The 144,179-nt window shown below is 42.9% G+C and overlaps 1 protein-coding gene and 1 pseudogene across 2 annotated transcripts; one reads left to right on the forward strand and one right to left on the reverse strand.

Annotated features, from left to right (window-relative positions):
- Positions 1-16,738: 16,738 nt before the first annotated feature.
- LOC147902732 (uncharacterized) lies at positions 16,739-94,898 on the reverse strand. Its single transcript, XM_087373750.1, has 3 exons — positions 92,661-94,898; positions 44,415-44,528; positions 16,739-19,918 (listed from the first exon to the last, which is right to left on the reverse strand). The coding sequence occupies exons 1-3, from the start codon at positions 94,476-94,478 to the stop codon at positions 17,606-17,608; spliced, it is 4,245 nt and encodes a 1,414-aa protein (XP_087229876.1). The 5' UTR covers positions 94,479-94,898; the 3' UTR covers positions 16,739-17,605.
- Positions 94,899-135,481: 40,583 nt separating this feature from the next.
- LOC147902733 (uncharacterized) lies at positions 135,482-137,764 on the forward strand (annotated as a pseudogene). The gene is made up of 2 exons (XR_015540908.1): positions 135,482-137,278; positions 137,613-137,764. The product of XR_015540908.1 is annotated as an uncharacterized LOC147902733 (transcript).
- The last annotated feature ends 6,415 nt before the right edge of the window (positions 137,765-144,179 follow it).

Consider the following 144,179-nt stretch of genomic DNA (forward strand, 5'->3'; position numbering starts at 1 on the left):
GATTAGGATCCTTTACACATGCATATTGGACTAAAAAATTAGCTCTTACCTCTTGGGATTTAAGATCCCAATTTTGCATTTGCAACACGGGTGAAAGCATGCTATGGTTTCTAAAAAAGTACTCTTTTTGGCAAAGGTTCTAGCATAGATATAGCACTAAATTGTGTACTAAAAGGTGCTGACAGTTGGATTAGATTTCCACATATTGAGGAGTCCATGATCTACAATCTGCAATCCACTCTCAATCAAGGATGATTTCCTCGCACATCGAGGAATCCACGATCTGCAATCTACTCTCAATTGACTCTCTTCTCTCTCGTGGAATCACTCGCACATGTTTGAAACCATTGACAGTTGACTCTCTTCTCTCTCGTGGAGTCCTGACTCTGTCCCTGCAATTATCTCCGCTCATCTTCACTAGAGGTCCATTGCTCTCTCTCTCTCCTAGTGGTCCATTGCTCTCTCTCTCCTTGGCTCTCTCCATTCTCTGTGCAAACTAGCTCTCCCCTTCTCTCTCATTGAAGCCCTTGCACTTTGGACTGTATGTTCTCTCTGGTGCAAAAACCAGTTATGTTTGATTGATTCTATAGCTCTCTCTCTCTCTCTCTCTCTCTTTCTCTCTCTCTCTCTCTCAAGATGATTTTCTCGTATAGTAAGATTGAGCATGCATGTTTTGATGTATTGTCTTCTTGTGTCGTTCATTAATTTATGATTTACCATTGAAATATGGTTGTGTGTAGGATGGAGAACTCCACACTAGAAGTGCCACACCATGAAGGGAACTCGCTCAATGCACTGCCATAGCATTGCTCCGAAAGGAACATGAGACACTTGACATTAATAGTTGTGCGACATTTCAAGCGTACCACAAAGAACTTGGACTTGAGAACGAAGGCTGACATTTTGTCTAAGGTTATAAAACATCTAGATATGCAAGAGGTTGTCAATGAGACAAATTTTCAAAGCCAGTCCATATCAATGGCAATAGTGGATAATCTAAAGACATCACTGAGTCTTGTGAAAAGAGTAGAAAGTGCTGATAAGTTAGCTCTGACGAGAGCAGCTCTCCACATGATTGCTAACACTTCAGCATTTAGAATTACCCCATAATAGTTTTTCCATGGCCATTTTTGCCTCATTGGATAGGAACGAGGCCAATCCAACAATGTCAGTGGGCCTAGTGACCAAGTTGACCGATGACTAGTTCTAAGCCGACTAACTTTGGCTCTTCAAATTGATAGAAGGACATCTTATCATCCCCCTTTAGTTGTTCCAAAATGAGTTTCTCTTCAAACATTTGTTGCATTAATGTGTACCCCTCTACTAAAGAGTATGAGGTGATTTCCTCTTCTTTCGGGCACTAGCAAGGATTTAGAGGCTCAATTAAGCACCCAGTGCTTCAAATAGATCATATCATGTCCCTTGTTTGCCTTAATCCTTTTCTCAAACTTATGTTGGCACTCGTGGAGCAAGTTTTGTGCCTTTATAAGGTATTTTTTCTCTACAAAGGTGTTTGGGGATTTGTCCTAACCCTTGTAGCTTGGATAGGGTTCTTAGCAATTCCTTGACTTCTTTAAGAGGAGGATTGATCAAGCCTTGCTTTGTGGAAGTACCACTAGAAGAACATGATGTGGCTAAGGTGCATGTGTCTTCGTCTGGCCCATCTTGGTTGATTACTTGATCATGGCTCTTTCCAATCTTAGTGGTGCCTTTAGTATTTTTGTGCATAAATCAATTTGCCCCTCTAGGCTTTGATGTACTAGCCTTCTCTCTTTTAGCCTATTTACGTAGCTCTTTAATGAAGCCTTGGCTCGAGCCCCTATAATTATATTCAAGGATACCAAAGATACGTGACCTCTCTCAATACTTAGTAAATTAATGCTAGCCTTAGGATCAGTGGGGCAATTCTAGTTGGACTTTGCATCATCAATCCTTGTAGAGGTGATCAACTCCACACCCTGCATGTAATGGTGATGGTGTGTTTGAAGGGGATGTGACTGGTGTGGGTGGGGTATTCTTGGAGGGGAAATCCTTTAAGGAATAAGATCCTTGACATTTAAAACATGAAACTAGCGGATTAGCCACTCCTTTTTATGGACACTCATTAGCTGTGTGAGAACCTTGACACATATTGCATTGAGACACTAGTGTGCTTGTTAAGGTGTTTATATCTCTCACCTTTTGAGAGATAGGGACCATCTAGTGAGTCGCTATGTATTGGTCATCTTGCATAATGTGTCTTACCACATTGCTAGGTAGTTCTTCCACCAACACTTGATTCATAGTAGTGATTCGTGGTAGTGGTGGTTGAGGTCTCAATACTGGTGGGAGTAACAAAACATTTTATGTTCTAAATTTCCCTCGATTAGGAGGCATTGTACTTTGAAAGGCCAATTGTGTCAAATTAGGCAATGTAGGTAGGATGAGCTATGGCCTTGGTTGATTCAAGGGTTGAGGAATTACTTAAGATAATGACATTATAACATATCGCAATTTTCCCAATGCACATAGTGGGCATAGTAGAGTGTAGACCTTGCCCTAAAAGCAAGGGACCTCATTGGTGCAATGGTATCCTATACATAGCCCACAACACATTATCATGCCTCAAAAATAAATAAGGGTGACTTCCTTCATTGTTCCCCCTTTCAATTATTGGCTCAACTAATTTAACAGGTTAGTAGGCAACTCCTTCATGTTCTAGCCTTTAGTGGCCATGGCTACCTCTTTCGCTTCACTTGTACTTGTGGTTGGCCTTTAGGGTCTATGATACTGAAGGTTTCTCCTCTCAATCTAAATGCATTGCCATCTTGTTGCATACCTCAAATGACGTGGTATTCATCGAATAGATGATTGTGATGCTTAGAATCCCATAAACCTATGACGAGGTGTGGTAAGAGGTTTGTATCACTCATTCCTCGTGAGATTCACATCTCAAATTCAAATGTTAAATCCTAGTGATTTATCTCTAAGAGACTCTATTTCCTTTTGCTTGAGCTCATATAGCTAGTTGATCAAGCTCCACTTGGGTGCAAATCCAACTACAAACGATCTACGCAATGCATCCCAATTGATCTTCTCTTTTGGTTTTAAAGTCCTACACCATTGTCTAGCCTTGCCATCAAGACTCAAGCCAAAATCATTGACCTTGTCTAAATCACCGATGTCACTAAATGTCTGAAGATTTGTTTAAAATGCTCTACATGGAGATTGGGTCTGCTGCTCATAAGAACTTGGTGATTAACTTGGAGATTGTGATTGTTTTACATCTAGAAGGTTTTTCATCTATTCTCATAAATGTTGGAGGTGTAGCTTTCCTTCCTAATCCTTGCACTAGGGGATAAGAGAACATCATTGGGTATGGCATACCTCCCATGTTCTATGTCCAAGTAGGGAACAACTGAACTTCGGATGTGGGAGGTCTTATTTGTGGACCTTCTCCTTCATTCACTTTGGTCTGACATTTGAAAATCTTGGGCGATTCTAGGTCCAAATTAACCCCTATATGACTGAATTTCATCAAACAATGTATATGGTGGATTTTTAACCCAATGTTGACTTTTGCTAATTCATCGCACTAAATTAACTAATTCAACGTGGCATTGAATTAGAGTTAACATTGTGTGGTCCAGTTTGCACAGTTTGTCGCCTAATTATTTATGATTTTCTCAATTTTAATGATTTATTTGTAGAGTTTTCTAGGCCATGGATGCTACACTATCTATTCTATTCAAGAAAGCAAAGAGGCAACAAAAAAGAAAAACATATTTACAAGCACATTGGGAGGTTTTTTTTAAATATGCCTTGTCACTTCAAACCACTTCAAAATTCATGTACAACACCATATTTTAGTGCTTTTGATTGCATTTGATAGCAACAATTCCTTGGCAATCACCTAAACTACCTTTTCCTATGATTTGACAACTAAATACACTCAAAATCACTTCAAATCACTCAAAAACACGTCACAACTTCTCTTTTCATTCACGCCTTTCATATGCTTCAAAGCCAATACCTTTTCATTACTCTACTTAGCATTGGAAAATGGGAAGATAACTAGAGAGACAATGCAAGGAAAAGCATATCTAGTACCCTTTTGGGCAATGGCGCTAAAAATGTGTGGTCTCCGAAGTGGTGACTCACATGTCATGGGGATCAAGCCGATATGCTAATGAGGTACTCCCTACAAAGAACTATAGGTGCAAATGTGATCTGCTTGCATCACTATAGTGATTCTTAGCTTATTTTCATCATGAATTCATAAGAGAAGAATGGGGAAGGAAGGGGGATGGAGAACGGAGAGGGATTATGCAAGGAGAAGGGGAAGGGGAAAATAACATGGCATTCACAAAAGGCATGAAGAGGAAAAAAGACCAAACTTCAAAAGAAGAAAGAAATCTTGTATTCCAATGCAAGCACACAAGTGAAGACCAAAGTCAACTAATTCGCCTTTTATACATCTCAGCTTTGGAACAAAGGTCCACCCCTATTCTCTCTCTATCACTCTTTTTTTTCATTTTTGCAATCCCATCTAGCTCCAAGGCACAATCACTAGCTCTATGGACTTGCCAGCATCCATCAAATGACATTGTCAACCAATGTGGCTAGCAATTATACTCAATTTTAATTCACTATATTCTTCTGTATCACCAACCCTTAAAATGCCTCTTTTTTATTTCAATGTCACAGATGAGGTAGCATAAATATATCCATATGGTCATCCCAAAATTTTGCTGAGTCAATGGCAAAAATACCATTTGAATCTTTTCTCATGGCTGCTTGAGCCCCTCTAGACATAGCCTTGAACCATTTTACATCCAATATAAACAAGTCAAATTTTCAAAAGCTCACTTTCATGGTAGCTTGCCATTGTTTTTGTATCCCATGCACTGGCTAAACTCTCTTCGGAGAAGTTTGTCACTCATGACTCCATGATCAAATGTGTTACACTTCACATCAATATTCTCTACGCAAAAGTGATGCCCATATGACCACTTCGCATTGAAAATTTTATGATAAGCATAAAATGAAAAAAACATTATTAGTTCAAAGAAATCAACACTACTTCCAACTTCTCATCATGAGAAACATAAATTGATGAGGTCACTACTTACATGAAGATCATAGTCCTTGTTGGCAATTTCTCATTCCCTACTAATCATAATCTCTCCCCTCTAATAGGCCTCTCTAATTGCATCTTGGATCCATTCAATCTTGCATTCTCTTGGAAATGGACATAAAACATCTAGATATCTAGCCCCTTTATTTCTTCATCTAAAAGGTCTTATACCTTCCACTTATTTTCTTTTTTCATCTTTTGTCTTTCAATCCATCTCCATTCCCTCACAACTATAAAGAAAAAATTTGATCACCTATAACTCCAATGAAACACTCTTTCTTCAACTACCTTTCCCTTGTTCCATGTCTCCTTCAAGTCATGGATCATCCCTTTCATAGGCGTTGAGGGATTCCATTGCACAACACACTCGATGAAATAAAACATTTATTCTTGTACCAAGAAACCTTTTCCATGCTACCTCCTTGCTATGACTTTTCCCTCACAATACCTTTCAATACTTTCATGAAAATTGATCCATTAGATGGACAACTAGATGTAGTTGAATATCTAGAATACATGTTGGAAATGCCTTCTAAATTAAACATATGGCTTTGATGGCTTAAATTTTCATCATCTTGATTGATGACTTTGGAATATCCTCTGAAAATATCCACCTAAATTATCCTCAATATTTTTAGAAATGTAATTATTTATATTTGCAAAAATGTGGATCATGATTTTGAGATCCACACCTCATAAAAGAGCATAGCAAGTGGATGGCACTCTTGACTTCCTCCATTAAGCAATCCCAAAGTGATATTGGAATATCATACTATTGCAAAGAAAAATAATAATTATATGTGCAATGCATCTCATTTAAGCATGGTTATGGCATGAAAATATGAAATACACCAAATAGAGGTAAAGACCTAGTGGATGACATAGAGGACATAGAAAATGATGATGACCAAAAATTTGACCATGAATTCTTGATTTCTTGTAATAAATAGATTATTTTATTATTTCTATTCAAATAGTATGTATTTATTCATCTAAAATCAAGAAGATAACTAGTGATTCTTAAGCTTCTTATTCAAAGCACAAGACAAAAGTATGACTATGAGTTGTGGTCTTTTAACTTTAAATATTAGGCACTACTATTGATGTAGCTATTATGTTATATATTCAAAAGTGCTACATGTTCAATATATGTTTGTTTTAAATTACACTATTAGGTTAATATTCTTATGGATACTTGATAGTAGGTTGTTTTCAACAACAAGTACTATTAGGAGATATATTCATGAACATGTACATGTAGATGTAGATATACAAGATCTGCATACAATTGTATCTATACATGAGTACGTAGATGGAGAAGATCCCCATATAAACTTGTGTGGAATATTGCACATTAGGTGAATCAATAAATATTCTAGAAAATGAAAGGAAGTGTAGCAGATACTTGTTGCTCACATCAGTCACATTAAACTATGATGGCTAATGTAAATACTTTGGTATAAGAGGACCTTGAGATATATGTGCCCACAAAAGATTCAAGCGAAACTATACAAGAGGGTTCATCAAAAGAAATTCTTCAATATTTGAATAAGGGTAACCTTTTTAAAATTCAAAATTTAAATTTTTAGGCCTTCCCTCCTCCTTCTTCATGGCTACATGTTGCTCCTCCTCCAGTACTCCTCCAATGCCTATTGTCCTCCTCCTCCATGGCTATTGGTTCCGCATGTACACACAAAACAATTCATTTCATTGCCTTATCATCCACCATTTTAACTCTCATCTACTAAGCCACATTTGCATATGCTATGCAGCCAAATACTTTAAGGTAATCCACCTAGGGTTTCCTTAAATCCTAAAATGGTGTGATGATTTTCAAGGGTTTGGTCGGGAGCCTATCGAAAATCTATCCATCACACACATAATGGATTCCATCCAAAATTTATGAGGTGCCACCCTTCTACACTTGATCATACACCTAGTCAAATATCTATTTTTCCTCTTAGTGAGTCGATTTTATTGAGGTGTGTATGGGATTGTACAATAATGTTTAATGTTTTTTTCTTGCAAATATTCTATAAAATCATTTGACATGTATTTCCCCCTTCTATTTTGTTCTCAAAGTTTATACCTTGTATCTCATATAGTTTTCAAGCATGTCCTGCCATGGTTGAAAACATATAAATATTTTAGATGTCTCCTTTGAAGGATAGACTCATGCAGACATGAAAAAGTCATAAAGGCTACAAAGTATAGATTTTATCCTAAGGATGGTATCTACATGGGACCACACACAACTACTATCTTTATAAGGCCAACACCTCGCTATGTATAAGTTGCATATCACTATGTATAAGCTATGATTTTGTGATAGCCCAAATTGATCCATCCTTGGAAAGGCGTTCCTAATTGCTAGCACAATGTACATTTTTCAACACAAGGAGGCTACAAATTAACAATTGAATGTTTCTTGGAAGTAAGGTGCCTGGACGTGACACTCTCAAAATACCTAACTGCATCTGCTAGTATCACTCACATTGAGTGATACTAAATGTTCCTAGATGTGCCATTATCAAAATACCAAAGTAGAATCTTCCAGTATCACTCGCATTGAGTGACCTAATCTTAAAATTGGGATCATAGCTGCATATAAGAAAAGACCATACTTTAGCCACATAGTTTGTTAAAGCATAATCCTTGTTTAGCATTTGAAGCATTTGAAATTAAGATAGACATTCCAACTTCCTTCTCTATTTTTTTTCTTGTATTCATTGATATAATGACCTAGATTTTTAAAACAATGCCATCTTCCTTTCTTTTTTATTTTGCATGCATCATCCTTTTCCTTTTGTTAGATCTTTGTTGTAAAGCAGCCTTAACTATGAACCACCTTCACGGATACCTTTACTCCCACCTTCAAGCATACCTTTACTCCTATCGTAGATAGAAAGTTCTTGACCACTGCTATGAGAGGAGGAAGGATTATTCTTCCTTGTATGCTCCTACAACAACACATGCACAAGATCCTCAAACTGAAGAGGTTGAGCATTTGTCCCTCAAAGATAAAGTAAAGTAAGACTCTTGCAATGATTGTAATGTTGTAGAAATGAAATATTTTCTATAAAAAAAAGCTAATCAATATTCAAGATTTGCACTCTAAGTTCTTGGAATATGAGCTAGATGCTTTAACATACTTTCACATCTTCCATATTTAGATTCTCATGCTCCTTCTTGAGAAATGAAACCCTTGCTTCATTCTTAGGCCAATCCATTGTTTGCAAGAGATCCCATGCATGCAAAGAGGTCTTGTAAGACCTAATATAAGAAATCATATGACTTTTTATTGACAAAGAGATCAAGTCAAGAGCTTGGGCAATATGGGCATTCAATATTCTTTGTTCAATTGTAGTAGTATCTGGATACACTATAGGTGTTGACTCAACCATTCCAAGCATACCATCTTCATGCATATTTAGATTCTAAATCTCCTTCTTAAGAAATGAAACCCTTGCTTCATACTTAATCCAATGCATTGTTTTCAAGAGATGCCATGCATTCAAAGAGATCCTACAAGACCTAATGTGAGGAATAATACATCTTTTTATTGACAAGTAGATTAAGTGAAGAGCTTGGCCACTATGGGAATTTCATATTCTTTGTTTAGCTGTAGTAGTTACAATTAGATTCAACCATTATGGGCATCCCATGTCCTTTGTTTAGTTCTAGTAGTCACAATTGCTACTAGTGTTGATACAATCACTACAATAGCCTATGCTCTACTAGGTGTGGATGGTGCCTTTGGTGTAACATTTTTGGCATAGGGTTCATTTCCATTCACTAATCCCAGCAAATTCTTAACCAAAACTCCATAAGAAGCAATTAATTGCATCAAGTTTTTCCTCTTGGAACAAATCTCTACAAAATTTGTTATTCTAAGCCATTGTCATGTAAAAATGCACAAACTACCCACAAATTTTACTTGTTGTTGTGAATGGTTTTTAAACTACCTAAGTGTTCTAACACTCAATGTAAATGCCCTCGTGAAACAAAAGATCTTTGCCTGGTACTAACTCAAAAATGCAACTCTTCTCGATTCCTTGTACTTGCAAAGTGCTCAGCAAAACCCAAAAGAGAAATTCAAGACTCCAAGAATTCAAAAAACCAAGAATCTAAGCAACAAAAACAAATCTATGAAATCTAGATCTAGGATAGAAACTAAGCAAATAAAGTTTCGAGATAGTCTGAGTCAAAATCTAGATTCTAGGAAATCTGAGGAGGAAGGATCAGATACTAGGAGCTAGATACTATAAGAGGGAGATGGATAGGATCTATGAGTAGAACAAGAATCCAAGGAGAAATATGAGATCCAAGGATAGGTCAAATTTTGTACAAAACCAAGACAAGTTGGGAGGCAAAGTCTAATCAAATATAAATGTAGAATCTAAGAAAATCCAAAGGCTAAATTTGGAAAAATTTAGTGCAAGCTAGGTATAAGGGGCAAAACCCAGTTGACAATATGCCCAAGATCTTATGCAAAGTCTAGGATAGACTCTGGTATACAATAGGCCTAGGTCACAATCCTCCAAGGTCTTTGCTTGGACTATACGACAAAGTTCCTAAACAACCAACTTGAATGTCTTCTTGGAAAGGATGCGGACTCATAAAAAACTCCCAAAGATAAACCAAGTAGGTCGTTTTGATCTATATGATCTAGAAGAAGGTGTTCTACAACAAAGACTAGCTAGGCAGCCAAATTAGGGTTTTGTCTACTTTAAAAATGTCAAGAAAGAGGAGGAGAATTAAGGTGACCTATTATACAAGATCCTTTGACAACAAATGAAGCCTCAAAATAATCATGAGGTCAAAGCGAGAATAGAGACATTAGGTAGAAAATAGGTCGTAAAGAGTCCAAATTAGGTTTGACTCACATAAACAGTGGTCAAACCGAAGCTAATTATAAAATTATCCAAATAGAACCACATTTGTAATAAAATACCAATACCTTTTGAAACCTAAAGACTCTCCACTACTCAAAGCAAAGTTGACAAGTTGCTAGAACTAGTTTTTTATATCAAAGATTGGATGTCTCCCATTGTCATTTGCCCAAAAAGAGTGGAGAATCAAAGGTCTACATGGACTATCCACATTGACTTCTGCCACCACAAAGGAAGGCCACTTTTAATTGTCATTTATGGATACCCTATTAGATAATATGGAAAGAAAGGAGCTACACTCCTTTGCAGATGGGTTCAATAGGTATAACCAAGTGAGTATGCACCCAAATGACTTGACCAAGAGTACATTTGCTATTGAGTGGGGCATGTAATCATGAAAAGTTATGCCTTTTGGGATGCGCAATGTTGGACCACCTCCATCTCAACTAGTTACTGTAGCTTTTCGAGACTATATGAGAGACTTCGTGGACATGTCCTTGGATGACTTTTGTGTACATTCTATTGAGAACTACCATCTAGAGTATCTCCAAAAGTATTTAGATCGATTCTGCAAATTTTTACATTGCTTAAACCCCCAAAAATGTATACTTGAGCCCTGTGGTATCCAAGGATGGATTGACCATGGATGTGAGATAGCTTACAGGTATAACAATTTTCAATCTTGAGGATCATGAGATCGCTTAGTCCTTCCTCGAGCATGTACAAATATATAGGAGATTCATGCATTACTATGCAGATGTAGCATCACCTCTACCCAAGTTGCTAAACTAGGGTGTGAACTTTACATGGGACTCATAACTATGAGTAATTTTTCTACCAGTCCAAGTAGGCATTTGCAACAACACTTTCGTTTTGTTAATCAGATTGTTGTCCATACCATTACCAAAGCCATTATAATGCACGATATCATCTGTTCTTCTGTTCTTCAAACATATCCCTAGTTCCTCCCAATTGGGAGAAGGAGTTCCACATCCACGTGGATGCATCAAACTATGGCTTGAGTAGTATGCTATGCCAAGATAGCTTAAATTTGCTAGATCATCCTATCTGTTATGTGTTTAGGAAATTATTCATAGCTAAGAAAAATTATTCTACTATTGTTTTCAATGCAGAAATACAATTCTTGTTTATTAGCAAACCCATTCATGTTTTGTGTTGACCATAAGGCCTTGAAATCTTTATGAGCAAACCCATTTATCTTTTATGTTGACCAACTAGCCTTAAAATATTTGATTCTAAATCTAGGATTTCCTAGTTTCTTCTTGATCCTTCATGTGCTCTTGGAGCTGGGAAGAGCTCATATAGAAGCTGACTAGATTGAGATGATGATGATGAGAAGGGTATCTCTAATATACATGTATGTGCATGCGTGCGCACATACATGCGTGCATGCATGTGTGTTTGTGTGTGTGTCTATGTGTCGGCATGCCTGTGTGTGCATCTCTGTGCATGCGTGCATTTAGAATTCATTATCCCATTAATAATTGAACCATACAATGGATTCAGTCATAGATTGACCTTAAACTAAACAATTAAAATTTAAAAATAATTCAAATATGGAGATTTAAACATTTAAAAGAAATGAGATATAATTTTATTTTGAAGGTATTATAGCCAAACAAGGTAGGTTTACAAAAGTGTAGAATCCATCCGGTAGTCCAGGCTCCCACGTCAGGGTTTACTTAGCTGCCACCATCCAAACCAACCAATTATTAGAACAATGAAGTTGAATTCGGGTAGACAAGTAATGCCTGTATCCCCTGGCTTGTTATCGCTTTACCAAAGATTTAAAATTTTTAAATTTTAATGGAACTTAAGTATCATAACTCACAATATCTAGAGGGAATACCACTAATGATAGCTCAAACCAAGAAAAATGTGGCATAATAACCAGTTTTGCATGTGTGCATGTGTATGTGCCAATTGACCTGATATGGGGGGTAGTCCACACCTAGTTGTGGCATAAGTTTAAAAATTCCCATGGGGGGTAATCCACAACCATCAGAGATAAAAATTAAATAAATAATCATGGGGGGTTACTCCACACCCAGGATTAAGGAAACTTTAAAAAGTTTAGAAAATATTCGATGGCTTGAAGCGTGTATTTGCATTACTATTCCAAGCCTAGAAACTCTCAAAAGCATAAAAGAAGCCAAAAATAATTAATCCTACACAAGTGAGCTTTTTGTTACTAATAAACACACACTATTGAGATAATTGGTAAATTGTTTAAGCAAATTGTAATCATGAATATCGCCATTGAAGTAATAGCCATTAAATGTTACAATTAGGAATAATAATATTATTGGAATGAAAGCAAATATAAGTAACTAATTACACGAACAAATTCTAACAAATAAATGAGTTGATAGAATTGAAGAGGAATAAATGAATAAACTCCAAAGAGAGCAAAAATGAAGACCAATTAATGAAAAAAGGAGTACACAAATGAAATCAAACTTTTTTAAGGATTGAAAAAAAGGGGGCCAAAAATAAATTGTAGTAAAATAGTGAAAATAATTAATTTAAAATTTTAAGACATTAAAGGTAACTACGAAGGAAAAATGAAACTTACAAAGGTAAACAATAAGGGAGAGAAAAGATAGAAAAGTTGAGAAAATTAAGAAGGGAATAGAAACAAGAATTAAAAAGGGGGTTATAAACAAGTGACGGGCAAAATAAGAGGGGACATTTTTTTATAAAAAAATACACTTGGGGGTTACTTAACTCAAGCTATATATATATATATATAAGGTTACTTAAATAGAAGAGTATATATATATATATATTAAAGCAAAAAAGGAGAGCTCCAAGCAAACAATCAACCAATAAAAGAAAATGTGTTAAGGTTAAAGAACCATGCAATAAAGGATTAAAAAATAATTAAAGAAAAAAAGGGGTTGCTACTGACACTTTTATACATAACAAAGGAATTAGGAACTTGTAGCTCAAATGTGGGACCCGCGAAGTCCTTTTAAATAAAGTGAGTCAAAGGACGAGTCTTCCACGTAGCCCGTATGGCCAAGTAGGCATGGGACTTATAAGCACAATCAAAGAAGAGCGAGTTTTGCCTGCAACTTTAAAGTGGAGTCAAGTCGAGGCGAGTCATGCAACGTGAAACTTAAGCGATCAGAACAACAAGAGAGTGTGAAGCCGTCAGTGATCAAAGAGTGGAGGGTGGCCAAGAAGTTTGGGATAAGGAAGCGCGAAAAGTAGAAAAGACAGGCAACGAGCTTGAGACAAACACTCAGGCCAAGAGAGTTAAGAAGGTCGAGTAAGGGGACCTACGCGGAGGATGAAGGAGAGGAAACGGTAATTGGCAACGAAGGGAGGACCGGTGCGGCACTATAGAGTGGCCATGAAGCAAGCAACAAAGGAAGCGGAGAGACTAAGAAGGAGGTCAAAAGGCCAAGAAGGGAAAAAGTTACGTTAAAGCGATGGAAGAAGTAAAGACGAAGGTAGGCGGAAGGAGCTAGAACAAGCCAAGGCAAGACAAGCACCTGAGAAGAGGGAGGCAGCCCACATCGCACAATGATCCTCGCCAGATGCTACTAGCTTGTGTCAACTAATGAAGGGAGAGGGCACGGAGCGTGGACTCTAGGAGTACGGGTGGGAGACGGATGATACGGGTAGCAGGAGATTAGAGACCTGAGAGTCTTCTAAGAGAAGAGATGCAGACGATATGACCAGAGAAGCAGCCAAGTCGTAGTGGTCGCCAATAGAGATGGGAACGTATGCCAGGCATACCTGAATACAAAGCAAAGAAGCAATCCATAACAAAGGAGGTCTGTCGTGCAAGGTGATATCACTAGCCAACAAATGAATGCAACGTGAACAAGTATCTCCAAAAAGTCCCGTGAACAACACTGTGTAACTTCCCCAGTGGCCTTCGCAATAAATGACATACGTAAACACCCGCTAAGTGGCTATACTATCGTGATCTTCAATTCTCTAGAGAGCACGGTTGAAGCAACGAAAATGGGCAAAGCCAAGAGCTTCTCAAGACGAGCTTGGGGAATCACGTAAGGGAGAAATCTGAATCACGTAAGCTTGGCAACGAAGTGCGATCTAGAGCAACTGCAACACAGTTAAGTCGAAGATGAAGAGGGAAAAACCGGAGTTGAGAAGGCCAAAAAAGCATGTGAGTTGTGAAGTCGAAAAAATCCGTGTCTATAAGGACTTCTTCGAAACAAGGCGAAGCCAAAGTTAGGAACCGCCACACGGTACTAGATAGATAGAAGCTTAGGTGGCTAATTAATGGATAGAAGTAGGGTAGATGGATAGAGGGGGGGGGCAAGGGAAGGTTAAGTAGATGGTTAGGTAAGGTAGGAAATAGTTACGTAAGGGAGCGTTAATTAAAACAATCAAGTGCATAGCACTTGCCCATTATCTTCTTATCCACAATTTAGGTTCTTAAAGTTTATCCCTTAGGAAATCCATGCATGCGTGCACCTTGAGAAAATAAATTTACTTAGGGGTTTTATAATAAAAATTAAATTTTCTTGCAAAAAGTCATAAAAGGCAAATAAATAAATCAGAGGGTTAACAAAGTAAATAATAATAGTTTATATAATAATACAAATAATATAAATAATACATTCAAGTAAATTATTATTAAATGTGTGTGTGTGTGTGTGTGTGTGTGTGTGTGTGTGTGACCATGTGCACCGTCCACTAGTTCATTGTGGGGGGTAGATGGATAGAGGGGGCTGGGACTAGGGGGATGATAAGCCATGTTTTATGGTTAGGTACGGTGGAGTTTAGGCTAGAGGATGGTTAGGTCAGGGTGGTGGCAGAGGGTTTAGTTAGAGTAGGGGGTTGGGTTTAGTTACAAAGGAGGTTAGATTGAGAAAGAGTAATGTAGGGGGTTGGGTTTAGTCAAGAATTAACTATCATTAGTATATAATAAGATAAACTCATTTTCAAAGTATCTAACCCACAAATTGAGCATACAAAGACTGGAACTCACATAGAGATGATGATAGATATTTGTTAATCAATTCTACACACACATGCATCATCCACACACTTTGATGATTGGCCACTACATAGATATGCTGCCCCAAATCCGGGCACTTCTCAAACACTAACAATGGTTCTTCACAACTTGATGCAAGGTCCACTCATGAATTATACTATACTTGTCCATCGTAGTTGGATGGTATGGTGTGGACTTCCAGTGCTTAATGCAATATGTCGTAATAAAAATATGAATCCTCTCGTTTAGGAAATGAGTACCATGGTTTGATGTTGAATTGGCAATATGAATCAAAATTATCTCATTTATGAAATGAGTACCATGGTTTGATGCTAGTTTGAGAGGGCATCCAAAACTCCCAATAAATTCGTATATAAAAGGTAGGTACATTCTTGGCATTATCCTCTCAAAATGACAGGGTCTCTGCTCACTTGGTGACATAGTCCACAACCACTAAGATGTATTGACTATGGGCCCCTTTGGTGGAGGATTGATTAGGCCCATTAATGGCTCATTTCTCAAAGGTTGAGTTTGAATAATGGGGATCAAGGCCATGCTGTCTTGGGGCATGGGATTATGCATATGTTGATAGACATCACACCTCAATAATCTGTAAACATGTGAGACGACCAAAAACTACTAGTGCATACATAGTGTAACCCCCGCTTTTTTGTACAAATTCATCTTATTCCATGCACATTAGCACTCGAAATCCCAACCTTTTTTCCCTTAGTCACTTGCCCCGAGTCACAAACCTTAACTTTGGTCTACTTGCACATGTCTACAACTAAGAAATCTATCAAGCGTTCTAATGTTCATAACTTGTAATAGGTATGTCGGATTGCGATGATGCAAAAAGGTAACATACTCTCTCCACCTATGCACTTAGCTTTAGCTCCAGGAAAGACCATGGGGGTCATTTATTAAGAACTTTGTTAGAAACATGGTGTCAAGGAGAGAGAGAGAGAGAGAGGCTAGGGAATGCAGAAGTGATACTCAAATGAAGACATATGAGGAAGGGTTAATGGAGGGATTGAACCAAAGGGCCCAAATATCACTCTGATGCAAATGGCAATTATGAATATTAAGAAGGGACGTTTGGTTTTTGTTCCTAAATCATTTGATGACTCGATAAGGTACCAGAAGAGAGTTATTACAAAATCGATATTCCAAACTTTTGAGTCTTAAATGTCTATCAATTTTGTGGGCAAAAGAATGTCAAATAAGTAATTGAAGTTTATGGCGTTAGGACTATACTACAACACTTGTACATATGTTGCACATAGTGAATATATTTTCCTTTCATTGAAGAAAGTGGCTTTTATGTAGTTTAAAGTTTAACTTTTGCATCTACAATGTCAATTTTGAAATTTTCAAATTTGATTGAAAAGTCTTAATAGCCGATTTACTTTGAGCTATTGAAATATGAGAATGTTGATTAATGCTCTCAAGAATTGTAACCATTTGTGTCAACACGAGATACTTTGGTTGCTAGACCAATGTTTAGGTGGTTATTATAGTGCATTTCTAAATCTATGGTGGTGCCTTGGTGAAGGTATTCGTTGAATTATCTAAAGCAATATACTTATTTCGAATAGTACTTAATGTCAATGTATCCAATAACTTTGATCCTGTGAATTCCAACCAACCAAACATACCCAAAAAAAGGTTTCTGAAGTCTGCAATGAAAATCATACTCATTTCATAGCGAGTATCACAAAGCAAGATCATAAGACAGTTTACATGGATTTGCCCCTTTGTAACACAAATAAAAAGCTGTCCCTCAGAAACAGAAGGGAGAAGAGAAAAGTGGAAAGGGGGGGGGGCCCAATTATAACAAGACCCAGAAGCAAGAGTCTGGACATCCCAACTTTATAGAGTTTAATATGTACATAGCAAAATGCTGCTCAAAACTCCATATGCTAAAAGATTCCTGGCTCTCCTTGTACAAAAGTGGAGCTATTTCCTGTGTGTGAACATGTTGGAAACCGTTGCTCGACGATCACATTTCAAAGACATACTGCACCAACTCTGAAAGGTCCAGTGACATCTCCCATGTGCAGACTTTGTCATATTTACAATCAGCAAATGTTCCTCTTGTGTAAGAGGTACCATGATCCAGCATGTCAGGAAACGTTTCCAGGCATAGACAGGAGAATTCAATGCAAGTCACTGGTTGCATCATACTCAAGAGAAACTGTTCATCATCAAGCTTTGCCAATACATAATTGACCTGAATTGAGACGACAAGATGGGATAGCTTTGTTTTTCTAAGTAAGCTCAGCACTCTAGGATCGTTTCCAACTTTATGACCTCTCCTTTCAGTCACAAGCTCGAGCAGAACCAGATGCTTTCATCACATCTGCAGGAAGGCCAGCTCCAAAAGCCTCTTTGAAGATAACTGCTAGACTGATCCTATCATTCAATAATACTGGACCAATCCAGGAATATAAATAGAAACAGGAGGACTTTGTTGTGATATAACTTGCTTGTCTCAGCAAGTACTTTGTTGAGATCCATATTCCTACTTTAGATCAGCTGACTACAAAGTATTGTTTAACTCTCTCCATGAAGACATTAAATAATCTGAACGAAATCCTAAGAACCCCGGCGAGGCACATATAATTCACGCTTGCTCCGCTTTTGCTTCATATCTCTGTAAGCATGAAGCACAACCTCTGTACATTCATCATTCCTGTTACTACCCAATTCTTTGCTATCATCCAGCACACTTGACAGAGGTGCTTGATGTGAAGCCTGCACAGAGTCATTGGCACCAAATTCAAAACTTCTAATTGTGCCAATATTAAATGTTTTACTTGGAATAATATCAGGAAAAGCTCTGAGCACACCCCTGCCATCGAAAGCTTTAGGAGGAGGTCCCAATATGGACGCTCCAGAGATGTTCTGAGGACCTAACCTTTCCCACACACTTCTTCGTGCAGGGGTTCCATTAGAAGAGTGTCCAAGCGAGTTTTGCACTACCTCAGCAGTTGCCTTATGATTCTGCTTTCCATCAAGATCACTAAAGCCATGTTTTTGTAATCCCCCACCTTTAATTGATTCTTTCAATGCCAGCTTTTCTGCACTAAGGAAATCAGAACTGCCGGCACTACTGTATTTGTAACTGTGAGCCCTCAACTGTGGGCCTTCCAAACCTCCATCGCTTCCCACTTCCATTTTCATCTGCAAATAATCATAAGCATCAGGTGAGTCATCGACGATATCACCCCACTTTCCTAACAGGCGAGTGGTTCGGAGCACACTTCCCTCAACAGACAATGGACTTAATTGAGGCTGTACATTCTGTGTAGAGCCCTTCCTTGTATTCTCAGATCTGGATGCTTTGTCAGACTCTATGTTCTCCTGAAAATTCACCTCATTCTTTTCACACCCCTGAATCTTCCTCACAGCTTTTGCTTCAAGCTCTGCTTTTGAAGTACCTGAGGCGAGTTGCGCATGAAAACTGAGCTTGGAATTTGACGGGTTACTGAAAGGTGACTTCAAGTCTTTGACTCGATTCTTAGTTTTTGATTCCCTCTTGTCTCTGAAACTATCGGGAGGAGCAGTAGCCACTTTTCCCTTCCCATTCATGTTATTCTGAATCTTCTCTGCAGACAAAGCATTGCTGTGATAAATTTGAGTCGTCATATGCTGGTTTATAAATTGATGATCTCCAACATCAATAGACCTCTCTTTCCTGTCAGAATTTCTCCAAGGGCGTTCAGGAGTGGTAGCTTTTGGACCACTAGCAGTTTTAGAAGTTTGTAAAGAAGAGAACTGTATGGGATGTTCCTTAGCATGCCTTGACTTAGCACTGCGGGTGCTATTGATACTCCCATCAGTAGTACTCCTAAAATGGACAGGTGAAAATGACGCCTCCTGTAACGATGAATGAGATTTTTTCATCACAAGTGGAATACTGGCCTGTTCAGAAAAGCCGTGCTTCCCTTCATAGCGGCTCCGAGGCACCTTATCAAATGTCACCTGAAAATGAACAGGAGGTGATACAGCATCACTTTTCATAGTAGATTGTGAAAGTAGACCTCTTTCTGTTTGTTGAGAAAACTTCCCTTTTTCACTGGAATTCATTGCAGCAGATGTGACCTTCCCTTTGCCGTCGGGTAGCAATGTCCCAAGTAAGGAGGCAGGAGCCTCAGAATTCTGGTTTGTCACATGAATGTCCAGAGATTTCTCTAATCCTCTATCGAAAGAAGTCAAAATCTTCAGCTCACGCTGCTTTCGTTGTCTGACTGGGTCTGTCACCTTTGAAAACGCAATGTATCTCTGCTGCTTCTCAGTGTCAAAAGTGACCTTAATGCCCATATTGGCTGTGGGTTGATCAACTTGCGACTCTACATAATGTACATAATGCTCGCCAGAGGTGTTCTTAACAACTGTCAGTTTAGCTTTATCTTTTGCTACATTAGATGAACCCAAAGAAGACACTGCCATAGAAGAACCGGGAGACCCTGAAACTGAACCCATGGAGCTATCAGGTGATTGTCTGACAACAAAGCTGGGACATTCATTATAGGAGCTATTAGACTCTCCAATGTTTTGCTCATCCAAGCCAGCAGCGAAAGAGTCCCGTGCACTAGGCGGTCTGTAAATGGGCATGAATCTATGATGTTTGCTTCGACCAAATTTTCCTTCCTGTCCTACTGATGAGTTCTCTGCTTCCGAAAAAAATGGTTGACCCTGCCCTTTCCCATCATGGATATGCTCTCTGACCTGTGTTGAGCCATCCTTAGCTTGAGCAGGTGGAACTTTCCTGGTTTCTGTGTCATGTTTCTGATGTAAATCCTTCACGTATTCATCAGACCCACGGTTACTCAATCTTCTATGTAAAAGATGCTTTCCCAGATTTGTCCTGAGATGCTTTCTCCTAACAGGGCTGTTTTTCTTTTCCTGACATCAATAGCACCACCACGACATCATCTCAACATCATATATTTCATTAACTAAGGGGAGAGTCCTTCATCACCAATATACTCTGTACATATGCATATACTAAATCCACACATTTGAAATACACGGGCAAAGTTTGACAACAAAAGAGTAGTCCTGAAATTACTTGGCAGATGAATGTGGAATGGACAGTGTGGAGTATTACAACTGAATGGACAGTAAAGGCGAGACAGAAAAGAAGGAAAAAGAAGAGGGGGGAGAAGAAGAGCGCGAAAGGGATTAAGAACACCAATGTACTCTTACATACTCATGCATAAGAATACACGAGGTGGTTGTTTGTGGAAAGCTACCAAAGTAAAAGGTAGAATAGTCAGTAAAACTTACATAACTTCTACCTTTTTTAATTGCCATCTTTTCTTTAGTAAGTATTGCATTTACGCAGGAGATCACTTGATCTTGCAGAACCAGATAGCAGATTATGCTTGAACACATGTGACCCTTGCTTCGTCTACAAAGATTTGAGAACATAACCTAGAGGTACAGTGCTATTATCTATCATCCAGCTACCTGACAGGAACACACTTGGTGTAAGGCTAACATGTCACCACCCAACCATAGATCCACCCCCACGCTACAGATCAAGCAAAAGCCCAGACCAGTGAACTCCCAGGTAAGACTACACATCCCATACCATGTAATATGAAGGACTGGGTGTACCCTTGATAGACTGACCTGTTCGCATCACTCAAGAACCATTGTAGATATTCAAGTAAACTATGGCCCTAAAAGGAGTTCGAGGTGGCCGCTTCTGACTGCAACATATTGCTCTCCCATATCCTATCTATGCCCTCCCATGCAAACTGCAACATATCTTATTATGCTCTCCCATGCAAACTGCAACATATTCTATTGCTGTGGCAACCAATCAGTAGCAGTGCCAACCTTGACATCCTGCAAGCCAACTTCCCATAGGGCTGTGGGCTAGAATCCATACATCAGCATGAATGGAGTGATTCGGGTGGCTGAATGCTTAGCACTATCGTAAGAAAACTCCAATTGGCAGACACAGCACCACACTGAAAGGCTATGTAGGAGATCACCAGTGCAGCCAGAATCCTTGACTTGGAAACGGAACTCTATAACCTGAGGATGGATGAGGGGATTAACTGTCAAAAGACGGATTCAGCGTGGATTGCTAGGCTTTTGCTTGGGATGCTCCCCAAGAGCTATAAAGGATTTGTAATCACCATGGTTCCATAACAATGGTCGGCACTGGTTTCTTTCGAGGACCTAGTGTCTCTGCTTCTACAAGAAGAAGAAGAAGAAGAATATATTATCGTCCTCTGAAGACCAAAACCGGCCTATGGGACCTGGGCAATACAATATCACAAGTACATGAAAGCTCCTCCCGAAGATGGGAGGGTGGAAAGAGAAACCACCTTCTAGGATTCAGGTGGATTCCTATGCTTGAAGAGCTTATACACAAATGTTCCTAAAGCTGAAGGTGACCCTTTATGCAGCAAATCAGCCAGTTTGTTATGTCCCTCAAGGAGGTGATTGAACTCTTCCCTAATGTGTGCATAGTGAGGGCATATCATTACCATGTGTTCTTCTGTTTCAACCATACCTTGATCACATAGTTGGCATATTCTACTCTCCCTTGGCATCTTTTTCCATCCCCCTGTTTCTATTTGCAGCTGGTGTGATCGGGTGCAAAGTGAGGCTAAAGCCCTCCATTTATGCACTATATAGGTGTACATATGTACTTCTGCGTTGTTGTCTCCCTTCCTGTATAAATTGACCAATATTCGGGGTTGATATATGTGCGATAGTACTCAAATTTATCTTTGTTTTCTGCTGTTTGCCATTTCCTGTGTAGTGCATTCAGCAGGTCTTAATGAAAAGCCTCTTCATCAATCTCCTCTCAAGAGTAGTTTAAATACTCTTCTACTTCCCACTTCTTGAACCATTTTTTTAGGTCCTGTGCCCATCCGGATGTCAAAATCTTGCCCTTGTTTGTCTTTTGAAGCTTCTGACTTTCATTCCATGCTCTCTTTGGTAGCCTTTCATTATCCATGCACTTGACCTTTGTGATGTATCTGAGTACTCTCTTCAGAGCATGTAGCTCTATGGGTATACATCCTGTCTCTACAAGAAAAAGCTCGGGAGAGAAAGTACAACAAATCCAACGACAAGGCCTTTGTTGCGCAAGGGCACAGGCAAGGGCAAGCCCGACAACTAAAAGAGGAATAACAAACCTGATGATGAGGACTCTTCAACTAAAAGAGGAATAATAACCTGATGATGAGGACTATTCATAGACTTAGACTTAGACTTAGACTTAGACTTAGTCTATTGTAGACTAGGAAATAGTACACTTATCTCCAACACCCTCCTTAAGTGGACACTAGGAGTAAGACAGAAAGACAAGACTAGAAGACAGACATAAAGACTCATAGACTGAGAGACAAGATAGAAGACATGACAGACAAAAGATCCTGAGACACCCCTCCTCAAGTGATATCCTCGTATGGGTCCACAAGGGTAGGGACAAGATGGATCTAAAACACAGTCAGATTGATAGACAAATAGACAAACAGACAAGACTAGATAGACAGAAGACTGATTGTAGACAAATAGAAAGACCAAGACACTAGAACCCCTTGACCTACATCATTGGTGGTCAAGGTGGTAGACAAGACATAGAAATAATCAGAAAGCCCACTTCTCATCATGTGAGGAAGGAACAGCAGGATCAGCTGATACAGATGTTGCAGCAACATGGGCTGAGGTAGATGCAGGAGCTGATGTAGAGGTTTTGGAGTAGCAGTCCCTCTCCCGGTGATTATCACGGCCACAAATGGTGCATGGATGAGCCTTGAAACAGTCCTTCTCCACATGATTAGTTTTGCCACAATGGGTGCAACGCTTTCTTACCTTAGAACTTCCTTTCTTTGCTAAAAATGCACTGTCAGTTACCTTTCGTTGTTGAGTTCTTTCTTCCTCTTCGAGAGCATTGATGATACCCTCAAGAGAAGGATTATTATGATACTTGAAGGTAGTGACAAGAGTAGCATAGGAGTCAGGTAAGCTTTTGAGAAGCATAGCAATAGCAATATCTTCGGAGATGGGAGACTTGACTGACGCAAGCTGAACCATAAGACCGCGAAGATAATTGACATGAGAGGCTATAGTAGCTCCTTCTTGCATATGTAGATCAAAGAATGAGATCATAAGTGCAATCTTAGAGTTTTTAGATCGGGCTCCAAAAAGAGTATCCAAAGTGATCCATGCTTGAGGAGCAGACTGTATGTCGGAGATGTGATGAATGTAATCATCTCCAAGGCCGAGCAATATGATAGCATAGGCTTTGTCGTTCTTGGCAGCGACAACTTGCTCAGATGGACCTTCGGGAGCATCACGGTGAACAATGTCCCAAAGGCCTTCTTTCATAAGATGGCACTTGATTTTGATCTGCCAAGTATGAAAGTTGGACCCATTGAATTTGTCGATAGATATGAGAGAATGAGAGGAAGATGCCATGTGGGAAGGTCTTACCTCTTGCTAGGATGCAAGGGTAGTGTCTATTCCCTTACAATATTGCAGAAATAAATGAGAGGAAGAAATCCCAGAAGCCGGTTCTCTCACCACTTTGTTAGGGCCATAGCATATGACAGCCCATCGAAGCAGGAGGAACCAGCAAAAAAGGAGAGACTGTTCAGCAAACTGAAAGAGGCAAAGCTTAGTACCTTAATCCCGGGCAGAGGTAGAAGTGCAAAAGAATGCAGATCTCCGTGAAGATGGAGCTGGAGAAGTCGGAGAAGTCGGCCTGTGCAGGTACAGATTCCGTACGGGCGAGCAGAGTACGGGCGTCGTACGGACGGCGGAGTACGGACGACGTACGGCGGCGTACGGACAGAAGAGTACGGATGATGTACGAAATTCGGGCGACGCTGTACGGATAGCATGGGTGGGTGCTAGACTGCGCAGATCTGTCGGTGACAGCAGGTTGCGCAGATCTGGCGTGACAGCAGATCTGGCGCTCAGATCTGTGGCTGAGCTGCGCAGATCTGGCGCAGAGATTTGGAGCAGGAATACATGCAGCAGAGTCGCACAGATCTGGAGCACAATGGCGGGGCAGAAAGAGGGGCAGATCTGCAGCAGGGGAGAGAAGAGGCAGATCTGAGCGGGGGGGCAGATCTGTATCTGAGGACAGACTTGAGAAGAGAGAAGAGGGAGAAGAGGGATCAACCTAGCTCTGATACCATGTTGGAATATGGAAGTAAGAACTAGAACTAGAAACTGGAAATGAAATAACAAGACTGAAAGACTAGAAATACCTTGAGAAGAGTGTAGACAAGACACAAGCTAGACTGATAGTTTACAATGATGTGACCCATTGAATATATGGGCCAAAGTATAAGACATAAAGCAAGAGTGCTTATGGGATAACTGTAGAAGTGCCACATGGCACATACTCAAGACATAAAGACGAGACTTAGACTTAGACTATTGTAGAATAGGAAATAGTACACTTAGTGTGCACTTATCTCCAACGAAATCTTTGGGTATTGCGTGTGTCGGAACTCTACCTTGGAGTTTCATCTGTGCGATAATCATTTTATGCAGAGAATTATCTGTGTAGTTATCTCGACTTGTGTGGTTGATCATATCAACTCTGTGTGATTTGCTCTTTATCGTTTGGTGTGGTGTAAGCCTTCATGGCTGTGAGAATAGGTATATTTGATTGTAAACCTCCACAACAAGCCCGGTAGGGATGCGTGGAGGTACCTAGGTCTTTCTAAGTCGTCGTTATAATCAATTTTATTAAGCTTGAAATCCGTCTCTGATCTTTGGTCGTGGGCTTCCTCCTATGATTACAATTTGCTTTTAAATAGCAACATCCCTATCCACATGGCATCTCTAAAACCCTGCCGGTACACCTTTACGATGTCGTCCTCATTTGGGGGCTCATAGGTTGGAAGGTGACATTGATAACCCCAACAGCCCCTCTCACCAACCCACAGTGGGCCATATTGCCACAACAGCCAATCACCACCTTCGTTGCCACCACCAATCTCCAATCATGTGATGACTAGTGACTGCCTCTCGAGCTCTAGCTTGCCTCCATGCTAAGGCTAGGAGTCACAACAGCCGACTCTCATGGGAGAGCTCTAGAACCGACGGGAATACCAAAGGCCAGAAAGCATAGGCACACAAATATGCATGAGCCACGTCCTCATTTGCATGCTCTAATGCCACATGTTGCATGCCATCACCTACAAGGTTTACACAAACTACTCTAACAATCCCCCTCGTAAACCAAGTAGGGGATAACACTGCAAGCAAAAAGTTGTAAACTACTATCAAGCCAAAACTGTAAGCCAAAATCGAATTATAATGTTGCGAGCTAGAAGGCATAATCACCATCGGGATAATCGTCTTCTTCCAAATTGATCACAGGGATACTCTCTTCACGTACCAAACCTGCTACTTCATCTACACCGTTGTCTTCAAGTAGACAAACCTTCGAACTACTGCCATGCTTATCATCATAGGCCTTCTTGTAGCAATGCTTCTCCTCGTGTCCTTTCCCACAATATTTGCAAGTAATCATTGGCCTCTTACCATTGCTCTTTTTGTCTTTAGCTGCAAAAGCTTGCTCACTATTTCCAATTGTATATATTTCTGCTCGTCTTTCTTCACTCAATAGAATTGAAAATCACCTCTTGAAAGGTTAATGCATTCGAATTTAGATGAAGTATTGTAAATAATTAAGCATACCTGGGAGGGAGACTGGTAAGTAGTATTGCTTTTGCATCATCATCATCGATTTGAACTGAAAGATCCTATAACTGCTTCATGATAGATTACATTTTATTGAGGTGAGCTGCTAGTAAATCCCCATCTCCCATCTGCAAGCCAAATAATTCTTGTTTCAGCATGATCTTCAATTCTTCACTTTGAACCCAAAAAGTGTTTCTAACAAGGTCCAGTTCTCATGTGCAGTTTTTGCAACGTGAACATGATGGAAGTATTCTAGTCCAAGAGCTCTCCCATCAGTCCAAGAGCCTTTTCATATTTGGCATCCCATGCCTGCATCTTTTCGAGACCTTGGTTATTAGCTGGCTTCTTTTCGTAGCCAGACCATAGGCCCTTCTCCATGAACAGTAGTCGTACAAACAATTGCCAGGATGGAAAACTCTGACTGTTGAACCTCACGACTGATGTGTCAAGGAGCCCTCTAGTTGCCTTTGTTGATGAGTCCATCATTTACCTAAGTAACAACTGCCCACACAAACTAGCAAGGATGTCTAGAGCAAAAGTTTTCCTCCTACGTACACTCCTAGGTCTCCTGAGAGCACTAGGAACCTTGAAAATATCAAATCGTGGTGACCTCCTTCGTGTTCTTCTCTGTATATTGACTTCTTGAGCTCTCAAATGCATGAGCTTTCACCTTCTTGGCTAGACGACTTCTCTCTCGACCAAGATCTCACAGGCTCTCAGAAAGGTTGCTATGATACCAATTGTTGGTATTTAAAAGAAAATTGTAATCATAGGAGGAAATTCATAACCAAAGATCAAGAGATGGATTTCAAACTCCACAAAATATTGATTAAGACGACGACTCAAAAAGACCTAGGTACCTCCACGCATCCCTACCGTGCTTGTTGTGGAGGTTTACAATTAAATATACCTATCCTCACAACCACGAAGGCTTACACCACACCAAACGATAAAGAGCGGCTCACACAGTGTCGATATGATCGACCACACAAGACGAGATTACCACACAAATAATTCTCTGACAAACCGCAAATGCTGGATAGAAGGACAATGACTCTTACTGCAAGGCTACTAAGGACTAAATGCCAATGTAGAGGCTATAGCAAATGCTGATGTAGATGTTGTAACCTATGCTGGGGTAGATCCAAACTATGGAAGGCCTTCTGTAGCTGAATTGGCGCCTTCCAAGAACTGCTCTGAACTGAGGCCAGACTACAACTGTATGCTGAACTGATGCTGGCTTTGGTATGCTGGACTGTTGTGTAGTGCTGAGGCTAAATGCTGGGACTTGCTGCTGAAGCTGAGGGCCTGATGGTCTGGAATGGATCCTAGAATGCATGCCCCACAATGGAGGGCTAAGGCCCTTAAATAGGCTCTAAAGGAAGACTCAACACAGACAATCGACCCTAGGCGGCTGGTTGACCAGGTCAAAAGTCAACGTGTTGACCTTGTTTTACTGAAAAGCCAAAGCTGTGTTTTGTAGGCCATCTTCTGATGGTTCTAGTGATGCCCTATAGGCCATGGTATGTGCCTTGTAGGCATAAGTGTAGGCACTTATGGTGTAAGTGCCTTTTAGGCCACATAGGACACTTAGTCCTATGTGACACCTAGGACACTTAGTCCTAGGTCTAGGTACAAGTACTTTGTATTTGTGTGTTTTTTATCGATCTAAGACTTCAACGTGACGGCTGTTCTACTTCGACTTCTTCGTACCTGCACTCTCTCTTCTCACATACCTTCAGTGGTATCAGAGCCCAGCTTTGCTTCCTGTGCCCCTTGTCCGTACTGCCCCGTACAAAAGTACGGACGTCCGTACAACCACGTACAGATATCATACCGTACCTGCGCGTTGCCGTACTGCATCGCGCGTCGCCGTACATCTGCATCGTCGTACTGCATCGCGCATCGCCGTACATCTGCATCGTCGTACTACATCGACGTACCTGTGCGTCGTCGTACATCTGCATCGCCGTACATCTGCGTCGTCATACCTGCACGTGGGAGTCTCCGTACAACTTCAGCACTACAGATTCTCGTACAACGTACGGCCGTACAACCGTACACCGTACAGCCGTACATTCGTACTTGAGCTCATCGTACATCTGTACTTGAGCTGACCGTACAGCCGTACACTGTACTTGAGCTGTCCGTACAGCTGGTACTTCTCTCGAGACTGCCGCACAGGTGTTGCACGTGTGAAGTCTCTTGCAGGACTTTGGCAAAATTTGGGGCTTTCAATACCTTCAGGAGAGATTCGGGATTTGGTCTGCAATTTCTTTTTTATTGCAGTACATTGAGTCACATTTGTAGGATATTGAGTCATTTTACAGAACAATGAGTCACTTTTACAGGACATTGAGTCAGATTGCAATAAATTGGGTCACATTTGCAAAATCTCAGCAAAATTTGGGGCTTTTCTACATTTGCCCTCTTTTTGGCCTATTTGCCCTCAATAAATTTGGGGCTTTTGCCAGATTTGCTATCTTTGCAGTGAACATTGCCTGCCACAGTCACATTTCGGCCAGATCTGCATTTGCCCTTTAATTTGGGTTAGAAATTTACAGATATTTGCTGTCATTTTTTAGACAGCCAACTTTTTGCAGTGATAGCCTTGAGGCTTTTGGGTTGTCAAGTCTTTTTCAGTGTATCACATTTGCTATGGCTGGGAACAATCAAGATTTATTTGGAGTTCTTCGTGAAGATGATAAGTTGGATGGCACCAACTATCCGATGTGGTCTTATCTCATGAAACATATTCTTGTTGCAAAGCATTTGTGGAATATTGTTTCTGGGGCTGATCAGAGGCCAACCAATGCTACAGTGGTTGCCTCTACTGCTGGTCCTTCTGCAGGAGGTACTCCTCCTGATGCCTCTTCCTCTAGCACTCCTGCTGCTGCTCTTCCAACTCAAGAACAGTCAAGATGGGATGCAAGAGATGCAAATGCACATTCATGCATTGCTTTATCATGCAAGAGAACCATTATTCCACACATCCGGTCTTGCACGACAGCAAAGGATGCTTGGGATAAATTGGCTTCTCTCTATCAGATTCGCAATGAAGCTCGTGTTGCATATTTGAGAAGGCAATTACAGGAAGTCAATATCAATGAAGGTGAGTCAATGGATGCATACTTGACAAAGGTCAAGGACCTCATGGAACAGCTTGCCAACATTGATGAGGTGGTGCCAAATTCACAGCTTGTCAGTACCACATTGAATGGAGTGCTAGATACATATCAAGGGTAATCCAGACCACTATTCCTTTGATCAGCTAGTTACTTTGCTTTTGCAGGAAGAGCAAAGTAGAGCTAACAGACAAGTCATTATTCCTGATCATGCATTTGCTTCACAGCAGACAGGAAGAGGCAAGGCTTCCAAGCCTATGGGCAAGCCAAAATCTGCGCATAGCAGCTGCAATTCCTCTGCGCATAGCAGCTGCAATTCCTCCCATGCATCTAAAAATACAGCAGATAAGGCAAAGAAGAGAAGATGCAACTATTGTCGTAACCCTGGACATGACATTTTAGAATGCAGGAAGCGCATTGCTTCAGAGAAAAAGAAAGCAGGATTGACAGTTAATGCCTCATATGCTATTGAATCCCATGAGCCAGCAGATGCTTCACATGCACATGCTCTTCAGCATGATTAGGCATGGGCTGTCCATTGCTCATTTGATCCCTCCAAAGCTGATGCACTCTTTACTGCTAATGATGCTCGGTCCTGGTACTTTGATAGTGGTGCTTTCAAGCATGTCACATCTTGTAGACAGTTGTTTCATTCTCTAGCTGATGCACCTCGAGGGGGGACTGTTACATGTGCTAATAATGCTTCATATGCTGTAAAAGGAGTTGGAGATGTGCAGCTCACATCCATTTCCAGCCATCCTGTCACTCTGACAAATGTTCTTTTTGTGCCTGGCATTGAAGTCAACTTGATTTCCATTTCAACAATTGCTACTTCAAGTTTCAGAGTAATTTTTGATGGCTACAAATGCCTAGTATATGATCTTCATGATGACAATGCCATAGTTTTCACTGGCACTTTGCAAGAAGGGCTTTATCACCTTGATAATCATCCAGCTGCACTTTCGATTGAAGCATTGGCTATTTCAGATTCACAACTTGCTGAAACTCATCTTTGGCATGAAAGAATGGGCCATCTCAATTATAGAGCTCTTGCAAAGCTAAATACACAGCAGATGGCAAATGATGTACCTCAGACTCACAGTTTCAAAACATGTGTGTGAGGGTTGTCTTTTGGGTAAAATGCATCGATTTCCTTTTCAAAAGAATTGTCCAAAACTCTCACAAAGGAAATTGCAGCTAGTACACAGTGTGTACAAGTATTTCATGACTCTCATTGATGATTTCACAAGGTATTGCTCGGTATATCCTTTAAAGGCCAAATCTGAAGTTTTCTTATGCTTTCAAAGATGGCTGAATATGGTTGAGAATGAATCACGAAACAAGCTTGTCACCCTCAACACAAATAGGGGGGGTGAGTATATGTCTAAGGAGTTTGATGCATTTTTGTCCTCACGGGGCATTATTCACTCATGCACTACTCCTTACACTCCTCAGCAGAATCCTGTTTCTGAAAGGAAAAACAGGTCCACAATGGAGATGGCCAGATGCATGCTTAAGGCCAAGTCTTTGCCCAATAAATTTTGGCTTGATGCAATAATGTGTGCCAACTATGTGCTGAATAGATCACCTACACGGGCATTGAAGACTATTACACCTTATGAAGCATGGAAAGGCAAGAAGCCTTCACTTTCACATATGAGAGTTTTTGGGTCTCTTGCATATGTTCATGTACCATCTCAGCTGAGACATAAGCTCGATGACAAGGCAATCAAAAGCATATTCATTGGTTACAGCCAGGAGAGCAGAGGGTATAGGTTATATCAACCAAATACTGGGAAGATTATTGTCAGTAGAGATGTGATCTTTGCTGAACATTCAGCTTCTCCTCTTGTGGACTGCAAAGCAAAGCCAGATGTTGACATGTTTGATGCCTTTGAATCTTGGTTACCTTTGCCATCATCAGAAGAGGATTTTGAGCAGCAACATGAGCCTCCTACAGGCCCTCCACTAAGCAATAATCAGCCTCAACCTCATGATGATTTGCAGGTTTCTCTTCCGGCACAAAATGATCCCACTACTCATGATGCAGTCATTGAAGAAAGAGCTGTCAATAGACAGCAAAGACAAGTTCCCAGATGGCTTCTTGATACATTGAGGGACAGCAAACAAGATCAGCCTTTTGCTGCCCGGACAAGATCAGGGACTAGACAGCATGGTCACTTTCTTAAGTTTGCCCTCCTTGCTACAGCTTGCAATGAAGAGCCTTTGTGTCATAAAGATGCTTTTGTCAGCAAAGAGTGGATGGATGCAATGAAAGCTGAGTTACAATCTATTGCCAAAAATGACACTTGGGAATTAGTAGATCTCCCACCTGGCAAGCATGCCATTGGAACACGGTGGGTCTACAAATTAAAAAGGAAATCTGATGGCAGCATAGATCGATACAAAGCCCGTCTTGTTGCAAAAGGGTATGCCCAAATACAAGGCATTGCCTTTGAGGAGACATTTGCTCCCACATCCAGGATTACTACCATTCGATGTGTCATTGCCATTGCAGCCCATTATCATTGGCAAGTGCACCAACTTGACATCAAAACCGCTTTTCTTCATGGGGATCTGCAGGAAGAAGTCTATGTCACACAACCTCTTGGCTTTGAGGCTGTTAATTCTGAAAATAAGGTATGCCGGCTTACAAAAGCCCTTTATGGTTTGAAGCAGGCACCCAGAGCATGGTATGCCAAAATTCATGCACACTTACTATCCCTTGGTTTTCAGAATAGTCCCACAGAACCCACTCTTTATGTCCATGGGAGTGGATCTGATTTTTTAGTGCTGATTTTATATGTGGATGATATGCTCATCACGTGTAAACTACTCGGTGCTTTCTATCAATTCAAACAACGGATTTTGCAGAGGCATTTGAATGAGATGATTGCGAGTTGCCAAACACATATACTTGAACTTAAGAGTTTGCAATTAAGCTGGAATTAAGACTTATACAGCTTAAACACAAAGTGACATCATTGGAGAATGCAATATGATTGAGGGGCCAAGACGGGGCCCCCCCCTTATCCAGGCTCACTTTATTCTTGAAAATGGAGATACAAGACCAAGGTGCAATGCACCTTCCAAACTGATGAACTCAGTGAAAACCTAGGACCTAGATACAAGACTCAAGAGCATATGTACAAGGTAGACAACAAAAAGGAGGACTCCAAGCTCAGGTTTCAGCTCTTGGCTTGCCCAATCCACAAGGAAGAAGCCTGCAACAATCACCACTTACATCCAACATTAGAGACAAACACTAGTTTCTAGAAAGATAGTAGAAACAACATGAAATAGTGCTGTAAATGAGATAAACTTGACAGTACAGGCTCCCTTCGTGACTTGGCCCTTTTGTAGATGAAGTCCTTGATGCCTCTGAAGCTACCTTGGGTGAGGAGAGTGTGGAAATGGGGCTGGAATGAGAACAGCTTAGAAAAACAGCCTGTAGGCTAGAGAGAGAAAGCTTTTATGGAGTGATAGCTGTAGAGAGAGAGTGCCTATGCTGATCCCAAGGGAGGAGATGTAAGAGAGGAGCTGCTGCTGTTCCAGAGGTGCACAGAAAGGCAGATTTCTGCAAGGGAAATGGGCTGGAACAGTAGAGAGAGAAATTCTGCAGTAGAGAGAGAAAGACTGCAGCAGGAGAGAGAAAGGGGCTGTGGCTGCTCCAGGCTAGGTGAAGGAGGGAGGATGCTGCTGCTGTTCCAGAAGAGCTGAGAGGGGGCAGATTTCTGGAGAGGAGGGGCTGGAACTGTAGAGAGAGAATGTGCTGTTGTAGAGAGAGAAAGTGCTGCTGAGGTGAGAGAATGGCCTGTGGAGAAGCTGGCTGCACCCAAGGAGCTGGAGAGGTTTTGCTGCATCATCTAAAAGGAGGGAGAAGAAAAGTGACGAAATTTTCATGTGTGGAATGAAGGGGAGAGGCCTTCTTTTATAGGCTCAGCCCCCCTCCTAGGCCTAGAGTGGAAGGTGGACACTTGTCCCAGATTTTTGGTGGGCTGCAGTCCCAAAGAGGACAGCCCACCACTTGCCCTAAATCTACCAGATTTGGGGCCAAACACTTGGCCTGCATGCCCTGCCACTTGCCATGCATGCTGCCACATGTGTGGGACAGGTGGACTGACCTGCCAGCTCAGATTCCATGTGGCAGTCTGCCACGTGTCAGCTGCCACGTCACTCCCAAAAACCCTAAAATTTCAAAGTTGTCAGAATTTAATTCTGATCGCACACACGGGTTCCTAACAGCTTAGACTATCTATTGACGTACTCTAAGGTCATAATTGAGCCATACTGAGCTCATTTGTTTGTCGTCTTATCTTGTATCTCCATTACTCTTGGCATGCTGCCAGGCCCACACCCAAAGCTCAGGGAACATTCTCTTGAATGGTTCCTAGGTCGGTATGCAATCTGTGCATTTGATTGGTCCCATGTTTGGGTACTCAGGTGGGGTGTGGTTTCTAGATGTCCCTCTCAAAGAGAGGCCATCACTCTTGTGGGTCACTAATGCCCATAACCCCAAGCAAGGGGGTCCACCCTCAAATGCTAGACCTAGTCCCCATTGTCCGTCACTGAACAGAAGGAAAACATTTCATTTCTTAATAAGCATACTATTGAAAAACAAAAAGAAATAGTACCAAGCAAGTGGATACATGTTGAAGCAGGATGACATTCCCTCCGTCTTTCATTCGGTTGTCCGCAACTGAAATGCTTCCTCATAAGCATCCAGGATTTCAGGACACTCCTGAAATGTAGCTCTGTCCACCCATTGGGCATCGGTGGATGGGAGCCCTCTGAACTTCAAAAGATACATTTTGCGAGTCGTGCCTCGACGTCCCGTAGTGAAGTTATGCAAAATAATTTGCTCTGGGATCAACAAGATCTCAGTGTCCTCTACTTCAGGTGCATCGTCCAGTGTAGGCTCTTGAGGTGGTTCCCCAATGAAGGGTTTCACCAAGCTTACGTGGAAGACATTGTGGATCTTCCAATGCTCTGGAAGTCTCAATCGGACCGAGACATCATTTATTACCTGCAACACCTGAAAAGGACCATAATATCGAAAGGATAGCTTGAAGTAGATGCGCTTTTTGCCCACTTTGGTTTTTAACCGGGCTTTCTCAAATTTCAATAAGACCCATTGGCCTTCTTTCACTGCAAACGCCCTCCGTCTTTTATTTGCAGCTGCTCTTTGTTTCTCCTGTGCCTTTTGAATGGCTGCTCGAACCGTGGCATAAGCTGAGTCATAATCCTCCACGAATTGATCAGCGGCAAAGATTTTCTCTTTTGTTTGCATGAGTGGAGTTGGTAAAGATCTACCATATACAATTTCGAAAGGAGCTTTTCCAGTGGAGGAATGAATTGTGTTGTTATAAGCAAACTCCACAAGAGGAAGGAATTTCTCCCAAAAGGTTTGCTGGTCATGCACATAAAATTTCAGCAAATCCAAGAGTGTACTATTCGTAACTTCAGTTTGGCCATCCGTTTGAGGATGAAAAGCTGAGGAGAAACTTAGAAGAGTTCCAAGGTTCTCAAACAAAGCCTGCCAGAAGTTACTAGTGAACTTTGAGTCTCTATCTGATACTATAGACTTGGGCATGCCGTGGTGTCTAAAGATGTGTCTAATAAATAAATGGGCAGCTTCAGGTGCCTTGAGATTCTTTCTGCAAGGAATGAAGTTGGCTTGCTTGCTGAATCGATCTACTATCACCCAAATCATGTCATGATTTTGATTGGTCCTAGGAATTCCTGTAATGAAGTCCATGGTGATGTGTTCCCATGGTCTCTCAGGAATGGGTAGGGGCTGAAGTAAACCCTTGGGTTTTCCTCTCTCATACTTAGCTTTTTGACATGCGAGACAAGCTAAAATGTAGGCAGCAGTGTCCTTTTTCATGTTAGGCCAGTAGAAAAATTTATCCATGGCTGAAAAGGTGGCCACAATACCCCTATGACCAGCATAGGGTGGGTTATGGCTTTCCTCCATCACTTTAGATCTAAGCTGCTTTGTGATACATAGTTTGTTCTCCATGAATAAATAGCCATCCCTGATGTGGTAGGCATGATGGGTGCCTCCATCTTTCAAATGTGCCCATGGCTGAGCAAAATCAGCATCTCCCTCATAGAATTCTTTGAGGGCTGTTAGCTCATCATGATAGGGAACTGAAATATGGTGAAGCCGTGGTCTACGAGAAAGGGCATCAGCCACTACATTCTCTTTTCCAGGAGTATATTGTATCTGAAAATGAAATGATTGCAGAAAGGTAGACCATTTCATATGTCTCTCTCTGATCAGAGGTTGAGTTAGAAAATATTTAAGACTTTCATAATCAGTTTTTACAAGAAAATCTATCCCTAAAAGACAATGTTTCCAAAGTTTGAGAGCATGAATTACAGCTAAGAGTTCTTTTTCATAGATATCATAATGAAGTTCAGCATCTCTTAGTCGTCGGCTTTCAAAGGCCACAGCATGACCATCCTGGGTAAGAGAAGCCCCAAGGCAATCGCCACTGGCATCAGCTGCGACTAGGAATGGTTTCCTTAAGTCAGGAATGATAAGTACAGGAGCTGTAGTCAGGGCATGCTTTAGAGCATTAAAAGAGTCCTTTTCTTTTTGGGTCCATCTGAACTTCAGATTTTTCTTAGTGAGATCATGTAGAGGGGCTGCAAGTTCAGCAAAATGCCAAATAAACCTTCGGTAATATGAGCATAGGCCTAGAAAAGATCTTACCTCATGGGCATTCTTCAAGTCAGGCCACTCTACAATTGTCTGTATCTTGGCTGGGTCCATACGGACACCTTCTCGTGAGATAATGTGACCAAGATAGTGAATCTCAGGAAGAAAGAACTCACTTTTCTTCTCATTGATGTAAAGAGCATTTTCAGCTAAGATTTGAAATACAATCTTTAGATGTTCCTTATGCTCTTCCTCATTCTTGCTGAAAATGAGGATGTCATCAAAGAAGACGGCAGTGAACTGTCTATAGTTCCTGAACAACCGTTCCATCAGTCGATTGAACGTGGCTGGGGCATTAGTAAGGCCAAATGGCATTACCATATATTCATACAGCCCAAATGTGGTTCGGAAGGCTGTTTTATGAATGTCCTCAGGTACAACTCGTACCTGATGGTAGCCACTCTTAAGATCTATGCGGCTGAAAATTTCAAATCCTCCTAAACGATCAAAGATATCGTCTATACGAGGAATTGGAAAACGATTCTTAACCGTCTGTTTGTTTAAGGCTCTATAGTCTATGCACATCCTGAAGGTTTTATCCTTCTTTTGGACTAGTAAGACAGGAGAGCAAAAAGAAGAACTACTAGGTTGGATCAATCCCTTGTCCAAGAGTTCTTGGACTTGCTTGAAGATTTCATCTTGTTGAGATTGACTAACTCTATATGGGGGTCTATTTGGAGGTGAAGACCCTGGAACTATGTCAATTTTGTGATCCTTTGGTCTCTCAGGAGAGAGGTGACTAGGAAGTTCCTGAGAGAAGCAACTAGAGAATTCCTGAAGGAAATCTAATCTTTCTTTTGTGAGAGGATCTGACTTTTCTTCACTTGGTTGCTTATCGCGTACAAACACTAGAAAAGAACATACTCCTTTCTTAAGCAAATTGGGAGATCGTGCATGACTTACCATAGGAATGGTGTTTCCTGAAACTCCCGCTGTAATGCTCACATCTCTACCCTTATGTTGGAGGGTTAGAATATTCTTCACATAATCGATTCGGGGGTTGACTTGCTTATGCCAGGGCATGCCGAGAATTACATCTGATCCTTGAAGTGGTGCCACCATGAAGGGTAGATAATCCAAGTACCCCTGGATGTGTACCCGAAGCTTGCCGATGATGGGGTACACCTTCTCTTCTTGGTTCTTGAAGGCTGCAGTTGCCTCCAAGGCTTCTCCTTTATCCTCTGGGGCTATCCCCAAGTTCTGTGCCATCTCATGAGAAATAAAGTTGTGAGTAGCTCCACTATCGAACAAAAACAAAGCGGATTGATCCTTTACCTGACCCCATGTTTTCAACAAACTATGGGTGTCGTTTACAGCTCCCTTTTCTGGAGGTGCTTCCACCTTGTTGACTACCAAAACTGGCTTTTTGAGGGCTGCTTCTTTGTTGCTGTTGTTTTTGGCAGCTTGAGGGCATTCGTAGAAGTTGTGGCCTCGATCGCCACACTTGAAACACCGCCCTTCGGAGTAATACTTTTGCTTCTGTTGTGGAGACAATGAGCTGAAAGTGCGGGCTGCTTTCTTCGAAGGAGGCTGGCTGGCTGACTTTTGCTCTTTTGGTGCGTCCTTTGCTGTCTCCTTACCCTTTTGTTCCTTGGAAGAGGTTCCCTGGGACTTCCGCTTGTTGTTGCTGCCATTCCGCTTGTTGGAGAAAGATTGTTTCTTCTCCACCTTCAAGGCGATGTTGATGGTGTCTTCGAGAGAAGTAGGAGTGGCAATGTCCACCTCATGCTGAACGATATACCGTAGGCCAGCAAAGAACTTCCTTTGCTGCTCTTTTTTATCCTTCCTACTGAATGCTTGAACTTTTAACAAAGTATCCCAAAAACGATCAACATACTCACTGACTTTCTCTTCTTGGCGTTGGCGGAGGATGTCCCACTGCACCATTGTATCTCTCTTAAACTCCTTAGGCAGGAAGTGCCTCATCAAGTTCTTCTTGAAGTGCTTCCAGGTGTGGGCTTGCTGTCCAGTGTTGACCATAGCTGCCCACCAGAGTGAAGCACGGTCTTGCATGTGCAGGACGGCAAACCGGATCTTTGCCTTGTCTTCGTACTCGTCCCCCTCAAAGAAATACTCGAGGTCTCGGATCCAGGCCAGCAAGACCTCGGGCTTGTCCTCTCTCTTGTACTTGGTAAACTTGAAGAGCTTATCTCCAAGAGGTACCTTATGCTTTGCATACCTTCGTCTCCGTGGACGTCTCGAAGGAGATGGACTCCGATGACGCCGTCTACCTCGAGGAGGGGAAGAAGAAGATGATCTTCCCTCCTTGTTGGAGTTGGTGTTGTCCGCACGGCCTCTTCCTTGGGATTGGGGCCCTATGTCATGAGTTCCTGCTTGGCTGCTTTCCAGCACTTGAACCTGTTGAGCAATGTTTGCCAAGAGAGCACTCAACTCATGCAGGTTAGGAGGAGGGTCAGGTCCATTGGCTGCCATGATGACAAGATAACTCAATGAAGGAGAGACTCAACAAGAGAAAGCACAGAGTACAGGACCACTGCCTAAGCTCTGATACCAATGTAAACTACTCGGTGCTTTCTATCAATTCAAACAACGGATTTTGCAGAGGCATTTGAATGAGATGATTGCGAGTTGCCAAACACATATACTTGAACTTAAGAGTTTGCAATTAAGCTGGAATTAAGACTTATACAGCTTAAACACAAAGTGACATCATTGGAGAATGCAATATGATTGAGGGGCCAAGACGGGCCCCCCCCCTTATCCAGGCTCACTTTATTCTTGAAAATGGAGATACAAGACCAAGGTGCAATGCACCTTCCAAACTGATGAACTCAGTGAAAACCTAGGACCTAGATACAAGACTCAAGAGCATATGTACAAGGTAGACAACAAAAAGGAGGACTCCAAGCTCAGGTTTCAGCTCTTGGCTTGCCCAATCCACAAGGAAGAAGCCTGCAACAATCACCACTTACATCCAACATTAGAGACAAACACTAGTTTCTAGAAAGATAGTAGAAACAACATGAAATAGTGCTGTAAATGAGATAAACTTGACAGTACAGGCTCCCTTCGTGACTTGGCCCTTTTGTAGATGAAGTCCTTGATGCCTCTGAAGCTACCTTGGGTGAGGAGAGTGTGGAAATGGGGCTGGAATGAGAACAGCTTAGAAAAACAGCCTGTAGGCTAGAGAGAGAAAGCTTTTATGGAGTGATAGCTGTAGAGAGAGAGTGCCTATGCTGATCCCAAGGGAGGAGATGTAAGAGAGGAGCTGCTGCTGTTCCAGAGGTGCACAGAAAGGCAGATTTCTGCAAGGGAAATGGGCTGGAACAGTAGAGAGAGAAATTCTGCAGTAGAGAGAGAAAGACTGCAGCAGGAGAGAGAAAGGGGCTGTGGCTGCTCCAGGCTAGGTGAAGGAGGGAGGATGCTGCTGCTGTTCCAGAAGAGCTGAGAGGGGGCAGATTTCTGGAGAGGAGGGGCTGGAACTGTAGAGAGAGAATGTGCTGTTGTAGAGAGAGAAAGTGCTGCTGAGGTGAGAGAATGGCCTGTGGAGACACCCAAGGAGCTGGAGAGGTTTTGCTGCATCATCTAAAAGGAGGGAGAAGAAAAGTGACGAAATTTTCATGTGTGGAATGAAGGGGAGAGGCCTTCTTTTATAGGCTCAGCCCCCCTCCTAGGCCTAGAGTGGAAGGTGGACACTTGTCCCAGATTTTTGGTGGGCTGCAGTCCCAAAGAGGACAGCCCACCACTTGCCCTAAATCTACCAGATTTGGGGCCAAACACTTGGCCTGCATGCCCTGCCACTTGCCATGCATGCTGCCACATGTGTGGGACAGGTGGACTGACCTGCCAGCTCAGATTCCATGTGGCAGTCTGCCACGTGTCAGCTGCCACGTCACTCCCAAAAACCCTAAAATTTCAAAGTTGTCAGAATTTAATTCTGATCGCACACACGGGTTCCTAACAGCTTAGACTATCTATTGACGTACTCTAAGGTCATAATTGAGCCATACTGAGCTCATTTGTTTGTCGTCTTATCTTGTATCTCCATTACTCTTGGCATGCTGCCAGGCCCACACCCAAAGCTCAGGGAACATTCTCTTGAATGGTTCCTAGGTCGGTATGCAATCTGTGCATTTGATTGGTCCCATGTTTGGGTACTCAGGTGGGGTGTGGTTTCTAGATGTCCCTCTCAAAGAGAGGCCATCACTCTTGTGGGTCACTAATGCCCATAACCCCAAGCAAGGGGGTCCACCCTCAAATGCTAGACCTAGTCCCCATTGTCCGTAACTGAACAGAAGGAAAACATTTCATTTCTTAATAAGCATACTATTGAAAAACAAAAAGAAATAGTACCAAGCAAGTGGATACATGTTGAAGCAGGATGACATCACGGGCCTACATACTCAGCAAATTGCAGCCTTCAAGGCTGATTTGCAGCAGATTTTTGACATCTCAGACATGGGACGGCTCCATTATTATTTGGGCATTCAGTTTGCTCATGTTGAGGGGGGTATCATGATGTCTCAGTCCAAGTATATTGGACAGCTCCTTGATCGTTTTCAGTTTGAGGATTGCAAGCCAATCTCTACTCCAGTGAACCCTGGCTTCAAATTCTCAGCTCATGATGGGAGCCCACCATGTGATATCACTCTTTATCAGCAGGCTGTTGGATGCCTTATTTATTTATGTCACACCAGACCTGACTTGCAGTATGCAGTATCTCAGCTCAGCAGATTCATGCACATGCCCAATTCACAGCATTGGCAGGCAGTGAAGAGTCTTCAGATATCTCAGAGGCACTCAGGATTTAGCCCTCTTCTATGGTGATCAGGGTTCACTTACCATGCATGCTTACACGGATAGTGACTGGGCAGGATGTTCCGACACCAGAGTGTCACATACTAGCAATTGTTTTTTGCTTGGCAATTCATGTATTTCTTGGCTCAGCAAGAAGCAACCGACTGTTGCCACGTCTAGCTGTGAGGCTAAGTACAGGGCAGCTTTCACCGCTACAGTAGAGTGTGTTTAGCTTCGACAGTTACTTACAAATCTTGGTATTTGCCAAACATCCTCCACTATTGTCTACACTGACAACCAGAGTGCTTTGGCCATTGCGCGTAACCCAGTGTTTCATGCGCGTACCAAGCATATTGAAGTTCAGTATCATTATGTTCGGCAGCGGTTGTCAGCAGGAAACATAGAGTTGTCCTATCTTTCCACAGAGGACAACATCGCAGATATGTTTACAAAGGCACTTCCTCGTCCCAAGTTCGAAGTCTTCCGACAGGCTTTACACTTGGTTCCCTTTGTTACATGATCTGACATTCCTTGTACATTCATAGGTGGCTATATCCTTTTGGATGAACATGTGCCACCATGACCAGAAACTACCAGGTATTTTGAGACGTTTCCAAAGTACTTCAGCCCATCCCATGGAGGGGGGTTTGTAGGCCATCTTCTGATGGTTCTAGTGATGCCCTATAGGCCATGGTATGTGCCTTGTAGGCATAAGTGTAGGCACTTATAGTGTTAGTGCCTTTTAGGCCACATAGGACACTTAGTCCTATGTGACACCTAAGACACTTGGTCCTAGGTCTAGGTACAAGTACTTTGTATTTGTGTGTTTTTTATCGATCTAAGACTTCAACATGACGGCTGTTCTACTTAGACTTCTTTGTACCTGCACTCTCTCTTCTCACGTACCTTCATGTTTGTCTTCTGCTTTCCAAAACCATGCAAATCTGCTGCTAATTGATGATGGGAAAGGACGATTGTGCAGCCAGGTGTCACAACCACTTGGCCTTGACCCTAGTGCATGTGACATTGTGAATTACCATGACTAAGAGCACCTCCTAGAAGTATGTGTCCCTACAGTCAGAGAAGGACATTATTAGTGATGCTCTCACAAATTGTTGCAGAGTTTGGGACAGTTTTGACACAGCATGACATTTAGTTGGAGATTTATGTCTCATTGTATGCTGCAAAGAACACGATTGAATAAAATTCTGGTGGTGTGAATCGATGGAGTCTCAATTTGTGAAGCCTCTGTTTAAGCCATTAGTCTCGGTACATTGCAGAAAAATAGATTGGCTACTTTGAAGAGAGTGACAAATTTCTCTATTTGGCATGATGGTTGGGCGTTAGTGTCATTCATTCCCTCTGTAAATCAAAGAAGATTAAAAGGGTCATGACTCTTTACAGTGGTGGTTCTCCATGAATTTGAAATCCCTTGAATTTCAAGCATCCAAGGCTGTTGCAAACAGCTGTCCAGGGCTTGTTAGTACAAATGCACAAGATGGCCCCTTCATCTCAAGAGTCCTTTGGATGGACCCAAAGGGGTTTTTAACAAATCATTTGATGAAAGGATAGAGGAAGAGGGAGAGAGAAGTAAACAAATTGGTGTAGAGTCTTCACAGAACTGGGAGTTAGGAAGGATAAGGATGGGGGGTTTTGTTTTTAATTTGGAGGGACCATTGTCGCATCTTCTTATGTGGCCATGGTAACAGTATCCCTTTAGTAAGGCATTATGTCTAATTTTATGGAGTTCTAATTTAATAGGTAGGGATTATCTTGATAATCAGAATATTAGGTTCTAATTTAATAGGCATTATCTTGATGGTCAGAATATCGAAAAAGTCAATCTAAACTTTGTAGTTTTTGTATCTAGCAGATCAAAAGCTTTCCAACTTTGGCTGCTTTTTAAGTTCTATTTAATCGCATGTGTCTTTTGATAGTACTCCATGTTTTTCAAAAACACCTCAATTAGTAGATTACACAAAAATTTCTTTTTATTTTGGGGGTGACCCTTGCTCGTTTGTGAGGAGGAATGCCTGTTGACAAATTATTTGTTGACCGACAGTCTTGTTTAGTGAGTTAATTCTTGTCAGCTTGGCCACAGGCTTGTAGCTCTTTTCCATTGTCCTCCATGGAATAATTTTTTGTTGAGTTATACCCAAATTTGTTACCTTGACGCTGCATCCAAAGCCACAGAACAGCCTCCTATTCTCTTTCGGACAGAGGAGACACGATGGACTTCTTGAGAGACTTGATCGTTTCTACGTTGGGGATCGGGCACTGCACAAAGCCGGCTCTACCGGGATTTTGGCAAGTACCACGATGTCAGACCACTCTCCCGTAGTACTTCACTTAGATCAGCCCCGCCAAGGTCTCCCCCAGAAGGGGATCCGCATTCCAAAGGACCTCCTGCAGGACAAGGAGATCCAGCAGGTCATGGCAAGGATTTGGGAGCAGTCAGAGATGACACCGGGCGAGGGCTGGGCTTCGTGGGTGACCGATGCGATCCAGAGGAGCAATGAGGAGTTACAGGCTCACGCCCTTAGGCGGAGGAGGATGCTTCAAGAGCGTGAGCGGGCTTTGAGGAGGAACCTCACCTGCACAGAGCGGCTCAGGGAGCAGGACCCAGGTTCTCAGTGGCTTAACGAAACAGTTCTTCCTGACCACTGGGCCCCGATCGGTAGGCACACAGTTGCAGCGTCTCCGAGATCCACAGAACACCATGCACACTAACTAAATATTTAGAAAAGCCTACAGTCAATGATAGGTACTACACGCAGCTCATTGGATCTCTTATATATCTGACTATCACACAGCCAAATATTTGTTATGCAGTAAGTTCACTTGCACAGCTTATGGCAAATCCAAAACAGTCTCACTGGAATGCAGCCAAAAGAGTCTTGAGATACATTAGAGGTACAAGACAGTTTGAGGAAGTCATCCATGGTTGCATGGATACTGTAACAATGACTATGTCGGAGATCATGAGACCAGGAGATCCACACAGGGATATGCATTTTTCCTTGGTCAAGGTGCTATATCATGGTTGTCAAACAAACAGCCAACTGTTTCTTTGTCTTCGGCTGAAGCAGAATATAGGACACTCACTATAGGTGCATATGAGGCTATATGGCTCAGAAGACTATTGTCAGAAACATATTACTTTGATGAGTCAAAGCTAACAATAATATACTGTGATAATCAATCGGCTCAAGCATTGGCCAAGAATCCAGTATATCACTCCAGGACAAAGCACATTGATGTCAGAGAGCACTTCATCAGAGAAAGAGTGTTACTTGCATTTTATGAATGCAAACACTAATGAAACACAAAATTACAAACCTATTGGAACAAATCCCGTGGAAATATGATGCTTGAATGCGGAGATCAAGAATTTTTTAGATCAGGTGACCCATTTAGGTGATTAGTCCGAACTCCTAGCATGATCCTTACAAGGAAAGAAAATTGAAGCAAGCAATTAACTTGTCTAATCTGCTTTTCCTCAAACTGTGCTTCCAACAGGAGAGAGATACTATTACAGCAAAAGCTGCTCATTGAGCCTCCTCAAGAATAGGAAATGATAGCATGTACGAGCATGTCATTGGCAAAGCCTTTCATATTTTCCTATTTCCATCAATGCTAGGCAAAAAGGCTTATTTTTGCCTCAATCATCGAGCAGCAGTACTACGATGGCAAGAAAGCTCCTTTTACACAGAATCGAATGTGAACTAGCAGTCGAGAGTGGCAACAGTATTTGGCGACTTTATGGTAACTTTAAGAGAGAATCTTTGCCTATGACTAGCTGTAGGAGTAACAATAGAAATTCTTATGACAAGGCTGGTGAGTTGTCCGTCTACTTTCTTAAAAATAAGCAGATAGCATTCAACTAGGCTCTGAATGAGTATAAACTACCACTTCAGGCACCAAATTGTTAAAAAAGAAGCATGTTAGAGACCATCAATCCCCGAGCCCTTTTCTGAAGCATGGAATTTTTTGCTTCGATGACAAGACTAATAGTCAGAACTGAAAAGAGGATAGAAAACATGTCCGCTTATCTGCCAGGAAGATACCTATACCCAAGGAAGCGGAATCCAAAACTTGCCTGTGTCTCCATTGCTTTTGCCTCTGGATGAATTGAACTTGCAGCCTGTTGAACTTGCATCAGCCTTTCAAATTGCCCTCTGTCATACTGTTCTCTATCATGCTGAATCTTTACCTACAACCATGAGACAAAGATAGATAAAAAGACTAAAGATGCTGCATAAAGTATTTTCCTGAGATAACAGTTTCAAATCATAACATCACATTTCAGTTGAACGATTAAATGAATGAACATCTTAGCACTAAATCTCACACTGATATCAATCAAGAAGCATTCATTTGCACAATGAGTCCCAGGCAACCAAGAATCATAAAAGAAAACAACAAAGAAGAGTCCAACCTTCAGTGGGGATTGGCCTACAATGACTCACAATCGACTAAAGATGGCAAGTTTCAAAGCATTATAAGGAGTTTTGATATGTGAAAAGTTTGCTACAGACCTAAGCATTGTGACATCTATTAGGCCATGGGCAGAATGAAAAGCCCACCATTTGTCTTTTTTACACTCCAGAGATCCATCGTAAAAGCAAAGATCAGCAAAAAGGAACCTCCACACAGGCGCAACAGCAGGGGGTTCCTTCAGACCATCATTAACAATCCCAGGTTTAGAAATCATTACCTAGAAGCAGCTATTACAATGACCAACAAAGACCCAGACAAAGCTATGCCTAGCAGAAATTGGATGTCCCACGTCGCCTCTGTCGGAAAGCAATGCTCCACATCATGTCCATAGGTCGTAGCCCTAGTCCACTTGTAATGCCTTGGAAATGGAGCATCAGCACTACCTGCTTGAGTCTGTTGAGGCTTTGAGATTATTTCGAGATTATTAGCTTAGATTAGCACTCAGCAAGGGCCTTAGCAAGCCCTTTGCTTCAGCCCACAGCGGCTTGTACAAGCTATTCTGTTGATTGTACTTTTATCTCATAGGCTTGCGAGGCCTCTTGAAGACGTTAATCCAACTTTCTTTCTTTCTCTAACTGTCAGTGTCATGACCATTCCATTGAAGCTCGGTGGCAGCTTGTTGACCATCGTCGCCAACTGAATGTGTGGAAGCATTGGGTCTGCAATCATTCCTATGATCATCAAGAGTCCCTTAGTGTCTCTAAGCACCCACTCTTTGACCTTTTTTCGATATGTAGTTTTCACAACTTTGCTTATCACATCGAACAGCAAAACACTCAATGTTGAGTGCACTATACATAGATCAAAAACTTACTGGGTGTTTAAGAGCCCGAACCAGGTCACATCACTGCTGACCTTGGTGGAGTTAACAACTCCAAGCCAAAGTCCTCGATACCACAAGACAATCTCGTATAAATATCCATAAGGGTTCGAGCTAGGAGCTCTCCTCCTATCTATAGGCTCAATACATTGAGCCAACCCCAAGCCAAAGGTGTAGACCACCACAAGATCCAGCCAGCCTCGAGGTCAAAACAAGCATCCCATACCACATGTGTCACCAAGTTGTAAATACTCAAAAGTCAAAGTTTCAATTGACCATTTATTTGATCATGTCTCTCGTTTATTTAATTATTTTCAAAAAGTTATCTTTTATTGGTCACAATATTGACTTCGGTCAAAGATACCTAAGTCTGGTTAAGTATACTTGACCATGGTTACGAAGATTTGGCGTAAGCCAAGAGGGTTAACTGCGGGTAACCGAAGAACCTCTGACTCCGGTCAGAAAGAGTTGACTTCAGTCAACAAGACTTGGCTTCGGCCAAAGCAGGCTTCCGATCAACCTAGATCATTACTAACTAAGAGTTTTAGCATTAGTGGAAAGACAGGAGTTCTCAAAGCCTCGATGTCAGATCTAGATCAGAATGGCGATCCCAGCTCGATTTAGTTGATGATTGTAGGTACCAAGAGGGATTGAAGGCCTAAGCGATATGGAGCCTAGCTGAGCACTTGTCTTCCTTTTTGCGTTTTGCAATATTCTAATAGAGTACTAAAGACAATTTTGCAATCTGCCATTTGAGGGCAAGTATTCTCTTTTTGTGCTACCTAGGAGCTGGAAGCTTGGGGGTACATGGCCTTACAAATATCCTTTCTGTTTGAATGTACTATTGTGTTTGTTAAGGCAAGGCAATATGCTGTTTGCATTATCAAGTTGGCATATAGATCTCCAACAACTATTGGATTATGCCCAAAATTCTCGTATCAAGATTGGAAGTGAATCACCTTTGATTTAATCGATCAAATCAAGATTGGAAGTGAATCACCTTTGACTTAATCGATCAAATCATGATTGCTTCTTGTCAAATGAGATTATCTACGTACGTGAGTGTCAATACACGTTCCTTCCCTGAAGCCTCTCAGTGCTCTCTTAAAAGGGGAGGGGAGATATTTGATTTGCTCAACAATTGCAGAAATATTGCTTTATTTCAGAGATTCATTGGAGCAGAAAATGAAATGTACAATTCACTCAAGAAAGATAAACAAGGGATCAAGAGGCCAAGACCCCCCCCACCCCCCGGGCGCTCTTTTTACAAAGGAGATACAAGGCCAAGGTATTGAAGTAAATCTTATCGATACCTTCCAAACAATAACCCAAACAGAGGACTCAGACTGTAATCATGAGACTATATACAAGGCATGAAATGAAGCCATGGAAGAGTGAGTAGTCTATGTTCATAAACAGTATCTCAGAGATATCCCAGCTTTAAGGTACTCACAACTCCAAGGGAACTCCAATCCTAGGGAAGATGCCTGCACATTCATCACTGTTTTCAAACATTAGCAACGCTCGCTCAGCTGTTGCTTCAAACAACAGGAATTCTTATTCAGCAAAACTGCAGTAAATCTTCCCTTCATGGAGAAGGATGACTGTCTCAAAAAGTGTGAGAAGAAAATCTATTCGGAACTGTACTGCACATGACAGGCTGCCTCAGAAACATGATGAACTGTTGGAGGAATGATTGAGGAAAACTGTTGCTGTGGGAGCTGCCACAGGGAGCTGCACCATGGAGGAAGAGCTGCTATTGGGAGCTGCATAGGGCGGAGCAGGACTGCATGGAGGAGGAGCTGCACCAAGGAGGGGAAGAGCTGCACCAGTACTACTGTGTGGGGAAGGAGCTGCATGAAGGAGGAAGCAGGAGGCTGCATCAGGAAGAGCTGCACCAGCAGGACTGCATGGGAAAGGAGCTGCACCAAGGCGGGAGATGCACAGGTGAACTGGTGCCCCTTCTTTTTATAGGTTCTGCAGTAAGTCGTGTGGGGGTAAGTGCTCCCTGAAAACAGGAAGGTCCTTGGATAGGATGTGATGGTGGCTTCCATTGGATGTTGGTGGGCGACAAGGTCCATGGGGTGACACGTGGTGCCAACAGTCATGGGTGGCCTTGCCACGTGTCCTAAGCTACCTCACAGGCTGACACATCATCATACCACGTGTAGTGGCTGCCACATCAGCTTGCCAAACGTCATATGGTCATTGTCATATGCTTTTATTATGGACTATGGTGGTTTTCACACACTCTATTTGCTTGACCATCAAAGTCAGTTTGGGTGGTCGATGCTAGTCTGCTTTTATTTCTGATTTCATCCTTAGGTTTCTGGCAATTAGCTCTATTCAAAGGGGCTAATCTAGGATTAATGTCTGTTGGTTGGCCTTGTCACATATCCTATTAGGCCTGTTTAGTTTGCCGTCTTGTCTTGTATCCCTTTGACTCTTTCATGTTCATAGGCCCACACCCAAGGCAACTGCAACTATTAAAGAGAATTTGCTGGGTTGGTTTACATTCTATGCATTTGATTGGTCCATCTGGTTAGCCACTCGAGTGGGGTGTTGTCTTTACATTTCTCTTATAGAGATACACCTCAAGTTTGTGGGACACTAATGCCCATAACCCCTTCACCCCCAAATCTAGACCTATAGCCAGTGGTATCTAGCTCTACAGTAGAAAAACGTATGCGTCTTTTGGCAAACATCCTAGTTTTAAAAACTTGAAATTACTCAACGTGCATGTTGAGCATCTCTGCATTGTGTTAGGGACACTAAGGCATCCTTGGAAGTAAATGGGAGAGTATTTCCAAGGATTTTTTTTTCATGAAAGAGACTTCTATTAAGTATGAAAAAAACGTGCAAGAGCACTTAAGCTCAGAGCAGAAATACATCATGCATGGCATGAAACAAAAAACACCCAGAGTGGGTCAACAGAAACCTCAGTACAATTTGGAAAGAAACCTAGGAAGAGGCTGAAAATGCCACCTTCTGCTATAGACTCTCAGAAGAAGAGAGATCCCCTCCATTCCCTAGGAAAAAATCCCTCCTGAGAAGGGTTGCCTAGGAGGAGCCCTGCAAGGTCGCCCAATTGGCCATCAAAGTATGTATGGTATAGTAGCCATAGTGTGAGAGGGATGGACCTAAGATCCATGCAAGAACTCTGTGCATCTAGCTCTCAAGATATGCCATGCTGCAATACTTGCCAGCAACTCCCAAGAGGTATCTGCAGAAGCATGTACAGGTTTGAAGGGAACATCGTCAAGAGAGCAGTACTCAACTAAGTGTCGTTGAACCGAGATAGCCCAAGAAGAGTCCTGCCTCTCAAAGAAGATTTGAGGCCCTGAAAGAGAAAGCGAAGCCATTGAACCCCATGACATATAGAAACGCGAAGGAGCAAAAGTACTAAAAATCCTAGTTTCTGCTTGAAACAAATGCTGAGCTCTTGGATCCCTTCTGAGATTTTCCATCTCCTGCATACGAATGTGTACCATCTGCTCAAATTCTTGCTGATTTTGCTGCACACTTCTCTGTCTTGGATGTGCATCCCTATCTTGTGAATCCCACTGGATAGGTGATTGGGCCATTCTCCTACAACTTGTCTGAGATCTGCAAGTTTCTCACATACACTGTGTATGCAACTGATGCACGCAGCCATTGCTTTTCAAAGAGAAAATTACCTCAACAAGAGGTGTCTTGCATTCACAACTTATGCCAATTGCCGGGCTGTCAACTCAAGGCATAAACTCAAAGCTGTGCGCCCCTTTTCTGGCTGCTGCAAATGACTTCAAAAAGCAAGATGTTTTTCCCTCTTTTCACTGCTCAAAGGCATGCATATTCTTTTTCGGCAAATCTCTGATTTTCTCTGATTTCTGCCTTTTCTGACAGTAAATACTCTCTCAGGTGGGTGAAAACTGCTAGCAGAAACAGTCTTTGCAACTGTCTCTTTTTTTTTTTTTTTTGGAACAGTAACTGGATGGGTAACTGCTGGTTACACTAACCAGACTGACTGGTTCTGGTTCTGGTTCTGGTTCTGGTTTAATTAGTCTGCAACTAGACTAACTGGACTGGTCACAGTCTGGTTACAGTGACCAGACTAGTCTGGTTGGGTCAAGTTAACTAGACCTCTAACCAGTCCACTAACCAAGGTTAGGTTAGATGAACCCATAGTCTGCCACATCAGCCACCTGTCTGCCAAGTGTCAGTGCCACGTCAGCATCGGATCTGGCTGCCACATGTACTGCCACGTCAGCTCGCACGTGTCAGTGCCATGTCAGCTTGGCTGCCTTGCCTGCAGATCTGCCACATCATCAAAAGCCTTAGGTTCCAAACCTTGGCTGGCTGGTCAGTGTCGCGGGTCGCGCCGGCGCCCTGTTCCCTTCAGCAACGCCTAGTGCCCACGCAAAGAATCGACGACGGAGTTGAGGAGCGGAAGGCTTGCCAGCCATCAAGCTTGATTGCAACCCAGAGACAAACGGCAGAAGGCATTGGACAAACTCTCTGTCCTGTTCTTTACATTACCTTCCCGCCTCAAAGAGCTTTCCACTTCACTTTCATAAGGACACCTTTGACGAATTTCTTATCGCTAGAACTCGAAGAACTGAACGAAGGCAGCACTCAGTTAATCCGACCGGCTGTTCCTGTGTACATTACACCTAAGCCCCCGATTTCGTTCGTCGGTTATCCACCATGACGTTAAGGAACCGCTTCACCGGACTTTGTTCTCCCTGCTAGCTTCAAAACCCTACTAGCCTCTACCACTGCATAAGCTTAATGGAAGTCCCATCGCTTGCATAGCTCTTCGTCAATTTCCTCTTCCAAGAAACTAACGGCAATAGGACTAATACATACGTATTAAGCAGGGAAATATCCACTCGCATCCCGTCCAAGCAGTCAATGCCTTCCTCTCTGTGAACCCAGCCATTTCTTGATCGTCACGATTTAGAAAAACCATGAAACAAGGTCTGATACCAATGCAACCTCGATGGCAAAACACCCTGCTCTTTGCAACCACAAACACTCTCTCTTGCTCTGCTTCACTCCCTCTCACTACAAGCACACTAGGGCCCAGGACAATCATCGGGCTGGACCTCCCCGAAGGTTTTTATTCATAAGGAGAAAACTGAGTACAAGACTTCAGCGTGAAGCTGCTCAGGCAAAATTCCAAAACGTGAATGAAATTACATGAGCTCTTAGGCTCTCTTTCTTGGCAACAAGGCACTTGTCAAATTCTACATTACTTTCCTAATTACATGCCACTTAAGGGCAACTCTGGAGTCTTCGAAGCACTTGGTCACGCGAACAACCTCCTAGATGCTTGTTAGGCTCCATAGCGCTTGGGAAAAATAACCCTTCCTAGTACCTACAACAATTCATTAAAGCGCACCACCATGGCACCCATTAATTGTTAGCGCTTTGCATGCAAATAATACACTGTGGACTAATTCTAGTCACGATCGGCGTCCCCACTGAACACATGTGCACACATAACAAATATATAAATATATTTATTCTTTGGTTGACCGGAGTCAACGCTCTTGATCATAATTAAGGGGCTTTGACCAAGGATCGACGCGCCTTAATTATAGTCAAGTCTCTACAACCGAAGTTGGCACATCTTGGTTAGCCGCAGTTAACCTTCTTGGTATAAACCAAGTCTTCCTGACCGAAATCATACTTACTTGACGAAGTCAAGTATCTTTGACTGTTGTCAATTCTTTGACCAATAGAAGAACTCTTTTGATCATAATTAACCTAGATGGAAAATTCTTTAATTATGATCAAACAAATGGTCAACTGTACTTTGACTTAGGATATTTACATTGTGGTGACATCTAATGACCCATGAATATGCAATGGGGGCTTAAGAGAAAAGTTACGTCCAAAGGACATGGCCCCCTTGATTGTTAGAGGCATAAAGGTTGAGACAGCCAACCTTACATCCCCCAATCAAGAGAACTGAGCTCTGGAGGGAATAATGATACCATGTCTAATACCATGTCTAACCACCAAGGGAAGAATAGAGTTTGAAACTGTAATACACTTTCCTCCCCTAGTGCCTAAAACAGGTGACCAAAGAAAGTAATTTACCTGACTTTGCACAATCTCTAGCATCCAGCTTGTGTTCCTGAATAAAAAGAATATCGATGGAATCCCTAATAACACCTGGATGGAGTTCTATACAAATAAGTTAGGGCCATTGAAACCAATTGTAAGCTCGGATTGAATGAACCCTACAAGCTTGTGGAGGTTTGTGATAATGGTACATTACACCTAGAGGATTAACGAAGACACATGTTCTTGAGTTGTTTAATAGAAATCGAGAGAAGTTAGACTGAGCATCGACTTGTCTAGTCACAAAGTGTATAGTCCATGAATAGATGAGAAACTACCACGTGGTGATAGGGCCTTTAATATCAACATAACTAGGATTGATCATGGAGTGGACACAAAGAATCCTGTAGCTGAGGCATCACATGCATTGGTATTCACTGTGTTTTCCATCCGTCCAACCCTTATCCTCATCCACAGCCTACAGCGGCAATGTGCCACACCACCTAGGCTCTGTATGTTCCAACTAACAAACCTCATCGAAAGCCGCTGCCCTTGGCTGTCCCGCAGCCCCGCCATCTCCTCCGTTCTGCAGCCTACTCCGCCTCCCCCCCGCCCCTCGCCCTCCAAACCCCCGGCAAAATCACATAAGGCAATCTTTTTGGAACAGGCACCCACTCATAGGAGACCCTTTTTTTCTACATCCCCGTCCTCATGAGCTGGACCTTAGTGAGTTGGAACGTGCACAGGCTCCATGACCGTGCTCGTAGTCAACCGCAGTACATGATCCTTCGGTAGGAGCTGCAAAGGGCAATGGTAGGGCGGGCAATGGACATTCTTTTGATTCAGGAGCATTTGTTCTCAGCATCAGACAGTAGGCGGCGACACCCTCTCCTCTCAAGGAGACGCTCGAAGGTGTGGTACCCCGCAAGAGGACTGAGCGGAGGAGTCTGCATCTCAATCTCACAGACAGTGGCTCCAAAGGTTTATGATCAAGGCGAGCTTATCCCAGGATGGGCAGTTTGGATGGGAGTTAGGATGGGAGACTCCCGGATTGGGATCTTGAACGTGTATGCCCCAACATGCAGACAGCACCATCCGGCCTTTTGGAGGACGCTGACAGAGTGTCTTCCGGATGTAGATTCCTAGATTGTTGGAGGGGACTTCAACAACCTGGAGTTTGGGGAGGACAAGCAGGGCAATGCCTCCTTCTCTAAGATGCCAGCAGCAGAGCAAAGCACCCGGGAGCGGTTCATTTTCATGATCAATGGCAGAGACCCGTGGCGAGAGCCAGAGTTCAGCAGGATACCTAGCAGCCTCCTCTTCTCTTTTGGACAGAGGAGACATGATGGATTACTTGAGAGGCTAGACTGCTCTACGTTGGGGATTGGGCACTGCAAAGAGGCAGCTCTACTGAGATTTTGGCAGGCACCACGATGTCAGACCACTCTCTAGCAGTATTCCACTTAGAGCAGCCCTGCCGAGGTCTTCCCCAAAAGGGGGTCTGCATCAAAAAGGACCTCCTGCAGGATGAGGAAAGTCAGCAATTCATGGTAGAGATTTGGCAGCAGTCAAAGACGGCACCTTGCGAGGGCTGGGCTTCGTGGGTGGCCGATGCGATCCAAAGGAGCAGAGAGCAGTGAGGAGTTTCAGGCTCATGCCCTTAGGCAGAGCAGGGCTCTTCAGGAGCACGAGCGGGCACTACAGAGAGACCTCGCCTCCATAGAGAGGCTCAAGGAGCAGGACCCACGATTCCAGTAGCTTAGTGTCAGGTTTGAGAGCGCGCGCCTTGAGCTCCAGGACACAGAGCTGAGTTCTCCTGTCACTCCTCCCGGGCCCCCGGTGGGTACAACAGGGGGACAAGATGACTATGCAATTCTTTCATACCACTGGTGGGCCCCAATCGGCAGGCACGCAGTTACAGCGCCTTCGTGATCCTAAAGGCATCATGCACACTAATCCCTTGGACAACATCTTCGCGTTCTAGGAGGCAGTGGATTTGGTCCAGGGAGGACTCATGCCATTGGCCGTCCTCTTGGATTTTGAGAAGGCTTACAACAGAGTGAAGTGGTCTTTCTTGAAGGGTATTATGCGGAGAATGGGTTTCTCAGACAGCTGATCAAAGGAGTTTCAGCGCTTTATGCAGGGAGCTCAAGTCAAATGCTTATCAGAGGACACACGGGCGAGGCCTTTCCTCTCTCTTGCTCGGTCCGCCAGGGCTGCCCCCTCGCTCACTTTCTCTTCTTATTTGTGGCGGAGGCTTTGGGCTACTACTTGAGATCACAGGGTTGAGGCTCCCAATCAGACAGGAGGAGCTGCTGGACTCTGAGTTTGCCGATGACACGGCCTTGTATAGGGCACACAGGGAGTTTGGAGAGAGTCAAGGCAGCCCTGGCTATCTACTGTGAGGCCTCAGGTGCACGGATCAACTGGAAAAAATCCATAGGTTTCTTAACATGCTCTGAGGAGACACGCGAGATTCGAGAGTGGAGGAGCGGCTTTGACTTCCAATGGATACCGCACAGTAGAGCAACAGATCACCCCGGTCCTCGAGAGTGTTTAGCGCAAGCTTCTCTACTGGAGCTCGACCAAACTCTCCCTAGCGGGCCGTGCCTTAGTGGCAAACCAGGTCCTTCTTGCCACGGCCTGGTATATTGCCTCCTACTGGTGTTTTCTCACAGAGGGTGCATTGGGCAGCTCCGACGATTGGTTTGAAACTTCCTTTGGTCAGGATCGGACAGCACAAGGAAGCAGACGGTGAGCGGCTTTGACTTCCAATGCATACCGGCACAGTAGAGCAACAGATCACCCCGGTCCTCGAGAGTGTTTAGCGCAAGCTTCTCTACTGGAGCTCAGCAAAACTCTCCCTAGCGGGCCGTGCCTTAGTGGCAAACCAGGTCCTTCTTGCCACGGCCTGGTATATCGCCTCCTACTGGTGTTTTCTCACAGAGGGTGCATTGGGCAGCTCCGACGGTTGGTTCAAAACTTCCTTTGGGCAAGATCGGACAGCACAAGGAAGCAGACGGTGATCATGCCGCAAGCACTGGGAGGCTTGGGTATCATTGATCCAGAGATGCAGAGCAGAGCCCTTTTAGGCAAGTTGGTTGTTCGCGGCCTCGCCCCAGGTGCAGAGCCTTGGAAGCCCCTCTTACAGCGATGGCTTCTTAGGAACACCCCACGCACTAGGGGGGCAGTGGCACCATTCACACAGATGGATCTTCTCAGAGGCCCCCCTTACGCGGAAGGGTCCCCCTTGATGAGGAGCCTCCATAGGGTCTCGCAGAGATTAGCAGGGGGCCTCATTCGTGCTCAGCCCAAATGCACAGGGGAGTTCGAGCATCAACCCCTTGTTTGGCACCCAAAGATCACATATCAGAACGGGCGTATTCTTGGGCAGCGGATTCACATCGGTTGGGCACAGTGGGATAGTGGACCGACCGGCTCCTTTGGCAGATGGAGCAGATTACCCATGGAGGCAGAGGCAAGGCTTGGCGCTCTAGCGCATTTGCGAGGGGCAGGGCAGCAGATGAGAGAGATTGACCTAGCCATCCCTGAGTCCTCGTGGGAGGGACTTCACGTGTGGATGGACAGCAAATGGTTGGGCTAGCTTTCTCGGACTGGTGTCCTCTTGAGGATGATGATGCGGCGAGGCAGCATGCCACCCTATTTTTTCTGTGTAGGACATGGAGGCCTACTCCAGGCACTCACTGAGAGAGACCCAGAGATGGATGGGAGTCTGGATGGGATTCATAGGCAAATGATCAGAGTAGTGGGACGTTTGGGGAAGGAGTGGCACATTGATCCTCCCAGCATCTCAAAGCAGGATGCCCCCAGATGGCACCTCTAGCTTTGGGAGGGTAGGCCCTTGAGGGAGGTCCAATGGGATCCGAGAGAGTGGTTCTGACCCTCCAAGGGCAGCCTTGCTGAGCAAGTGGACGAGGTGCCCTTCTTTTCCTACACCACACGGATTGGCAGGAGGCTTCATATGGACTGCTCGATGTGGATCCCTTCGAGGGAGAGGCATTGGGTGACCCAGGCAGTGCCTCGGGAGGTCCATTCCAAGTTTTGGACGCGGTTATGGTCCAGTTTGCAGCCGAGGAAAATCTCCTACTTCTTCTGGCTGGCCGCCCACGGAGGCTTGCCCATCGACTTGTGGTTACAGCAGATGCGGGTGGAGGGGCAATGTCATTGCTGCTCTGCTGGTTTTCTAGAGACGATCCCTCACTGCCTCTGGAGCTGTCGTAGCGCAGCGAGGATTTGGATGGGAGCCCTCAGGATTATGACTCGTATGCAGAGCCTTCAGAGGGATTACACATGGGGGATGGTGGTCTCGTTGACTAAGGCAGGACACGCGTTCCAAATTGATGAGATCTCCCCAGCTTACCGAATACAGAGTCAGAGCATTCAGAGGATAGAGCTCCATGAGGCGGTCCCTCCTAATAGCCTCGTTCCTCCTCCAGAGGATAGCGTATGGGAGGTAGTAGCCAGTATTACTGCGTGGAACATTTGGATTGCTCGCTGCAGTCTAGTGATGGGTCAGCATCCGGTTCCACCCTCGGCTACCTTGGTCACCATCTAGCAAGATATCATCTATACATCCTACGCTCCACCTAGGAGCATGGGACCCCAAGCTCTAGGGCGACTATCGCGAGGCGCGCTCGATTCTGCAAGGCTTGGCCTGCAGGAGTTTTTTACACTTTCACTCCGCGAGGGATTCGTTGGTTGTATAATCCCCCCACTTGGCTGTTAGCCCCAGTACCAGAGATCCCCTAGGCAGTAAGCTAGGTTTCTCTAGAACAGACCGGTTTTTTCTTTCAGCCTTTTCCTGTTTTTTTCATACTCGGCACCTTCCGGGCTGCTGCTTTGTATGAAGTCTTTCAAGCTTTAATAGAAGGTTCTGTTCTTTGCAAAAAAAACAAAAAACAAAACAAACAAACCTCATCGACAGAAGGAAGTAGCATGGAACACCTTACCCGACCTAGTGGCGGAAACAAACCCTTCCACGGGGAAAGACCTCCTGTTCAAAGAGTGAGGGAGGAAAATCAATGGGGGAAAGAACACGTCCACCTGAGGAGGAAGCTACCCTGGGGTCAAAAGGAATACCAATCGTTGTCTCACCAAAGTGGAGGCACAAAATCCTCCTCAAGAAAGTCCACAAGTTCTACAAGGGGCAAAGAGTTTTTGAAAATCAGGCCTGGCATCGGCGTACGTAGAATCCCTTCACTGGAAAATGTGGAGTCTGTATGCACAACATCATTCCCTCGGTCCATGAGGAGGGACGCAATTGGGTCAAGGTGAGGAGCTGCAATTCGGAGCAGCAATCAGGGCTACATCTATAGCAGTAACGTCTTGAGCTGAGCAAAGGGTAGCCTCGGGTATAACATTGGGCATAGCCTAAGGAGGTTCATGAGAATCACTAGCCGCAACCAGAACAGGAATGTCCGAAGGCTTGATCGGGGTTGGGGTCCAGGATGAGTGAGGGCCCCTCTTGGTCTGCGGGTGGTGAAGAAGCTAGTGCTCGCAACTCTAGGAGTGTCAAAAGCCACCTAAAAGTATCCTCATCTGTCACATGCACCCCTGCACTTGGGTGCAAGGTGACACACTGGCTACATCGACAAGTGCATTATAGTTCCCAAATAGGAGATTTTGTCATATGCTGTGACCCCTTTGTGAGCGCTTGTCCAGGGAAAATCAGGCACTATAGGTACGAAACGAAGAGAGAGAGAGAGTGCAGGTACAGGACGAAGTCGATGTAGAAGTCTCGTCAAAATATTTAGATAAGGTTCCTAAACACAAGTACAAAGTACTTGTATCTAGGCCTAGGACTAAGTGTCCTAGGTGTCACATAAGACTAAGTGTCCTATGTGGCATAGAAGTCCCTAACACTATAAGTGCCTACGCTTATGCCTACAAGACACATACCATGGCCTATAGGGCATCACTAGAACCACCAAAAGATGGCCTACAAACCCCCCTCCATGGGATGGGCTGAAGTACTCTGGAAACGTCTCAGAATACCTGGTAGTTTCTGGTCATGGTGGCACATGTTCATCCAAAAGGATATAGCCACCTATGAATGTACAAGGAATGTCAGATCATGTAACAAAGGGAACCAAATGTAAAGCCAGTCGGAAGACTTCGAACTTCGGACGAGGAAGTGCCTTTGTAAACATATCTGCGATGTTGTCCTCTGTGGGAAGATAGGACAACTCTATGTCTCCTACTGACAACCGCTCCCGAACATAATGACAGTGAACCTCAATATGCTTCGTACGCGCATGAAACACTGGGTTACGCGCAATGGCCAAAGCACTCTGGCTGTCAATGTAGACAATAGTGGAGGATGTCTGGCAAATACCAAGATTTGTAAGTAACTGTCGAAGCCAAACACACTCTACTGTAGCAGTGAACGCTGCCCTGTACTCAGCCTCACAACTAGACATGGCAACTGTCGATTGCTTCTTGCTGAGCCAAGAAATACATGAATTGCCAAGCAAAAAACAATTGCCAGTATGTGACACTCTGGTGTCGGAACATCCTGCCCAGTCACTATCCGTGTAAGCATGCATGGTAAGTGAATTCTGATCACCATAGAAGAGGGCTAAATCCTGAGTGCCTCTGAGATATCTGAAGACTCTCTTCACTGCCTGCCAATGCTGTGAACTGGGCATGTGCATGAATCTGCTGAGCTGAGATACTGCATACTGCAAGTCAGGTCTGGTGTGACATAAATAAATAAGGCATCCAACAGCCTGCTAATAAAGAGTGATATCACATGGTGCGCTCTTGTCACCACAATGTAAATATCCTAAGTCAAAGTACAGTTGACCATTTATTTGATCTTAATTAAAGAATGTTATATGTGTTAATTACGGTCAAAGAGTCATTTTAATGGTCAAAGGATTGACTACGGTCAAAGATACTTGACTCCAGTCAAGTAAACCTGACTACGGTCAGAGAATGTTGACTTTGGTCAACAAGACTTGGCATGCGCCAAGAGGGTTAACCCCGGTTAACCAAGATGTGCCAACTCCGGTTGGAGAGACTTGGCTATAATTAAAGCGCCTTGACCTTTGGTCGAAGCTCTTTAATTATAATCAAGAGTGTTGACCTCGGTCAACCAGAGAAAATATATATATATATTTATTTATATATATATTTGTTTAGATGTGCACATGTGTTCAGTGGGGACGCCCACCGTGACTAGGATTAGTCCACAGTGTGTTATTTGCATGCAAAGCGCTAACAATTAATGGGTACCATGGTGGTGCGCTTTAATTAATTGTTGCAGGTACTAGGAAGGATTATTTTCCTAAGCGAGATGGGAGCCTGACAAGTACCTAGGAAGCGGTTCGTGTGACCGAGAGCCTGGAAGACTCCAGAATGGCCCTAAGTGGCTTGTAATAAGAGTTAGTCTAGATTGTAGACAAGTGGCATGTTGCCAATTTGAATGGGGTTTGAAGCCCTTGTAAAGAAGGATTTCTTTTCACGTATGAGAGAGAGACTTACGAGACAGCGTCCTGCTGAACTTTTGTAACAGTTTTTCTAAAAGTAATAAAGACCTTCGGGGGGGTCCAGCCCGACAATTTGTCCTGGGCCCTAGTGTTTGTCCAGAGAGAGAGGGAGAGCTTTGGAGAAGGGAGAGCTGTGGACAGTTTTTAAATTCAGTTTCGGTTGTATTGGTATCAGAGCAATTAGGATCTCCCTACCTTCCATGGTGGGAGCGATCAAGAGAAAAGAACCGCAGGCCATCGTATGCGCAGCGAAGCTATTGTGAGCAGGAGCAAAGGGGTGTCGGAAGTGCATAAATTTGTCTCTGTGCATAATTGGACCGAGATGAACAAGGGAGTGCTCTACTGAGGGCGATGCCACAGAGGAGAAAAAGAGGCTAATAGATGTGACGTGACCACGGAAGCCGTATCGTGCTGCGTTGACGACTTTGCGTGTTATTGAAGATGGTCAAAGAACTGGTGTTCTGTCATCTGTTGGCTTAATTGATGGAACCTCAATGCAAAGGCTGACTGGGCTGGTGACGCCGTCACGTTGGCACACAAGGCGCAGTGCGTGTGCTCGACGCTAGCGCTCATAGGCTAAGCAACTGCTAAATTGCAAATAGCAATGAAAGAGGTTCCGTGGCCGCCCGAATGGTGAAATCCCTCCAGCAATGACGATCCGTGCATCCGCGACGCGCGATGATTCCTGCATAGCCAAGGTTTGAAACCTTTGGCTGTGCTGACGTGGCCAGGGTGCCACCTAGGCAGACACGTGGCATACACAGAGCTGACGTGGCAGACACGCGAGGGTGCTGACGTGGCAGCATATGCAAGGTGATGACGTGGCAGTACACGTGGCCTCCAGCTCAGAGCTGACGTGGCGCTGACGTGGCGCAGGACATGTGGTGCAGGACACGTGGCAGAGGTCTTGCAAGATGCTGACGTGGCAGCCAGCCTGGCAGACCCGTGGTTAAGTTAACCCGGGTACAGTTAAACGCTGGTTAAGTTAATCGCAGTCAGTTAACTCTGGTTAGCTGAACCAGTATCTAGCTAGTTCAACTCTGGTCCAGTTAATCTGGCCTAACCAGATCAGTTTGGTTGGTGTAACCAGAACCAGTTAGTCTGGTTAGACTAACTAGCAGTCACCCCATCTGGTTACTGTTTTCACAAAAAAAAAAAAAAAAAAGAGACAGTTGCAGAGACAGTTTTGGCTATCAAGTTTCTCTTGCCTGTCAGACTTTTACTGTCAGAAAAGTAGCAGAAAACCAGAGAAAAGCAGAGAAAACAGAGATTTGCAGAAAAAGGAGAATGCATGCCTTTGAGCAGTAAAAAGAGGGAAAAACAGATGCCTTTTGAAGCCATCTGCAGCGGCCAGAACAGGGCAACATAGTTGATGATGCTTTGGCAACTGTGTGGGTACATGCCTTGAACTGACAGCCAGTACTGGCATAGATTGTGAATGCAAAACACCTCTTGTTGAGGTACTTTTTCTGTTGGAAAAGCAAAGGTAGTGTGCATCAGTTACTTGCACTGTGTGAGAAAATCTGCAGATCTCAGAATATGGATCAATCACCTATCCAGTGGGATTCTCAAGATAGGGATGTGCATCCAAGACAGAGGAATGTGCTGCAAACTCAACAAGAATTTGAACAAATGGTACGCACTCGTATACAAGAGCTGGAAAATCTTAAAAGGGATCCCAGGGCTCAGCATTTGTTTCCAGCAGAGGCTATGCCTGATCCAGTATATGACGTGCCAATGCCAGAGGCACACTCCCGTGTACAGTCTGAGAGAGAGAGATCTCGTAGATCTCATAGGAGACGGTCCCATAGTAAAAAGAGATCGAGGCATCGTCACCGATCTCCTAGTCCATCACCGTCTACCTCGAGTTCGACTTCTGTGTCTTCTTCTTCCTTATCAGATAAACCATCCAGGAAAAGAAGGAAACACGAGAAGTCTGGGAAGAGAAAGTCTTCCAAAGCGACCAGGGAATTTAAAGAGGGAGGAAAATCTGTCAAGTTTATGACCTACAATGGACAGTATGGTCATACAGACAAAGCATTGCAGTTTATCAGACAGTTTGATGCTGCATTTGGTACAGAGAAATTTTCAGAATCCTCCAAATTAAGAATGGTCAGCTTACACTTAACAGCAACGGCTAGTGCATGGTGGAGTGCACTGACTACAGATGGGTCAGCCCCAAGAAAGTGGAAGGGCTTCAAGAAAGCCTTCTACCAGCAGTTCATGCCTAAACAGTTCAGAGACCATGTTCTTCAAGACTGGGACAGCTTGCACATGGATGCAGGAGATACAGTGGATGGGTACAACCAAAAGTTCTGGGATGCTTATTTGCAGGTTGCACCGTTCAAAAAGATCTCCAAAGGTACCCAGATGAGGAAGTACAGAGCAGGTCTCACTCCAAGAATTCAGGCAGTAGTGAATGCTTTGGGGGCAAAGAATATTCAAGATCTTATGCATTCAGCCTCAGTAGCGAGTCTTGTACCGCTACAAGATCCATCTACAGTGCCATCCTTGCATGCAGGACGTGCTGATAAAAAGAAATCTGATTTTCAAAAATCAGAAAAGAAAGAGTCCCCTAAGGCTGAAAAGAAAGGGTTTCAGTCTCAGAAGCCGAGGGGTACTCAGTTTTCAAAGACCTATAAAGGCAAATCTAATTTTACCCCTGAACAGATAGCGGAATTCCGTAGAGATGGGAAATGCTTCAGGTGCGGTAAAGAGGGGCATGTGGCTGCCCAGTGCCCAGAAAAGCCTTCATCATCGAAGGGAAAAGAGGCAGAGAAGCCACGAGGACCGCAAAAGCCAATGGCGGGGGGTATTCCTGATATACTGGGTCATGCTTTGAACCCAGAAGAACGAGAATTGCTGCTATCATGGGGCAAAGTTAGAGACCAGCAAGCGCTAATTTTATTTGATCCAGGGGCTACTGATAATTTCATATCAGAGGATCTAGCCCTGAGGCTGGGAATAAAGACGGAAGAGTTAGGCAGGGCTTTGGATGCCGATCAAATGTTTTGTGGGAATCCTGTGCCAGTTACTCCCTTGATAGGGAAGCTCCGTCTTCATATTCAGAGTTATGTGGATCAGGAAGACTTCTTCATTTCTCCACTGAAACATTATGATGTAGTTTTGGGGATGCCTTGGTTTCACCGCAAGGCAGTGAAGTTGACTCTTCCTGAAAGAGTGCTGGAATTTGTACATAGGGGGAAAAATCAGCGTGTAATTGCCAGGAATAAAGGGGACACTATCCCCATTGTATCTGATGTTTCATGCAGTAAAGCAATAAAGTCTGCAATTTCTGCGTACATGGTTTTTGTAAAAGAAAAAGAGACTGATATGCATGCTGAAATGAATGATGCAGACAAAGATAAGTTTCAGTTTTTGGTAAACTTTAAAGATTGCTTTTCTGATGTTTTGCCAGGGGAGTTACCCCCAGAGAGACCAGAAGATCATCAGATAGAGTTAATGCCTGGTAGTGAACCACCAAACAGACCCCCTTACAGAGTCAGTGCGACTCAGAGAGAGGAGATTATGGCTCAAGTACAGGACTTGCTGTCCAAAGGCTTGATTCAGCCCAGCTCGTCTCCTTTTTGTTCCCCTGTACTGTTAGTACAGAAGAAAGATGGTTCATTCCGTATGTGTGTTGATTATCGCGCACTGAACAAAATGACCATCAAGAATAGATTCCCTATTCCGCGTATTGATGATGTCTTGGATCAGTTAAATGGAGCTTCAGTTTTCAGCAGGATAGACTTAAAGAGTGGCTACCACCAAGTGAGGATACAGCCTCAGGATGTGCATAAGACAGCATTCCGCACAACATTCGGGTTGTATGAATACTTAGTGATGCCTTTTGGATTGACAAATGCTCCAGCCACATTTAACAGAATGATGGATCGCATCTTCCGGAAGTACAGGCATTTTACCGGTACCTTCTTTGATGATATCTTAGTTTTTTCTAAGACAGATGAAGACCACAGAGAACATCTTGCTATAGTGTTTCAAGAGCTGAGAAATCATCAGCTCTATGCAAACAGCAAGAAAAGTGAGTTCTTCTTGGAAGAAATCCATTATCTGGGGCATATAATATCCAAGAATGGGATACAAATGGATCCAGCGAAGATCCGTGCCATTCAAGAATGGCCAGAGCTGAAAACTGTGCATGAAGTTCGAAGCTTCTTAGGCTTGTGTTCTTACTACAGAAGATTTATCAGACATTTTGCTGATATCGCAGCTCCATTACATGACCTCACTAAGAAAAATGCAGCTTTCACATGGGGATTATCACAGAAGAAAGCATTCAATACACTCAAGGAAAAGTTGACTACAGAGCCTATTCTGGTAGTTCCGGATCTGTATCAGTCTTTTGATGTGGATTGTGATGCTTGTGGAGAATGTGTTGGGGCTGCATTGCATCAGAATGGTCATGTAGTAGCCTATGAAAGCAGACGACTTCGGGATGCGGAAAGATATTTAGGAATCTATGAGAAAGAGTTATTGGCTGTAATTCATGCCATCCATACATGGAAACACTATCTTTTGGGTGCAGATTTTACTGTCAAAACAGATCACCAAAGTCTGAAATACTTTTTGACTCAGACCAAGCTTTCAGAGAAGCATATGAAATGGGCAAACATGCTGTCAATGTATCATTTTCAGATTGTCCATACTCCAGGAATTCGGAACAGAGTGGCAGATGCCTTGTCCCGAAGACCCCAGGTCAATAATGTAACTATTGCTTACCATCAGGACCTGGAAGGCATGAGAGAACAATATGCTCATGATTCTGATTTTGGTGAAATTTTACAGCAGATGCAAGAAGGGCAATCCACCAGTCACTATTCCCTGAAAGATGGGTATTTAATGAAAGATGATTGCCTATGCATCACCCAGGAGATGAGGAAAAAGATTTTGGGGGAATGCCATGCACCTCCCTATGCTGGACATAGAGGAATTACAGCAACAACTCTAGCTCTAGAGAGGTATTTCTTTTGGCCAGGAATGCGGAAAGATATACATCAGTTTGTTACTGAATGCCTTACGTGTCAGAAAATGAAGTATGATAGACAGAAGGCACCTGGCCTACTTATGCCTCTTCCCGTGCCTCAGGCACCATGGGAAAATATTACAATGGACTTTATTTTTGATTTGCCGAGATCAAAGTCAGGGAATGATGGGATTTGGACTATCATTGATAGATTCAGCAAGCAAGCTCATTTCATTCCGGTTCGCAAAACCATAAAGGCAGATCATATGGCTAAGCTGTTCATGGCACAGATCTTTAAACATCATGGTATGCCTAAGTCCATTGTTAGTGATTGAGATCCCAGAATGACCAGTCTATTCTGGAGAGCTTTATTTGATAACATGGGGACAAATCTGAATTTTTCTTCTTCTTTCCATCCCCAGACAGATGGTCAAAGTGAAGTAGCAAATTCTACCATTTTGGATATGCTGAAATGCTACGTGGGTGACCAAAGTTCAGACTGGGAAAAGTACCTACCGTTAGTAGAGTTTGCTTACAATAATACTGTACATAGCTCTACAGGGAAAGCCCCTTTTGAAGTCATATATGGGAAGGTGATTTTGCCACCTATATTGAGGACTAAAGATGAAATATTTGCAGCTGATCAGTTTGTGAGAGACCTCCAGACAGCTTACAGCCAAGTCCGGACAGCAATTGAAAGGTCTCAAGAGAAACATAAAAGGGCTGCAGATAAACATAGGAGACAGTTGGATCTCAAGGAAGGGGACTGGGTACTTTTAAAGTTTGAAAAAGCTAGGCTCCGCAAGTTTAAAGGCAAACAGAAAGTGTATGCAAAGTTATCTCCCAGATACTATGGCCCTTTTAGGGTTACAGAAAGAATAAATGAGGTTGCATACAGATTAACATTGCCCGAGCATTGGAGGATTCACAATGCATTTCATGTGAGTCTTCTCAAGAAATTTCAAGGACCAGAGCCTACAGAACCAGTATCAGAAGATCCACCAGAAGTGGATGAGCTGGAGGAAGTCCTTCAGCCAGAGCAAATTGTGTACCATACTGTACGTAAAGGCCCTCAGGGTAAGGAATTTTACAGGTATCTTGTAAAATTCAAGAATTATACGGCATTAGATGCCAAGTGGATGGACGAAGACATGTTATCCGATCATCCACAGCTTTTGGATGTTTACAAGGAAGCTTTTCAGTTGAGGTCAACTGAATAGAAGCCGAGGGGATGTCACCACAATGTAAATATCCTAAGTCAAAGTACAGTTGACCATTTATTTGATCTTAATTAAAGAATGTTATATGTGTTAATTACGGTCAAAGAGTCATTTTAATGGTCAAAGGATTGACTACGGTCAAAGATACTTGACTCCAGTCAAGTAAACCTGACTACGGTCAGAGAATGTTGACTTTGGTCAACAAGACTTGGCATGCGCCAAGAGGGTTAACCCCGGTTAACCAAGATGTGCCAACTCCGGTTGGAGAGACTTGGCTATAATTAAAGCGCCTTGACCTTTGGTCGAAGCTCTTTAATTATAATCAAGAGTGTTGACCTCGGTCAACCAGAGAAAATATATATATTTATTTATTTATATATATATTTGTTTAGATGTGCACATGTGTTCAGTGGGGACGCCCACCGTGACTAGGATTAGTCCACAGTGTGTTATTTGCATGCAAAGCGCTAACAATTAATGGGTACCATGGTGGTGCGCTTTAATTAATTGTTGCAGGTACTAGGAAGGATTATTTTCCTAAGCGAGATGGGAGCCTGACAAGTACCTAGGAAGCGGTTCGTGTGACCGAGAGCCTGGAAGACTCCAGAATGGCCCTAAGTGGCTTGTAATAAGAGTTAGTCTAGATTGTAGACAAGTGGCATGTTGCCAATTTGAATGGGGTTTGAAGCCCTTGTAAAGAAGGATTTCTTTTCACGTATGAGAGAGAGACTTACGAGACAGCGTCCTGCTGAACTTTTGTAACAGTTTTTCTAAAAGTAATAAAGACCTTCGGGGGGGTCCAGCCCGACAATTTGTCCTGGGCCCTAGTGTTTGTCCAGAGAGAGAGGGAGAGCTTTGGAGAAGGGAGAGCTGTGGACAGTTTTTAAATTCAGTTTCGGTTGTAGCTCCCATCATGAGCTGAGAATTTGAAGCCAGGGTCCACTGCAGTAGAGATTGGCTTGCAATCCTCAAACTGAAAACGATCAAGGAGCTGTCCAATATACTTGGACTGAGACATCATGATACCCCCCTCAACATGAGCAAACTGAATGCCCAAATAATAATGGAGCTGTCCCATGTCTGACATATCAAAAATCTGCTGCAAATCAGCCTTGAAAGCTGCAATTTGCTGAGTATCTGGGCCCGTGATGAGCATATCATCCACATATAAAATCAGCACTAAAAAATCAGATCCACTCCCACGGAAATAAAGAGTGGGTTCTGTGGGACTAGTATGAAAACCAAGGGATAGTAAGTGTGCATGAATTTTGGCATACCATGCTCTGAGTGCCTGCTTCAAACCATAAAGCGCTTTTCTAAGCCGGCATACCTTATTTTTAGAATTAACAACCTCAAAGCCAGGAGGTTGTGTAACATAGACTTCTTCCTGCAGATCCCCATGAAGAAAAGCAGTCTTGATGTCAAGTTGGTGCACTTGCCAATGATGATGGGCTGCAATGGCAATGACACATCGAATGGTAGTAATCCTAGATGTGGGAGCAAATGTCTCCTCAAAGTCAATGCCTTGTTGTTGGGCATACCCTTTTGCAACAAGACGGGCTTTGTATCGATCTATGCTGCCATCAGATTTCCTTTTTAATTTGTAGACCCACCGCGTTCCAATGGCATGCTTGCCAAGTGGGAGATCTACTAATTCCCAAGTGTCATTTTTGGCAATAGATTGTAACTCAGCTTTCATTGTATCCATCCACTCTTTGCTGTCAAAAGCATCTTTATGGCACAAAGGCTCTTCATTGCAAGCTGTAGCAAGGAGTGCAAACTCAAGAAAGTGACCATGCTGTCTATTCCCTGATCTTGTCCGGGCAGCAAAAGGCTGATCTTGTTTGCTGTCCCTCAATGTATCCAGAAGCCATCTGGGAACTTGCCTTTGCTGTCTATTAACAGCTCTTTCTTCAATGACTGCATCATGAGTAATGGGATCATTTTGTGCCGGAAGAGAGACCTGCAAAATCAGCACGAGGTTGAGGCTGATTATTGCTTTGTGGAGGGCCTGCAGGAGGCGCATGTTGCTGCTCAAAATCCTCTTCTGATGATGGTAGAGGTAACCAAGATTCAAAGGCATCAAACATGTCAATATCTGGCTTTGCTTTGCAGTCCCACAAGAGGAGAAGCTGAATGTTCAGCAAAGATCACATCTCTACAGACAATAATCTTCCCAGTATTTGGTTGATATAACCGATACCCTCCGTTCTCCTGGCTGTAACCAATGAATATGCATTTGATTGCCTTGTCATCAAGCTTATGTCTCAGCTGAGATGGTACATGAACATATGCAAGAGACCCAAAAACTTTCATGTGTGAAAGTGAAGGCTTCCTGCCTTTCCATGCTTCATAAGGTGTAATAGTCTTTAATGCCCGTGTAGGTGATCTATTCAGCACATAGTTGGCACACATTACTGTATCAAGCCAAAATTTATTGGGCAAAGACTTGGCCTTAAGCATGCATCTGACCATCTCCATTGTGGACCTGTTTTTCCTTTCAAAAACAGGATTCTGCTGAGGAGTGTAAGGAGTAGTGCATGAGTGAATAATGCCCCGTGAGGATAGAAATGCATCAAACTCCTTTGACATATACTCACCCCCCCTATCTGTGTTGAGGGTGACAAGCTTGCATCCTGATTCATTCTCAACCATATTCAGCCATCTCTGAAAGCATAAGAAAACTTCAGATTTGGCCTTTAAAGGATATACCCAGCAATACCTTGTGAAATCATCAATGAGAGTTATGAAATACTTGTATCCTCCAATGGCATTTGTCCTCATTGGGCCACAGACATCACTGTGTACTAGCTGCAATTTCCTTTGTGAGAGTTTTAGACAATTCTTTTGAAAAGGAAATCGATGCATCTTACCCAAAGGACAACCTTCACACACATGTTTAGTAACTGTGTGAGTCCGAGGTACATCATTTGCCATCTGCTGTGAATGTAGCTTTGCAAGAGCTCTATAATTGAGATGGCCCATTCTCTCATGCCAAAGATGAGTTTCAGCAAGCTGTGAATCTGAAATGGCCAATGCTTCAATAGAAAGTGCAGCTGAATGATGATCAAGGTGATAAAGCCCTTTTTGCAAAGTGCCAGTGAGAACTATGGCATTGTCATCACGAAGATCATATACTAGGCATCTGTAGCCATCAAAAATTACTCTGAAACCTGAAGTAGCAATTGCTGAAATTGAAATCAAGTTGACTTCAATGCCAGACACAAAAAGAACATTTGTCAGAGTGACAGGATGGCTGGAAATGGATGTGAGCTGCACATCTCCAACTCCTTTTACAGCATATGCAGCATTATTGGCACATGTAACAGTCCCCCCTCGAGGTGCATCAGTTAGAGAATGAAACAACTGTCTGCAAGATGTGACATGCTTGGAAGCACCACTATCAAAGTACCAGGACTGAGCATCATTAGCAGTAAAGAGTGCATCAGCTTTGGAGGGATCAAATGAGCAATGGACAGCCCATGCCCAATCATCCTGAAGAGCATGTGCATGTGAAGCATCTGCTGGCTCATGGGATTCAATGGCATGTGAGGCATTAACTGTCAATCCTGCTTTCTTTTTCTCAGAAGCAATGCGCTTCCTGCATTCTGAAATGTCATGTCTAGGCTTGCGACAATAGTTGCATCTTTTCTTCTTTCCTTTATCTGCTGTATTTTTAGATGCATGGGAGGAATTGCAGCTGCTATGCGTAGAGGAATTGCAGCTGCTATGCGCACATTTTGGCTTGCCCATAGGCTTGGAAGCCTTGCCTCTTCCTGTTTACTGTGAAGCAAATGCATGATCAGGAATAATGGCTTGTCTGTTAACTCTACTTTGCTCTTCCTGCAAAAGCAAAGTAACTAGCTGATCAAAAGAATAGTGGTCTGGATTACCCATGGCCACTAATCGAAGGGTTGTAGCAAAGCCTTGATATGTATCTGGTAGTCCATTCAATGTAGTACTGACAAGCTGTGAATTTGGCACCACCTCATCAATGTTGGCAAGCTGTTCCATGAGGTCCTTGACCTTTGTCAAATATGCATCCATTGACTCACCTTCATTCATATTCACTTCCTGTACTTGCCTTCTCAAATATGCAACACGAGCTTCATTGCGAATCTGATATAGAGAAGCCAATTTATCCCAAGCATCCTTTGCTGTCCTGCAGGACCGGATGTGTGGAATAATGATTCTCTTGCATGATAAAGCAATGCATGAATGTGCATTTGCATCTCTTGCATCCCATCTTGACTGTTCTTGAGTTGGAAGAGCAGCAGCAGGAGGGCTAGAGGAAGAGGCATCAGGAGGAGTACCACCTGCAGAAGGTGCAGCAGTAGAACCAATCACTGTCGCATTGGCTAGCGTCAGATCAGCCCCAGAAACAATATTCCACAAATGCTTTGCAACAAGAATATGTTTCATGAGATAAGACCACATCAGATAGTTGGTGCCATCCAACTTATCATCTTCACGAAGAACTCCAAATAAATCTTGATTGTTCCCAGCCATAGCAACTGTGATAACCTGTAAAAGACCTGAAAACCCAAAAGCCTCAAGGCTATCACTGCAAAAAAGCTGGCTGTCCCAAAAATGACAGCGAATATCTGCAAATCTATGACCCAAATCAAAGGGCAAATGCAGATCTTGTTGGAATATGGAAGCAAGAACTAGAAACAGAAACTGGAAATGAAATAACAAGACTGAAAGACTAGAAATACCTTGAGAAGAGTGTAGACAAGACACAAGCTAGACTGATTGATTACAATGATGTGACCCATTGAATATATGGGCCAAAGTACAAGACATAAAGCAAGAGTGCTTATGGGATAATTGTAGAAGTGCCACATGGCACACACTCAAGACATAAAGACTAGACTTAGATTTAGACTTAGACATAGACAAATGTAGACTAGGAAGTAGTACACTTAGTGTGCACTTATCTTCAACACCCTCCTTAAGTGGACACTAGGAATAAGATAGAAAGACAAGACTAGAAGACAGACTGATAGACTGAGAGATAAGATAGAAAACATGACAGACAAATGATCCTGAGACACCCCTCCTCAAGTCATATGGGTCCACAAGGGTAAGGACAAAATGGATCTAAAACACAGTCAGATTGATAGACAAATAGACAAACAGACAAGACTAGATAGACAGAAGACTGACTGTAGACAAATAGAAAGACCAAGACACTAGAACCCCTTGACCTACATCATCGGTGGTCAAGGTGGTAGACAAGACATAGAAGTAATCAGAAAGCCCACTTCTCATCATGTGAGGAAGGAACAGCAGGATCAGCTGATGGAGATGTTGCAGCAACATGGGCTGAGGTAGATGCAGGAGCTGATGTAGAGGTTTTGGAGTACCAGTCCCTTTCCCGGTGATTATCACGGCCACAAATGGTACATGTGACAAAACATGTGTGCCTCAGGATCTATGGAGCGCTCTAAGGTGGATGGAACCTATGTGGAAACATGATGAAGAGAGTGCTCATGACATGTATCTCAAGTCAATTAGGTTCCAAGATAGATTAGCTTGGACTCATAAAGAGAATCTTGAGATAGGGCAAAGTGCTTGATTGATATTCCTTCAAATGAACCTCCCTTTTATAGGTGAGGGTACTTACATCCATTTTGCTTGCTCACATGTGGGATATCTCCTCCATGCCATGTGGCAGCTTATCCTTTGCTCATACCTTTGCTCTACAAGTGCTCATGGCACCACAACTCTCAACACCTCCCCTTGGTGCCATAATCCTTTGGCTACTGCAAGGTGGTCAGATGTGAGTTACAAATCCATCACCTCCCCTTAGTGCATGCATGCTACTTAAGGTGGTCAAGTGTGGCTTTTACATGTCAATACCTCCCCTGGGTGCTTTCATAGCTACTCTCAGGTGGTCAGGCTTGATTACAAAACATAATAGGCAAGGTTGGCAAGGGTTTTCGTTTCTCAATACATTCCATTTATGTCATCTTTTGGCTCATGGCTTGATGACGACTCCACGTAGTTGACTTGTTGATTCTTCAATCTGCAATCTTCTTCCTCGTTTAGCTTCATGCATGATGCTTTGTTCTTCCATGTGCCTTAATGCTTTGTGTGGATGCCATGCTTCGGGCTATGGTCATCTCATACACTTGTGCTTTTGGCATGCTTTTTACATTGATGTTTGCATTCATGCTTTGCTTTTCCAATTGTTGCAAAGGTCTTACCAATTGAATTCTTTCAATATTGGCAGTGTCTAATTGCATACAATGATTCTGACTTGACAGGCGCGTAGAGCTTGAAAAGACGATCACTTTTCCTTTTTGGAGCGTGTGCAAATTCTTCCTGGATTGGAAGTTATGGCTTGTCAAAGATTCTGTGAAGAAGAGGGGGCCTTGATGATGTGGCTCAAGCATTCACATGCTGCATTCCAAACTATGCTTACAAAGGGACTGTGCTTAGGTGGCACTATGCCATGTGGCAACCTTTTAACCAAACTGAATTAACCCAGAGTTTAAACAAACCTAACTATGGTCCAAGTAACTGAACTTCACCCTACTAACTGAACTACTCTGGCTGTGGTTAAGTTTTATCTTTGCCACATGTCAATTTTTTTTGGAACCTTAGGAGACTTGTAGAAAACTATGCAATCTGCAGCATCTTCGCGTCGCCGACGGCCGTCGTCGTTGCAACTTCGCCGCATCTCCGTCGAGGCATCGTTGCTGCTCTTAGATGGTCGTTACTGGTTGCGGTTGGCTATGGTTATTGGAAGCTTCATGGAAGAGGTTCGTTGAGGAGGCGCTGCACCGTGAGCGTTCATTCACAATGACCTGCAGGTGGCTGTCTTTTGCTTTGGAGAGGCTAGTCGATGATGAGGCTGGAGCTGCTGGCTTGCGTTCAAGTATGTTGACAGTGGAGAAGCCTTGCTCGTGCTGTTGCACTGCTGTGGGACGGGTTTGCGGGTAGGTGTTGCTGGTGCTGGCCCGAGAGAAGCTCGTCGGTGGAGCGATACTGTGGGTTGCTTATGGCGCTTGAAACATAAGCACTTGAAAGCTAAGAGGGCTCGTAGAAGAGTCACCTTTGGAGTTGAGTCTATTGCTAGGTCGTCGAGAAGTAGCGCTTAGACACTAGTGTGTTGGGCTGCTGGGTTGTGGTCGTCGAAGCTTTGCTTACCTGCGCTACTGTGGAAGCTTGGGCTGCGCCTTAGGAGCTTGCTGCGTTGTTGGCTGCCTCATCGGTGCTAGCTAGTGGTTGTGTGTCCCTTCGTAGTGGAGGCAGATAGCATTGGCTAGAGTCGCGACCCTCTGGAGCATTGCCCGTGAGCATTCTAGTTGCTGCAAGGCTGTTCTTCATTGTAGAGTCCGCCTGTAGGTCGTTTGGAGAGGCAGTAGGGAGCTTGAAGCTCTATTGGAGAACCTCTCTTTGGACTTCTTTTTCTACTCAGAACCTCTCAAAGATGGGTGTAGGTAGAGCTTCGGGCTCTCTTTCTCAAATCTTTCAAATCTCTCCTCACAAAGAAACTACTCAAGGGACTCTCTTGTTCTCATAGAATAAGGAACACTCAAGCTCACAATGAATCTCTCATGAAATGGATGGACGGAAATTTTCTCTCTCAAGGGACGGAAATTTGTACTCAATCTACCACTAAACTAACCTAGGAGAAAAACATGAGCTCCTAAGACATACCTACAACTAATCTAGGAATGGAAGCAATCCTAGTGAACTACTAATGAGCTAAACCTATGCTCTGATACCATGACAAAACATGTGTGCCTCAGGATCTATGGAGCGCTCTAAGGTGAATGGAACCTATGTGGAAACATGATGAAGAGAGTGCTCATGACATGTATCTCAAGTCAATTAGGTTCCAAGATAGATTAGCTTGGACTCATAAAGAGAATCTTGAGATAGTGCAAAGTGCTTGATTGATATTCCTTCAAATGAACCTCCCTTTTATAGGTGAGGGTACTTACATCCATTTTGCTTGCTCACATGTGGGATATCTCCTCCATGCCATGTGGCAGCTTATCCTTTGCTCATACCTTTGCTCTACAAGTGCTCATGGCACCACAACTCTCAACAACATGGATGAGCCTTGAAACAGTCCTTCTCCACATGATTAGTTTTGCCACAATGGGTGCAAGGCTTTCTTACCTTAGAACTTCCTTTCTTTGCTAAAAATGCAGTGTCAGTTACCTTTCGTTGTTGAGTTCTTTCTTCCTCTTCGAGAGCATTAATGATACCCTCAAGAGAAGGATTATTATGATACTTGAAGGTAGTGACAAGAGTAGCATAGGAGTCAGGTAAGCTTTTGAGAAGCACAGCAATAGCAATATCTTCGGAGATGGGAGACTTGACTGACGCAAGCTGAACCATAAGACTGCGACGATAATTGACATGAGAGGCTATAATAGCTCCTTCCTGCATATGTAGATCAAAGAATGAGATCATAAGTGCAATCTTAGAGTTTTTAGATCGAGCTCCAAAAAGAGTGTCCAAAGTGATTCATGCTTGAGAAGCAGACTGTATGTCGGAGATGTGATGAATGTAATCATCTCCAAGGCCGAGCAATATGATAGCATAGGCTTTGTCGTTCTTGGCAGCGACAACTTGCTCTGATGGACCTTCGGGAGCATCACGGTGAACAATGTCCCAAAGGCCTTCTTTCATAAGATGGCACTTGATTTTGATCTAGCAAGTATGAAAGTTGGACCCATTGAATTTGTCGATAAATATGAGAGAATGAGAGGAAGATGCCATGTGGGAAGGTCTTACCTCTTGCTAGGATGCAAGGGCAGTGTCTATTCCCTTACAATATTGCAGAAAATAAATGAGAGGAAGAGATCCCAGAAACCGGTTCTCTCACCACTTTGTCAGCGCCATAGCATATGACAGCCCATCGAAGCAGGAGGACCCAGCAAAAAAAAAAAAGAGGGGGAGACCTAGCAAACTGAAAGAGGCAAAGCTTAGTGCCTTAATCCCGGATAGAAATAGAAGTGTGAAAAGAATGTAGATCTCCATGAAGATGGAGCTGGAGAAGTCGTCAGCCTCTGCAGGTACGGATTCCGTACAATCATACGGACGACGGCGCAGAGTACGGACGACGGCGCAGAGTACGGACGTACGGGCGACGGCGAGCGGCGTACGAACGGCGGGCGACGCTGTACGGATAGCAGATACGACAGCAGGTTTACACAGATCTAACGCTACAGCAAAGAGTTGCGCAGATCTGGCGTGACAGCAGATCTGGCGCTCAGATCTGTGACTGCTGCACAGATCTGAAGTGCAGATCTGGCGCAGAGATCTGGAGCAGAATGGCGGGGCAGAAAGAGGGCAGATCTGCAACGGGGGAGAGAAGAGGCAAATCTGAGTGGGGGGGCAGATCTGTATCTGAGGACAGACTTGAGAAGAGAGAAGAGGGGGAAGAGGGATCAATCTAGCTCTGATACCATGTTGGAATATGGAAGCAAGAACTAGAAATAGAAACTGGAAATGAAATAACAAGACTGAAAGACTAGAAATACCTTGAGAAGAGTGTAGACAAGACACAAGCTAGACTGATTGATTATAATGATGTGACCCATTGAATATATGGGCCAAAGTACAAGACATAAAGCAAGAGTGCTTATGGGATAATTGTTGAGATATCGAGCTCCACTCGCGATATGCCAAGGTGACCGTTGTGCATTTATGTCACCGACTTGTTAGTTGCAGACGCGGTTGGTACACCGCCCACGAATAATAGCTGGATGACAGCTATCCTTATCTACTCTAGTTTGTGGCTCAGTTAGTATGCCACCTTAGTTAGTTGAGTTTGGTTTGAGACCCACATATAGGGTTCTTCTATTTCTTTGTACTTGAGTTCTTTTGGCTTTCACAACTAAGGAGAGGAAAACTGTTTTCAGCCTCCACCTTTGTGTGTATTCCCCCATTGTGTATGTGAGAAAGCTGCAAGTGAGACTCCTTCTCTCTCTCCCACTATCTTCACATGGTATCAGAGCCTTGTTCGTGGTAAGGAGCTCAAGAAAGCAAACCAAGTTCGTGGTGTCCTGGTAAGAGGACCAGTGTTGCTTTCCTATTTCGAGTTTGGGAGCAAATCTCTGCAGATAGCATAGCCAGAAGTGCAAGAGTGCATTGTCTCAGATTGAGACGCCCTTCGCGGTGTGGCGAGAGCACAATATATGCTACGGGGCCATTTCGGGACCCGTTTTGAAGGCGGAAGTTCTTCGCAGGCACTCTGGAAAAAGGCCCTGTTTTTGCTATGCGACCACTGCTTGGCTGGTCGGTGAAAAGTTGCCACAGAAATTGCATCGTATGCTTGTGTGCAGAGATATTAGGAGTTGCAGAATCATGCTTGTTGCCTGTTGATGCAAAATCGTCACTAGGAAGTGACTGTGTGGTCAAATACCACTTTCATCAGTTTTGCAGATCTGCCTGTGTGAGGCAAAAGCTGTGTTTTTTGCAGAGACAGAATATTTTGCAGTGTTCTGTAATGGCGTCTGATTCTCTTTCACAGATTGTCACTGAAAAGCTTGACAAGAACAACTTCCAGGCATGGAAGTTTAGAATGACAAATTTCCTCATGGGAAAAGGCTATTGGGAGTTCATTACAAGAAATGAAGAAGAACCAGTTCTTCCTAATGTTCCCAATCAACAGGAAATGCAGGCATTTAAAGGATGGCATGAGAGAGCCAGAAAAGTTATGTATTGGCTGTCTATCAGTATTTCGGACTCTATGATTGTGTATATTCAGGATGCAAGTACGCCAAAGGAGGCATGGGACACTTTGGCAAAAATGTACAGCACAAATACACAAGCCAAGAAAATGCAACTCATACAGGAGTTGCACAATGTGCAGAGAGAAAATTTGAGCATAAATGACTACCATATGAAGGTGAAGAAAACTGCAGATGCACTTGCTTCCATTGGGTCGCCAGTGAAAGATGATGATCTAGTTTCTGTGACCTTGAATTGTCTAGGAAAGGATTATGCACAGTTCCGGACATCCATTGCCGTCCGTGAAAAATTTCCTGATTTTGAAGAGTTGTTTGCTCTTCTAATTTCTGAAGAGTAGAGAAACCCAAGTTGGATCCAAAAGCTGAGAAGTGCGTCTTTATTGGTTATTCTCTGCAGATGCTATAACCCTTCTACGCGTAAGTTTACAGTGAGCAGAGATGTTGTTTTTAATGAGATGAGCAGCTGGTATAAACCAGTAAATCTGATGATTGATGTAGATGCACAAAATGGTAATGCTGCACAGAATTCACAACAGCAATCACAAAATATCAATGGACCTGCAGTGTCCTCTAGCAGTGGTTCACATACTTCGCCATGGACAAGTAGATTGAGATCAGGAGAATCTCCTCAAAGCAATGCAGATAGTGGTACGCAGGTATCACGAAAAGGAAAAGAGAAGGTAGATCAGCCCATGTTTGATGTGAATGCAGGTCACTCTTATGTGGATGGTGAATCCAGTGACTCAGAACAGAGCATTGATGATGAGTTGGGTATTCCTTCTGTTGTGACACCTGGAGTAAGGAAGACCAGGGATGTTTTGAGAGCACCTGGAAGTGAGCCTGTTTTGCGCAGGTCTACCAGGGTTAGGTATCCTGTGGATAGGTTGAAATATGATGGATTTACAGCCATTCACTATGCCTATATGGTCAAAGTGATACAGGAACCAGAACCCACTTCTTTTGAGCAAGCCATGGGAAATGAAAAATGGGAGAAAGCCATGGATGAAGAAATGGATGCCTTAGAAGCAAATGCTACATGGGAACTAGTGCCTTTGCCTAAAGACAAGAATGCAATTGGCTGTAAGTGGGTTTATAAGATCAAGCACAATGCAGATGGTTCTGTGAACAGATACAAGGCAAGATTAGTTGTCAAGGGGTATGCACAGACATATGGCATTGATTATGAAGAAACATTCAGTCCGGTTGCAAGGATGGCAACTGTAAGAGCAGTCATTGCTATGGCTGCATCAAAGGGATGGTCTTTACATCAGATGGATGTAAAGAATGCCTTCTTGCATGGTGATTTGCAAGAAGAGGTCTTTATGGAGCAGCCAGCAGGTTATGCTCATGCTATTCATCCTAAGTTTGTTTGCAGATTGAAGAAAGCCTTGTATGGCTTGAAGCAAGCACCTAGAGCATGGTCTGACAAGATAGGACAATATCTTGTCACTATTGGCTTTCAGATTTCCAAGGCAGATTTCTCACTATGTGAGAAAAACAGAGAAAGAGATTATGCTGCTTGTCATTTATGTTGATGATTTGATCATCACAGGTGATAGTGATGAAGATATCCTTCATGTGAAAATGCTATTAAAGCAGAAGTTTGAGATGAAGGATTTGGGAGAGCTGCGTTATTTCTTGGGCATTGAGGTGATTAGATCACCAAGTGGGATACAGCCTTGCAGAGGCAGTATGGATTGGACATGCTGTCCATATGGGATGACAGGCTGTAAGCCTATTTCAGTTCCTTTGGAGCAGAATGTGAAGCTAAGCTCAGATGCAGGTGAGCTTCTAGAAGACACTACTATGTATAGACGCATAGTAGGAAGTTTGATTTATATGACTATTACCAGGCCAGATTTAAGCTATGTTGTTGGATTGGTAAGTCAGTTTATGCAGGCTCCAAGGAAACCGCATTTGGATGCGGCTAGACGCATACTCAGGTATGTGAAGTCCACATTGCAGTATGGACTATTTTATGAGGCTGGGGTTCAGATACAGTTGCATGGATACACTGATGCTGATTGGGCTGGTAGTATTTCTGATAGACGATCTACCAGTGGATATGTGTTCTCTTTTGGGAGTGCTGCAGTCACTTGGAGCAGCAAGAAACAGCCTACAGTTGCCTTGTCGAGCACAGAGGCTGAGTATAGGGGTGCAGCAATGGCTGCATATGAGGTAGCTTGGTTGCATAAGCTACTCTATGATATGCATCAGTCTACAGATGGGCCAGTTGTCATTTATTGTGACAACATGAGCAGTATACACTTGGCAAATAACCCAATCTTTCATGCTAGAACAAAGCACATTGAGGTGCATTATCACTATGTGCAGGAGCAGGTTTTACTAGGTCTTATTGATCTAGTTTATGTCAGCACAGAGGATCAAGTAGCTGACATATTCACGAAAGCATTGGGCGCAGAGAAGCTGCGCAAGTTCAGAGACCTGCTTGGTGTGCAGGAATTGGGATTGAGCTCGAGAGGGAGTATTGAGATATCGAGCTCCACTCGCGATATGCCAGGGTGACCGTTGTGCATTTATGTCACCGACTTGTTAGTTGCAGACGCGGTTGGTACACCGCCCACGAATAATAGCTGGATGACAGCTATCCTTATCTACTCTAGTTTGTGGCTCAGTTAGTATGCCACCTTAGTTAGTTGAGTTTGGTTTGAGACCCACATATAGGGTTCTTCTATTTCTTTGTACTTGAGTTCTTTTGGCTTTCACAACTAAGGAGAGGAAAACTGTTTTCAGCCTCCACCTTTGTGTGTATTCCCCCATTGTGTATATGAGAAAGCTGCAAGTGAGACTCCTTCCCTCTCTCCCACTATCTTCACAATAATTGTAGAAGTGCCACATGGCACACACTCAAGACATAAAGACTAGACTTGAGTGAGAGAGAGAGGACTCAAGTGTGCGGGTGTGAAGTGATGAGCCACACCAGATTTAGACTTAGACTTAGACAAATGTAGACTAGGAAGTAGTATACTTAGTGTGCACTTATCTTCAACAGATCTGACCCAAATGTGACTGTGACAGGCAATGTTCACTGCAAAAACAGCAAATTTGGCAAAAGCCCCAAATTTATTGAGGGCAAATAGGCCAAAAAGAGGGCAAATTCAGAAAAGCCCCAAATTTTGCTGAAATTTTGCAAATGTGACCCAATGTATGCAAATCTGGCTCCCCACGCGCTAGTTGACTGGTTTTTCTCAGTTTTGGAGGACTTTCCGGCGATGAAACTTCTCCAAAACCTTCTCAATGCATTCCTCTCTGAAGCACGCTTCTTTTGAGCCCAAGAACTCCCACTTCTTCACGACAGAAGTGCTTTTTGCATTTTTCAGTGGAATTCTTGCTGGTCGGCTCTTGTAAATGCTCTTTCTTCATGCCTTTGCATTCCTCTTTGGCTAAGAATGCAATTGGGCATTGGCTACTATGTCCTCTTGGCGATTGAGGACTTAGTTCGAGTTTTCAGGGCTTGGTGAGTTGTGATTTTGCTACTGCAATTTCTTTTTGCCATAAGCTATTGGTTGGCCTCGTGTGCCGCCTCTTTCTTGGCTCACAGGTGCCCAAGCAGTGCTACATGAGTCATTCTTTGGTTGGGTACTTTGCTGAGTCATTCTTTGGTTGGGTACTTTGCTGATTTTATTTTGGAGCTTTGAAAAGCTTTGTGAATGCCATCTGGAAACCACTCAAAGAGAGTGCAGCTGGGGTGCAATGTGATTGCATCTGGACAGCCAATGGAATTGCACTCGGAAAAGAGAATGCCTTTGGGTTGAGCCTATGGGTTAAGTGCACTTATGTGATGGTGTTCTATGCTTGAAAGCCTTGCGAAGGCTTAGTTAATTGGGGCTGCGTGCTCAGTTGCAAGGAAGGTCTCCCAGATGCAACTTGTAATCATTTCACTGTGAAATATAAAGAAATACCGAAAGGGGCGCCACGGTGTTTGGGGCCAATCGGGTGCACTTGTCTATGTCTGTTGAGCAGGGGCATTCTAGCCTCCATCCCTTTTTCAGTGGTTTTGTTTGTGAACAAATGGGTAAATGCCAAATGGTGATCATGCAATGGTTAATGGTTGTGATATATGCTTTGTGAGCTGTAAATAAGTGCTGAAGTGATTAAAGGTTTAGTTCCACTGCCCTCTGAGTGATTAGAGGCCGGTTTCAAGTTGTGTAGTCCTGGAATGTACTCAATGGTCATGTGAAAGTTGGCCAGAAACTCAACCCAGCGTGCTTGTCGAGCGTTCATGACTGGCTGAGTAAAGATATACTTTAGAGAGTGATGGTCTGTCTTGACCACCGAATCGGCTCCCATGAGATAATGTTTCCAAGAGCGATAAGCATGTACAACGGCAAGAAACTCCTTATCATAAACCGGGTATCGGGTTTGGATATCGGAATGTTTATGGCTGTCAAAAGTAATAACTCTGCCTTCTTGCATCAAGACTGCTCTTGTGGCGATGTCGGAAGCATCGGTCATGACCTCAAATGGAAGGTTTGGGTCAGGAATAGCCATAACTGGTGTAGTAGTGAGTGCTTGCTTAAGTTGTTGGAAACTATACTCTGTTTCAAGAAGCCAATGAAAAACTGCTGTGCTTTTCAATAATTCGGACATAGGAGCTGCGATTTCGGAAAACTGATAGACCTTTGTATGGTAGAAGTTTGCCAATCCGAGAAAAGAGTGGACATCATGAACATTCTTAGGAGTAGGCCAGTTTCGGATTACCTCGACCTTCTTGGGATCCACAGAGATGCCTTGAGCTGAAATAACATGTCCCAAGGAGAACTTCAAAAACTTGGTGAAGATGTTGTTTGTGCTCATGTAGGGATCTACTGAAAACGAGGATGTCATCGAGGTAAACGATGACGAACTTATCGAGGAAAGGCCTGAAGATGTCGTTCATTAGTGTCATGAATGTGGCCGGGGCATTGTTTAACCCAAAAGGCATGACCAAACATTCATAGTGTCCATACTTTGTTCGAAAAGCTGTCTTGTATAACCTGAACGAAGATCAATCTTTGAGAATTGTGTTGCGTGTAGAAGTTGATTGAAGAGGTCATCGATGCGAGGCAATGGATACTTGTTCTTGATAGTGAGCTTGTTGAGGGCTCGGTAGTCGATGCAGAGGCGCATTGACTTATTCTTTTTTTTCCACAAGTAGTACAGGAGATCCGAAAGGGCTGCGACTGGGCCAAATGTGACCTTTGTCGAGTAGTTCGGTCACCTGTCTTTGGATTTCTTCATTTTGAGTATAAGAAACCCGATAAGGAGGTTTCGACGGTGGAAAACTGCCGAGAATAAGTTCGATTGGGTGATCCACTGGTCGTCGAGGTGGTAACTGCTTTTGCAATTCCTGTGGAAAAATATCCAGATAGGGCTGGAAAAAAGGTTGGTTGAGGTATTCAGGAGGATCCTTTGTTAGTGTTTCCTCTATTGCCATAACCAATAGAAGTGAAGTCTTTACTTGACGTTTACGAACCCACTTCTTTACTTGTAGGGCAGAGGCAACTGGGGTTGAAGGAGAGTCCCTAGAACCAGTTAGCTCAATAAGTTTTTCCTAGTGGACAAACTGGATAGTATGGCTGCGAAAACTGATTGATGGATCATAGTCGTAGAGTCACTGTTGTCCGAGTATGACATCGTACCGAGAAAGAGGCATGATGTCGAAGTTCAACTTGTCCGTATAATGTTGGATGCGAAAAGACAAGTTTTTTATATTGGTGTTGCACAAGAAGGTAGTTCCATTTGCGAGTTCAATCGGATAGTCCATGGGACTAGAACTGGTGGTCAACCGAAGTTTGTCGACCATAGAACTAGCTAGGAAGTTATGAGAGCACCACTGTCGATGAGGATAGTGACCGTTGTTCCACGAATCGATCCTTGGACACAAAGTACTTGAGTGGCTAGGGAAGGTTCGGGGTTGCTGGCAGGGCTCATGTGGATGGTATTTGCCATTCGAACAACTTTGCCTTTCTTGTCTTGTGCCGGAGTAGCATCTTCTGTTTGGGAAGTGCTAGGTTCCATATTGGAATTTTACTTTGGTCGCTTGGGACAATCGAACCATCTATGGTCGCCTGTACAGATGGAACAAAGTCCTTTTGTGCTGGAGTTGTTCTTCTTGTCAGTGGCCGCACCTTTATGTTGGGGATGACGGTGATGACTTTGTGAAGAAGAAGAGGCAATCCTTGGAGGAGTGCTTCTGTTGGAATCCAACATACAATGTCTGAGACTTGTGGGGATCTTGAGACTGTCACTGACCTTGATTACCCGAGTTTTTTCTAAACTTGAGGTTATCTTGAGGGCGGGCACCTTTGGTCATAGTAGAGTTCTGTGTTCTATTAGCACTCTGTTTCCCTGTGTTTTGGAAATATGTAATACGCTCTGCAAAAGCAATAGCGCCAACTATGGTGGTGATGTTTGCTTTGAGGACATCAATGCATAACGAGGGGTTTAGGCATGAGATGAAAGCATGAAGGCAATCATCATCAGTTAAGCCATCAATCTCCAGCACCAATGTGGTGAACTGAGAGATGTTGGAAGACAGGGAGCCTGTTTGCTCCAACTGTCTGAGTTTTGAACGTGCTTGGAAGTCCGCATTGGCAGGTATGAATTGCTTACGGAGCACGTGTTCAAAATGTTCCCAAGTTAACACACTTTTGTCGTCCTTTAAGCGTCGTTGCCACCATAGGAAAGCTGTATCCTTGAGGAGGGAGGCTGCCAAGGCAATCTTTTTGCCTTCAGTGAGGTCAACAGCATCAAAGTACATGCGCAGTTTTGCGAGAACGCAGAAGGTATAGGATGTGGTCCAAGTCACTAGAAGGGCACGTGACACAGAAGACCCACAATGCAAAAGCTCCGAAATGGGCTGGTTGTGCAATCTGAACACGATATTGTGTGATAGATGATGCCTGAGGTGTCCTTGAAGGGACTGAGGAATTATCAGGGGTTTCCATGCTTTAAGGAGGAGGCTTTCATTTGCTGTAATTTGATAATGAGCGTCAAATAACAATATGAAAGAGAATCCTTAGAAATAGAATGGAAAGAATCCACCTGGCATAGATTAGATCTGCCAATTAGTTGCATAGAATGGCCTGAAAATCTATGTCCGGAGGTCCATGTTGCTGTCCTTGCAAGTCCACGTGGATGTGTGAACAAGAAAAAGGTGCCTGGCGAGACTTTCGAGGCAGATAGGGGCGTTGGTAGAGGCGTGGTGCAGAAAAGGTCAGATTGCATGGAACCAGACACGCTTTTCCTGTGTTGAATTCAGAGGCAAGTACCTGTGGGGTGCGAGGAGCAGGACTGGGCCTCGCTGGTCGGAATTGGAAGGCAGCAAAAGGCTGCTTTTCACAGGCTAAAGTGGCGAGATGAGCCAGCAAGAACCAGGCTGGTCTGAATCGCGATAGAGGGGCAGCAAGGGCTGCTGGTCACAGGTAGTGATGGTGGCGATGCTCTAGCGAGGGCTGGCTGCCAAAATGATCCAGTAGATTGTAACCTGATAAAAGGCGCAGCCTGCTTGCATCTGGCTGTTGAGACTGACATCTCCAGGGCGCACCCCAGCTCCCACGCAGCAGGGCCGAAGCAGGGGGCCAGAGGGGGTAGACTGGCCGACCAGCCCCTGGCCGACCAGGTCCTGGCCGACCGGCCCCTGGCCGACCAGCTGGTCGGCCCAGTTGGCTGAGCGACCAGGCTGGTCGGTCGGCCTAGACCGACCCTCCTCGCCTTCCGTATATAAGGGCCCTCCCCCTTCCTCATTTTACTCACTCACTCCAGCAGCTCCTCAAGGCTCCAGTCATTGCCTGCTCCTGGCCGTCCCTACCTGAGCCCCTCAGCTGCCCTGTTGGCTGCCCACGCTCCCTCTGCAGATCCCTCCTCTTTCCCAGGCTCCTGCCTCCTCGCTCCAGGCTTCTTCAGTCTCCTTGTTCCCAGGTTCCTGCCTCTTCGCTCCAAGCTCCTTCAGCCTCCTCGTTCCCAGGCTCCTGCCTCCTCGGTTCAGGCTCCTCTAGCCTCCTCGCTCCCAGGCTCCTGCCTCCTCGCTTCAGGCTCCTCCAGCCTCCGTGCTCTCAGGCTGCAGCCTCCTTGTGCCCCTTTCCTCTGCTTCAGTTCAGCCCCTTCTGCAGCTCCTGTTTCTCATCCTGTTCAGGACACTTTGTATTTCAGTTGCTGCCCTGGTTTATGGGCTGAGTTACAGCAGATCTGTTTGTGGCACATCTTGTTGTCTCTAGTGTTCTCTGTGTGATTCTGTAGCTTCAGTTTGTTTGCATCTTCCGCTGCCACTTTTAATATCAGAGCTTTCGCGTCGGGTTCACCAGGGGGTATTTTGTCTCTCAGCAGCGCTATGTTCACGAGCTCCTCGAAACTTTCCACATGGCTGACTGTCGGCCCATCACTTCTCCCATGGATCCCAACTCTAAACAGTCAGCCATGTGGAAAGTTTCGAGGAGCTCGTGAACATAGCGCTGCTGAGAGACAAAATACCCCCTCTTGGTCTGCCAAATCTCAAGACCCAAGAAAAAATGGAGGAGACCCATATCCGTCATCTCAAATTCAGTTTGAAGAGCAACTTTAATGGCAAGGATATGATTGGTATGACTCCCAGTAAGTATTAGATCATCCACATAAAGAATGATGAAGGTATGAAGCTGTCCTTCATGAAAGAGATAAAGATTGGGATCAGCCAGAGAGCGATGAAGCCCTTGGCGGCAGAAGAAGGTATCAATACGCTGATTCCAGGCCCTAGGAGCTTGCTTGAGACCGTAGAGGGCCATTGCGAAGGCGACAGACCATGGAAGGAGAACGAGAATCAATGAAGCCGGGTGGCTGATCCACATATACCTCTTCTTGAAGATCACCATTCAAAAACGCAGATTTGACGTCCATTTGAAAAATGGGCCACTGATGGTGGGCCGCAAGAGCAAGGATCGTTCGGATGGTGCTCCTCCGGGCGGTAGGTGCAAAGGTCTCCCCATAGTCGATGCCGGGTCGTTGGGCATAGCCTTTAGCCACCAGCCGAGCTTTATACTTGTCGACAGAACCATCAGAGGCGTACTTTGTTTTGAATATCCACCGGACACCGATTACGAAACGGTGTGAGGGACGAGGAACAAGGTCCCAAGTATGGTTCCAAAGAAGAGCATGAATTTCCGCTTCCATAGCCTGTTTCCAATGAGGCTGGGCCAGAGCCTGAGGAACGGTAGTGGGCTCGCGAGTGGCGAGGATGCGAGACATAAGGGCGTAATTGACATGGAGGGGATCAGAAGAGGACGGTGGGGGGTGGCGATGAGAGCGACGAGGCCCATCATCAGGGTGTGGTTCGGAGTAGGGATCCTCAAGACCGGAGGAGCGGAGAGTATCAATGAGCCATCGCAGAACACGTACCGAGCGGGGTTCCAAGGGAGGAGCAGACGAGGGTGGAGCCGGAGAAGGAGGCGAAGGAGAGAGAATAGGAGGTGATGTAACGGGGGACGAGGCAGGTGGAGGGATAGAGGGCTCCGGGGCATCGGACGGATCTCCAAGAACAAGAGGAGAGTCGGAGGATGGCGGAAGGACCTGCTCGTCGAAAAGGACATCCCTGCTCACGGAGATAATGCGGCGGCGAGGATCATATAGGCGATATCCAGTGGAGACGGAGTTGTAGCCTACGAACAAGAGCTTGTGGGACTTAGGATCAAGCTTTCCACGATCAGATTTAGGAATATGAACATAAGCATCACAGCCAAATACCCGAAAATGGGAAACATCGGGCTTAGATCCATAGTAAGCCTGATAAGGGGTCATGCCTGGAACCGCTGATGTCGGAGAGCGGTTAAGAGTATGGATCGCTGTCATCATGGCCTCGGCCCAGAGGGACTGAGGGAGTTGACTGTGAGTCAGCATTGTCCGAGCCATTTCAACGCCGGTACGATGTTTACGTTCAACCACGCCATTATCAGAAGGGGTACCTGTGTTGGCAAATTCCCGTTTAACACCATGACTACTCAAGAACCGATCAAACTCGAGAGAGGTGAACTCACCACCCTTATCAGCACGAAGAATTTTGAGCAAGTGGTTGGATTCTTTTTCGACCAGGGCCAGCCAGGTCTGGAAACGACTGAAAGCCAGATCCTTGTGGGAAAGAAAATAGATCCAAGAATAGCGTCTGAAGTCATCAAGGAGCATGTAGTACGAGGCTCCCCCCAGTGACATAACCTGCATAGGGCCACATAGGTCGAGGTGAACAAGACCAAGCGGAACGGTGGCACGACGAGAGGCATGATGGGCGAACGGCTCACGATGTTGTTTGCCCAATATACAAGAGGGACAGAGACCTTGGCGAGTGCCGACGTTAGGGAGGCCGAGGACAAGCTGGTCACGGAAAGCACGATGGAGAGCATCAATGTGTAGATGACCAAACCGATAGTGCCAAAGGTCGCCAAGAGAGGTGCCTGTAAGGGAGGGAAGGGCGACAAGCTTGTAGATACCATTGGTAGAATGGCCGGTCCAAACCGGCTGTCCGGTAGCACGATCGCGGATGGTAACAGAGGCCGCTTCAAACTCAATCTTCATATTGTTTTGACAAATCTGATGAACCGAAAGGAGATGAAAGCCGAGAGACGGAACATAAAGAACACGAGAGGAGTGTTTACCCCCTTTGCCATCAGGAATAATATCAAGAGAGCCCTTTGAATGAACAGGATTCTGGTGCATGTCGCCGATGCAGACACGACCAGAATGAGGGGTGAGATCCTGGAGCAGCGAGGAGGAGGGGGTCATATGCCGAGAGGCCCCACTATCAACGATCCATGCACGAGCATCAGAACTATGGAGAGCCAATGACTCTACTGCAGGAAGGGGTACCGAATTCAAGAGCTCAAGGTGAACAAATGCAGGGGTGGGGGTAAGGGAAGCATCAGCCGCAGCGACCATGGGTGCGTCAGCTCGTTTGTGTTTGCGGTAGGGACAATTGCGCCAATAATGGCCAGGAGTGCCACAGTGATTGCAATTACCTTTGGGAGCAGGACGGTCACTGGAGGGATCTGAAGAAGATGAGTTAGTGGCAGAGGACGGAGCATTCTTGGATCGAGGTTTGGGACGGTGGGCCACAAGAGCCTCAATAGAACTATCAGAGGTTTTAATGAACTGTTCCTCCTGATCCATCATCATGGGGACAAGTTCCTCCCAAGTGATGGTGCTGAGGCGGCCAAAGGTAATAAGAGAAGAATAGAATGCTGCGTATCGACTGTCAGTAATAACATGAGATAAGAGAGTAATAGCCATATCTTCGGAGGAGATAGCCTTGCCTGCATGGAGGATGTCTTGATGCATGCTCTGCATTTTATTGATGTGGTCCCGTATGGAAGGGGAAGTAGCCGGATCGAGGCGACGAAGCTGAACTTCCAAGGAGATACGTTTCATGGGAGTGACGCGAAGGTACATGCCATCAAGGAATTCCCAAATAGCACGTGCAGAAGTAAGGTGCTTGATATGATTGAGAACCCCTGGTTGACAATTGAGAAAGATGAACGAGCGTACACGAGCATTCAATTTGTCCCAGATAAGAGAAGCATGTGGATCCTCCTCAGGAGACGGACGAGGGATCCCGGGATCAACAAACTCGGCAAGATCATAAGATTCCAATACAGACGCCATCTGAATTTTCCAAAGGGAATAGTTGGTCCCATCTAACTGCCGAGCATCTGGAAATGTAGGAAGAGTGGGGATGCGTACAGGCTTGTCAGACTCTTGAAAGAAGCTGGACATAGGGGGAACGCGAAGATCCGGAGCAGAATCCTTTGTTTCATCAGCCATGACTGAAACCAGGGAGTGGACAGCAACCAAGGGCTGAAGAGAACGGGGCAGGTGAGCAGATCGAAATCTAGAACGGGGCTGCCAATAGGCAGCAAAAAAAAATATAGGGGAAGAAGAGAGCTCTGTAGTCAGCGGGAAAGAGAGTTGCCAACAAGGACAAGCTTCTTCAACTTCATCAATACAGGAGCTCCAAGATCAGAGAGTATTCTGGTGCTCTGATACCATATTAAAAGTGGTGAGATCCTGGAGCAGCGAGGAGGAGGGGGTCATATGCCAAGAGGCCCCACTATCAACGATCCATGCACGAGCATCAGAACTATGGAGAGCCAATGACTCTACTGCAGGAAGGGGTACCGAATTCAAGAGCTCAAGGTGAACAAATGCAAGGGTGGGGGTAAGGGAAGCATCAGCCGCAGCGGCCATGGGTGTGTCAGCTCGTTTGTGTTTGCGGTAGACACAATTGCGCCAATAATGGCCAGGAGTGCCACAGTGATTGCAATTACCTTTGGGAGCAGGACGGTCACTGGAGGGATCTGAAGAAGATGAGTTAGTGGCAGAGGACGGAGCATTCTTGGATCGAGGTTTGGGACGGTGGGCCACAAGAGCCTCAATAGAACTATCAGAGGTTTTAATGAACTGTTCCTCCTGATCCATCATCATGGGGACAAGTTCCTCCCAAGTGATGGTGCTGAGGCGGCCAGAGGTAATAAGAGAAGAATAGAATGCTGCGTATCGACTGTCAGTAATAACATGAGATAAGAGAGTAATAGCCATATCTTCGGAGGAGATAGCCTTGCCTGCATGGAGGATGTCTTGATGCATGCTCTGCATTTTATTGATGTGGTCCCGTATGGAAGGGGAAGTAGCCGGATCGAGGCGACGAAGCTGAACTTCCAAGGAGATACGTTTCATGGGAGTGACGCGAAGGTACATGCCATCAAGGAATTCCCAAATAGCACGTGCAGAAGTAAGGTGCTTGATATGATTGAGAACCCCTGGTTGACAATTGAGAAAGATGAACGAGCGTACACGAGCATTCAATTTGTCCCAGATAAGAGAAGCATGTGGATCCTCCTCAGGAGACGGACGAGGGATCCCGGGATCAACAAACTCGGCAAGATCATAAGATTCCAATACAGACGCCATCTGAATTTTCCAAAGGGAATAGTTGGTCCCATCTAACTGCCGAGCATCTGGAAATGTAGGAAGAGTGGGGATGCGTACAGGCTTGTCAGACTCTTGAAAGAAGCTGGACATAGGGGGAACGCGAAGATCCGGAGCAGAATCCTTTGTTTCATCAGCCATGACTGAAACCAGGGAGTGGACAGCAACCAAGGGCTGAAGAGAACGGGGCTGGTGAGCAGATCGAAATCTAGAACGGGGCTGCCGACAGGCAGCAAAAAAAAATATAGGGGAAGAAGAGAGCTCTGTAGTCAGCGGGAAAGAGAGTTGCTGACGAGGACAAGCTTCTTCAACTTCATCAATACAGGAGCTCCAAGATCAGAGAGTATTCTGGTGCTCTGATACCATATTAAAAGTGGCGCTGCTAATTGCTTGCTTCCAAAGCTGAATTGCGGTAAAAGATGGCGAATTTCTGGCACCTTGGCAAATTTCTGGCACCTACGCTGTTTGCAGAAATCGAGCCAGCAAGATGACGATAGAGGCTGCAAAGGGGATCTGTTCGATCACCAGGTCTTGTAGGCAGATTTGCAAAAGAGTCGGCTGATGCAGGCCATCGAGAATGACGCAAGATGGAGGCCTGACGAGGGGCACGTCTTGCTGTAGGGATATGGCGCAAACACGTACTGCAGAAAAAACGAAACGTATTGCAGGAATTCGCGTTTTGATTTGTGCGCCTATTGCTGGGTGGTGGTTACCAAAAATTAAAACGTGGGTTTGGAGAACCCTTGGGTAGTCTAGGGTTAGGTCTTGGGTATAGGGCTGGTTTTTCTTTTTAGCCCTTTTAGGTACCCTTTTGTAGGGTGCTTGGTGCCAAAAGGTGTGCCTATTCTAAGGGGTGTGACCCTTGGAATAGGTGTACCTTTTCATGAAGGGGTGTCCCCACACGAAAAGGTGTGTCCTTTTTTCCACAATGGGGTGTGTCCCTTGGGTGAGGAGTCAAAACTCTTCATCAAAAGGTGTGCCCAATGGTGGAAAAGGTGCGTCCCTTGGTTTTGGGACAGCCCAAGCACATCAAAAGACACGATTTTTGTCGTGTCCATTCACATCAACTCATGATGTGGGGAAGATGGAGAGGCCATTGATGACTTTCGGTGGGGTTGGCGCTAAAAATTTTTACGCTCATTCTCTCCATCTCTTCCATGCAAAATGTGCGCGGATATCCTTCTAGCAGAAAGAGAAGTATCAGATAGGCACTAGAAGGTGGGGGGCATTTCCTATAGGCAAGAGCGAAATTTGCTCTGATACCACTGTAAGAAATCCTAGATTTACTATATTTAGAAATGTGCTAAGGAACAGAAAAGAGACTGAAATAGCAGAGAACAAGGAATATTTGTATTGCTTGAGTGTCTGTCATGTCATCCATACAGTTGGGCCTCTCTTATATAGAGAGTGAAGAGTCACACATCAAAAGGTGTGTACTCCAAAGTGTATGTGCATGAAGAGGTGTGTACCCCTTGTGAAGGGTGTGACCCTTCATGAGAGGGTACATTACAATAGGAGTGTCTCTTCAATAGAATGTCTCTTGTGAAGGGTTGTGCCTCATAGGAAGTGTCCCGTTGCCAGGGCATACCCTTCCACAAGTGTCCATTCATCAAACCATCCATAAGTCTAAGATATAGAGAAAGGAATACGTCACAGATCGTGACAGCAGCTAGGGGGCTGACCCCCTCTGGCCTCTATAAAGACTGCTGCACAGGCCCCATATGAGGGCTGTAGGCCCGACCACATGGCTAGATGCCTCTCTCCAAGAGCTGACACTTGCTGCCCTAACATGGGCCTCCAAGAGAGCATATACTACTCTATCCTCACAGGGGGCGGGCACACCCACAACACATGCCCTCACTCATCTACCCTAGCCTCACTCACTAGGTGGGCACACCCACAGGCAAGGCCCTCTCTCTCTAGATGACATCAGGAGATGCTGACGACCAACATGTGAACCCTTCGTAATCTTGAAAAAGATTACTGGCGTTGCATATAAACCAGAATTGCCTCCATATGTAAAAGCTCACCTAGTCTTTCACGTTAGTAGACTAAAAGACGTACTAGGGACTGGAGACAATCTCATTTTCCCCAAGAACTTCTGGAAGTTGAGGATTTCACCTGTGTTCCAAATGAACTCAAAACCGTTATCGATTTCAGGGAAAGGGAACTTAGGAATAAGTTAATTCCACATTTCAAAGTTAAGATGAAGTATAGGTCTAAAGAGGACTCAACTTAGGAGCCTATTGCTAGTTTGCAGGAGAACTTTCCCAATTTCGCTTGAGAGTAAACGCGTAAAAGAGGGAAGAATGTTATGTACGTAGATGCTAATCCTCGAATTAGTGCACTTAATATAGTAGGGTTTGGGGGTCTTGGGATTAAGGGAAGCAGGCCAACTTGGGGACTAGAGAACTTGAACTTTTTAGCAAATGGCCAGTTGGCTATATTTTAGCCAAGTTACTTTCTATAAAGCAGAATGCTCTTTTATATAAGAGTCTATTGTGTTGGCATTCAGTGTGCACACACCACCAGAGGGTCTAGACTCCTACCTCTACATGGTGGATCACAAGATGCTGTGCAGATGGTTCCTTGGGAATGGATTCTCGTGGTATGGGACATTGGAGCAATAGGCCTGGACTTTTTGGAGTTCAATCTCTAGCACACGTGCTTGAGGGTGGTTGGGAGGTGAGTGACCTAGTGATTATCTTTTGGTTTTGCTGATTGTGTTTGGACTGTGTTTAGCATTAGATCCTAATGGCCATTCAACACCTAGGGTTTGGATTAACCCAGGGTTGGGACTAAAGCTAGCGTGAATGAGGGGTGGATTGAGCTAGCCAAAGAAGGGCATGGCTATCCTAGGATTAGCAAAGCTAATTAGGGAAAAAGCATGACTCTAGTAAAGTAAAGCTACATTATGCAGCCAGCCTAAGTTTAGGGCTTACTGCTAAACATAGCTAGTGCTAGGCCTATAAGTATGAGCCAAGGGCTTAGTATTCAGGTTCAAGGAGTTGGAGCCTCCTTTGGACGTAGACCTTTTGGCTAGGACAGCAGCTAGAGGAAGGGCATGTTGAAATTGTTCCCAAAATTCTCTCTTTTCGTATTAGCTGGGTGAAGCAATTTCTGAGAAATCACACTCTCCCTCTCTCTCTCTCTCTGTCATGCACAGCACTAGGGCCCAGGACAACTTGTCGGGCTGGACCCCCCCGAAGGTTTTTATTCATTCAATGAAAACTGAGTACAAAAGTTCAGCTCACGGGCTGCTTGCTTCAAAACATACGTGAAATCTATTTTTATAAGAGAACTCTCAGCTCATTTCTTTTGGCAACATGCCAAGTGTCAAAGTAACTAGCTAAGATTTAGTTCCATGCCACAAAGGGCAAAACTCTAGGGTCTTCAGAGCCCTCGGTCACACGAACCATTCCTGGTCCAGTGCAAACATGCCAAGGCACAAAGAAAATTCGAAGGCACAAACAAATAGGCACAGCTTTGCCTTTTGGGAATAAAACAGCTTTCAACTGATAAGGATACTCGTGATTTTATGCAATTCAAACTCAAAACTTGCATTGCCTATTCTTACTTTTCATTCAACTCACAATTTCTCGTACAAACTGGTGGTGAAGATCTATCCTCTTCTTGCGCTGCTGAGGAGAAGGTTGAGCACCGGCAGGACTGCTTGCAGAGTCTTCGCTGCTGCTGCTGTTTGCATCATCTAAACTAGTCTCCGGCTCCGTTCTAGGTAGCTTCTGTCCACTTCCAGCAGTGCTATTAATACTGCTGCCTCCATCCTTGTCCTGACCATATCCTTGTTGCCATTGCTTATCACTGCTTGCAGCAGCATGTTGTAGCTGGGAATTGCACCGGGGATCCAAACCTTTCGCAACAAAAGGACAAACTTCTAGAATCTGGGATTCCTCAGCCTTCCCAGAAAGTGAAAGAGAACTGCAACCTTCAGGTGCACTTCCTCTGCAATGTTGGAATGCAGGATCGTCATCTTGTCCTACTTGCTTCGTGACAAGAAAGGGGGCCCCATCACCCAATGTGTTACGTTCTTTTCCATGAAATTGGCCACTGTCATTTTGAATAGTATGATTAAAGTCTGGGTCTCTATGCACACCCTCAAAGCCATATGCACCATCTGTCACATGAAGGGGCATTTCCAAAGAAGCATCTTTCTTTAACTCACTCTCTCTGTTATCTACGCCTTCGATCTCTGGAATATCACAATCCTGCTTTATCTGAGAATCATATGACTTTTTTTCCGATGTCCTTGCATCGTCAGAATCCTGCTCACAAGCAAATTCCAGAGTCATTGCATTTCCAATGATATTCAAAGAGTCATCAGTTTTGGAAACCTCATTTTTGATGGAGGACTTTGTTTTATTTGTACTTGCAACATTGGAGGCCTCACCACCGTCCCTAGAGTAAGAGGCAGCCGGAGAGCAAGCTTCTTTGTCCCCTTTCACATTAACCTCCATCAATGAAGTTCCATTGGTATTCTTAGCCCCCTCTTCATTGGCCTTGCCTCCCTTCCTTCCCGCCTCATCATCAATTCTCATTTCCAAAGACTTACCTTGGGAAAGTAAGCTGCTTTCTTCAAATACAGAGACCTCACCTCCAAAATTGGTGAGTGATTTATTCACTTCAGAAGAGCTCGCTTTAATGCTTTTTAAAATGTGTGCCTCGTTTTCTGACACTTTCAGAGAATTTCCCAGAAAATCTTCCTTATCGGTCTCTAAAATATGTGTATCCCTCTGTGAAAGCGAATTGCCCGGAACCTCTTTGACTTGATCATCAGTGACTATACTTTTTTCTTGTTTCGGTATCCAATTTGCTTGATCATCGCTTACAGCGAACTCCAAATTATCAAGAGTGGCTTCTCCTTCGCGCACAGGAGCTCCAATTTCCAGCGACAAAGCTGCCCTTTTAATCAAAGTTTCATCAGGGATCCCGTTGATCGAAGTGCTTAACTCTGGTTTTTCATCGCCGCTCTCTTTCTCCGGTGCAGCACGGACATTCTCTTGATGAGGAGTTGCCCCAAAAACGTCGCCTTTGCCTGCCTCGTACGGTTCCAATCCGGTGCTATCTTCTGCTTCTTTATTAGCGTAATCTTCCTTCGAGAGCAAAATTGGCTGCTCTAAATTATCTTCTTTATTGCATACAACAGCTGCAGTTTCCAGTTTTTCACGAGACTGGGAGAGCCCTAAAGCAGAAGATGAAGTGACGATGTACTCAACACCCCTCAGCTCATCGACGCAGGGATCACCGTCCCCTGTTCCCTGGTGCAACACGCTAGCTAAGCTGTCCCCATCTTGCAAAGAGTTATCGACATTCTCCTCCGAACCAAGCTTGACAACAGGCGTTTCAATTCTCCCAAGTTCTGTGGGAGGCATTTCATCGCTCCCAGCTTCCATTTTTCCCAGGAGACAACCAGATCTAATGCATACCTACAGTACCCGCGGGATCACCCTGACAGTTCGTTTCTTGTGCGGGAAAAAAAACCAGCCGTTGGTATGCTTCGAGGTCCGGGGCCTCTTCTTACGCGACGACCCACGCTTTACTGCAGCTTCTCTGCGCGAGGCAGCTTGACCCGCCAGCTTCAAATTATCTGCAGGAGCAGAAGGGACGAGGATCATGTCTTCGGGCAAAAACCAAGATAGGCAGCAAAAGACGAAATTTTGGAGGTGCGAAGGAAAAGAGGGAGGGATCGAAAAGCTGAGATGGAGGGGGGAAAGGAAGGAGGGAAACGAAAGCAGGAAGCTATGGAAGCAAGATTTGGAGCCCTGCAGAACAAAAACAGTCTGTGAAATGAAGAAGAAGAAGAAGAAACAGAAGCTAAAACAGTCTGAAAATGAAGAAGATGAAAATGAACAAAAGCTTAAAAGCCAACATTAAGCCCCAAACAATTACTTCATTTACCTCCTCAACCATTTTCTTCCACCCCCCTTCCAACACTCAAGAACGGCCCTTCCACATGGCACACCGCCCGCGGCCTACCCCACCGCCCGGCACCTACAAGGGTCTTCCCGAAGAAATCGAACCCGTATAGGTCAGCACGTGCCCATATTGGCAAGGGGCTCCAGAGGCTGGGGGAACGAGCACTCAAGAATGTGCTTGCTTCCCTTGGAGTTCCATCGTTGGGTCCCTACTCTCAGCCTTTCCTCCTTGCCACACAACATGAGCACCGGGGAAAAAAACAATCACTCAAGCATGTGTTGGCATACCGCAAAGCTCCATCCTTGGGTCATCGCTCTCATCCTCTTCACATATGCCACCACGCATGACCCCATGCCCAATGCTAGCAACCACTAGGCCCGCGCCATGGCTTTATGCACGACGCATGGCACGGTAGGATGTGCTACTCGTGTCACATGAGGACCCAATGGATCGTCCATCTCCAAGGTCAACATTCCTCTTCGCTAGTCATATCTCTTCCAAACACAACAATTATTTTGATGCACATTGTCTCAATGGCTTTACTCTCCTCAATCCAAGCATATCCATCAAGCTAGAGGCTATGACTAAGTCTCCGTCAAGCTAGGAGCAATGATGAGTCACCATCCCCACATGTCTAAATACGTATTGCTAGCTAATACCGTACAGAGTTTTCTCCCTCAAGCTTGTGTGTTTGTTTTGTGTGGTTACTCAAGAGTTCAAAGTGAACTCCCACCACCCACACCCCCTTAGGATGCCAAGAGCTAACCATGGTATGTATTTTAATCGGTGATCTCTAGGTGCTTTAAGATGCTAGCCAATTGAGGAAGTCACAGTAGCCCAGTGGTAGGGCTGCCTGCCTCGTGCCCTAGACAGCCTCAAATCCTGTGTGTGAGTGGATGCGTGTGTTTTTTTTAATAAAAAGATGCTAGCCAAATCGGGCACCACGATGTTGGAAAGTTCAAAAAAATGCATTAATTAGTGTGGCGTAGGGGGGGGGAGGGGATACGTGATTAAGCTAAGTGGGCAATATAGGTTAATCGGGAAGTATTAGTAAACTTGAGATTACTTTGGATGCTGCATGCAATCTCAATCCTAACGGCTAGATGTGGTACACATGTAGGGTGATCAATTGGGCATGGTTCGATGGATGACACACGTTTGGCACGGTTTGAGATTAACGGGCAAGCATGTCTTTTGATTATGGATTAGTGTGGTGCATTCCATGAACATGGTGTGGTGCATGCAGCTCTAAGGAGTGGTGCGATGGAGAAGCTCTAGGTTATAGTGTTGCACATTGCGGGATGGGGAGCAGTCGAGTGGGAGATGCGCTTGAAGCAGATGGCGCGAGAGAAAAGAGGTTGCAAGGGAGGAAGGACCGTGTGTGCAAAGAGCGAGGACGATGATCATGTTGACGAAGATAAGTCCGTGTGTGTAGAGTGAGGAAGAGGGCCGTGGTGCGCGAGATGGATTTGGAGCATACTAATGGCATTGTGGATGATCAAAGGTAAGGTATTTGTTGTGGAATATGGAAGGTAAGGTCTTCGTAGGTAAGGTCTTAGCTGTGCTGAGTGTTTTTTGGTTCGCAGAGTGAGGAAGAGGGTCATGGTGTGTGAGATGGATTTGGAGCAGATTGATGGCAGTGTGGACGACCGCAGGTAAGGTCTTCATTGTAAAACAGTCTTCATAGGTAAGGTCTTCGCTATGCTGAGTGTTTTTTGTGGCTTTGTTTTCTGTAGAGAGGAGCCTCAAAAGAGAGGTAGAGGTAGGCCACCAGAAGAAGATGGAAGGTTCAAAGTTGATGGAGCTGAGCGTGACTATTGGGATTGGGGGAGGAGACGTGGACGAGGGTCTGATAGTGCATGTTGACAATTTCTTGTCGAGCTATTGTGTGGCTGGTCTTTGCTCATTGGAGAGGGGGGGGGGCTTTGCATCATCTCCATTTGCAAAGGGTCTGTCGGATCGTGGCGGCAGGGAGTGTCCAATCTATCAACAAACTGATACAACGCTATATTGGTTGGGATAGAGGGAGACCCGTCGGTGGAATTGTTATGTGTAGAGCACTGAAGCAGACGAGGTTGCATGCATTTCACAGCATGATTGGTTATTGTTTGAAGGATGTTGGTCTACCACATTTCAAGAGTGTCTAGAAGAATGTGAGTGCGGAAGATATGCAGACGGGTGTTGAGTTGTATGTAAGATATGGTGCGGATGAGGTGAAGAATCGAGTTTGCTTGAATAGCCTAAATATATTTGATCGTTGTTTTATGTATTGGAAATACAAGATGCACAATAGGATTGGCGTTCCTTTTATCAAGTGTGTGCTTCGAATGCTATAGAGTGGGCAATATTATCCCACGGCATCTTGGGTTATTCCTTTTCATGGTCGCAGTATGGATAGCAAGCGGGCTCAGTAATTGTGGAAGGCAATGGTTTCTCGTTTCTCCATTACAGCTAGTGACGTCTCTGCGATCTTCTTCTCCAGTGACTACATGCATGGAATCCCTCGAGCAGATTCGCACGTGCAGGGCCTCTTGAAGCCTGCTAGGAGATATTTTGATTTTTTTGCACACCTCTCCTCCGACAGCGTGAAGACCCCAGAACCTATTGATGTGCCTGAATTGATGGATGCTGTTGTAGACACAGGGGCGCTTGATTTGATGGATGTTGCTGCAGACACAAGGGCAAACGAGGTGGCAAAACCAATCGATGTAAAAATCTCTCCAGTGGTTTGTGCTAGGCATCTTGGCAAAGAGCCTATTCTGATTGACTTGCCAATCGAATCGAGCGATAGCACGGTGCCTCTTGCTCCCCCTAGCTATATTCCTCTTGTCACTTCTTGTAGAAATGGAATCCGCATAGCTTGAAGATGTCTTGGTAGTGCTTATGTAATTGCAGTTTATATGTAGTAGTTTTGACTGGCAAAGATAGAGACTCATGTAATGTAGCTAAATGCATCAATGTGTACTCATTTTGGGTAATGAAGACTTGCAGTTTGTTGTGAAATTAGATTCCGTTTGGTGTAATTTGTTCCTTCAAATTTGAAATAGTCTGTGTCTTATGAATTTTAGAATCCCGTCCCCTCAATAGAGCCAGGGAAGATGCTAGCCAATTAAGGGGGAGTAGCCAATTTGCCAACCCATTCCTTAAGTTAATACCTCTATGGCCTATTCTCAATGGTCTATTTTGTACAATTAGGTGATGACATAGACCAATCCCACCACCCACCTCCCCATCCACATCACATCCCATTTTAAAGGAACAACAATGGTCTCCACCCAGCTCGATTATGCTTGACCTGTGCATTGTTAGGCCCAACACTTGACCTCTTGCAATGATACATCATATTTTAATTCTTATCATTGCATGTGCTACATTGCCAACAACGCATGTGCATGGAAAATTACCTTTTCATCCAACATTGAAATCTAGATTGAAAGGCCCAAAGTAAGATATTAATGCCCCAATCTAAGAAAAGGGGTTTCCATTCACCTTGGTTCACGCTATTAAAACAAAAAATGGCATCATATGGGAGCACATGACCAAGCCAGAAATATTATCCTTATATTGCGTTAAGGAATTCATAGGGTCCAACACATCTAAAATACATTGGTCACCTTCATAAATTATGAGTAATTGCTATGCTCTATTTGTCGGCTAACACACTATCTTACTCATCCATTCATCAACACTACCATTAGCCCCTATTTCGACGGTATACATCAACACTTATTACCTGATTCTTCAATGTAAATGACATCCGTAGATATTAGTGCCAACATGATGTTATGTCGATATTGCATCAAAATTTTGTCGATAAAAGCATGCAGTGTGCTATAGAAGCGTTGATATTACCATCAATATTTATGTCACTAAAGTTGGAAAATCCAAAGTGTCCAAAAAATATCGATATATTGCAATGACTTGAACCATTGATATTTCACCTTGTACCTTGCAATAATGAAATCAAATACATATGTTTTTACCACCAAAAATATTTTCCATCAATGTTGTCATCTGTTCTTTAATCAATCGAAGCCTTACTTGAATCTTCTTCATACTCTCAACCATTCGTGGCCAAGCATGGCATATGTTCAACATGTAAATCGAGGTCTCCTAAACCCCCTGAGGGACTCAAACTATCTTTACATTCTAAAACTCTTGTAGCCAAAGGGGTATTGGAAGTACTAGCTTCCAACACATTTATTTCTTGATCTTCCATTTATACGCTACTTCCACATCTTCAAATATATGTCAGTTTCTTAGGTGCAACTTGAATCACAAGCCACCACTAGTTGTCCACTTGATTGGGTTGAAAGGACACCCAAGACAAAAATTCATGATAGGTTCATGCAAGCTTTTATGAAATCCAAGGGCAAGCCACCAATATAAGAAAAATGCTTACTTGATTTCGGTGTGTCGGTAGAATGAATATGTTAGTAAGGTCATTTTTGTAGAGTCAATGGCAAAAAGCCCACTTGGGTCCTTCCTCAATGCATCTTGAGCACCTTTGCAGATGCCATTTCACATCAAATATAAATACTTGGAATTTTTTTAAATTCACTTGCAAAATGTCTTATATGGTTCCAACATAATCCATTTTGCTTGCGATGAGATTTGTATCCCTCGCACTATCTCTACTGTCTTGCAAAAAGTTGGCCATGACTCCTCAATCAAATATGTTGTGCTTTATAGTGTCTACCATACGCCCACATTACACTGAACGAACGATATTGCAAAGGCAATGGATTTTCCTTAGCATCTACATAAAGGTTATAAACAAATGCAAATAAGAGCAATGTGATTATATAACTTTAGATCTTCAAACCAATCTATGGTGCATTTAGTAGGCATTTCTGATAACTTTGGGGGACAATTCCTACCTCTATTAGTCCTTCGTCATGCTTTTCTATCCTCCTCTCTTGTAGCTCTTCCTTCTTCATATTATTTGATCCATTTCTCCACAATTGTAAAGACAAAAGGTATTCACTTTGAGGTGCATGGAGGCACTCATTTTCTTTTGATTTTCCTTCCGTTGTCATCGTTATCATCCCAAAGTTGAGGCATGTCTAGCATGAGTTGTACCAAAAGCTCTGTAATATAAATCATTGACTCTTGCACTAGCCATCCTTTTGCCATGCTATCCTCTAGTCTAGATTTTTGTTACACACCCTTTCAACCCCTTCATAAATTGTTCCAAGAAAAACATCCACTAGCTATGAAAAGTTCATGCATATGCCACTTCATTTGCCAAGTGCACGAGTAGATGCAATTGGATATTATACTTGTTGGAAATACCTTTTCAATCAAACATATGACTTCAATACCTAGAATTCTCATTTCCTAAATGGATGATTTCTTTCCCTATTTGAATGATATCAACTTGCATTTATCCATTAGATAAGCGATGGAGCTAGCTTTTGCAATGAAAATAGAAATTAGACATGCCAATACTAGACCCTTCGACATACCTTACAAATACACTGAGCTTGTTGATGGCATCCGATACATCTTTAGTACTACACTCCCGCAAAGCAAGTGGAAGCACATATTATAGTAACAATAATGTGTCAAAAAATTTAAAACAAGAGATCAAAAACGTTTTGAAATCAAGTGGAAATAATGCTACCTATATCATTTTGTGCCAATCATACAACTTGAGACCACTTAGTTTTCCATTAGAATATAGGCACCCTTTAAGTTACGTGTGTATTTGGTTGGGCATTCCATACCCATGATAATAGTTTCCACATATGTCTCTTCTACTTTTTGTAGTGCCCATGGTGCCTTTAGTAAAGTCACCTTGCCTACACGGTTCTGTTTTGACTAGAAGGCTCATTTGGTTCACATCACTCTCAAGCCATCTCATGCTTTTGGGCTCTCTCTATCCCCAATCACATGCTTCCATACATACTTTTTGTCACATTTTTGAATATATGCATTAGGTCCAATAGTGACTTTATGTTGCCTCCAATAAGTAAGAGTGTAAAGTATGGAAAGAACCATTTATAAAAGAATTTTGTCCAGATTATCATAAATGCCTGCTAAATGCACCATTGATTGGTTAGAAGACACTCTTGAAGATGCCACTCGAAGAGGGGAGATTGTGACCGATATGGAGGAGGAATTTGCATGAGGTTGTGGTCTAAAGGTATATAATCATGTTGCTTTTATTTACATTCGTTTATAAACTTTTTGTATATGTTAACATGGAGAATCCATCACCCTTATAGTACGGTTCGTTCAATGCAATATGGGCATATGGTAATCACTACAGAGTAGAGAAAATTGGTGTAAAGGGAAACACATTTGATTGAGGAGTCATGGCCAACTTTTTGCAAGATAGTAGAGTAAGTGTGAGGGATACAAATCTCATCGCAAGGAAAATAGATTATGTTGGAATCATACAAGATATTTTGCAAGTGAATTTTAGAAAATTTCAAGTATTTATATTTGATGTGAAATGGTTTCAAAGTCATCTTCAGATGTGCTCAAGCTATGTCAGAAAGGATCCAAGTGGGTTTTTTGCCATTAACTCAGCAAAAATTTGGGATGACCTTACTGACACATTCGTGCTACTCACGCACTACGAGCAAGTAAGCATTTTTCTTATATGGAATTATTTGTCCTTTCACTTCATTAAAGCTTGCATGAACATATCATGGATTTTTGTATTAGGTGGTCTTTCAACATGATCGAGTGGACAACCAGTGGTGTTTGTGATTCAAGTTGCATCTAGAAATCGGCATGTCTTTCAAGATGTGGAAATAGAGAATGAAATGGAAGACCAAGAAATAGATGGGTTGGAAGCTTGAACTTCTGATAACCCTTCTACTAGAGTTTTGGAACGTGAAGATAGCTTCAGTTCCTTAGAGGGTTTCTTAGACATTGATTTCGGGGACCTCGATCTACATGCTAAAGATATGTGAGACCTGGACACGGATGATCGAGAGGATGAGCATCATACTCACGATGGAGATTCCAGTGAGGCTTCGATTGATTAAAGGACGAAGAGCAAAATTGATACAATATATTTTTATTTGTCAATGGATTTCATTATTGGAAGGTGTTGGGTTAAATTCACCATGCTAATGTGCTGGATAGTTAATGCTAATGTACTTGCAAAAATTTTGACGCTTTTATTGACACTGTGTATTTCCTAGAGAGATTTTCAACGCTTTTATCGACGCTTATATTGACGCTTTCTTCAAAACTTAATGCTTATATGGATGGATAGGATTTTGGGAAAGGTATTGTGACACATGCCCATCTTAACATGCATCTTATACCTATTTCATTATGGATCATTGGTAGAATTATGGATTGGAATTCTTGCAAAACTACTCCACTAATGGAACATTAAGGATCCCTATGGATGGAATGGCTTGGAGACACATAGAAAAGAAGTGGCAAGAGTTTGGGCCTTGAGCCTCGACATTCATGTTTTGGATTGTGGTGTTAACGCATTTGGGCATCGGTCCACATCTAGTGGTAGTCACAATCTACAATATTCCTCCATGGGATGACCATAAAGAAGGGGCATTTGATTTGGTGCTCATTGCGCCATGCAAGCATAAGGTGAAGAATATAGATGTGTATCTAGTCCCTTTGGTAGATGAGCTGCAAATTTTATGGAATGGCATGCAACCTTATGACAGTTTAAAGCCTTTGGGCCAATGTTATTTTCAAGTAAAAGGCTTTCTAATGTGGATAATACATAATTGTCTTGGCTCACAATTGCTTAGGGTACAAAAAATGTATTCCTCTCAATTCACCATAATCAAGTTGTGATTCGCTGTGTTCTTATTGACTTCTCAAGAATATTTTGGATAATTCTTACCTCTTTTGGCCCTTCGCCACGCTTTTCTCCTACTTTTCTATCCTTTCTTTTTGCTCTTTCTTCTTCATATCGTTTGATCCATTTCTCCATTTCTCCACAATTGTAAAGACAAAAGCTGTTGACTTTGAGTCCCAAGGAGACTCTCATTTTCTTTTGCTTTCCCTTCCCTTGTCCAATCTCTCCTACAACCTATGGGTCATTGCTATCATCCCAAATTTGAGGCATGTCTAGCATGAGTTGTACAAGAAACTCCGTAATGTAAAACATTAACTCTTACACCAACCATCCTTCTGCCATGCTTCCCTCTGGTCTAGCTTTTTGTCTTACATACCCTTTCAACACCTTCATAAACCATTCCAAGAAAAACATCCATAGGCAAATTGCTTGCATATGCCACTTCATCAACCAAGTGCACAAGTAGATGCTATTGGATGTCCATGATACTTGTTGGAAATGCCTGTTCAAACAAACATATGGCTTCAATGGCCATAATTCTGAAATGGATGACTTCTTGATTTCTTTTGATGATATCATCCTGCATGGTAACCATTGGTAAGCAATGTAATTAACCTTTGCAATGAGAAGGGAGATTAGACATGCATTAGCAAACCCATTGAGATATGTCACAAATACACTAAGCTTGTTGATGGCATTTGATGCATGTTTAGTACTTCATCCCCACAATGCAATTGGAAGTACATACTACAGTAACAATCATGTGTTAGAAAAATTGAAACAAGAGTTCAAAAATGTTTCCAAATCTGCAAGTGCATGGAAATAAGGTTACCTGTATCACTTTGTGCCAATCATGCGACTTTAGACCACTTAGTTTTCCATTCGAAGTAAAGGGTGGTTAGAGCATTGTTACCATAAGTTTTTTGTTAGATATCGACAGTTATTTTTACGGTATTACCAATGCAAATACCGATGGCAATACCGATGCTTTTTGGACTCTGATTGCATAGCATACTCCCACTTGTGTTGATCCTCGTGCATCATAGCCTCCATATAGGAAGAAGGCTCCTTGCAATCAGTAAGCATCACATAGTCCGCCCCTGGAACAAATCTCTCAGGCGGTCTAGACACTCTAGATGAGCTTCTCAAGGGCATTTCAGCTTGTTGTCCTGCTTGCATAATATCAGCCACATTTGGCTCATCATTTTTACCAATAGAGGATCTGTCATATGCCCTCGATTGTGTACCTATGGCAGTACCTGGGGGCATCATTTCCTGCACATTTAATGTATGGACAACTTGCTGCCTATCAACATAAGCGGGTGGATTCACATCCTGAAAGTGATTCTCCTCATTTCCACATCCCTCATGGGTGTCTTATGCATCTTCTTCTCATTGAAGACTGCATCATGGCTTCGTATGATCTACTTTGCTTCTGAATGCCAAAGACAATAGCAAATCTCTCCACTTTCACCATAACTCAAAAAGATGCATTTCCTAGACTTAGGATCTAGCTTCTTCCAAAGCTCTTTTGGCACATGTGCATATGCCTCACAACCAAATATATGCAAATGAGAGTAAGAGGGCTTCTTGCCACTCCATGCCTCTTTAGGAATACCACCATGCAAACTCTTACTAGGTGATCTATTGGATCATGTGCACTGCAGTCTTCATTGCCTCAACCCTAAAACCACTAGAAAGACTTGCATTGGAAAGCATACATTGCAACCTTTCCTGAATGGTGCAGTTCATCTTTTCTACAATTAGATTTTGTTCTGGAGTATGAGGGGATGTGAGCTCCCTCTTAATCCCACGTGTATCACAAAAATGTTAAAAGTCATGAGAGAGATACTCTCCACCATTGTGAGTCTGTAGGCATTTAAGCGTTCTACTTGACTGATTTTCAACCAAAGCTAGCCATTTCTGAAATACCTGGAACACATCGCTCTTCTAAGCTATAGCATAAGCCCACACTATCCTAGTTGCATCATCAATGAATGTCACATAGTATTCAGCCTCACCTAAGTAGGCATGGGGCCACATATGTCTGAATGCACCAAATCATGCCTATCAAGCTCTTTCTTTCCCCTTCTTTTATGGGATGATTTAGTCTTCTTCCCATAGAGACAGTGCTCACAAAATTCAAAATCAAAAAAACTCGAATGCGGTACATAACCCAAATGGCATAAGAGTTTCATTCCATTCTGGCTCATGTGCCCCAATCGATAATGCCACAAAGAAGTACTTGGTTGCTCAGTTATTGCAACAACATGATCAGAGACCCCTGATGCACGTAAGGGATACAATGTCCCACACTTAGCACCCCCCTTGCCAAAACCATAGAGCCCTTCTGAAGTTTCCAACCCCAAAAGTGGTATGAAAACCAGCGTCATCTAACTGACCTCTGTTGAAATAAGACTCTTGATTAGCTTAGAAATATGTCTCACATTTTTCAAAGCAAATGCAGACCCATTTGCAAAAGAAAACTGTATGTCATCTGCTCCCAATATGTCACATGCATAGTTATTTCCAAGATGCACACAACGTGTCTTTCCACTATCATAAGTGGAGAACCATTCCCTATGGGGAGTAACATGGAATGAAGCACCAGAATCCAAAACCCAATCCTTGGAATATGCATCATCTGAAGTGGTAAGCAAGTCTGCTGGTAGATAGACATGAAGAGAATGTCATTGTCACTATTATCAGTGACTGCATTGATCTCATCGATCTTCATTTTTCCTTTGTCATCCCTTGGACTATCTTCCTTCTTATTTGCAACTAAATTTGCATTCTTTTTCTTATCCTTTTGCTCTCTTTTTAGCTTTTCATGTGTCCCTTCTTGCCACTGTGATAACACTCAATGTTCAGTGCCTTGGATTTGCTACGAGACTTCACTCTTGGGACTTTGCCTTGAACTGTGATATGCCCCTTTGCACATTTAAGGCCACATCCTGCTTGTTGCCATCCATAGACTTCTGTCTAATCTCCTCATCCAACAAGACACCCACAACATCATCAAACTTTAGTACTCGACTAGGTGCAGAGCAACTGACAGCTGTACAGAAGGTATCCCATGAGGATGGCAATGAACACAAGAGAAATATTGCCTTAGTCTCCGCATCAAAATTCATCATTTGAGCTTGAAGCTGGCTGAAAATAATATTTAATTCATTCAAGTGAGAAACAATGGAGACCCCTTCCTTCATCTGTAGCCTAAACAACCCCTTCATGAGATAAACTTTGTTAGAGGCAGTTTCCTTCTCATAAGTGGCACATAATTTCTTCCACAAATCTTTCGTAGTCTGCTCATTTACTACTGTGAAATAGACTAACTCTACAAGATGAAGTCTAACAATAGACTTTGCTAATGCATCCAACTCATTCCAATCATCTACAAACATATCTGCAGGCTTAGCTCCAATCCATGCCAAAGGTTTAATCTACTTCTTTTGAATAAGCACATCCCTTATTTGTTCTTTCCATAGAGAAAAGTTTGTCCCATCAAACTTTTAAATGCTGAAAAACTCCTTTTCAAACATGGAAGAGGATGCCATGATGCGAAGAAACAAAATCCCAAATGCTAGTACCTGCAAGAGAGAAATCACACCAAATACCAAGTGCACCCAAATGTATATGCCAAAATGGAAGGTAATATCATCAAACCTTAAAGGCTCAAAGCATCAAGATGCATTTGGCTCATGTGCATATACTGTGCATCCACATGAGCAAATCTGACCCAAAAGAAAATGCCAATTGCAATGGCAATCCCGATGCCTATTAGTGCCAAAATACCTCAAGCATAAATGTTGTCCATGAGCATATGCATCAACAAAATCTCATCCAAGATATCATAGCACAACCCAATGCAATATGTCAAAGCTGTCCCTCAGCATAAAATAGCATATGTGTGCTAAACGTCCATCAATAAAATGTCCCACAAGGCAATTTGGGCATATCAACACATCCAATAAGGATTGTAATTCATCCAAATGGTCTGTAAAGCATCCACTGCAACCCATGAATGAGCACACAACTCAGAAAACTACTAGAATGATTTGCATAAGATATATCCAAAAATCACAGCCCCATGGCAATGATCGCTAGTGAAAATAGAACTTGAGATGCCTTAAAACATGGGCATCACTACATAATCAGACTCAGCAAGACAATCTGCAAATATCTCTCTTCTGTTGGAACTCCAAAATCCCAACCAATGAATGGGAAACAGGGAGTCAACCCTTGCAATTAACCTATCGTCCAAAAATCAAAGGTTTGAATCTTTGAATGGAAATTTGACAAAGAAACATATGATTTGGTGCCTTAGAGAGACGGAACTTCTAAAAATCTCCACAAAATCATGCAAGAGTTGGCAAGTAGGGGTTTTTGGGCCTCCGAAATGCAATGGAATAGACGGTTTTGAAAATTATGGTCCCAATCATCGGGTCCAACATATGGTCCCATTTGCAATACCTTCAAGGCATGTTTTTGTATCATCATAGAGGAAGCATGGAAAAAAACATGGAAATGTTCATTCTTGACCATCTAATGGCCATGATACTTTGCATGGACTTTAAACTCACCTATTTTGAGGCCCATGCAAAGTATCATGGCCATCGGGTCCCATTTGCATGGTGAGAATACCTTCAAGGCATGTTTTTGTACCATCATAGAGGAAGCATGGGCAAAAATATGGAAATGTTCATTCTTGCCCATGCAAATGGGACCCGGTGGCCATGATACTTTGAACGGTCCTTAAACTCACTTAGTTTGAGTCTCGGGCAAAGTATCATGGCCATCGGACCCCATTTGCATGGTGAGAATACCTTTGAGGCATGTTTTTGTACCATCATAGAGGAAGCATGGGCAAAAAAAATGGAAGTCTTCATTCTTGACCATGCAAAAGGGATCTGATGGCCATGATACTTTGCATAGGCCTCAAAATCACCTATTTTGAGGCTCATGCAAAGTATCATGGCCATCGAGTCCCATTTGCATGGAGAGAATACCTTCGAGGCATGTTTTTGTACCATCATAGAGGAAGCATGGGCAAAACCATGGAAATGTTCATTCTTGACCATGAAAACAGAATTTGATGGCCATGATTCTTTGAAGAGGCCTCAAAATCACCTAGTTTGAGGCTCGTGCAAATCATCATGTCCATCGGGTCCCATTTGCATGGTGAGAATACCTTCGAGGCTTGTTTTTGTACCATCATAGAGGAAGAATGGGCAAAAACATGGAAACGTATATTCTTGACCATGCAAATGGGACTTGATGGCCATGATACTTTGCATAGGCCTTAAATTCACCTAGTTTGAGGCCCGTGCAAAGTATCATGGCCATCCAACATTAGTTTCCCCATTTACAAATCCCTACTCCTTGTTATTAAGTCTAAGGAGCATTATGTACTTATAAAAACAAGGATTTTGGGTTTGCAAATGGGGAAAATGATGTTGTGTAGCCATGATACTTTGCATGGGACTTAAAATCACCTATTCTGAGGCGTGCACAAATTATCATGGCCATCCAACATCAGTTGTCCCATTTGCAAAGTCCAACTCCTTGTTTTTTAGTCTAAGGAGCATTATGCACTTATAAAAACAAGGGTTTGGGGTTTGCAAATGGGGAAAATGATGTTGTATGGCCATGATACTTTACATGGTCCTTAAATTACCCTATTTTGAGACCCGTACAAAGTATCATGGCCATCCAACATCATTTGCACCATTTGCAAATCCCAACTCCTTGTTTTTAGTTTAAGGAGCATTACACACTTATAAAAACAAGGGTTTGGGGTTTGCAAATGGGAAAAATGATGTTGTATGGCCATGATACTTTGCATGGGCCTTAAAATCACCTAATTTGAGGCGTGTGCAAAGTATCATGGCCATCCAACATCATTTGCCCCATTTGCAAAGCCCAACTCCTTGTTTAGGGTTTAGGGTTGGGGAAAATGATGTTGGATGGCCATGATACTTTGCACGGGCCTTAATCTCACCTATTTTGAGGCCCATGAAATTTGATCCAACCCTAAACCGTAAACCCTTGTGCACACCCAATTGTATTCCCACTGACATGCACCCTAAAGTAAGGCATCACGATAATCGAAGTGGAATAACACCTTGCTAGAATATTTGCACCATCATTATGTAAAGTCTTGTTAAGTTTGGTTCCATGACGACCATCAGTGCACAACTTTTCCATGATGGGGCATTAATCCAAACTGCACAATATTTTAGATTCTTGAAGGTGCGATTAAAAAATAGTACAAGTGCCCACATTCAAAGGCTCGCTACATCCCAAAATTACATTGACCCACGTTTGATTATCTAATTTACCACTTTCTCATGAACTGCAATTGAATCAAACAAAAAGCTTAAAAAAAAAAAAAAGGTTATGGTAGATATTTGTTTTTAAAATGTGATTAGTATTCTCGATGCTTATATTGACACTATTATCAATGCTGTCAGGACCAAAAACACCTACTCCCCCTATTCTACATCGCTTTTCTCACTCAAAGACCAAGCTTTCCTCACACGACTCTCTCCCCTTCAAACTTTGCAAGCACCTCCCTTCCACTTCTTATGTCATCAGAGGCACTGCGGGCAGCAAGGAGAAAGGCAGGAGACTCTTCAAAGAACGTGCATTTCTAGTTCTAGGTATGATTGTACCTATTTTCTCTCCTCCTTTCAAATCTTGTTTTCTGTGGGTTTTTTCCTTGTTATCTACATGTAAGAGGAAAAGAAGGGTAGGAGGAGGGCATGGGGAAGAGAGGGGCCTGGGATAGAAAATGAAATTCCCTCCCCCTCCCCTTTCTCTCCCTTTTCCCTCTCTCCCCTTTTCCCCTTCCTCTCTTCCCCTTCCAAGCTCTTCCCTTTCCTCCCTTTCCTGTCTTTCTCTACTTCTCCCCTTTCCTCCCTTTCCTCTATGTCTCTCCCCTTTCCTCTTCTCATGGGTTCTTTTGTTCAGTGATTTGTGCAGGCTTGCTTTTGAATGTGGTTCACATAGAAAGAGCCCCGCCTAACTATTGAGGTAAGTGCCAGTTTCCTATTTCCCCTTCCCCTTTTCCCTTCCCCTTCCCCTACCCCTTTCCATTTCATGTGTCTAGAGGTGGATGTTTACAATGAGAAGGAGACTTATGTGTAGTTTCTTGAAGGGTGGGACGAAGCCTCGAAAGCATATGCACACAAGTCTTCTTCTCTTTGTAAACATCCACCTCTAAAGAATATGCTCAAACCTCCCCTTCTCTCCCTTTCCCACCTTTTCCCCTACTTTTTTCCTCCTTCCCTATTGTTTCCCTACTCTTCAATCATCAAAATGCCATTTGTCAAGTTTTGTCCAGATGTCAAGTTTTTTTCAATCATTAAAATATATATATATATATATATATATATATATAAACAGAGAGAGAGAGAGAGAGAGAGAGAGAGAGAGAGGCAAGGGAGGTAGGGAGATAGAGTTATATATATATAAATATGTATGTATATATATATATATATATATATATATATATATGTATTTTATACATACATACATACATACATACATACATACATACATACATACATGTATGTATGTGCATGCATGCATATACATATATATGTATGTATGTGCATGCATATATATATATATATATATATATATATATATATATATGCATGTATTTATACATACATACATACATACATACATGTATGTATATGTATGTATGTATGTGCATGCATGCATCTACATATATATGTATGTATGTGCATGCATATATATATATATAGATAGATAGAGAGAGAGAGAGAGAGAGAGAGAGAGAGAGAGAGAGAGAGAGAGAGAGAGAGAGAAAGCATGCTTGTGTGCATGCACACAAACACCCCTCTATAAATGCTCTTGCATCATTCCCCAACATGCGCTTAAAACTTTGTAGGTTGAAATTGACCTTTAATTTGTTGCCAAACCCCAAATCCGAGCAAATGACTAGAAAGAGCTTAAAATTTCGAGTAATTTTCTTTTTGAATCACCTCAATGCATCAAAACTTATGAAAAGTTATGACCCTTTGAAGTTTTGGCTATGTTTATGTGAAAAGGGAAAAACAAAACAAAGACTACGTGGCATTTCGGTTGCCGAATTGCCATGGGGCATCGAATGGACACGTGTCTATTTGATGCCATGTGGCACTCAATGATAAAGGTGGCTATGGTGCTATCTCATGAGCATACATCGAGGGTTTGAAACCCTGCCCCATAGCCATGGTGGATGCCCAGAGCTTTCCAAAATGTCGAGATAGATCTAGAGGGTTTATACCTTCTTTATGTTCAAGTGTATTTACATTACAATAATGCACTAGAGGGGCCTCATTAACCATATAGACCACCAAGACACCATGAGGGGTTTGAGCCATATTTCCAACCCCCCCCCATGGTTCACAATCCACGAGTGTGAGTTAGTTAGCCAATCAAACACACTGATGACCCAATCAGGACAAAATCATCCAATCAGATTTTGACCACCCACATAGGGCACAGCCAGTAAAACCATGGCAACCACCACCACAAGGCATGGTAGACTAGCCAAAAGTATGTTCTAAAGTATGTGATTTTATGTTTCTTTGTGATCAAACAAGTTCTTACTGTGAGTACTTAGTGGTTCCTTGGTCAACCACACCCTGTGTGATATGGATCCTTAATCAAGAGAGAGTGTTGAGAATCAGTTAGCATCCAATACCTTATTGGGGCTATGGCTAGGGTGGATGCACTAATAGACATGGAAACTCAGATTAGAGTGATGAATGATGAAGACACACTAGAAATAGAGGGTATGTTTGTGACTGGTAAAAGTGTGGAAGAATTGCAATTTGAAATAGCACTTGTGCATAGCAGATATATTTCCTTCAAACTTTGAGGATTGGGGGCCAATCGAGTGCTTCTTAGGTAAGTTTAGTGTCATTCATGAGGATTTCACAAGGCAAATACATGTGGAGAGAAGTCCTCTACTTTCAAATAGAGAAATATCTATTGATATAATGCCAAGTACATCACTCTAAGGACAACATCAGGCTATGACCATCTTCAATGCATTGCACTTGCAGCATGGTGGGGACACAAGAACAGTGCAATCATACAAGGAAAAGTTGCAAAGGATGTGGGCATGGGCCATGAAGATTACATTTGGCTCTAAATGGGTAAGGTTGTATTGGTTTATGCCTCTACACATTTTTGCTTCTTATTTTCAAAATGTCTAGATGGGTCATGCAAGCGCCTACATGAGAACCTTGAGGAATTGCTTGGGGTGAATTGGGGAAGTAGGTCAGGTGAACAAAAGGGTTATCTATTTCAATGCCATATATGAAAGGACGATGTGGTTGTCAAGTACCACATCTCTTGCCAAATTTTATATTTAGCTTTGCAATATAGGCGTTGGAAGAAAACAAGTGGCAATTGGCTCCCCCTTGACTCTAATGATGATGATAATATAGGGGCAAGTTTTTGAATTGATTCTCATGTAAGAGATGTCAAGAATGTGACCGTCATGTCACAATGGACTCTCAGGGATGTGCGGGAATACCTATTATTCATGGAGGATGGCATGTCTGAGTCCTTACATTTTACCTTAAATGGTGAAAAGGTAGGCAAGCATGTAGAGAAGCGCATGCATACTACCACTGTTATCCCTCCTACAATATTGAAGATGGTTAAACAATGTGGGGTGGAGCAATTGTGGATTTTGATATTTTCCAATTCAGAGTCGTGCAATTTATTTTGATGTTTCAAATGGTTTTGTTTCATGTCAATGTCGAAATTTTTCCAAAAAAATAGACTTTATTTTATTATTTATATTTAGAACATTTGGGTATATATAGGTTATAAAGTTACTTTAGTTTCAAAGTTTCACTATCATAGCCATAGTTTTGATAGCTACCAAACTACCATGGATTTTGCTACATCTGCCTTCCATGATTTCATCTCCCATACTCCGTTAGTTGATAGGGAGGAGGAGTTATTTTTAGTCTTTGATAAGAGCATAGATGTCCTATGCACCTACTTGGGAGCTCAAGATGATTTTGAAGACCTCGTCAAGTATATGCAAGACCACATCGCAAGTTTTCCATATCAACTTGATGAGTTTACAAAAACATGGGTGCCTATCGGTTACTTGAAGTACCTATTCAATCAAGTTCATGAAGCATTTAGATCCCTTTTGATCCTAGCTCACATCCCAAGGGTTTAGAGAGGTGGATACAAATGACCTCCTAGCATGTGGAGTCATTGGAAACATAGAAAATAGGTTCTTATCCCGAGAAATGACCTTTATTTTCCTTCTTTAGGAGGGACAAATGGAAGAGGAGGCATCGACTTCAAGCCTTGACCCTGCCCCTGCCCTTTCTGATCCTCTTATTTCTATCCATGAGCCCAACATCTACAATGAAGAGCCCATTGATAAAGAAGAGGAGCAAGGAGCTACTTTGGCCCTGGAAGTGCTCCAGAGACCTCTTGAACCCCTTTCCACTTCTGAAATCCCATCTACCTTGGGCACCACCTTTGTTGACAACAGAGATATGGTTTCTTGCTCTCCTTCTTGTCGATGGAGAATAATACCTCTTTTTCCATGACATTGAGGTTATGTTTGGTCTCTAAGAGGATGAAGCTCTTGGTGTGTTGTGTGGATACAAGGTGCACACCACTATGCAAGAACCTAGGTTTTTGGGAGCAGATGATTCAACAAAAGATGTTTTTGCTTTCACACTAGCCACAATCAAAGATGTGAACAAATCGATCTACTCGAAACCTACCCAATGTGCTAGAAGAAGTCTCCACATTTCACTTCGGGTGCAATGGGAGACCCCTGGATCCATCCTCATTGACAAAGAGGAAGGGATCGAGCATGACGACTCCATAGTGGTAAAAAACTATGCGGTTTGAATTTCTTCTCTCTTGGTATAATTTTGCTTTATCAGCCTTCTAATCTAATGTTGGATTGTTCAAGGAGGAATTTGAGGTCGGCCTCTTCTCATCTCGGCAATGCCTTGTTCGTAGTAGCTTTGGTCAAGATCACTCATTGGAACATTACCTTGGCTAAGCAGAACAACGATTTGTGGTTATCCACAAAAAGTTTTTGCCACAAGGCACTGAGGACCTCTAAAAGTGCAAGGCCTTGTCATGCTAATATTAATCAAAATGCTAACAAGGACATTTTGGTGAACCACATGGCTCCTGTCAATGCTTTTGGAACCAACTTTCAAGGTATGGCATTGATGGAAGTAGCCATGTCCCTGGCTAGGAATGACAATAGCCTTGATGCTCTATCGACTAAGTTTAGAGCTAGGAGTCTATTTGGGAATTCAAAGCCCCATATTCTTAATGTTTTAGAGAAGATAGATAGGCTCTGAAGCCTTATTATACATAACTTTTATTATATATGAATACATATATACTTTTTCTACAGTGTCTCCCATTTTGCGTTCCCTTACAAAATTTCTTTCGGCAGGTAGCATTGTGCCATGAAATGAAATACTTGCTTCTCATTGAGCCACCTGTCATGGTTTTATCAATAGGAAATATAAATATTAAATGAAAACCTTCGCCTCAAACGGCATGAAACTCTCAAAATTGTCTCCCTTTTCCTGTTATTCAAAGTTCCCTCACCACACCGGTCCCATTTCTCTACCTCTCCTTCCATCTATATTCCTTCTTTCCTAGCTCCTCCTACCTGATGCCTCCCCTCTGCTTCTTTGGCACTCAAATCATTTGAGATCCCAACGAATCTATAGAGTAGGAATGAGGATCTCATGTATAGAAGAACTTGCCCCTCTACCTCTTCTCTCCCCACAATACCATCCTTCCCTCGTCTCAACTAATTGATCGTGTTGGCCTTGCACCACATGCCCTTCACCAAGTTCAAAAACTACGACATAAATCTGGAGGCGAACGAGTTGGCGCTCTCCATTACTGAGTTCCATTTGTGGATCAGTTGCCGAAGACAAATCAATTGTGTTGCCAGACAAATTCCAATCACGAGCAGAAAAACGAGGGTTGGTAGTGTCATGGGCACCTCAACACCACTGCTAACGCATGAATAAGTAGGCGGACTTTTGAAGCATTGAGTACATCATTGAGGTAGCAACATCTACATGTGAGTGCGATGCTTCATTCTCCTCTCATGATCTTCTCTAAGTTTTGCAACAAGCTCACGTCCAGAATATTTTGCTAGAAAATTGTCAACTTTTTTCTTTCCCTACCTTTGGTTCGTTTAAGAGCCCCAACAAGTTCGTAAAGATCCTCAAGTTTCCTATTCTTTAGCAGCATAGATCATGAGCCTCTTCTCCTTGAATATCATGTATAGAAGCAACGATGACGATAACTATGGTGATGACGATGATCTTGAAACGCCTTTCAAAACAGCGGTGATGTCGACCATTGAAAATAAAGGCTGTTGCAAAGCCTGACAAAGTTACGATGTTACCTCAAAGGAACAACAACTCCTTGCTTTCTTGCTAGCTGACAGAGGTTTGAACAATCCTCTACTACTCCATTACCTTGGACAATGAGCTCCTTCCCTTGCACAATCCTCTACTACTCTATTCCCCTTGACAACGAGCTCCTTCCACTAGACAATCCTCTACTACTCCATTCCCCTGGACAATGAGTTTCTTTGCTTGTTGCTGCACATCTGCCCCTGCTATTAGTCTAGCTGTGTTGGCTACCCTTGCTTTTAGTTTGATCGGGTTGGGTGGTGACGCGTCCTCACAGGCAAATGGGCTGACCTCTAGATCTCTGCAAGAAAGTGCTAAATTTAAAGGATTAACTGGTCCAAGTTTTGGAGCATGTTCAACTCCCTACTTGTCCCACAAAAATTGTAAAAATACTCCATCTGACCTCTAACGCAATGATAATTTGGAGGAGGTCAAGGCTTGCCCTCTTTCTGAGCATAGCCTTTGGCCACAAGACGGGCTTTGTACCTGTCAACTGAACCATTAGTTTTTCTTCTCACCTTGTAGACCCACTTAGTCCCTACTGCATGTTTGCATGTAGGCAAGTCACATAACTCCCATGTTTTGTTTGCATGAATAGAGTCCAATTCATCCTGCATGGCTATCATCCACAATTCATTTGAGAAGGCATCTCTGTGACAAACATGCTCCTCATCACATGCTGTAGCAATCAATGCATGAGCAACCGAGTTTGCCAAAACTCATTTGGCTGCAGCTCTCATACGGGCCTGCAAAGGAGCATCAAGTTTGTTGTCCTTTAGACTGTCAAAGAGCCATTTAGGTGCTTTTTGGGCTGTCTAGTATCAACCAATTCCTGCTCTACTGACTCTTCCACAATGTCCTCACTAGCACGTGGCATCTATGTCAAAAAAAACATGTGGCTGTCCGGTAGCAGGCTGTAAATGAGCAATAGGTGGAGGAGCATAACCTTGTGGTGCATGATCTGAGGCATCAAATCCAAGCAATGGCACAAGACTATCAAAAATATATGAGACACCAAGTGTAGACTACATTTTGCAGTCTTGCAAGGGCATGGAAGATGTCTCATCAAAGATGACATCTCTATTGACAATCACCCTCCTGTTGGAAGGCTCAAGGCACTGTACACTCATGATGAATACCACGGGCTGCCATGTAATCATTAAATTCCTTTGACATATATTCACCACCTCTGTTTGATCTCATGTGAGCAATCTTCAAGCCTGAATCATTTTCAGCCAAGGCAATGAAATGCTTGAAGCAGGTAAACACCTCTGACTTGGACTTCAATGCAAAGATCCAAGTGTACCTGGTAAAGTCATCAATGAATGTCACAAAATAATAGAAATCTCCAACTAAAGTAGCCCGCATGGGACCACACATATCACTGTGCATTAGGAACAGCTTGCGTGATGCCCCAACTCTACCATCTTTAGGTATGGCATAGCGATGCATCTTGCCAAGCAAGCAAGCTTCACAGACATGCTTATGAGGCATCTGTGGCATATCCTCAACCATTGTAGGCAACCTTACCAAAGCATTAAAGTTGAGATGCCCAAACCTCTCATGCCACAAATAAGTGTTAGGCAAAACATCTACATCAACTGCATGAGCATCATGAGCTAAACTGTCACTGCGTCTATCATATGCATCCAGGCTGTACAAGCTCCCCTGAAGAGTACCAATCAATACAATAGCATCGGCATGACTCAAGTCATAGACTGCACACCTATGCCCATCAAAGACAATCCGAAATCCACATGTAGCTATGGCTGAAATAGAAATCAGATTTTTTTGTATGCCTGGCACATAGATGACATTCTCCAAAGTGAGAACATTGCCTACAACTGATGTAACAGCCAACTGCCCAATGCCCTTAACCACATATGATGCATTGTTGACACATGTCACGGAACCCCCCTTTGGGGCATCAGCAAGAGAAGTAAACAAAGTTTTACAGGAGGTAATGGGCTTAGAAGCACCACTATCAAAGAACCATGTAGAAGCTGAAGCTGCCATACAAGCATCTGAACCTGTATCATGCACTGAAGGATTGTAATAACATTGGACAATGAAGCCCTAAGATTACTCTCTGGCAAAATTAGCATGCTCATGTGTGTTTGCATCAGTGCCAGAGGTAGTTGTGGCTGAAAGTCCAGCATCTTTCTTCTTCTTTCAGAAGTAATCCTCTTCCTACATTCAGCAATTTCATGGCCCGACTTCCTGCAATAAATGCACCTCTTTTTCTTCTTCTGATCACCCTAAGAGGATGAAGAAGAAGGCTGATTATTTTCTGTATTTTTAGGGGCAACTTTTTGAAATTTCCCCTTATTCCTGTCATTGGCTACAAATGCCTGATCTGAGTACTGGCATTTCGATTCACACAGCTCTGCTCCTCCTGCAATAGAAGTGCAACCAATTGAGCAAAGGAATAGTAGTTGGCTTTTCCCATAGCAACCAACCTCAAGGTAGAGGCAAAATTTTGGTAAGAGTCAAGGAACCCATCCAATATGCCTGATACAATTTGTGAATCAGGGATGTCCTCATCAATATTAGCCAATTGCTCCTTTAAATCTTGGATAGCTATTAGATATGCATCCATATTATCACCCTCATTCATATGAGTATCCGTCAACTGCTTGCGGAGATAGGCAACACGGGCCTCATTGCATACCTGATACAAAGAGGCAAGCTTATCCCAAGACTCCTTAGTAGTAGTGCATGATCTAATATGAGGGACAATACTCTTCTTGATAGACAGAGCAATCAATGCATGTGCCTTAGCATCACGGCCATCCCACTGTATCATCTTCTGAGTAGGAGGAATAAAGGCATCACGGGAAGAACCAATAAATGTAACATCACTAGAAGAAGGTGTAGCCTGCCTAACAGTAGGCTCATTGCCATTCACTATGTTCCACAAATTCTTGGCCACCAAAACATGCTTCATCATAAATGATCACATAGGGTAGTTAACCCCATCAAGCTTGTCATCAGCATTGAAGGCCCCAAAGAAATCATCTTTGCCACCAGCCATTATGCAAGCAGATGCACAAATCCAAGAATGACAAAGGCAAAGAAGAAGAGCCTCAAGCTCTCAACTGCAAATATCAGTGACTGAATGTGTAAGCCTCAAGGCGTTTTCAAAGCACAAACTCAACTGAATAAGATCACTGCCAAAGTGTACTACTGTCCACTGTTAAATGGTACATCAAAAGCCAAGTCCAGAGGAACAAGGGCCTTGCCAACTGTGCAACAAAAAGAACAGAAGCTTACCAAGTGAGCCTGGGGAAGAAAGATAGCAAATGTCCACCAAAGAATGACCAATATCAGCCTAGAAGCTAAGAAAAGTCAATGACAAGCACATAGCCTATATATAGCAGTCAATACTGACTGAAAATCAGCAAATAGTGATTGAATATCACTCCAGATGCCACCAAAATCAATTCGTCTAGCAAAAGGGAGGATTCTCTTGCAAGATCTAAGTGTCTCGGGCACAAATCCAAGTGGAAATGAACTAAATACAGCAAAATATAGTTGCTGCAGCAGTAAATCTCAGATTTGAATGTGTAGTCCAACTCCAGGAAGCAAACCAATCACTCAGGAAGAGAGAAAGTTGCTGTCCAAGAAGCCACAAAACAGGTTGCCTAGGGAAAGAACAGCCAAGAGAAGTGTCGCCCAGCTCAAATCTACCGTGAAGTGTAGTTGCCTAGCTCAATGCAGTAGGTAGATGCAATCTTTTGCGACAAAAATCCATGAGAGTGCTCCAGATGGCCAGAAAGGTAGGCAACCTACTGAAAAACAGCTCTAGAAGTAGACAACTAGCAAATGATAGATCCACGGGAAGCGTGCAGGTGGGGGAAGACCAGGAACCAAGGCAAAGCCTGCTCTGATACCATTGTTGGGTGGAGTGGACAACGGAAGCAAAGGAGATGGAGGCAAGAAGCAAAACATGCTGCTGTAGTAGAATAACTAAGTGTGTTGAAAAGTACAAAGACTACACCCACACCCAATATGATGAAACCCTAAGATAGGTGTCCCAACACAACTAGGTGTCATAAAAGGTACATGTACTAACTGTGCCATGTAACCTAAAGTCTAATAATTAGACCTACAATGCACATACCAAGGAATAAGCAGCTCCTATGGATAGCCCATAGAGTATCCTACATATGTGCTAAATGCAAACTACTATAAGCCAAATGCAAAGTCCTATATGCCAGATTCAAAATGCTAATAATGTTCAAAAGTACTCGATGGCAAATGTCCACCAAAGAATGACCAAATATCAGCCCAAAAGTTGAGAAAAGTCAATGACAAGCATGCAGCCTATATGTAGCAGTCAATACTGACTGAAAATCAGTAAATAGTGATTGAATATCACTCTAGATGCCACCAAAATCAATTCTTCCAGCAAAAGGGAGGATTCTCGTGCAAGATCTGAGTGTCTCGGGCACAAATCCAAGTGGAAATGAACTAAATATAGCAAAATATAGTTGCTATAGTAGTAAATCTCAGATTTGAATGTGTATTCCAGCTCCAAGAAGCAAACCAATAACTCAGGAAGAGAGAAAGTTACCATCCAAGAAGCCACAAAACAGGTCGCCCAGGGAAAGAATAGCCAGGAGAAGTGTCGCCCAGCTCAAATTTGCCATGAAGTGCAGTCGCCTAGCTCAATGCAGCAGGTAGATGCAATCTTTTGTGACAAAATCCACGAGAGTGCTCCTGATGGCCAGAAAGGTAGGCAACCTACTGAAAAACAGCTCTAGAAGTAGACAACCAGCAAATGATAGATCCACAGGAAGCTTGCAAGTGGGGGAAGACCAAGAACCAAGGCAAAGCCTGCTGATATCATTGTTGGGTGGAGTGGTCAACGGAAGCAAAGGAGATGGAGGCAAGGAGCAAAAAATGCTGTTGTAGTAGAATAACTAAGTGTGTTGAAAAGTACAAAGACTACACCCACACCCAATATGATGAAACCCTAAGATAGGTGTCCCAACACAACTAGGTGTCATTAAAGGTACATGTACTAACTATGCCATGTAACCTAAAGTCTAATAATTAGACCTACAATGCACATACCAAGGAATGAGTAGTTCCTATGGATAGCCCATAGTAGAGTATCCTACATATGTGCTAAATGCAGACTACTATAAGCCAAATGCAAAGTCGTATATGCCAGATTCAAAATGCTAATAATGTTCAAAAGTACTCTATGGCAAATGCAAATTAAAATGAACAAGAAGATGAATTCTATTGAAGTATATGACAAGTGCAAAGTGCAATGTAACAAATGCAACATGTTATGTATTAAACTCAAATTGCTATGTCCTAGATACAAATTGATCTGAACCTAAGCAAGGGCATATTCCTTGGTCTTATAATTTTTGGAGAGGAACCATGCCAACTCTCCCCCCACACAATGTGTGGTTATGTGCTAAATGCAAAGTACTATAAGCCAAATGCAAAGTGCTATATGCCAGATTCAAAATGCTATGTTAAAAATTAAAAGTGCTTTGTGGGAAATGCAAATTAAAATGAATAAGAAGATAAATTTTGCTAAAGTATACAACAAGTGCAAAGTGCTATGTCCCAAATGCAAAGTATTATTTGTTAAACTCAAATTGCTATGTGCTAGATACAAATTGATATGAACCCAAGGAAAGGTACATTCCTTGGTCTTGTAATTTTCGGAGAGGAAGTGTGCCAAATCTCCTCCCACACAATGTGTGGTTATGTGCTAAATGCAAAGTAGTATAAGCCTAATGCGAAGTGCTATATGCCAGATTCAAATACTATGTGCAAAATTAAAAATTCTTTGTGGCAAATGCAAATTGAAATCAACCCAAAGAAGGGCACATTCCTTGGTCTTTTGAAGATGCAATATTGTGTGTTTTATGGTAGAATAGGATCTAACACAGGTTCTTTTACAAAGTTAAAATTAGTAATATCACTGCTAGAATCAAGTATAACACCATATGACTTATCCAATACATTCATAAGTTTGCATGTAGAAAATGGCCTAGGAAATAGATAAAAAATGGCTTGTAAAGCATGCATAGATAGTCCATTCAGAAAGTTGTACTCGGTTCCCTATGATCCAAACTATTTATAGAATGTATTAGGTGTGGACATATTTCAAATGCAAATGCTTTCTATAATCGATATGTCCCTAAACATTTTTAAAGTTATTACATCTTTAGCCCATGATCATTTGCCCATGTGACATGCATACCTCATGCCCATAGGGCTGTCTCTCATGCCTCCCAATCCTATGCAGATACCATGGCCCTTTGCTCTCCTCGTATTGGTAGCTTAAAGGTAAGACTATGAAACCCTCTACTCCAATAGGAATTTTGTAAAGCTAAGCTCTTTGCAAGTTTCCAACATAATTGTAGATATTAGAAGCTACACTAGATGTTTCATTGTATATAGAAATAGGGCTAATGCTTCCTTTCATAGCTTTTCCCTCTTCATGCAGTATGAGGATCATTAACACTAATACCTAAATGAAAATTGCTATATACTAAATGCAAAGTTCTATATACCAAACTCAAATTGCTACATGCTATATGCAAAATACTATGTGCAAAATACAAAATCATACATTCCTAAATGCAAAGTACCATGTGCAAAATGCAAAGTGCTATGTTCTATGTCCCAAACTCAGTAAGTGCAAAATGCAAAATGATATGAACCCAAGGAAGGGCACATTCCTTGGTCTTATATTTTTTGGAGAGGAAATGTGCCAACTCTCCCCCCACATGAATGTGTGGTTAAGTTTATTAATTTATGTGTCTGATAAAAAGTGCTATGTGCTAAATGCAAAAATGCTAGTTGCTCAATGCTATGTACTAATGCTATGTACTAAATGAAAAATACTATGTACAAAATACAAAATCATACAGTTCTAAAAACAAAGTATTATGTGCAAAATGCAAAGTGCTATGTTCTATATCCCAAACTCAAATTGCTACATACTATATGCAAAATACTATGTGCAAAATACAAAATGATATGAACCCAAGGAAGGGCACGCTCCTTGGTCTTATAATTTTTGGAGAGGAAATGTGTCGACTCTCCCCCCACATGAATGTGTGGTTAAGTTTATTTGTTTATGTGTTGGATACAAAGTGCTATATGCTAAATGCAAAAATGCTAGTTGATCAATGCTAAGTGCTAATTCTAAATGAAAAATGCTATGTACAAAAATCAAAGTGCTATATCTCAAATTCAAATTGCCACCTTATATATACAAAGTAATAAATGAAAACTACTATATCCCAAATTCAAATAGCTACAAAATATATGCAAAAAAAAAAATGCTAAACACAAACTCCTATGGGAAAAAAGAAAGAGCTATTTACCATGTTCTATATTTGAAATGCTATATGCTACATTCAAATTCCTATATGCTATATTCAAATTGGTTTCAACATAAGCTAGAGACTACTATAGATCCTCTAACACAAAGATGGATCTACTTTTGTCCATCCCTAGAACATCGTAATGTCATTCCATACCATGCAGGAATATTACTCTTGTGGCAAGCACATATGAATATTCAAAAAATAACCAACACAGGCCTATCATATTACCTTCTAAAATATGCTATGAAAACCAAACCCATGGGACACATGAACTTGAATCATGGTGATGCAAAACTTTTAGGACTAGATAATCTAGATCCAATTAAATTAAAAATGATATATGCATACATTCTTTCAAAGCCAACATCTCCAACAGAGGCAGCATTGTCATGCTTAAAAATATCTACCATTCAAAGAATCGAATCTGTGCATTTCATTGACTCCTCTCCCCCATCTATGCGCCAAAAATACCTTCGTGAAAATTGTGTTTCTATAATGCATCCTATAGATACATATTGTGGTCAAGTGTCATGGAGAACTTGACCTACTCAAATTGCAAGTTTACATAAATCTATGTTATAAATTCACTTTATAAATTAAGTCAAAATGGAAAATATTATTTAAAAATTTCTAGGAAATAGCACTAAATTCATTTATACATATTCTAGCTCAATACAGCTACCTGCCCGAATCTAGTTTATGTTATTGTAAAATGTAACTTTAATTGTTCTTGGCATTAATATTTTCATTCATTATTTTGTTTAAAAGCATGTTAATGGTCATTTTTGAGCAATCCAACAAGAATCTCACCCTAGTACAAAAGGGAAAATTGCTTAGCATCATACGAGGAGCTCGAAAATGCAAAAACCTGCCCAAGTCAAATAGGCTCCATACGTGCCATGGCAGGTTTTTGGTGGGTTTTTGCATTTGTGGGCTCCCTGCACGATGATGAGCACTTTTTCCTTCTTCTGTACCATGTTGAAAAAACTTCATTTGAGTACTCAAATTCACACTGAACTTGCATAAAGTGATGGAAAGCATCACATAACATGTATAATAACATGGAAATAGTAATATAACATAAAAAAATCTTTCATTAATTGGCCCCAAAGGGCAAAGATTTACAAAATGATTACACCAAGTGAACCTAAATAACATCTATTGCCTAAGGGAGGGATCGGAGTGGATGCGCTTGGCAAGTGCAAGGTCCTTGTCCATCACTGTCACTCTTTAGGCATGGATCATGCATAAGTTCATGTCTGCAAAAAGACCTGCTGTCATCTGCTTTGTCGCCTCTTGAATTGCTCCCATAGCACCTGAATGAAACACACATCATCCTTGTATTTCATGTACAACACATTGGAAGGGTGCATGGGGAATGAGATTATCCACAGTGGTGGTCTAGAACTTGTGGATCTCTTGAAGTGCTGTCATGCCTGACTTCTTGCACCTCTTAATCTTTAAGGGACTGTGCTGTAGGCCTTTGGATGTGGCTCCATGGACGCTTGTCTGCTTTGAAGTTCTCCCACCTCTCCTTCCTTGTGACCTCCTCTTTAGACTCCTCTTCCTATGTCTATTGGGTCTGTGAAGGTGGAATCTCACATCTTGGGATCTTCTTTTCCCTTGGCCTCTTTCCCTTTGGCTGAGACTGAGTCAGAGGCTGAGGCTGTTGCTCAGCTCATACTAGAGGCTGGTCATATGTGACAATCTTGAGGCACATAGGGTTGATGACACTTTTTCGTATGGTCCACTTGGTTGGAGGATTAAGGCCAAGGTATATGATATCTAAGAGCTCGCCAAATACTTCCTCATGTTGTGGCCCCTTTAGTTTCTCCATCTTCTCACTTCGCCATTCTTGCTCCCCTTGTTGGTCTAGATGCTCCATAACCAAGACCCCATGGAGGAAGGAGAGGCATGACAACGGTTTGAAATCAAGCATGATTGTTGGGACTATTTTGTCCTCTTGGGAGACCTCTCTAGTTAGTTGTGTAGAAGGATTGAGAGGACCCTTGATTGTGTTAGGATCTCTCATCATACTGAGATCCCAAGTCATGTTGGGATCCCCTATGAGAGTCGAATGGTGGGGACTCGCATTGCTAGGACTCCTACTTATGAGAACCACCTTCAAATCCCTATTGATCATTGCCCTATTGGCCACTAGGACTCAGAGTGTGTTCAGAGGTCATGGAGTTGTGAGGAGGAGGGCAGGTGGTGTCTAAATGACGTCTAGTGGGTTTAGAAGTTTGTTTAACTCATGCCATAGAAATGTGGGATTTTAGTCTTTTTAAATGCTTTATACAATCTTTTTTAAAAGAACTTTAGGGTTTTAATTTATAGGCCCTTTTTAAATTAGAGTTTTTTGAGTGCCCCCCCTTCTTTCGTCGACTGTTTGCCAATGCTAGATCTTTAGTACCCTTTGCCCCTCTCTCCCCCACCCCTTCATCTTGCCATGTCACACATGTACATGCAACTCTGAAATTTCCAAACAAATTTGTGAATTTTGGAATGTGCAATTGGCTCAAAACAGTGTTAACTATATTCATCAAACATTTTACATTTAAGGTTCTCTTAGGACCTAACGCCTCTCGTGTTTGACCCTACATTGCAACCAAAGCACAACCCCTTGACTCCCTGTGGTGGACTTCCAAGTAGCACATTTCCTTGTCTTCTTGACATGTTGAACCACTTTTGCAAGACTTGAGACCTCTATCTTGTTGCGCTTGAGAGTCCTAGCCTCTAGACATCTATAAAACCAGTCGAACATTTTGCGTAGCACATTGCTTTGCCCAATACCACCCCCATGCCTTGTATTCTTATTCTTGAAGGAGGCTACCTTTGCTCTATAGTGTAATTTCTCCATGCCTTGGGTATTTCAAATGGACAGAGGCCCCCATTTCCCCACAAACCATGGTGCACTTGTATAAAGAATATGATGTAAAGAAAAACATCATATTAGAAGCATAAACCGTCTCAAGGTTGATGCACAAAATTTGAACCTAAGGAGGATTGCCATGTAATGTGTAATATGTGATCCCCCATGATTCTCCCATCAATGATATGAATTCTCCAAATGTTGTCATGAATATCGCATAATAAAGCTCATCCATTTAACCCTATGTTAGCTACTTTATAAATGCATCAAGATTTGTCCATAGTTTTGCTCTCAAAGTAGCAATTCACGAATGTGAAGCTTGATTTCTAGTGCACTAGCATAAAGCTTTCTAGTACTCCCAACCTAGGGTGCTGTGAGCCATTGTATGTTTTTCTTTATCAACATTATGGTTGGACAAGAACCTCCTTTCCTTTCCTCCACCCATGGACACTTTACCAAGAAGATTTTGTGCCTATCTTGACTGTTTCTTGTCTTGCTTAAGCTTCACATTGCCTCCGTGAAGGCCCATCAGTGAGAGTAGTTCTTTAGCTTTTGAAATGCATTGTGTAGATACTTGTGGTGGCTTCAAATTCCAAGCATAAACTAGAGGGAGATAGAGCCTACAGAACCACAATGGCAACAGCCATTCCCGAAGTGGGTAAAGCAGCTTTTGGATGGCAAAGAATGTCTAGCCATTGAGGAGGAACCATTCGAACACCACCGGTCCAAGAGATTAGAGGAGCAAAGAAGGGCGCAGGAACACTTGGTCAACTATGCTTTGATGACAGAAGTGATCCATGCTGATTAACCCAAGTGTCTTGAAGAGGCACAGGGTGATGATAGGTGGATGGAGGCTATGTGGTCGGAGTATGGCTCCATAATGAAGAACAACACTTGGGACCTTGTAGATCAACCACCAAAATGCAAGGTAATCGGAACCAAGTGGGTGTACAAGACCAAGTACAAGTCCAACGGCAAGTTGGATAAGTACAAGGCTCGGATCATGGCAAAAGGATTTGCACAGGTACATGGTTTTGATTATTAAGATACTTTTGCTCCCATAGCTCGACTAACCACAATTCGCAGTGTTTTGGATTTAGCTACCTAGGGAAGTTGGCCCGTGTTTCAGATGGATGTGAAATCTGCCTTTTTGAATGGAGATCTTAAGGAGGAGGTATACATGGAACAACCACCAGGTTTTGAGATCCCCGGTTCAGAAGGTAAAGTCTGCAAACTAAAGAAGGTAATTTACAGGCTAAAACAGGCCCCACGGGCGTGGTACCAGCAAATTGATGCCTACTTTCTACAAAACGGGATCAGGAGGAGCCCATCTGATGCAAATTTGTATATCTTCAGAGAAGGAGGCAGGTGTATGATCATGGTCCTTTATGTGGATGGCCTTGTCATAACAGGGAACCATGAAGAGAAGATCTCGCAGACGAAGCATTTGCTAGGAAGAGAGTTTGAAATGACAGACCTCGGACTGATGCATTTTTGTTTGGGGATTGAAGTTTGGTAGGAGCCGAAACAGATCTTCATTTCACAACTGAAGTATGCTGGAGAGATACTGAAGGCATTTGGCATGGTTGAGTGCAAGACAGTTGGTACCCCTATCGAGGTTGACGTGAAGCTCTCAAGCGAGGATTCATCACCACTGGTGGACGAAGCGAAGTACAGAAGACTTGTGGGCAGCTTGATTTACTTGTGCAACACACGGCCAGACATCAGTTTTGCGACTGGTGTACTTAGCAGGTTTTCCAATAAGCCCTGGGAGAACCATTGGAGGGTAGAGATGCGGGTGCTGAAATACATCAAAGGCACACTTGATTATGGCATCACCTATACCAAGGGCAACATCTTGACTGGATTTTATGACTCGGATTGGGCAGGAGGAGACCTGGACAGCAGGAGATCAGTGACAGGGTACTGTTTCTCACTTGGATCTGGAGTTGTGTCATGGGTCAGCAAGAAGCAACCCATAGTTGCTCTTTCTTCTACCGAGGCCGAGTACAAATTTGCATGCTTTGCTTCTTGCGAAGCAGTGTGGTTGAGGAGGATTTTGGGGGACATGGGTGCAGTGCAGAACAAGCCTACACAGTTATCATGTGACAATCAGAGTTGCATGGCGATTGCAAAGAACCCCGTGTTCCACGCTCGCACAAAACACATTGAGATTCAATATCACTTTGTACATGAGCTGATCATGGATGGGGAGGTCGACTTGGTGTACTGTCCGACTACAGAGAATGCTGTGGACATCTTCACGAAGGCTCTTGGAAGAGACTTGCTGGAGAGGCATCTTCATCGACTTGGCATTGGGTCGAAAAAGTAAGTTCACTTGCGAGTGGACATTGAGGGGGGGTGTTAGATATCAATGCTCCACTCTCACGTAACTACGTGAGAACCAACTAACTCTACTTGTAAGCCCCCCATATGAGGAGAAGGCATTTGAGTAGCTCGGTTATCCGCCGGTAGGTCCTGGTTTGGACACTAGATGGGGGCCATGTGTGGCCTGATGGCTAACAACTTCAGATAGAGTTGGCACACTGCCAATTAGGCTACATGCAAGTGCGGGAAGGCATCCCTTGACTGACCGCACTGAGGGTAGATGGAGCATTTCTCGGGGCAGCCCACTCTTGGGTTGTGGGGCCTGTTTGGAGCCTCAGATGATCCCGGATGGCTATGGGCCGAACGGTAACTGTAGGTCAATTGCGTTGTTTTGTGCACCGGTTCTATCATATGGTCGGTGGCCTATTTCGGGACCGACCCCCAGTCGACTGTTTTGGGCAGACTGGGTCAGCCACCCAATTAAGCCTAATCGACTATGACTGGTGGCTATATAAGAGCAAGCCCGTGAAGCCCATTTCATCACTGGCTATAGCAACCCTGATTCCTTAGCATCCAGCCTTCGTCTTCTACTGTTTTCAGCATGCCATCGAAGCTTCTTTCACAGGAGCACACGGTTGGGAGGCAGTGCCATCTATTGTATCAGTTCTACAGTAATCAAATTATTGATTCTGCATACTATCTTGTTTTCTCTCTTGCGTAGAGATCCTATTATCTATTGAGCACAGACGTATTATTTTCTTACAATGAGAACTAGAGGCAATGAACAAACCCGCCGGTGTGGTTTCCACGAGCACAAAGTTTGTGATGAGCAAGAGGGAGAAAAAGAGGCACACTTAGCTGCAAAGTGATTATGATTTAAAAAAAAGAAACATTTTGATGTGAATGGGTATCCAAAGTGGATCATATAGCTGAGTAGACAGAGGCGAGAATAAAGGAGAACCAGATAGAAGCACAACAGCTAGTGGTGATCAATTGCCACCAAATACATTAGAACAATTATAAAGAGAAAAGCAATATGGCCAGTCAACAAGAAACTAATTATGATTGAGTGCTCTGATGTTACTTCTGCCACTTTGAAGCTCAAAAATCATATGTCGTGAGTAGCAGCAACAACATAAAGTAATTATGCAACATGAAGGCAGATTAGTAGAAGGATGGAAAACTAGAGTATCATAAGATCACATCAAACCCTTCCACCAGAATGGCACACAATGAAAGCAACTAAGATACATGTGTACAAAGTGATAAACCAGAGACAAAACCAAGTAGAGACCAGTGAAGCTGCCATGTAAAGACCTGTGAAGCCACCATGATGAGAAATCCATGAGGTCAAGGGTGCAGTGGAGCAAAGCCACTCCCACTCCCACTCCCACCCCCATCCTCCCACCCCACCCCTCCCACTCCCATCCTCCCACCCCACCTCCCCCATTCCCACTCCCTCTCCCACTCCCACGCCCATTCTCCCACCCCCACCTCCCCCATTCCCACTCCCTCTCCCACTCCCATCGTCCCACCCCACCCTTCCCACTCCCATTCCCATCCTCCAACGCTCACCCCATCCCCACCTCCCCCATTGCCACTCCCTCTCCCATTCTCCCACCCCCACCTCCCCCATTCCCACTCCCTCTCCCACTCCCCCATCCTCCCACCCCACCCCTCCCACTCCCACTCCCATCCTCCCACCCTCACCCCACCCCCACCTCCCCCATTCCCACTCCCTCTCCCACTCCCACTCCCACTCCCATTCTCCCACCCCCACCCCCACCTCCTCCATTCCCACTCCCTCTCCCACTCCCACTCCCATCCTCCCACCCCCACTCCCATCCCCACCTCCCACAATCCCACTCCCTCTCCAACTCCCACACCCACCTCCCTTCTCCTACTTCCACACTCCCACTCCCCCATTCCCACTCCCTCTCCAACTCCCATGCCCATTCTCCCACCCCCACCTCCCCCATTCCCACTCCCTCTCCCACTCCCATCCTCCCACCCCACCCCTCCCACTCCCACTCCCATCCTCCCACCCTCACCCCACCCCCACCTCCCCCATTCCCACTCCCTCTCCCACTCCCACTCCCACTCCCATTCTCCCACCCCCACCCCCACCCCCACCCCCACCCCCACCTCCCCCATTCCCACTCCCTCTCCCATTCCCACTCCCATCCTCCCACCCCCACTCCCATCCCCACCTCCCACAATCCCACTCCCTCTCCAACTCCCACACCCACCTCCCCTCTCCTTCTCCCACTCCCACTTCCACACTCCTACTCTCCCTTTCTCCCACTACCGCCCTCCCAACTCCCACTCCCATTCCCACATTCCTACTATCAATTCCACTCCTACTTATGAATCCTAATTAAAACTATTACTTAAATAAATGATATTACTGAAAACACTCATAGGATTTAAGGTTTAGGGTTTAGGGTTTAGGGTTTGGGGGTTAGGGTTTAGGGTTTGTGAGTTAATTTTTAGGGTTTTAGGGTTTGGTAGTTGGGGGGTAGGGTTTAGGGTTTAGGGCTTGGGGGTTAGGGTTTAGGGTTCAGGGTTTGGGGGTTAGGGTATAGGGTTTGGTGGTTTGGGTTTAGGGTTTGGGGTATAGGGTTTAGGATTTAGGGTTTGAGGGTTTAGGATTTAGGGTTTGAGGGTTAGGGTTTGGGGGTTAGGGTTTATGGTTTAGGGTTTCGGAGTTAGGGTTTTAGGTTTAGAGATTAGGGATTAGTTTTTATTTGTTAGGGTTGAGGGTTTAGAGAGTCAAGATTAACATTTACTGTTTAGGGATTAGGGGTTAGGGTTTAGGGCTTAGGGATCAGGGATTAGGTTTTATGGGTTAGGGTTTAGAAATTAAGGTTTATAGGTTAGGGTTTACGGTGTAGCATTTAGGGTTTAGGGTTTAAGATTTAAGGGTTAGAGGTCTAGGATTAGGAATTAGGAGTTAGGGTTTAGGTTTAGGGTTTTGAGGATAGGGTTTACGGTTTAAGATTTAGGGTTTAGGGTCTAGATGTTTAGGATTAGGATTGAGGGTTTAGGAATTAGGGGTTAGTGTTTAGGTTTAGGGTTTTGAGATTAGGGATTAAGGGTTAGGGTTTACGGATTAGGATTTAGGTTTACGTATTAGGGTTTAGGGTTTAGGAACTAGGGTTTTGGGATTAGGATTTTGGGATTAGGGATTAGGGGTTAGGGTTTATGGATTAGGATTTAGGGGTTTAGGATTTAGGTTTAGGGATTAGGGTTTAGGATTTAGGGCTTAGGGTTTAAGGGTTAGGGTTTAGGAATTAGGGTATAGAATTTAGGGTTTAGAAATTAGGGGTTAGGGTTTAAGATTTAGGGTTTAGGGTTTAGGAATTAGGGTTTATGGTTTCAAGGGTCTGAATTAGGGTTTGGGGATTGGGGGTTAGGATTTAGGGTTTAGGGTTTGATTAATTTATTAAACAAGATTTAGATTTTTAAATAATTAATAAAGTAGATTATTGAGAAGAGACTAATGTTCTTTATAATGGTTGTTACAACTTGTTTGCAAGGAAAACTCACAAAGGAGATGGCTACAAAATTTATTCCGGGGATGGAGGTGATTCTATGTTGCAAAAGAGAAGTAGTTGCATTTGCTACAATCCATGAAAGTGATCCAAATTCTATTTGTCACTTTAGAAGACTTGGCGAAGATAAGGTGGCGGTTATCATATTAAGCGGGCATTTAAGAGTGCAACATCTCCAGAACAAAAAGAAGCTTACAAAAAAAAGAGAGAATTTCATCATGGACTTGTTCGACATTCTAGAATAAAATATGCATTTTGGAAGGAGCAAGCTATTTCTCACCCAAATGAGTACATGTGCGTTATTGTAGATGGTATGGATCAAAATACAACAACATTACCTTGATTCGTTAACACTCCACCTAAGCTACAAGGAAAATACTTTTTAAAGACACATCTATGTGGAGTGTTAGTGCACGGATTTAAGTTTTTTGCAGACATATGGATTGATTCCTTGCATCTACATGATAGCAATCAAGTTGTAACATCCGTTATGAAGGCAATTCACAATGTACATGCAGAAAGCAAACAATTGTGGATGAGAGAATAAGAATGTACTCTTCTTTGCATTCTACTCAATGCTAATCGCTCATAGAATCTTCAATGGGATTGAAGTTGGGTTTTTGTTGGTTGAGCACACACATGAGGATATCGATCAGGTATTTAGCACGGTTTCAAGAGAACTAAAACACAAGGACATGGAGATGATGGATGACTTGATAAGAAAATGTGGGAGGCAAGTTGGTGGCCAGAAGGAAGGAATAATATGCTCAATGGTTGAGAGGATGTATGATTGGAAGAGCTTTATTCTACCTTTCATACAAAAAGGTGGTGATGCCCTGATAGGTCATAGCGCTCCACACTATTTTCGCTTTTTCTTAAAGGATGAAAAACTAGTGATGCAATGGAAACACTATTCTCTTGATACAAAATGGGAACTTGAAGAACCTTACTCTCTCTTAACTTCAATCCCAAGCAAAGAAATGCATCCAACATGGGCTCCTATAAAAGAATTCAGCGAGAAATCCAAAGGTGAAATAGAAGGCTTAAAAGCTTTTATTATATACGAAGAGGAAATGCTCCGGAGATTTCTTAATTGGAAGCCCTCTTGGAAGGAACACAGTATTATTGTAATTAGCAAGACCTACCAATTGATAAAGGACCTTGCAAAAATGCGAGAAGATGATATTGATGCAGAACGGCCTTTATTTTAGCCAAATGTTGGTAATGACTTGCGTCCAGCATGTGGTCTCTTTGAAAATGAGTTTGAATCGCTACTCCCACATCCATATTGTGGACCCAAGAAGAGAGAGTTTGTGCCATAAATAGACATAGATGTCCATTGTTTTGTTGTAGTTCGACCATTGGATGATGAACATGAGAACGTGAAGTTTTGGGTTGCGAAAGTAGTTAACGTGAGCATGGATGACCGAGGGAGAGCTACAACATTTACAACGGTATGGTATGAGCCAAGGGGTAGGAAGGAGAACCAAGATAATAGTACATTGTATAGTAGTTGTCTAAAAAAGGAATGGGTTCCAAACCGTGATGCAATTTCAAGACTTTCCACAGAGACAATCATAGTATCCTGGAAATCAAGGTTAAAGAAAACAAAGAAGCACATGGGGTATGATGTAGAAGACAAAATAAAATTACCGCAACCAATTATTTTGCACATTATAGAGTTCATAAAGATGCTCCGCCCAGGAGGAAGTAGAAGGAGATAGTGGAAATGAAGAATGCCCCTGATAACACCATTCAAATATCGAGAAACATTGAAGGTGGTGGTGGTAGTCAGATGAGAGTGAATGAAGATGGCACCCAAGTGACAAGTGATGACAGAAAGGACATTCTAGATAAGCAAATGTTTGGATCGCTCATTTCTGTGATGATAGAAAAGGACATTCAAACAAGCAAATGTTTGGATCGCCCATTTGTACTAAACTCACTGTAAAGGAAAAATTAAATTATTGAAAAGGCCACAGGAGATCCTTTGTACAAAGACTCATCCAGAGCAATATTTGTTGTAAAACTTATGATATGATAATGTAAAATTGCAAGCATAGCTATTGCTATTTTTTGGAGTACAAAAGAGGCTTCCATCATGTCTCATGTCTATATAAACCTTTTAATTTCTTGAATATTCAAGAGTGTTATAGTTTTCTGCATTGAAAGTAAAAAGAGTCTTGCAGGTCTCTTATGTATACATTTTTAAAATGTTGTGAATCCTCAATAGCATGGTTTTTCATGGATTTAAACTAATAACTCGGATTTTTTAATTTAAGAATACGATTCTTATAAACAAGAAATACAAATTTAGGATTAAATAGTAGTTTTTGCATTATTAGTACAACATTGTAGAGAGATATTTTGAAATATATTATGTGGAAATGACAGTGCCAGAAAGTAAACTTTTGATTCTCCAATGACATTTTCATAAAGTAAACTTTTCATTTGGGAAGGATTTTAAGGAATAGTCCAAAACTAGACATATGAGTCCAAAATTAATGAAATAAGTGTTCCTACCATATCTCCATAAGAAAGACTCTCATAAAGGTCCTCTTTTTTAGTCTAAAATTTTATAACGCTTTTGAGACTATAGTGATGAAATCTATTTTTCACAACTACAAGGCAATGCCACCTTTCCTTCTCACATTTATGAAGTTATTACCCTCTTTCTTTCTTATGATGCGAAGCCCTAACCACCACCAATGCCCCACCCCCCCGGCTTGCCTGCCCTTTTCTCTCTTTTTTCACAACTTCAAAGAAAATATCTAATCAACTAAAATGTATGAAGGGTTCTCTTTAGAAAAGTGTCTTTAGTTTTTAAAACCACTACTATTTATTATACTTTATTAGGGTCTAAAAGGAAAAAAGACAAGGCTTAAAAAGTAATCAAGATATCTATTAATAATTTCTATCCCCATTAGTTGCTTTTAGTAACATTAATCTATGGGTGATTAATGGGTTTAATTTATTCACAGTCACAGTAAGAGAACAACAGGATAAGTGTGTGTGTGCGCATGCACCTACAAAAGCATGCACATGCACGCACGTGTGCACACACACACACACATGAACGCTCGTGCACATGCATCCCATACACACACACACACACACACACACACACACACAGAGTTTGTGTGAGTGAGTCTGAGTGTGTGTGTGTGTGTGTGTGTGAGTGCACTCACGCTCACACCCACCCACCCACCCACCCACACACACACACACACACACTCACACTCACACTCACACCCACACACACACACACACACACTCAGACTCACTCACACAAACTCTATGTGTGTGTGTGTGTGTGTGTGAGTGTGTGTGTGAGCGTGAGTGAGTGAATGAGTGAGTAAGTGTGTGTGTGTGTGTGTGTGTGTTTGCGCGCACGTGTGCATACACATCACCACTTTCACAATTCACTAATGGAAAATACTATGTGACTTTTAGTATTTTTAAAAATCATTTTCTTAGCAAGAAATATGTATCATGAAGACCTTCCTTTGGAAAGCAAAGGCCAAAAACCAATGGAAGTGTGAAACCATGCTACACAAATGATCGACAATTGTGAGTGCAGTGCTTGACTAAGTGAGCGATTTCAATAATCAAATGTAGATTTCAATAATCAAATGTAGAAACATGAAAAGTTTTACATGGCAAATTTTGTTTCTACATAGAAAGTAGGCCTTCTCGGTTAATTGTACAAGTCTTAAAGCACTTTCAAACTTCAATAAAAATATACCATATTGAAGCTTCTCATGCCATTTTTTCAACTAAAATTTTCATTGCTGAAGTTGTCTAAACAGGTATTATTGTTTTGGCAAATCTGGAACCTTATTATGGCAGTGACATCTCCACTTCCATGAAATGGAAAAAACTTGGTAAACTTTGCGGTTGAAGGTTTTGTATTTAGTGAAAACTACGGCCAGTGCCTAAAATTCAAAGGGAGCCTCTGTCAACAAAAGTTGATGCGAAATGTTGAAACTTGCAAGTGCACGCGTACGTCTCAACAGAGTACATGATGTTGTTTAACACGACTTCCACAGCCCACGGCGCCGCGCTGCTCTCTCTGTCTCGTATACACAACAGAAACTCATAACTTACTGCACCTGCAGCATCTGCCTTGCTCGAAAGGTTGTCCTTGCACTGATCACCTCCGCATCGACAAGCCTGCTTCGGCAACAGCCCCCATGGAAGCTGTAGTTCTCCCTATAAGGGTCATTGACGTGGAGGAAACTCTCGGCAGCGGCCATGGACGTATAATCTTTAGCACACCAACCAGTTGGGAGTTTCATACCATATCCCATAGATGGAGCAAGGTTGTGAAGTCGTTGCCCGACATCATCAAGGGTATATGTACGAGTAGTGCAGGGAAAGATAGCTATGATGATCTGATTCAGAGGGAAAATTTCAGCATGCATAAATTCTATCCTCCGTTCATGGAGTTCTTGGAGCTGCTTAGGGCAGATGAAGTGAAGCATGTGTGGCTAGATTCGTTGTGCATCAACCAAGGTAACGAGTCAGGAGAGAAAGCCCGAGAGCTACCGAACATGGGGAGCTACTACGCAAACAGCCTGGGGTGTTACGTGTGCGCCCACGGCTTTGGAAAAGGCTTCAAAACATGGAAAGAGAAGGCTAGACCGAGGCCAAGACTGGTGATGCCCAGTTGGTTCAATAGGGTGTGGACATTTCAAGAGATGCTACTTCCAAAAAGATTAACGTTTATACTGGAAATCCCTCCAATAATCAGAAGGACCATAAACTGGAGCATTCTAAAACAGGAGGCGGATGGCATTCATGGACCTTGCAGATGTTCGATGAATATAAGCTCGTTTCCTCATCCTCGCAATCTCAATTCCACGGAAGAAGAAGAAAAAGTAGAGATAATCTGCGGGGACTCGCCGTGCTCCCGTTGCGGTAGAGCCGCTTTGATTAGAAGAGCAAGAGACCGCCAGCTGCTGTTGGCTGCTACTGCGGAGCCTTACTTCATAGAGAGAGAGTGCATCGTTCGGCTGATGATTATGGCTAAAGAGCAGTTAGAGAAAACGGTATGGAAGATCGCTGACGAAGATGATGAGCCGAAGCTGTTACGGCTGGAGGCTGTGATGTTGAATAAGGAGGAGCTGGTGATGGGTGGAGCGTGGGATCCCATACAGGTGGTCGTAGAGGTGTCACGGCGAAACTGCTTGATTGCCGAAGACAAAGTGCTTGCCATTCTAGGCTTGCTAGGAGTGGAAGGAGCATTGCAATTCAAGCCAGGGAAAACTTTGGACGCACAGCTGCTTCACCTGGCCCAGGAGCTCGGCAGCCGCAACCCCACAGCCCTAGTTAAGCTGTGTATAGCTCAGTGCATAGCACACCAGGAATGTCTTGGGCTCCCTCCCTGGAAGGCTTGCGTCCCACTGGTGAGAAAGCACCAGATCTAACATGGTACGAATCCCATCACGTCGATAATCACATGTATACAAGGCAGATGGAAGTGGAGGAAGGCAGTGAAGCAGGACTGCTTCAGCTAGCAAAAGTGATGAGGCACTTTGCCAAGAGTGTGGAGGTGGAGAAGGTGCTTGAGGATGGCTCTTTGCTCTGCCAGGCTCACATTTTGTGGGACTGTCGGTTTGTTCGCGAGCAGGAAGAAAACCTGTTTCGCCTCGAACTCAACCTGGGAACATCTACTTTGAAGTACCCATTCAAGGCTTATTTCTCCTCCTCCTCTTGCTTACTCCACCGAAGAGTCTTCGTGGGGGGACTTAGTTCAACGCTCATGAACCAGAGCATGGTGAGGCTTCAAGGCAAAGAACTCAATGTCAGGCTCAAAGACATTCAGGTGTTTTTGGTGTCACTCGGAGAGCTCAATTTACCAAACAACGAGAAGCACCTTGTGTTCATGGTGTGTGTAGGTAAGTAGCCCAACTCTTTTTTAAACTTTCAAGGTCAAGTAGTCATTGTTATCCCTAGTTGCTGATACAAGCTTAACACATAGGATGATAACAACCTGTGGTTCAATAACTTTTTTTACTAGTATAGTTGTGTAATAGGATGATAAGAAACTGTAGTTCAATAACTTTTTTTACTAGTATAGTTGTGTAATAGCTCTTAAAAGATGACTACCATTATTGGCTTTCAATTGCCAATTTGCAGAAACAAATTATGCATGTTGGACCATTGGGTGTGATACTCCTATTTTGAAATATGTACTACTAATAGTGTTAATCATGTTGATGGGTGGTGTAGGTAACAAGCCTACCTCTTTGCACAAAGTTGGCATTGCTTGGCTCCCTGGTCTAGAGGATGTATATAGTACTATCCCACCTTCCACGTGTAAGATAAGTGGGTTTGAAGACTACATGGATCAATTTGTATTCGAACTAAACAACCATGACTAGATTCATGATGTAATGCATTTTGTAGTTTAGAAGAGTGCTATAAGGAGAAGGATAAAAGCATGGTTAGGTGGTACCATTTTTTTTCTTTTTAGGTGGAAATTAGAAAATTACTTGTAGGATAATTATTGTTGTTAAAGTTCTAACTAAATTTCTTAAAACTCCTTTTATAACTCTTAAAAAGTACTAAGTATATCTACTAATAATGATCTACAACTCTTATAATTAATGATATCATTTGCTAAAAGTAGTGTGAATGATAGTACATTTTGGTACCACCTAACCATCCTATCACCTAGGAACACTTCTATCATAATCTCTCTATTTAGAGAATTGTGGTACGAATGGGGAATTACTTAAGATCATATTGAGATGTTTTACATTCTTTACAAATGATTTGCAAAGCTAGGATATTAGAAATATGTAATGGACCATTATAAGAGTTTGGGATGTACAGTTTGAATTCCAATGGCGGAGTTTACTCAAGCTTTGGAGCTGTTCAAGTTAATCTAGATTGCATTTTAGCATGAAGAATCATGTAAATGGGGAATTGCAACAATTTAACTATGCCCATCATTATGCACTACGTGAGACTTCCACTTAACTTAGATAAATTTTCATGGAGAAATGATGGATCTTGCTAAACCTTGCAAATAGGGAGGATTTTACAGGCATGTCTACATCCTAATTAACAAGTGTCACCGAATTCTCGATAGAGGATAAAAAACATATTGCTATAGGCTCAAGCTCAAGTTCTCCTAATTCCTCTCTTGTATAAGTATTACTATTGCCTCCTTAACATTATGGCTTTTAAAAAAAAAAAGAAAGAAAGATTATGGGTTCTAAAGTGACTTGGCCAAAGGACATAACACTAGGCTTGATTGATAGCTTGTGAGGTTGTTGTTGCTACCACTCTATTGGAGTGCAATTACATGTACATGTGAGAGCAAATAGATGCTATCAAAGTCTACCATACAAATATATGTATGTGTCTTTGAAAATTCATGTGTGAAGTTTATAGCAAAATATTGATGCTTACATATCATCATAAGTTTAATGGTCTAAAGTTTGGCTCATCTTTCTCTATTGAGTATTTGACTTCTTTTTTCAAATCTATACATCTATTTAAGATTTGGTCTAGCTAAGAGTATCACTAGTCAACTCATGGAAATGTGAGTTAAAAAAAAAAAGGTCAATGGCATCTACAAATACACATGTAAATTTATCAGTATGAGATTGTTTGGCAAATACAAGTGTATCTACAAAATATAGGCATATACTTTAGTAGATTTCCCTTTCAAACTTTTATTTACAAAATATAGGCATACATTTAGTAAATTACCTTTTCCTTTTAAAAAATTCAACCTTACATTGTGTATGCAAGGGTTTTCTCCATTGAGTCAACACTATACTTGTGTATTTTACAAGTACTATACATGGCTTTGCCGACACCCATGCAAGAAACGAGTATGATTTTTTCCCGAGTTCAAACCCACAAGCTTATAGTTTTGATCTTGATTCCAATGACCTTTCATGATATACCCTTTCTTAGAGAAATGGTGTTGTGCACCCTTTTGATGCTTCCACCCCATACCCTCTAGGTTTGTCGCCAAGGTCCACACACATACTTACCAACCACATAGCACCAAAAATACAATACCAACATATAATGTCCACTTAAACCACAAACCACAAAACACTACAAATATGGTGCTACTCTTGTCATACCACAAGTACATTCCTTCAAGCATAAACCAAAGATGTAAAGTTGCATATTGTAGTCATGATCGTATCCATGCTTCAAAAACAAGTAAACATATCATAGTCAAACTGTTTCTGACAACATGCAAATCTAACCACTACATTGGTCAATTGGAAATAGCATAAAACCATAACATTAGAGATGTACCCTGGGGTATGGAGTCCCCACACACCTTAAGGACTACTATGTACCACCTAACCCTTGAACGAATGATTGGTGCATGTAAGGGTATTCAAGGATATCAATTTGAACTAAAGACCCTCCATTTGCTAATGATATCTCCCCCACTTGCCAATTCAAAGTTGGCATCATTTGCCTCCACGCGTCTAAAAGCTCTTTGCTTTGGTATCCTGTAGTTTCTCTTGTCCTTTTATACAAGGTTGGAATCATCTCCTTACCAAGAGGTATTCAGTTAATTCTCCTATCCCCTTACTCAAGGTCGGAGTTGTCTCCTTACCAAAAGGTATCTAGATAACTCTCTTGTGTAATAATATAATTCTTAATGATTGTTTAATTGTTTGAATCCCCTTAATGGGTCAGTCATATGACACATTACCTAGGGGAGAATTGGGGTCTCCAAAACGCCCCCAATTAGTGTTTCCTAATTTCAAGGGATTAGTACATCTAAACATGCATCTATCAACATGGCTACGCTATGTTGTCTCTCTCCCTCTCTCTCTTTCTCTCCCTCCCTACTCTTCTCTCTCATTTCTCATTCTCTCTCTCTTAATTTCTCTCTTTCCCTCTCTCCTCTCGCCATGTTTCATTCTCTTAAACTTCTCTCTCTCTCCCTCTCTCTCCCTCTCTCTCTTTCTCTCTCTCTCCCTCTCTTTGTTTCCCTCTCTCTCTCTTTCTCTCTCTCTCCCTCTCTCTCTTTCTCTCTCTCTCCCTCTCTCTCCCTATTCTCTCCCTCCCTCTAGTAGCCACGGCCGCCAGGCGCACCATGGAGAAGCTCCTCATGTGTCCCACTAAATCTCTCGACTCCAACATCTTGGCTAGTCCAAGTCCTCTTGCCTCCACTCTTCTTAGAAAATGTAGTATTTCCTCTTCCTCTTCCTATTCCTCTAAAGGAAGAGTCTCTTTTGTTGCACTGCATCATGTATATACTCATGTTTGGCATGGTTATCCTCTTTCTCTCTCTCTCTCTCTTATAATGTTGGGAGGACCAAAGTTTTTTATAAAATTATATTGATCAATTGGCTGGATAGAGTTTTATAAATACATCTTTTGTCCTTTTTATAGTTCATCAATCTGAGCTATAGTTTGAGAGTTATGATCATCATCACGTCTCCATGAAATCTTTTGCTAGTGAAAGGGTCCTATAAAGATGCCAAATTTTAATTTGGAGTACACAATTAGAGACAACACAAAAATTACATCACATTATATTCTTACATCTCATCAATCCAAGCTATAGTTAGAAAGCTATGAGCACTTTTGTTAACCATCATCATGATAACTTTCCATGGTTTTTGAAAGGTCACCTCCATTTATCATACCTCCCCTTCATGGAGGAGAGATGATGAGGTGAAGGTCAAAAGGAGGGGTGAAGTCGATACCCCAAAAGAGAAGCGATGCAAGTTGCAATGGAGAAGGGCTAGCAATACAGATAGAGTTGATTTTAAATTAAGGTCTTAAAAACACACATAGGATCCTTTTGTTGGCCCAAGGGTCTCCTGGACTTTTTCTTTGTTGTATTGAGCCTCATGAAATTAAATCAAGTTTGGTTTGAAAAAATACCATAGGACCATTTGGTCTGCAAAAGGTCCTTTGTGCCTTTTTTCTTACATTATGCCTCAAATTATTAGAAAGGAATTGCTCATAGGACCCTTCCATTGGCAAAGATTCACTTGGACCATTTTAAACTCTAAATATATTGACTTATTTTTTATTCGAATGCAACCAAAAAATGCTCATAGGGCCCTTTCATCCAATCTCTTAGGCTTTTTAAAGATCGAAATTCATTTACTTATTTTCAATTTGAATGCATCCAAAATTTGAATACTTATTTTTTACTAGAGAGCCTAGAAAACTTATGAAAATTTAGTTTATTCAATCTTTAGGCAACGAATCTTTTTGAAAGGATCTAAGGAGATATTTTTTCTGAGGCAAGATGTAGTCAAAAGTAGTATTTTGCATCCTTCTAGGACCCTTTCACTAGTGAAAGGGTCCATGGATATGTGACGAGCCTCAAACTACAGCTCAGATTTGGTGAGATATAAAAAGAAAAAGTGATGTAATTTTTGTGATCCATCTAACAATGCAATCAAATATAATATTTCTTTGAGACCACTAGCAAAAGGGTCCATGGAGACATGATGGTGGTGAAAAAATGGTCATAACTTTGAAATCATAGCTTGGCATAATGAGATATAATTTTTGTGCTCCATCTAACCATGCATTTAAAAATAATATTTTTTATCCTTCTAAGACCCTTTTGCCAAAGAAAGGGTCCATAGAGATGTGATGAACATAAAAAATGGGTCATAACTCTCAAATCGTAGCTCGGATTGCTAAACTGTAAAAAGAAAAAGTGATGTAATTTTTGTGCTCCATATAACCATGTGATTAAAAATAATACTTTTCATTATTATAAGACCCTTTTGCCAAAGAAAGGGTCCATGGAGATGTGATGATGGTGAAAAAATGGTCATAACTCTCAAACCATAGCTCGGATTGACGAGCTGTATGCAAAAAAGATGCAATTTTTGTGCTCTATCTAACCATGCAATCAAAAGTAAGTCTTTGCATCCTCCTAGGACCCTTTCTCTAGCAAAAGGGTGCATAGAGATGTGATGAACGTAAAAAATGGGTCATAACTCTCAAATCGTAGCTCAGATTGTTGAGCTATAAAAAGAAAAAGTGATGGAATTTTTGTGCTCCATCTAACCATGCAATTAAAAATAATACTTTTCATTCTTACCAGACCTTTTAGCTAGAGAGGGTCCATGGAGATGTGATGATGGTGAAAAAATGGCCATAACTCTCAAACCGTAGCTGGGATTGAGGATCTATAAAAAGAAAAAAAGATCGAATTTTTGTGCTCTATCTAACCATGCGATCAAAAGTAAGTTTTTGAAACTTTTTTTTGGGGAGTTCTATCTAGCCATGAAATCAAAATTAAGTCTTTCCATCCTTCTAGTATCATTTCACCAATGAAAGGGTCAGTGGAGATGCGATGAAAATTAAAAATGGTCATAACTCTCAAACCGTAGCTTTGGATTGATGAGATGTGAAAATATATATTTATAAAAATCTATCCAACCTAATGGTGAAAATAATCTTATAGGGAAAAAATAACCTCCCAACACAAAGAAAGGGCTAGAGAGAGTTACATTTCAAATATGAGTCTATGCATGCTGTGCTAAGTATATATATAATGAAAAAGATATATAGTATATACATCCCAAATATGATTCTATACGTGCTACGCTAAGTATATACATACACAACAAGACAAAGCACCCACAGATGCACACAAAGATGCATTTTCTTAACTTTAAAAAAAAATTATAGGTGCGTCTATTTGTGTGTCTATTGGCACGTCTACAGACCCGCATCTATAGGCACATCTATATAATAGATAGACGTGCCTATAGACACGCTTTTAGATGCTTTGTAGAAATAAAAAAAACTGAAATACGCGTACATAGACACACTTATAGATGCTCTATAGAATTTTTTTAAACAAAAAAAGCAAAATTTTGTGTGGTTGAATAGAATGCTGTGTATGTTGTGTATGCTACCCATTTCCACATTGTGCAATTCAATTCTTATAGCCAACCACATTTTAATTAACACGATTGCAAGCACGTCTATAGATAATGATTACAATTCTGAATAAAACATTACAACTCCAAAATGTTTAGTTCACAAGGCATTCATTGATAGAACATTGCACAAGGAAATTGAAAGCCAAAAAAATAAAAGGAGTGTATATTAATTCATAGCTCAAAAAGTGCTGTACAAAAAATAAGAGGAATGTATATACAAGAGAGGCACGAAGCCAAGCCAATGGCTTCAAGTACAAAAAAAAGTAGCTAGCACTACTTCTACGACTAATCTAAGTTCTCCGTGTGTTTGCTCCCTTCTTTGCGCCCTTCTTCACTCCCTTCTTCCTCATCTTCTTCCTCCTGATCAGCCATAGGGCCAGGGGTAAACGAGGGACAACATGTATCAATGTATGAAAAATCAAATCTTTATTTACAATATTGACATTATTTAATTACTTTTAAATACCTAGGGGGGCACTCCAGTAGCCCAGATATACTGCTCCTTAGTAATCAACCCGTCATCATAGAAGTGACTTCATGTATCTCCTCTGCGATGGTGGCGGTGGTAGGCTATCTTGACAGGAGTAGGGTACCTGCCCACGATATTAAGCTACAAGATCACACAATTTGCGGAGGGGTTAGTACAAAGAAACAACCTCCTAATAAACCACATAAACAATATAATTTGAGATCGATACTTACAAATTGGGCCTCCCATGATTCAACACACCCTGCTCCAAAATGCACGCTTCCATATTGCTCCATTTGGATCCTTCGTGCCTCCACGTGCTGCAGACTAGGGTCTGCCTTCGTTGCCTTCATTGCTTTCTTCCACTCACGCTTGTGAGCGGTGTGGGGCTGGCCCCTTGGTGGTTGACCTCCC

The sequence above is a fragment of the Dipteris shenzhenensis genome, chromosome 4 (genome assembly GCF_047967505.1).
Source record: "Dipteris shenzhenensis isolate YYH24624 ecotype China chromosome 4, Dip_SZ_1.0, whole genome shotgun sequence".
Taxonomy (NCBI): Eukaryota; Viridiplantae; Streptophyta; class Polypodiopsida; order Gleicheniales; family Dipteridaceae; genus Dipteris; species Dipteris shenzhenensis.

Coding starts and splice junctions, on each gene's coding strand:
- LOC147902732 (XM_087373750.1), bottom strand. CDS start 94,478: ATGGAAGCTGGGAGCGATGAAATGCCTCCCACAGAACTTGGGAGAATT. Junction 44,529..92,660: donor ACCAGTTTGTACGAGAAATT/GTGAGTTGAATG, acceptor TCATGGTTGTAG/GTAAAGATTCAGCATGATAG. Junction 19,919..44,414: donor CAAAAGCAATGGAGACACAG/GCAAGTTTTGGA, acceptor TATTGATGTCAG/GAAAAGAAAAACAGCCCTGT.